The sequence below is a fragment of the Psittacula echo genome (assembly GCF_963264785.1).
Source record: "Psittacula echo genome assembly, chromosome: 3".
Lineage (NCBI taxonomy): Eukaryota > Metazoa > Chordata > Aves > Psittaciformes > Psittacidae > Psittacula > Psittacula echo.
Window position 1 is genome coordinate 7448027 of NC_137736.1, and position 142129 is coordinate 7590155.

General features: G+C 46.7%; 4 protein-coding genes across 12 annotated transcripts; 1 reads left to right on the plus strand and 3 right to left on the minus strand.

Moving 5' to 3' along the window:
- Positions 1 to 8223: 8223 nt before the first annotated feature.
- USF3 (upstream transcription factor family member 3) lies at positions 8224 to 32058 on the minus strand (the record flags this gene model as incomplete). 3 transcript variants are annotated; one of them, XM_080613885.1, is made up of 6 exons in its annotated part: positions 8224 to 15317; positions 16417 to 16513; positions 17134 to 17216; positions 18011 to 18039; positions 18634 to 18698; positions 31940 to 32058. In XM_080613885.1, the coding sequence occupies 5 exons, from the start codon at positions 18678 to 18680 to the stop codon at positions 8860 to 8862; spliced, it is 6714 nt and encodes a 2237-aa protein (XP_080470011.1). In that variant the 3' UTR covers positions 8224 to 8859. The 3 variants fall into 3 exon arrangements, with proteins under 3 accessions (XP_080470011.1, XP_080470010.1, XP_080470012.1); XM_080613884.1 differs by having other exon boundaries at positions 31986 to 32042; XM_080613886.1 differs by lacking the exon at positions 31940 to 32058 and adding an exon at positions 19557 to 19606.
- Positions 32059 to 37175: 5117 nt separating this feature from the next.
- NAA50 (N-alpha-acetyltransferase 50, NatE catalytic subunit) lies at positions 37176 to 55342 on the minus strand. 2 transcript variants are annotated; one of them, XM_080613250.1, is made up of 5 exons: positions 55191 to 55342; positions 41544 to 41677; positions 41006 to 41125; positions 39860 to 39926; positions 37176 to 37428 (listed from the first exon to the last, which is right to left on the minus strand). In XM_080613250.1, exons 1-5 carry the CDS (start codon positions 55196 to 55198, stop codon positions 37248 to 37250), a joined length of 510 nt encoding a protein of 169 aa, XP_080469376.1. In that variant the 5' UTR covers positions 55199 to 55342; the 3' UTR covers positions 37176 to 37247. The 2 variants fall into 2 exon arrangements, with proteins under 2 accessions (XP_080469376.1, XP_080469375.1); XM_080613249.1 differs by having other exon boundaries at positions 41544 to 41680.
- Positions 55343 to 55470: 128 nt separating this feature from the next.
- ATP6V1A (ATPase H+ transporting V1 subunit A) lies at positions 55471 to 86967 on the plus strand. 6 transcript variants are annotated; one of them, XM_080614320.1, is made up of 16 exons: positions 55504 to 55536; positions 65148 to 65264; positions 68647 to 68741; positions 70391 to 70519; positions 71996 to 72210; positions 72887 to 73024; positions 73546 to 73697; positions 74520 to 74682; positions 75824 to 75932; positions 76731 to 76853; positions 76942 to 77056; positions 78165 to 78228; positions 78975 to 79178; positions 81072 to 81166; positions 82303 to 82474; positions 84411 to 86967. In XM_080614320.1, exons 3-16 carry the CDS (start codon positions 68660 to 68662, stop codon positions 84501 to 84503), a joined length of 1854 nt encoding a protein of 617 aa, XP_080470446.1. In that variant the 5' UTR covers positions 55504 to 55536; positions 65148 to 65264; positions 68647 to 68659; the 3' UTR covers positions 84504 to 86967. The 6 variants fall into 6 exon arrangements, with proteins under 6 accessions (XP_080470445.1, XP_080470446.1, XP_080470448.1 ...); XM_080614319.1 differs by lacking the exon at positions 65148 to 65264 and having other exon boundaries at positions 55471 to 55536; XM_080614322.1 differs by lacking the exons at positions 55504 to 55536; positions 65148 to 65264; positions 68647 to 68741 and having other exon boundaries at positions 70451 to 71004.
- Positions 86968 to 87135: 168 nt separating this feature from the next.
- Positions 87136 to 90393, minus strand: DUSP12 (dual specificity phosphatase 12; the record flags this gene model as incomplete). Its single annotated transcript, XM_080614325.1, has 6 exons — positions 87136 to 87375; positions 87787 to 87973; positions 88670 to 88766; positions 89736 to 89854; positions 89940 to 90053; positions 90143 to 90393. The coding sequence occupies 6 exons, from the start codon at positions 90391 to 90393 to the stop codon at positions 87214 to 87216; spliced, it is 930 nt and encodes a 309-aa protein (XP_080470451.1). The 3' UTR covers positions 87136 to 87213.
- Positions 90394 to 142129: the final 51736 nt, after the last annotated feature.

The window sequence follows — 142129 nt, forward strand, 5'->3', positions numbered from 1 at the left end:
AGCGCAGTGCTGTGGTTGGGTCAAGGGATTTTGAGTGCTCCACAGCCATAAGATCAGTAGGCTCTGCTCTACCTGCCCCCCTGTCTCTTCTGTCTTCTGTGCAATTCTCTTTCCACAGCTCCGGAAGGTATCTCGCTCTCTCCCAGAGCTGTGCTGCCCTGGGTACGCAGGGGCGGTGGGTACCGCCATCACAGGCTCCCTGTTGCATCAGGAAATGGAGGTAAAGTTGTTGTTCTGCCAACTCGAGGGTGACAGAAAGAGCTTTTGTATAATAATAATAAAATAATAATAATAATACCTCCTCAAAGTTTAGAAAAGTGAATTATGGATTATGAGGATCACACAAACTGACACTGTTAACAGCTACCACCACCACCTCTGAGATGGCAGAAGAACAGCTGAGGCAGGGGCGGCACAATACAGTTTGAAATGTGAGGGCATGGTTTTAGGGGAGATGTTAAATACAGATTATCTATGCTTGTTAAACTGAGGGAAAAGGGTCTTGTGGTTAGCAGTGACGGCAACAGGAACAATTATGTTTAGCAGTGATGTTAACAGGATGTATTTGAGACTGAGGTGTGGGGCTGGGGCTATGTTCCACCTCCAGCTTAAGATGGGAGAAGAAACACTTAAAGCCTGTTTCACTTACGCTTCTGCATATGGGTTCCTTCATGTGCATGTGGCCACACCACACGTTTGTATGAGCCTCGAGGCCTGCCCCCAGCATCTTTCAGCCTGGACCTCACTGCCCTCAGATGCTGCTGGGGTCTCACAGAAACTGCACCAGCGGCCCTGTTCCATGTCCCACACGTCGCTGTACCTGTTGCAGTTAGCCAGAGGTGAGGTCATCAGCCCATCCTTGAAGTCATTTGGATGGCTCCTGTCCTCTTTCCCCTTCCTTCACTGTGACAGAGCAGGTTGCTACAGCAGAAATGCCACCAGGGTGCTGGCAGCACGCTGCCACTGCTCCTGGGCAGTGCTGGGTGCAGTTAGCCAGCCCCACCTGCCACTTCTTGGGTCAGAACTGCCCTCTCAAGGCTGGGCAAACAGGCTGGGAGTAGGTTACTGTGGCTGCTCAGAGACCACCCGTAGTCCTGCACACAGCTTCTTGATATTCTGAACCACAGTGAGCTCTGAACAACTCTTGTCATTAAACTGTAGCTACTGCCTGTCACTGAAGGAACAAAATAGAAGCTCATCTATCATAATACTAAGTTTTAATTAAAGAAAACATAATCTTTCGTAATGGCATCTTCTGCGTCCATGAGAATGTTACTTCATTATCAGTCTGTGCTTCTTTGGGATTACAGCCAAATAAGGTGGTGCATAACTCTGGTGTACACAGAGAACACAGAGCAGTGCAGAGCTATAACTATGTTCCCAGGCTCAAACCAAAGCTTTGATTTTTACCTATCTCGCAGCATGACGTGGCTTTCCCTGGGGAAAGGAGCTGCACCAACACGAACACAACTCCCAGGGTTTTCCTTTTTCTTTTTTAATAAAATACTATCATGTTCATATCTATACAAATAATTCTTACAGCTATTAAACAAAGTATTACATTTAACAATAGAAATCTCCGAACTCTGAACAAGATCATGGTTTGGGATATTTACACCTGAATGCAACACATTTGTAAAAAGCTGTCAAAATAAACAGAACAAGATCTTATTTACAATAGGAAGGTAATGTTCCTGTTCATTCATTATAGATTTCTACTGCAGAGTTCCTTTTTGCCATTACAAAATAGTAAGGACGAAAGTGCACACATGAGGCTGTGTGCAAGTACTTTACAGCTGTAGAAAACAGAAGCACAGCAGAAAACTCTGGGCTGAATATAAATAATTCATTGTGGAGGGCAACAGCATCTTTGATTAATCTCCTGTGGCAAAATCCATCTTTGCTTCCCTTCTCACAGCGAGCGGGCAGGAACAGGGGTACGACCCACTGCGAGCTTGGTTGTTTCATGGTGGTGATGGCCAAAACCAGCCGCACATATTGCAAACTTGGAAACCTGCTGGTAAAGATAGTTCTGCTGAGACATAAAGAAATGCCCTTTTTCTAATTTTATTTTACATTTCTCTCCTAAACACTGGTATCAGCAGATTAAAAAATGGCTTCTGTAGAGCTAAAACCAGGGTTTGTTCACAGAGAGAAGACAGTTTTGTATTGCCAGGACCAAAAACCTCTGCTAAATCTTTCTGTGGTTCACAGACTAACTTGTGCTTAGTGTGACCAGAGGGAAGAAAGTGTTGGTGCTCTGAGGTTTTCGATTTAACCTAATGATTGCAAAGGCAAACACCCTCACATGCAAACCTGTGTCTGCACTAGCCCTCCTGTCCTTGAGGCTGCTCCCTGTGCTTTATCAGTGGCAGCGGGAGAAGGGAACAGCAGTAGCAGATAACTTGGGTTACGTGACAATACAGAATGGAGATCCTTATGTCACTGTATCAGAAAACAACACAAATGTGACCAATTTGGTGTAAATAGAATCAATGCTTCTCTGCCTTTTCAGTCAAAGTGAGAACGTTATAAAGTGATGAGCATAGAACTTATCTGGGGACTAATGAAAGATCACGGCTCTCAGCAGAGCTGACTACACTCAAGTCATCCAGAAACAGCGGGAGTTTGGGGCCAAGTGCTGGAGCCAGGGCTGCACAAGTACCTCTGGATAAGGTGAAAAGACAACAGATCAGAGATAAGGAAACAGCCTCTTTCCTCCAGCAACGCCTCTGCAGTTGCCCTGCCACATGACTGATTTCCTGCAACAGCAGCAGTCACTAACCACAGCAGCAGTGCAGCTTTAAAGTGCAGTAGGAAATGTGTCCAGCATACATTCAGGAGGCTCTGCACTAGCATAGCATGAGTTTATTTATCAGAGGTGCTCTTCCACCTGGGCAGCAGTGTAGAGACTGGAGCTGGGAGCAGGAAACATTCCAGTCAGGCTCGGCCACTGGCTCAAATCAGTGTCCTTAGCTGTCCTTAACTAAGGTCCTTTCTCTCAATGCAAGAGTAGATAAATGTTAACACATTGCTTTTCTATTGCCTGCTTTCAGCTCAGTCTGACTCTGCTCTTACTCTCCCAGGCTACTAATGGGATTAATCAAGGGCTACACTGACGTACATGCAATCCAGTCCTATAACCTTTGCTATTGTCTGTTGAAGTCACTTAGGCCAAGGTACAAGCCACAGCTATGCCACAGTGGTGGCAGTCCCACTTTAGAGGTAACACTCTCCCTTCTGCTGCTGATTTTGCTTAATTAAGCAGTACTGAGTATTTTTATTTCTTCAAAATTAAACCAAACCCCCACTTAGTGTAACTAACCATCTAAAAGGTATCATGGAAGACAAAAGCCATTCCCAGGCTAACAAGTTGCAACTAACCCCACACGATCTTTTCCAAATATACCTTAAGAAACAAAGGGACTGTTAATTGCCAGGTTGGCATCATAGATGTTTGCTGAAGAAAACGCATTTGTTGGTCAAATTGTCACCATACAAACTTCACCCCTTCTCCTGGCACAGATGAAGGGCAGATGAACCTTCCTTAACATCATAACAACCCAATACCAAAACACAACAGCTCCCGGGGTAGAGGAAAGGAAAAAGGAAAGAAAAAAAAAGAAAGAAAAGGACAAAGAGTTTCCACTCAATGGTAAAGATGTTCCCATTGTTCTTCTTCCCGAGAGCAGAGACCAGAGCCCTGGGAAATGGCCAAGAGTTGGAAGCAGAAACATGGATGGACCTGTCAGTGGCACAAGCTGACCTACAAACTAAATGCAAGAGGCCTGGTCAGTGTGAAACAGGAGTGGTTAGGTTATGGTAAAGAGGAAAACCAAAACAATGTCATAATGAAAAACTAACCAGAATTACTTAACATCTAATTTTGTCTCTTTTGATGTGAAATACCCACTGTTCTTCCTAAAGGCATGTAAGCATATCAGCATGTGAGAAGCTGAAATCTGTGCCAAACCAATGAGTTGCTCAGGGGACCTGGCCAGATTAAGCATTCAAAGACCATCTTGGACAGTCAATTAGACCAAAAGCCTGCACAACAGAGCCTGTTTGTCTTTAATTAAATTGATCTAAGAGCCAGTCATCACTGTAAAGAACTGAGTTCAGACAAATTTGTTCATATGAGGCTCTCAAAGCCTACCTTTCTTCTCAAAGCAGTCTTCCTGACCCCACATCAACACCAGAGGATCATTCAGCATCAGTTATGGCACATAAAAAGACTCACACTGGTGTGTGGTTGAACTTCAACAGCAATTGAAGGAGGGTAAGAAAACGGTATTTCTCCATCCCAGCCTCAGCAGGTTTCAGAGGAAGCCCTGGGAAGAAGACAGAGCAGCACGGTGATGCCACGAGAATCACCATGCCCTGTCACAGCAATGTGAGGTCTAATCCTCTAGAGAAGACTGATGGGCATTACTTTAGAGCCACATAGCACAAAATGGTGCAGTTCCTGCCGAATCCTGATAGTCTCTGTATCACTGCAGTCCCTGAACTGTGACTACCTGCACTCCAGGCATCCTGAGAATAAGGGCACTCTTTTTTGGCTGTCTTTCTGAACAGAGAAGAGGCTCATGAAAGTGACTGACACAGCTGCTGCCTCTTCAGGAAATGATTACAACATTAACAGAAAACCAACCAAGCTAAACCCCAGCTGACCTATTGTATTGTGAACACTCAGGATCACATTAGACCTCTCTATAACACTGATGAAATGAATAGTGAAATCAATATGAAAGAATAAATATATAGCATAGACTAGATTATTTCAGTTGGAAGGGCCCTCCAATGATCACCTAGTCAAACTGCCTGGCCAGTTCAGGGCTGACCAAAACTTACAGCATGTTGTAAGGGCACTGTCCAAAAGCCTCTTGAACACTGACAGGCTTGGGACATTGACCACTGCTCTAGGAAGCCTGTTCCAGTGTCTGACCACCACAATGCAGTGAAGAAACGCTTCCTAATGTCCTTTCTAAACTTTCCCTAGTGCAGCTCTGAACCATTCCCACATATTCTATCACTGGACAACCAAGGGAAGAGCTCAGCACCTTCCAATCCACCTCCCCTCCTCAGGCAGCTGTAGAATGCTGAGGCTGCACCTCAACCTCCTTCTCGCCAAACCAGACAAGCCCAAAGCACTCAGCCCTCCTCACAGGCTTTGCCTTCCAGCCCTGTCACCAGCTTTGGTGCCCTCCTCTGCATCCATTCAAGGACCTGCACATCCTTCTTAAACGGTGGGGCCCAGAACCACACCCAGCACTCAAGGTGAGGCTGCACCAATACTGAAAACAGCAGGACAAGCACCCCTCTTGACCTGTGGCTGTGCTGTCTTTGATGCACCAGGATGGGGTTTCCCCTGTGGGCCACCTGGGCACCCTGCTGGCTCCTACTGAGCTGCTGCCAACCAGCACCCCCAGGCCCTTTCTACAGGGCTGCTTCCAGCCACCTTTCTCTCAGTTTGTACTTGTGCCCAGTGCTACTGTCCCAGCTGCAGCATCCAGCATTTCCACTTGTTAAACGGCATCCTGTTAATCACTCCCCAGTGCTCCAGCCTAGCTAGATCCCTCTGCAAGGCCTCCTGTCCCTCAAGAGAGTCAATAGGACCAGTTTGGTATCATCAGCAACCTTGCTTATGTTGCTTTCATCTCCTGCATCCAGATCACTGATAAATATATTGAACAGAACTGGCCGTAAGATTGAACCCCGAGGAACACCACTGGTGACCAGTCACCAGCTAGATACACCTCCATTCACTACAGCCCTTTGAGCTCTGTCCTTCATCCAGTTCTTCACCCAACACACCATGGACTAGCTCATCCCACAGCTGGGCAACTTGTGCAGAAGGATGCTGTGAGGGCCAGCATCAAAAGCCTTATTAAAGTCAGGAAAACTCCATTCACCACCTTCCCTTCACCTACTAGGTGGGTGACCTTATTGTACAAGGACACCCAATTAAACAGGACTCTTCCTTTGTGAACCCATGCTGACTGCCTTGGTGATTACATTGCTCTTTAAATGCCTTTCAATAGTACTCAGTATAGTCTTCTCCATGATTTTTCTATGAACTAAGGTTAGACTTACAGCACCGTAGTTCCCAGAGTTGTTCTTCTCTCACACCCTTTCCATAGATTGGAATAACACTGCCTAGCTCCCAGTCAGCAGGGACATAATCAAACTGCCAAGACCTTTGGCAGATGATTTAGAGGGGTCCTACAGTAACATCCACTATCTCCTTCCGTACTCTGGGGTGAACCCCATTGGGCCCTGTGGACACATGTCTGTGTATGCTCACTCGTTTTCAAAGACATCATGAAGCAGAGTAGTTTTCTCAGCACAGGAAACTAATGTGTGTCTAATGTGTAGGAAACTACATGAATGTCTGGAATGATGAGTAGGATTAACAACTTTATATATAGTCCTGGAAGCCACGGCTTTTTCACTACTTTGTCCTGAAAGCCAAATACATCAATGCACACACAATGCCATTTAAAGAGGGCAAGAATGGCTGTTTTGCTTCCCTCCTCAAGGTCCAGATGAGTATGTAATGCACAAGGTAGCTGCTGCTTCAATATCCCTGTCTTTATCATCCAGAACTCACGGAGCCACTGACTGTTACGGAACTCACTTCAAGGCAGCCCCTTTGGAATCTGCTGTGCTTGGGAAATTAATCTGATCAAGAGTCTTATCAGGTAAGACCCACGCCTGCAGTTCCCTTGGTTCAAAGTTGAGGGCTGAGCATCCTTCCTGACCCTCCTGCTCTGCACAGGCCAGTTCCTGCCATTCAGCCAGTAACCACACTTTGGTGGCCTGGCTTTCAGTTGAACTTAGGCAAGCTGCCTTGCTGTGAACTGAATTAGAGTCAATCTATTTAAGAAACACAGAGCACTGATGCATCGTTTACTTTTTAGTGTCCTAGGATAAACTTCATCTGAATTAAAAAGTGATTCCCAATTTGAATCAGAGCCATTAACTGCAGGGAAACATCAGATCGCAGGTTACAAGGGCAGAGACGTTGTCAGGATGAACTACAGACACAGTCCAATGAATTTTTATGCTGAAGCCTCTTTACTTCCATGGATCAGTATCAAAAGACTTAGCAAAAACAAGGCCTGGGCAGTCAAGCTATGGAAAAATGTTTATCAGGTCCCTTTTTGTGGGTCCTGTTCTTGGAAACAGAGTAGTAATTTCCTCTTTGCCTCTCAAAGAAAGAAGAAAATCCCCACAAAAATCCCTGCTCTCCACTAGGAGAGGCTTTGGGGAAGAACCTGTGACAGGTTCCAGGAGCAGCAAGACCATGCACTGGTGGGGCAACACAAGTGTTTCAAACTTACTGTGCCCAGAGAAGAGGGACCAGAGCAGATTTTGCCAGCCCGGGAGTACTGCATACAGGGAAACCTGAAGTGACCATGTTATTTGAAGAATCAAAGCCAGAGTGGTATTTCCAAGCACAAAAAGTAAGAGACAAATATTAATGCCTTGTTTGAAGGAAAAGCACACTGCAGAGCCATTAAATAAATAAAACTTACCTAGTTTTCCCTTCTCCTTTAGAAGAAACAGGACTGAAATCTGTCTCAGTCCTGGAGACTCAGCCAGCACCCACACATTCACTCCATCTCTCACACACATCCAAAGCATCCCCCTTCCTAGTAGTGCTCAAATCACATCTTCTTGGTGCGCAGCACTTCAGCCTTGACACGTTCATGCTCCTCACTGCCAGCCACAACCACACAGGTTTAGACTAAAGGTGCATTCCAGTGCAGAGTACTGATATTAACTTGGGCTCAATCCTGTCAGCAAGATCCTATCAGCAACATTATGTAAAAGCTGTGTCCCCAGGGATCCCTGCTCATTCTGCAGGATGCCACAGGCTCAGTCCTCCTCTCATGTGCTACCTGGTACAACAAAGGGCTCACAGTCACTCACAGGGACTGGAGAGCTGGTGTTTGAGCAGGGGCCAAAGAAAAGGAGATGGGGGGGTAAAAAGAAAAGACAGACATTAAGAAGGTGCTAAACAAGGGACAAACCCACGCTGAGGTAACTTGCAGCATATGAACACTGAAATGGCAACAAACACAACTGCTGTCTCTGCTGACTACACCAGGAGTTGTGAGCTACATTAAAACATTGACCACGTTCAGCAGTAACTGAAGCCGCTGTTAAAATGGATCCAAACAAAATTCTTTCTAGAAACAGAAAGACATGGGTTAAAGAAATCTGAATTTTTTAAACCCCTGTTTTGAATTGCTGACCATAGAAACACACAGGAATTTTTGCTAGGTGAGGTCAGCCTGAAGTCAAATGCATGTGACAAGCTTCAGGCAGCCAAAAGCTGCCCAACAAATGCTTTTACCTGTCAATGCTGGCTAACACAGCCGTGACTTGTGCTGAGGCTCCTGAAGATACTTTACAAAAGGGAAGAGAGAAACCCAAGCCACTTCCAAGTCTGTCTGTAGTTTCGGGTAAACACAACAGAAACAAAACCAAACCTGCAGCATATTTCCCGTCTCCCATACAGATGCTCTCACTCCATGTGTTACTGAGGGTGGCCCTTACCCTGGAACAACTGCACATCAAACTTGACTGTTGGAAAATCAACAACCAATATTTGCACAGCTCTCAATGTTGCATCCTTACTGTTTACAAGTAAGCATTGCTATAGGCACTGGTGCTTTAAAGTTAGTAAGGTGGATGGAAATACAGTGTGTATATAAATACGAAAAGTACCCATATACATACATTTAGGCAAATAAACAGTGATGCTATGAATGGTTTCTTCCAGGATGCCAGTAAGATCCACTTTCTTCTTAAATATATAAATGACGCATCAGACTAGGAGTCTATCGGTTCTCATACAGCCGAGCTGCAATCGTGACCTAGAATATGGCTTATATTGTGGGCAGGTCGGTTTGAGGACTGCTTGGAAGAATCCGAAGCAGATGTGTTTGCGATGGACAGCAAAGGAGACATTGCTGAACCATCGGGAGGAAGAGCTGTGGCTATTTCTGGAAACAGAGACGTCAAGTTAAAATTGGATAAGTGCGAGGTGTTGGTCATGTGCATCGGTGGCATATCTGGGAGCAAAGGAAAACTGGGCTGAGCAAAACCAACAGGCCTGGGAGGAGACAAAATGGATCCAAATCGGTTGTTTAAACTTCCACTACTCGGCTTCTCCGTGGTTGGGTTAGGAAACATTTGATTAGGAAAGTAAGGGATAGAAATGTCATTGGAAAGGGTAGGATGGGCAGGAGAGTAAGGTGGATAGAAGGATGGCAGAGTATTCTGAGGATCAACTGGGATGAGAGCCGGAGTTCGAGTGGCACTGGGCTGAGTGACTGGTGGGATGAAAGAAGCGTTGGCATTTATCGGTGGATTCATGCCGCCCTCCGGAATAAAAGGGAACCCAAAATTCTGAGAAAGAGCATGTTGGTCAGGGGCTGCATTGTCGTTAGACACTTGAGGGCCATCAGGCATGAATCGGACAATGCTGCCTCTTTTTTCTATGGCAGACTGCTGGCGCCCAAGGATCATACTGCTGCTGGTGGACAGGGGAAGGTGCGGAAGACTAGGGTCAAAGACATTCCCATGTCTTTGGTTTCCAGATCGATTCCTTTCGGGCTGACGTATCTTAGAGCCTCCGTTATCTTGCAGGGGATGCCTCGAGCGCTGAGTCACTGAAGAATTTGGCTGGCGAACAGAAGGTTGCCCTTGCTCGCTGTTCCCATGAGAAACTGCAGGGTGAGGGTGAGTTGGCCTCACAACTCCGTGCATGTTGCTAGAAACAGGCGTATTCATGTGGCTCTTAGTTCCATGACTGTCCGTCATCCTCATGGGATTGGACTTCTGCACAGAGATGTTTGGGCTTGTATTGCGACCCTGAATATCTCCTGAGGACGAGGAAGTTGAAAAAGGAATATTCAAAGAACTGTTCCTTGTGTTAATTGCACCAATGGACATGTCACAGCTCTCCCTGCTCTGACCATCACCATCTCTTCGGATGTGGACACTCTCTCGTGCCGGGGGACAGTTGTATTCAATTGTGGAGGAGGCACCACACTGCGTGTTCCTTTGATGTTCTGGGATCGATCTTTGGCTTCCACTAACTTGATCTCCAAGGTGAGGGGCAAGTAAACTCTGCATAAAGCTTTGGTGGCACGTGTTTTCATTTTCCCTTGATGGCAGGGTATTTCCTGTGGGAATACCCTGCACTGGCTGGTAGGGTAATCTCTTCTGCCTCTCTATGGACGGCCCAGTGTTTTGACTGATCCGAAATGCTTGTGATTGCATGCCCCTGAGGGATGACACAGAGTTACCAATTTCGCTGTTTCTCGAAGCCTGTACATCGAAGTTGCCCGTTGGTTGTTGGTTTGGTCCAGCTGGCTTAAACGTCTGACAATCAGAAAGCCGCTGCACATCTGAGCCAACTGTATGGCCAACAGGTAAGCGGCCCTGCATATTATGAATCAGCAATCCTTTATTCCTAGAAACATCAAGATAGCTCCTCATTTCAAGCTGGTCAGGAACCCGAGGGCCTTGGAGAGAGATTCCTATTCTCTGTTCTGAATTGGAGGGTGTCTTCCCAATGAGTGCCTCAGCAGAGTAGCTGGAAACTCTGTTTCTTTCCTGTCTGTGAGGGGTGCATGTCATATCTGATGGTCTGGTTACGATACTTGCCTGGGAGACCATTTGCTGCTCTAAGCCCCTTGAAGTCATCAGTCTTTGCATCTGACTGTGCCCTGACACGTGTTCAGAACTTGAACCTTGTTGCCTGCTGCTAACGTCCTGTTGCTGTTGATGCATAATATCCTGATTTATATGGCTCTGAGGGTGGTTATGGTGGTTCCTGCTTGTTGCAGGATTTTCACAGTTCTTTTCAGGCTGGGAAGCTCCAAAGTGCTGCTGCATCTGCTGCTGCATTTGCTGGTGGTGAGGATGAGGCTGACCACCTTTTTGCCGTGTCTGGTCACTTCCGTGATGTTTTTGCTGTAGAGAAAGCTGCGTGGCTTGTGTTCCCTGGATGAGATTTCGCTTCTTTTGCATCTGCACCTCCTGCTGCATTGTTCGCTGTTGGTGGACACCGTGGGGTTGAGAGTGGACTGAGTTTTCCCCGTGTGTAACATGGTGCTGCAGCTGATACAAGTGGTGCCTTTCCCTTAACTGACCAGCCTGCTGTTGCTTTAAGTATGGGTGATTACTGTGAAGGTGAGATATGCCTTGAGCAGGAACGTGTTGAATTGGCTGCAAGTGCTGCCCTGCCTGGCCTTGCTGCTCTGAAATTGATGGCTGAGAACTGCACTGAACTTCGGTTTGCCTCAGAGCTGCTGTTACGAAGTTGCTGTTGGGTGGGAATAACCTATTAAGGCCATCAGTATGCCCTTGATTGCTCACTGGTACCACTGAATTGGACGAATTAGGGGGAATCTGACTGACCAGCATCTGTGTTTGATCAGCAATACTCTCTGGTGTTCGGTTCATCAATGCCATCCCTTCAAGCCTTATGGGTGTTGTCTGGCACTGCTTTTGCCTCTTTGCTGTCGAAAGCAGAAGGTCATCTTGAACAGGCCGCTTGGCAGAGTCTTTGCGACCTTCATGATTTTGCTGCTTTAAGTGTGATTCCTGCAGCTGGGAAGCCTGCATGGTGCTTGCCCTAATAGCATTCAGTTGTTCCTGAGCATATTCATTCATCATAGCGGGTCCTGGAGACTGATTGACATATGTGCTAGATGGAAGGGAGAGGCTCACAGTTGAAGGGACTATTGCCGGCTCTGAAGACTGGGATAAACTTGAGCAACTCACAAGGGGATGGACAATGCGACTCTGGTGTATTAGATTATTCACACTTAAACTGGTTAGGCTTGGTGACTGGGAAGAGGAAATCTGCAGAGAAGTGTTTGATGTTTCCACACCTCCTACAGAGCAGCTTGGATTCTCAACCTGTCTATCGACATTTGTCTGGACTGTATCTTGAGCACTGAATTTGTTTGGTGCTGCTTCCAGTGGCCCAGCACTGTTTTCTTTCACTGGCTGAGGTTTAAAAGGCTGCTGTTCTCTCTCCAAAGGTGCAACCTCAGTTGACTTCGAGATGGCATCCCTCACGTTAACCTGTATTCCTCCGCCACCTTTCTCAAGGTTATCCTGGTCAAAAATAGCTCTTGCTGCAAGAGCTACAATGTCAGTCTGTTCTGAAAATGTGCAGCTATTACATGTACTGGTTGAGGTGCTGCTAGTGATGTCTTCTCTGGTGGTATCTGGCAACATAGATGCAACTGAGAAGCCTCGACTGCTGCCAGAGCTAGTTGACATCGGGGAGTCTGCCTGCCTGCTAGCGATAAGGGAAGCACTGACCACTTCCTGATCAGAAATGCAGGAGTGATGCTGGGAGAGAGCATCACCTTCTGTGTTCATTAGCAAGAGTTCCTGCTTGTCGGGCAAATCCACATTTGGTTCTGCTGATTTAGCGTTTTCCATGGGAAAATCAGAATGCTCCCCCTGAACAGCAAACGAAGAGGATTTTTCCACAGCTGTTCTTTCTTTCGTGAGATCAGACAGCATTTTGGTTAGACCCTGTCCTTCCAGCAAGTCTGCATCTTGCATCACTGCTGAGGAATCCTGCGCAACGCTGCAGGGCTCTGAAACCGTTCCTGCCTTGGAAGGATGACCTGCTGTGCTGCTCTGTGCTGCTGATGTCCCAGCAACCTGGGGTTGTGCTTCTGTAGGAGAGGATGTTAAGGTGCTGGGGGGGTCGCGGGGTTTGGAAGACTCTGATGAGGCAGAGTCAGTTGATGGATGGTTCGGAGATCCTTGGGCCTGCTGGTGTGGAGCATCTTTGGCAGCTGGTGGGACCAGCGGCAGCTGCTCTGACACCACGGACTCCAGCAGCGAGGAAGCAGGTGCCTCTGTGGAGCTCAGCTCAGGGGCAGGGCAGGTTTTCACTGCCTGCTCAGCGTGTGCAGTGTCTTTGGAAGGAGAGTCAGGAACACTGACACCACTCGATGCTGCCGTACCACTCGCCTGCGATGTTGTTAAAGCTTGTGCTGCTGCTGGAGCGGTTTCAAGCAGCCCCTCACCGTTTGAATGCTTTGCCACTGTTTCCACAGCAGTACAGTCCACCTTCCCTGCATCTCTGCAAGGAACTGCTGGGCAGGACACTTTAGTGATAACTGCTTGGTGTTTCTTCGTACTTGGCTTTTTGTTTGTCCTTTTGGACTTCGCATTGGCTGGCAAGCCAGCAGCCGCTTTTTTGGGGGAAGCATTTATTGAATTGGACGCAGTAGTTAATACCGAAACCTCTGCAGGTACTGAAGTTGCCACAGGAGCTGGCAATGACACACAGTTAACTGTGGCAATCTGGTTACTGACAGTTGTGGGATTGGGAGGATGGTTGAGAGACAAGTGTAAGCAGCTCTGTCCAGCCATTTGTGAGATGCTCTGATTGAGGTTAGCTAAAGCACCAAACGTGTTGAGGGCAACATTGGTATTTGGATCTTCGCTGGTGGTGGGTTGAATAATTTGCATAGGGGCTTGATTGGAAGCTCCAGATGAAGACATCACAGGCTGCAATGCAAAAAGCTGCCCGTTTAATGAGATAGTTTGAGGATGTTGTTGATTGGACATTGTAACTGAAAACGTTTGCGTAGAGCTAGAAGATGGCAAAGAAGATGGTCTTGGCAATATATGGACAAGGTGTTTCCCTCCGAAAGTCTGTGGAAGTGACACATTTTGGATGGAGCTGCTGGAGTTTGCAATTGCAGTTGGCCCATTCATGGGAACTCTCACAGAAGCAGAGGGCTGAGCGGAGAGGAGGGGAAGAGGATTCTGGTTAGCAGCTTGTATAATGACAATTTGCTGACTAACAGTTTGGCTGGGAACTTCTGCTCTCACAATCGGAGGGCACGGAGTGGGGTTTGGAGGCTGGAGAATGATGACATTCTGGTTAGCTGGTGCTCCTGTAACAGCTGCTGCAACTGGCTGAGCCATCTGAATCACCTGCATAGCTGAATTTAATGGAAGGAGATTTCCTGCAGCCTGAGTTTTAACCTGTGGCTGGCTGATTAATGGCTGCATAGGTAAGGGTGGGCACGAGGGCAAGGTAACTACAATCTGTTCAGCTGCCTGGCCATCTCCAGGCAGAGAAGTATTCAAACTGATACTTGCAGTCAAAGGCCTGCTGTGAGCAGAAGATACAGTACCAGCACCATTAACTGGCTCATTTAATACTGCAGTCATTATACCAGATGGTGTTTGGCTTAGTGGCTGAACAGTATTTCCTGCTAGCTGCAAAGTTGTCCATGTGGTCTGTGTGTTTCCAGCTGAAGGCATCCGTGTAAGGCTACTCATGTTTTTCAAGTCTGAAGTGCCAACACCTGAAGAGCCTGAAAAAGACCAGCAGTTCTCTAGGGAAATGGCAGGCAGAGTGCTTATTGCTGTTGCAGCCTTAACTCCTTCTGCTGCAGAAGTCACAGGCATCCCAGCACTACTTACTAAGTCTGTACTTTTGAGGACATTTACAGAGGAAGAACTATCTGCAGCAGACAGTCTCACAGATGGCACACCAGCTGTGTCCGTGGTTGAAATGACACAGCTTTCCTGAAGGTCACTCCTAGAATTCTGTGCATCTGAGCAAGCTGCATTCACTTGTTGAACTTTGGAGGCTTCTGTGGAGGCACTGGAAGGAAGGCTGATTCCCTGGAGGAGTGTTTTCTTAGTTGATTTAGTGCCCTCCTCATCATTTTTACTTTTGGGAAGGTTTTGATCATTCTGTAGTGCATTACTTGAAGAACACTGGAGCTCCTGTTCCGTTCCGGATTGAGATGCACTCTGCGAGCCAGTGGTAGCAGTGGTAAGCACGCCTCGCTCATTCTCTGCGGTGGAAAGCTCAAGAACATTCCCTGTTGGAGCTGTCTGAGCAGATGCCACTGGAGAAACTGCAGTTTGTGGCCATGGCTTGTTTTCTGTGGGGTAAATACCAGAAATCGTCACAGGAGTCACTAGGTTGCAAGTTCTCTGGACTGGCACAACATTGGCTGTTTGCTTTTGTAAATTATGACCAACATTAAATGTTATTCCCTGGACAGATGCTCCCTGGTTATTTCCATTGGGTTGACTCCCATTTGAATAGACAATGATGTTCTTTTGAACCTGATCGCTGGGAATAACAACTGAGACCTTGGCATTTTTGAGATTTCCTTTCCAGTGGATTGTAGGGTCATCATACAGGCAAATATCATTTGCTTTCAGTAGCTCGATGTATCTCCCGTTCTCCTTTTGCAGTTCATCCAGCTGTTTTCGGAGTTTTTTTATCTCTTCAGCTACAAAACAGTGAGAGCATTCCATTACATCAGCACCAGAGCAAATAAATACCGAGCACAGTAAATACTATGTAGTATTGAAATAAGTTGTTAATTATGTATGACCTCTTCAAATGGGTAACATAATAAAAATGAAGACTCTTATCCTGATAAGCCTCTCTACTTAAATGGGAAAGTGAATGAACTTCCTAGGCTATTCCATTGCCAACAGCAAGACGTGTCAAACTATTTAGTTATTAAAAACCATCAGGACAAACTCAGATGAAACTGAACACTCATTAAATTGTTTAATTACTGAAAGATGAGCACATTAATTTAACTTGTTCTCTTCCCTGCTCCTTTGCAAATACTAAAACTATTTGTATATAATTGATAATCTCGTGGTTTTGCAGGACAATTAAGTTTCATTACTTCTAAAAATGATAATCAACATTAAATACAAAGCACTTATGTACAGCCGCAAACTCCAGCAATGCACTTGCACCTAACTAGAAAAATCACCTAGGTTTTTCAAACCAAATTCCACCACCAAGATAAAAATAGACTATCAAGAACTCCATTCTATGGGTGGAAATAAAACTCACAAACTGCAAATGAGCCCTGAGATTATTTCTGTCATACCTCCGTCACTGTATTTTTATGCATTTGTTCAAGAAGGTTTGAGATGATGCATTTTTATCAAATAGGCTGTTATCATCTACAGCATTTAAAAAGAAAAAAATGGCTCTATGCATGACAAACTCCATTGTTTTGGTGGAAAAAATCTAACTAAAGTTTGTCAGAAATCATTCTGGTCACTACAGCAGACTAAATCAGGATGGAATCTACTAGATGATGTTGCACCACCTATAAGCTCTGTAATTACTTCACAACACAATTGCTCCATATTCTCTCAGCTATGTACAAGAACGCACACTTGGGCATTTTGCTGGCTTCTTGTTTCAGGATATTCTAAACGGCTGTGTTTTTCCTGTATGTGCACAATGTCTTGGAATTCCCGAGCATGTTGATCCAGGCTTTGTTGTTAGTCTGTACGAACAGACACGCACTAGAAGTGAGTGACAGAAATTCTAGAGCCTCCAGCAGCATCTGTACTTACCCTGTTCGTTGTTCCCTCCATTTAACAGAAGTTCATCATTCTGTCTTTTCATTTCTGTTATATACTTAAAGGCCTGATCCAGGATCATGTTCTTGCTCTTTGAAAGAAAACATGTAGATAAAATTAGGAGAAAGGTCTATAGTTGGTAGATCCACTGATGATACTGACCCCAATGCCATGAGCTTTTACAGAATAACATTTTCAGTGCTGGAGCTGACATTTTCCCATGCCCAAAGGTAGCTACTAAGGCTACAGAACTCAAACAGCGAGCATCATTTCTTGCTGTGCAGCCTGAAATATGTGTTCATAAACAAACATTTACATCATATGAAATTTCCAGGATACTGCTTTGGAAAGATTTTCTTAGGAAGAAACAAACAAGGAACAATTATCCAGGAACATGTATGCATAACTTTGAAAGTAATATACTGGAGAATATGGTAGAAGAAAATATGCCATAACCCCTTCACCATCTTCTCTTTATGAAACTATGCTTACTCTGCCTGCAAAACCGCTTGGTCACTTCTTAATTGCTAAAAGGAATTCTATCACAAATAATTCTTAAATACTAGCAACTAGTACGATTTTTGACCATATTAATTCACACAGTTTTGCCTTCACCCTAAGACAAAGAGCAAAGGAACTACACTTCCTTGCGTAAGGAAATGCACAAGCATTTTACAGGAAACTTGTACACACCCCTGAATGGACACTCACCTGCTTAAGTGCTGGAGAGCAGGGAATGAGTTCTCCGATTCTGTTTATCCCAGCATTAATCTTCTTCTTTCGATGTCTTTCGACTAAGCAAAAACAATACATGCTGTGTCATCTGCTTGGGCAAGTCACCACAACAGCAGCACAACTAGTACCAGTGTAAGGACTCATAAATACATTATTTTATGGTATACTGGAACCCTCAGTAACTAGAGAGAGCAAAAAAATTCCTCTAAAGTAAACCTCAGTTACTGAATGGAGAGCTGTAAACATAAGCAGCAATACCTTTAAAAGTGGGGACCCCTTTGTGGAAAGGAAGAGTTACTACATCTCAAAATTCAGGTTTTGATACTGCTTTTGAACTGAGTTTTATAGCACTCAGCCTGAGGGATGCAACTCCTACAACATACAGCCAGTATGTGTACAGAATTTCTGGAATGCCAACATCCAGGTGGGTGCCTCAGAGACAGGTTACAGGAATATTTCTAATACAGGGAACCCCTGAAGCTCTCAGGTCAGGTATCTGTCTCTGTTTTAAGAGAGACGGGCATTATTGTGTGAATGCTGTGCATTTATTTCCCTTTAGAATTAAATACAACTGAAATTATTTCATTCTTAGTTCACTAGCATTGGAAAGCCAGTGGGATGGTCCTGCTTTCACACTTGGGTGTGCTACTGCAAACTTGTACTATGGAAAACAGCAAACAACCAAGACGCCCTTCTACACAGATATGCAAGGACACAGAAAGGTGTTTGGAAGGGTGGGGTTTTAAATGAAGTAAACTCCTTCAGAGGAACCTTCTCCATGCAAGATCTGTTTTAGTAGTTCAAAGCATCAGTGCTTATTTCCAGAGCAAACAACAAAGCATAATGTTCGTACCTGCATTATGTGTTTCCCGGTTTTTCTTTCTGTGAAACACAAAGGGAAAGCAGTGATGTGAAACAGAAAGAGAAAATATCTGCATACAAACAAATATTTCCCTTATTATTTTCTTCACAGCTAAAACTACTAAATATTATATTCTGCTCTGTGAATAAGGATGTAGCAGAAGTCACACTCACAAGGACTGGTCTTAGACATTAGCGTTAAATAGTTTCTAATAATAATTCATGGAGAGACCCAGCTGCCCTTTGATTCTCACTACCAGTACAGAATACAAAAACCCCCACTATTTAGTGGGGTAAGAAAGAGTCCCAGAATCCATGAAGACTGAAAAAGAATCTGTAGGACAAATCAATGTTCTCTCCAAGCTTTTCCTATCATAAATCAGATCCTACACGGCCACCTAGCACAGGATGAATGCTCTGTTTAACCAGGGACTGAAGGATTCCCCTACCACTTAGGTATTAGCTCAATGTGCTACTACAAAAGAACAAAAACCTGGAAACGTTGTAATGACCCTGGTCAACCCTCAGAACTGCTTGTCAATACCCAGTTGCCAAACTTTTAGCTAGAAACTTCACACCTGTGACATGACCACAGAGTACAGAAGTACAACTCACCGATGTTGCTTCTTGGTAGGTGTCTCATTCTCTGTCATCTCTGGCATGGTTTCGGAGAAGAGAGCCTGAAGAAAATTGGGGAAGGAATTAACAACTGTACTCTTCCGAATTCTCAGCACATGGCATTTGTTACATCATTTTGCCTTTGACCACAAGGACCGGCCTATACTTTAGTGTACGCACAGGTCCATCACCTTGATGTAGAGCAGTTGTTCATGTGAGTATTAACTCACATGTGAGTACTCGTGAGTAGTTTTGTGAACCTGCCCTGCTGTCTATGATGAACTGGTTTTCATTTCCTCAATTACTTTAAATATCAAACCAATTATAGTGCAAACTACTTTAAGGAAGCAGGAAGGAAAATTAGAGTGTATGATTGGTTTTTGAATGGGAGGAAATACAGCTGAACTCTCTTCCATCAGCCTTTCTTAGTTGAATATGCATTCAATTCCCAGCTCTAAATAAAACACGAATGCTAAGCAAAATACAAGCTACAATGAGGATATTTTATTAAATACACATTTCGAGTGCTATTAAGGTAGCAAATTACAGAACCTACTTAACTATTGAATAATGTACAACTTAAAATGGCCAAAAATGACACCCTATGTTCTCAGGTATGTAAAATTCAGTTAAAAATAAAGTTATGAAATAAAGTTATACATAATAGCCTCAGCTTGAACGCATCAGGAGCCTGTACTTAAACAAACAAAAACATCATGAAAAAATAAACGAAAGATGAGATTAAGTCAATGACTGTTGAACACGTATCTACCAGAGGAATTCATTTCAGAGAGGAAGTAACATAAAGTATATCATAGATTACAACAGGAAAAAAAACCAAAATCTGCTTTTTGATAAGGCAGAGCTCTAATAACTAAGTATTCAGTTCCATGTTTCTGCTCATTCTCTCACCAACCAACCTGTTACTGTAACTCTTCCCATGGGCCCCCAGACTCCTCTTGGGTCCACCTCTCCCTGGTTCCTCCTAGAAAGCTCATTGGCTTCTTTTAACAGGCTTCTCATCTTTAAGGGGTTGGTTTGTACTGGAAGGAAGTGGGGGTGGGTTTTAATACAACTTTCAAACCCAAGCAGTTCTTAATGTAAAGCGAGCATTACTGACACCGACATTAAAAACACCCTCAAAACATCTTTATGAACCAGAAAGCCAGCCACCTGTAGAGAGAGCTCGCAAAGCACTGAAGCACACACTTTGGATGTATGCGTATGTAAAGTCAACAGAAATCATCTCTATTGTACCAGAGCAGAATTCGGGTGCTGTTCTCCAGTCTAAAATGTAGGGTGCTCTTGTTCAGTAAAGATTAACTAGAAACAAGGGTGCTCTTGTTCAATAAAGATTAACTGGGGAGAAACATCAGGGCTGATGCTGTTTACCACTCTATCCCTTCTTTAAATACTTCCACTATTCCTGTGAAGACAAGAATAGGGAAATGTTGGCAAACCTTGAAGTGAAGCAAACAGGCGATATCCTGTAAATAGATCCAGCTTGGGGAACTCAAAGTCCTGAAGTTTTCAGGAGCATAATTCAACTCTTCCACCTACACAACAGTGTTCACACCACCACAAAATTAGACACAATCCTCCCTGAGATGAGTTACTGCATTACACCACTCCTCTGGGTGTTACACACGACCAATCTGAAACAATCACCACAGACTTCCCCAGCCCATCAACGGGAGTGCATCATCTTCTATTTGTATTTCGCCACAGGTTTGCTTCCTCCATTCTCACTGACCATGCTCTTACAGAGTTAACACTCTTTTATTGTGAGAGAAAGTAGTGGTGTAACTTCAGTACTTTCATTCACTCTCTTTTAAATTACCTTGTGTTACTTTATCTTAAAACCAAGATTTCTTCTCCTTTAAATCCATTTAGCTTAATTCACTGGTTTATTTTTGTTTATACACCATAAGACTAGTCCACTTGGGACCTCAGGTCCTCCAACTTGGTGAAAATTCACAACTCTGAAAGCCAGGAAAGCCAGTTTCCTACCCAAGGCATCTGTAACTGATCCCTCCTGTGCATAACTGGTGATGGTCAGTAGTACTTACTTACTTATTCTAGCTGCATTCATTGTATCAGGTGATGATGGAGAGTTTAGCTGGTTTAGCAGGTGTGCAATTCTGATTACTTCAAAAGTAAATCTGGTTAAAGCCCAGCCATCTTTCACACTGTTGGCAATCAGAGATGTTCACACATACACTGTGAGACTGCGGTCAGCACACCTCATTTCAGTTGTGTCAAAGCAGCCCAGCACAATCTATATCCATTAAAGCTACCAGCAAAGACATAAGAAGCAGAGCAGCTACCCACTAATGCTATGCTCTTGTATATCCATCACTGAGACAATACCTTGTGTATCAGATAAAATAGCTATTCAAGGGGGCAAAAGGGGCCATTTAATTTAGCATACACAGCACTGTTTCTGTTTAGTGAGGTAAGGATGTGTGCACAGAGCATGTGGACATGGTTCTGGTACAACAAAGCTGACTAACATTACACTCAGAAAAAGAAACGTGCTGGATTGCATCATGTGGCAGTCATGTACCCTGTTTCTTGACTTGTTTGCACCATCTGTAAGGACAGAGTCGATGTATCTGTTACAGGCCATTACTAGACCATGCCAAGTATGCTGGAAATCAGAGCAAAGAGATGGAAGAGGTCTAAGTTTTGGTAAATTTAGCATTTTTTAAGGACTAATGTATTCATCAAGCAACCACGCTTTCATAACCTTGCAAATTTATTCAACTTCAGAACCAAAGGACCACTTCTATATTACATTGTATTTAATATAGAAAGCATTAACATGAATTTAGATGGCCAGCTACCATGCAAGTCTACAGAGAATGCAGAACTGTGTGAAGGTAAAGGGTGTAAAAAAGCACCCACCAAAAAATACCCTCCCCAGAACAGACACAGCTGTCCTGACTCCATCTGCTCTCCCAACACACAGTCCAGATCACATCCATAACCACATCCTCCTCGTGCCCCAAGTCAGAGCACCCATTTCTCCCTAACAACACAGTCTCCCCATACTCCAATATTCAAGCTTCTTCTGCTGAGTGTCCATATCCAATCAGCAAAATTCTTATTCCTAATAGGAGCATCTCTCTCTCTCAAAGTTATGATCTATGCAATTTTCCATTGCATTCCATTATTTCTTCCCCCCGAGCAGAACCCTGAAATGATTCAGTAAGACAATGTACATAGTATTTGGGAAGATCAGCAAGGCCTTAGTGGTAACTTGTGCTGAAATTTATTAACACAGCTTCCAACCATTTTTTGATCCTAGGAAATGGATCTTTATTACGGGTCAAAGAACCCTGATTTCTTTCTTCCTCCCTTGCCCTTCTTTCAAATTGTCAATGATCTGATTGTAAGTGATGCCATTCCCCGCACATCTTAAACTGGATGCCACCACATGCTGAGTGTGTAAGCCTCACAAACATAAACTGTAAATGTGTGTTTGATATGCTTCAGTTCCACTGGGATCTACAGCCCATTTCACATAGAAGACAGGGCATAGGAATGCAATGAATACTATTCTAACTTCACTTCAATGTGGAATTAATTTAAGCCAAATTTATCACAGTCTATCATTCAACCAATGTTTCCCCAAAAGTTTCAAAGCAGGTTTGCGTGACTGATAAGAAAAATCAAGGCTGTACACGTTATCGCATTAACCCAGTGTATTTCAAGTGCTGATTTTCTAACTGAAAAGAGGTGGTTAAGTTTGTTAAACAGCACTTGTATACAACTCTGAGGTTTCTACTGAGAGACTGTACCCTAAAAAACATGATGAACTGAAGGGTTTTTCCTATTCTTATTCTCTGACTGGGTGGAGACTTCTGTGGGCTCACAAATAATGTTTATACTGTCTCCATTTCTTCCTCTTCGCTGTTGTATCACTAGCGCACTGACAATGGGTTTATCTTTACTTCTTCATGCAGAGATTCCTTCACTGATTCTCTAAAGCAGAAGGTGTGTATTTGCTTTATAAACTCAAGGGCAAATGTATTTTAAGTTCACTCACATTAAATACTCTCACTTGACTCAGCTGAGTGTCTTTTGCAGACAGAATGTAGCAAATTCCAAATCCTTTAGCTAGATGAACCAGAAACAACACAACATTCATATATATTTAGTACCAAGGTTCCCTCAAGCTTTATATTGTCTGTAGCTCTTCCAGTGTCAACCTGAAATACCAGTTTATATGCAGTGTCATCCCCAGAAATGAAAACAGGTTTTGTGTTCTGGAGATTTAAGTTTAACATAATCTAATATCCTCTATAGTTCTGAAAAAGTAGGGTAGAAAACTCAAAACCAAACTGGTTTGAAGGGTCTTCTTGTCTACCACCCATCTTTGCAGGTATTACTCAGCAACTTAGTTTATGAAATCCTTTCTTCAAAACATAAACAACAAATAACAGATGGGAAAAAAAAAAATCACTGCTTTTACAATTTACTTCCTTTGTTTGCACGATCTAAACTCAAATACGTTGGTTTGGGTTTTCTTTTTTTCTTGCTCACTTAAAGCAATAAAGTTTCAGTAAGGCTACTGTATAAGAACATAGAACAGTTTGGTTTGGAAGGGACCTTAAAGCTTATCCAGTTCCAAACCCCTGCCATGGGCAGGGCCATGTTCCACTAGACCAGGTTGCTCCAAGCCCCATCCAACCTGGCCTTGAACACTGACAGGGATGGGGCAGCCACAGCTTCTCTGGGCACCCTGTGCCAGCGCCTCCGCACCCTCACAGGGAAGAGCTTGTTCCTTATGTCTAACCTGAACTTCCCCTAGTTCAGTTTGAACCCATCACCCCTTGTCCTGTCACTTCAGTCCCTGATGAAGAGTCCCTCTCTAGCACCCTTGTAGCCCCCTTCAGACACTGGAAGCTGCTCTGAGGTCTCCATGCAGCTGCTTTTCTCCAGGCTGAACAGCCTCAATTTTCTCAGCCTGCTGTGTAAGATCTTGAGGAGGTATCAAGTGATTCTCCAATAGCTACACTAGACACAGAGACACACACTAAACTGGCTTGCTGCTCTCTCCTGAGGACTCTTAACTAACAAGCAGCGCAAAACATCCTAGAACTGAAACGTGCAGGCCATCCAGCGAATTCATATGTCAGGGGGTTTAATTCATCTTTTAGTTATAAGTCGTTAAGTTACAAAGGACACAGTCAAGTTCCTGAATATCTTATAGGCTTGGGGTTTGAGAAATATGATACAAACTAAGAACTTGACACGGATTCATGATACAGAAAGCAATACTGTATGGGTCTTCACTACAAAGCTCATTTACAACATGCAGAAGAGATCCATCCTGAGATTTGGTTATAAACACAGGCCTTCCAGAGTAAATGATTTCCCTAGGAAGCTTTTTGGGGCTAAAGGCAAAATAAGCTGAGGTAGAATATGGTAGAAAGTACCATAAAAGAATATTTCAGTTTTAATGTATATGGTGATCAAACTTACCCCACAACCCCACTGTTCAGACACATAATTTCCAAGCACACTGACTTTACAAGAATTAGTGAAACTTCCCATCAGCTTCCAGAACTGTGGAAACTGGCAACTCTATGAAAACACTTCCAAAGCACTCGTTCAGACAGTGTATTGCCATATCCTTCAGAGAAGGCCAGCACATGATTCCAGCAGTGGTGCTTTCACTGTTACGAGCGGTAATGAAATTTAAGCACATGCTCTGCCCCCAAACTCAACAAAATCAAACAAACCCCCCCAGAAATCTGCAAGGTACATTTCATTCCAGGATCCTCTCCAAAGGTTTTAGAGGAAAGAAGGGGGCTCAATTCTCCTTCACAATCTTAATGCTATTTCACACTTTTGCACTTCAGGGTTTTTGCTCCATAAAGTGGGCCCGCTGGGCAATTGCTTCAGTTCCAGGAATAAAGGACTCGTGATCTGGATGTTTGACAGTTTGAGTAACACTGGCAGGGATAAAGCTGCAAACTATTTCAATTAGGTTTAACAGAGAGGTCCAAACTAAAGATATCTGAGCCCAGCTGGCCAGGGAAAGTGGGCACGCTTTCTTAACACTCCCAAAGAGGAAATTTAACAGCAAGATCAATGTATGTTAGACACCAGAAAATGGAACCATTAGGAACCATATCCATAGGAAACCTGGATTCATTAATTCCACCACTTTCAGAGCTACTTATTTAGCTTAGGAGAATTAATGTACATGAGCCATCCAGGAGTGAGTAAGTAGCTCTGAAAGCACCAGATAAGCAATAAGACTATTGGAGAAATTTAGCACTGACAATAGAGCAGAAACTAAAACCAGATTTCCAAGTTACTACTTTGCAGAGGTCTGAAAAGAACAAATAAAGGGAAGGGACAGACTGATACCATGATCCTGCAAGTTTTACTTCATCAGAAAATCATTCCATAACATTAAAATGCCTTTACCTCCATCTTCTTTTTTTTCTGTAACTGTCTGCAATCACCTCCTTATTGGCACCTGACACTGACTGTGCAAGAGTATCTTAAAGTGAATCTCGAAATGGGAGATCTCCATTGTGTTCCTTTGCAAGGGACAGCTTAAACAGTTAATTTTTCCAAGCTAAGAAACACAGGGTCTTCCCATCCCCACACAGAGTAAACCAGAAAAACCAGAGACAAAGTGAGTGAGATGAACTGGAAAGCCTCTTGAGACAATTAAAGGTGGGACTCTGTAGTTGCCAACCACAGCAAGTATAAAACATGACCTCGACAGATACCACTGCTTCACATAAAGGCAATAAGTAATACTCCAAATTATCAGCTGAGACTGAGCATCACAGACTTCAACAAAAACAAACCCAAGAAGCCCCCAAATTCCCCCCACTTTCATTTAAATGGACACAGGCAGCAGCTAAGTGCCTGACAGCTGTCTCCAACAGAAGCTTTGAACTTGAGCCATGGAGACCAAGAGAGAAGAATGGGTGTGCAGGTGTTCCGGGCACCATTGGTTAGAAGTTCAAAGACAGAGCCGCAGCCCGCAGTGAACATTGCAGAGCAAGGAAACCGCAACTCAGAAGTACAGAGCACACGCAAGCTGACTGAACACACTGTATTTACACTATATTGGGTAAGTACTATGCCAAATAGATATCACCCTTTTTTTTTTTTAGTTTGGATACATATGGTAACTGTTGCAGTTCCAACTAGAGACAGCGATAACAGACCAATGGGCATGTAGGCCAGATGTGACTATAGCACTATAAATACGGTCGGTTTTTAGTTTTATGCGCACTTCTGAGAGTTTCTTAGGTTCTGAAGTATGTTACGGTGTTACAGAATCACAGAACAGTTGAGGTTGGAAGGAGTCTCTGCAGGTTCTCCTTCCCCTGGCTCAAGCTGGGCCACCTACAGCCAGTTGCCCAAGACCACATCCAGACAGCATTTGAGTATCTCCAAAGATGGAGACTCCACAACCTCCCTGCACAATCTGCTCTAATGCTTGGCACCTTCACAGTAAGAAAGTGTTTACTGAAGATCAGATGGAGGCTCCTGCATTCCATTTTGTGCCTGTTGCTTCTGGTCCTGTCACTGAGCACCACTGAGCATCTCATCTCTCACACTGATAAGATTCCACCCTGAGCCTTCTCTTCTACAGGCTGAACAGTCCCAGCTCCCTCAGGCTCTCCTAGGGTGAGATAAGGTCTAGTATCTTAATTAGTCATCTTTATGGCTCTTCATTGGACTCTCTCCAGTACTCCCATGTCTCTCTCATACTGGAGAGCCCAGAACTGACTACAGGCCTCACCAGTGCTGAGGACAGTGGAAGAATCACCTCCTGGCAATACTTTGTCTTATTATTGCCAGCAATACCTGCTGGCAATACTTTGTCTAATTTGTTCCAAGACAGCATTCACCACCTCTGCCACAAGGGCACATTGTTGGTTCATGTTCAACTCGGTGTCCACCGGGACCCTTAGCTCCTTTTCTGCAAAGCTGCTTTTCAGCTGGGTCGCCCCCAGGATATATTGGTGCATTAAATTGTTCCTCCCCAGGCGGAGGACTTTACCCTTGCCCTTGTGGAACTTCATGAGGTTCCTGTCAGCCCATTTCTTCAGCTTGCTGAGGTCTCCCCTTGGGCAGCAGCACAATGCTCTGGCATAGGAGCCACTCCTCCAGGTTTGGTGTCATCAGCAAACATGCTGAGGGCATACTCTGCTCCATCATCCAGATCAGTAATGAAGACATTGAACAGGACCAGACCTAGTACTGACCCCTGTGGTACACCACTGGTTACTGGCCTCCCACTAGACTGTGCCAGTGATCACCACCCTCTGGGCCTGGCCATTCAACCTGTTCTCAGTCTAACTCTCCTTATGTTGGGAGGTAAGCTACAGGGTTCTGAAAGGCAATGAACAGTTGTGACCTGATGCACTGCAAAAATGATTTCTTTTTGCTTGTATTATTTTATCAAGACTCAATGCTAACAGAGTCGATGAGTTATACTGCAACATATGTGAACTTAGGTACCTAACTTTCTTCAGTTAACAAAATGGCTTTACAGCAGTAATAAGAAACTCAGTAAGATGGTTACTCTTCCCTACTGTCCTACCCACTCCAAAGTAATGCAAAATTAAGCTCTCCTCCACTTCACCAACACTTGCACAGGAAGCCAGATGAGAATATTATTTCAGCTTAAAGTTGACAGCAAAAGGATCACAAAGGATCCTCCACTGACAAACAAATACACTGAAGATGCTTATGTTGGTACAAGGTTGCTTCTTGCAATGGCAGCACTGGCTTAATGTCTGTGTAACTATGACCCAAGATGACGCTAAAACTAGATAAACTTCTTCAATAAATCTCAGAATTTACAAGCAAGAGACTTCCATAGAAGAATCAAGCACTTAAACTACAAATACATAACATTTAAACAGCATCTCTGAATATTATGGACAGCATAAACAGCAGTGAAAAATGAAATGGTGCTCCTTCTCTTGTTGCTGATTTGAAGTTGCTCAGTATTGGGCTAGCACCATTTTACTGCTGTGGTAAGTGGTAAGAAGAGCTGTAGTACGAAGCAGAAGGTGATTTCCAGCCCATCCAAGATTTATGTTCGATTTCTACCTAGCAACTTCACTGATGCATGAAGGCAGAGTCCAACTTCAAAGGTTGAAGGCTGGCATGAATTAAGTGTCCCTTAAGCCAACCAGTCAGTCCAGAGTGCAGATGCAGGCAGACACCCCAAAGGGATGTTCTTTTCACTTTAAACTTCAGTTACTCTCCTCTACCCATATACACTGCTTTTAACAGTGTCAGCAGCCTAAAGAGCAATGGTTTTTGGTAATCTTCTCACGACGCTGCCCACCACACCACCAACATTCAGATCACAAGACCTGTATTTAGGCCTAGAAGTTAATACATCCATACTCTGCTCATTCCAGCCTCTCTAGAGATGGACCACAAAGAACTCATTTTGCTATCAGAGTACCGGCATGACTGAGATGTGCTTTTAGAGGGCACTGATCTCATTTCATGTTCTCCCATTTTGGTCACTTAATCTGACAGAAGCTCAGGTAACTGGGTGAGAAAGGCACTTGTTAACAGCAAGCATGAAATGTTTTTAACAGGCTGCTACTTCCTTCTTACATGAATCACAATGGCACACAGCGTGGCTGATGTAAAAGACTGCTATCATATGTCATGGTTGCAAAAGTAACTCATTCCCCTTAAAAGACCAATGCCATAGCTTTTCATACAAGACACAAATGTAGTTTACACACAATTTGTCAATCCTCTGCACACAGCAGAATCACTCAGAGCATGACAATAGTGCTACACTTGTAAGGTCAAACCAAAGTACACTTTGAACACATCATGTGCACATAGGAAAGTTGGAATTGTATTTTAATCTGCATGTTAACCAGTAACCAGTTAGCATTATATAACCTGGACACTACACAACATCAAGGAGTTGCAACCTTTACGTGTTTTACTACAATCTGAAACAAAGAAAGCCCTACAGGTCAACCTTTCTATCTGAGATGTTGACACTTGATTTTCCAGAACACACACATACAACTCACATTATGATTGACACCCTTCAGAATAGTAAATGCATTCCTGAGGGACTTAACTTGAATAAAGGAGTCAAATATGTGACTGAGATGACAAATGCTAGCACAGGAACTAAGTTATAAGGTGACTGGCAATACTACGGGTGAGCAATCCATCAGGCCGGAGATAAGTATAACACTTCCTCAGAAGCCTGAGGATTATCCTTGGACCCATTACGAAATGGTTAGGAACATTAAAGCTGTCAGATGCTATGCACACATGTTTTACATATCCATTTTCATTTAATCTCCTGGTTTGTACACACAGCTAGGCACACATCTCCACTGGTGTTTTATAATCAGGGACAACATTCAGAACTGTTCTTTAACTGAAAACTGTCTCAGCTGAAACACTGCTGTGGTACTTACTCCCTACCCTTCAAAGTGACACAGACTTCACATACTTTTTCCAAGTTCTTCCAGTGCAAACAGCTATGGTTCGTTGAGAATCCCTTCATACCAAATGCTATGCTACTTATCCATCCCCCCAGGCACATGTCATTTACAAAGTTATTTTTAAGACGATTTGCATCTAAACACTTATTACAAAACCTCAAACAGTACTGTACAACAAGTAAACAACAAAATGGTTCTTGTCAAATCCAGCATGTCCCAGCCCTTGACTTCCTTATGTATTTCTTCCTTTCCTTCTTTCTTTCTTCCTTTCTTTCCTTCTTCCACCCTGTACAGTACTCAGCTCCAGCCCATACTCTGTATTAACTCACATCCAAGCTGGATGTGATTGGTTACAGTGTCACACACCTTATACCAACACACTGTGCAAATTCAAAAGCATGCTTAAATATTTGGAATTCACTACTCCAAATCTCTTTGTTGCCTAATTTGTTATACTTCAATATCTCAAAGCCAGAGGTGTTCTTATGATTTCAACATCCATGGGGGGAAAAACCCATCACCACCACCGCAACCACCCAGGGAGCTCTTTAATTCCTCCCTTTAAAAAAGTTGGAAGCTCCCAAGAAAAAACAAGGTGAGAAGCAGCTGGAGTAGCTCAGCCAGTGGTGTCAGCAGGACACGTTCACTGAACTTCTGCCTTCCTGTTCATAGGATGTCTTTGGGATTTCAGACTACAACTAAACTTCAGCTACAAACAATAGTGTGCAATGCATACAGCAGGTATGTGCCAGGCATGCAGCAAAGCACCACTTGAGTGGCAGTCACTTCAGCCTGTCCCCAGTCAGCTCCTGGGGACACTACTTGGGAAACCAAGAATCAAAGCAGCAAAGCCATCATCAAGCACTTACATCCTGATTATCTCTTTGCAGCCGTCAGACTCCTCCAGGATCCACCACCATTTTGCATCTACTCCATTACAATCCTCCCATGTATCCATAATCTAAGGAAATAAGTAAGTTTCTGAGGGAATAAGTATCCAAATCTTTCAAAGTTAGCAATGTTCTCCTACTGCTTCACATAACCAATACGTTATTATGAATACACGTATCTTCAAATCACACTCACAACATCAGCATCTTCTAAGCTTATTGCCCATTCAGTGACAAAAGTATTTTCAGTTGTCAAACCTATTTCACCCCAAAACGTTGGGGTGAAATTATTATGTTATTATGTTATTATTAGGTTATTATGGCACTAGTTGAGAGTCAAAACCAAAAATTCTAAATCCTTAATAACAACCATTTCCTCACGGGAAGTTTCTTCCTTCCTATTTGTCTAATTACTGCACACAATTCATGAGTGACAAACAACACTGCAGGCTGTAAAAGTGCTATGTAACATAATCATGTAAGGAGGACTGTCCCAATGCACTGTATATGAAAAAGCAAAGATAACATCACACTTCCAAACCAAGCTGTTAGATCACCGTGACTCCTGAATGCTCAACTGTGCAACCGTTATCTTTGCTACAAGGATTTAATAATCATATATCTGGGTGGAGGCTAATAGAAGGCCAAGCTATTATGTGAAAAGCAGAAATAAAGATGTGTGATTTGCTACATACTTATATCCAATGACTCAACACATCACTATCTTCTTCTTCTTCACCTTATTTTCACCTTTTCCCTACAAGCTTCCCTGGACAAAGGGCATAGTGACCGAGGGCTGTATTCAGCCATGTGTTTGCTGATGGACTCGGTTCACCTGTGCTGTCTGTCACAAGAAGCTGGATTCTAGGTGCTTTGCCCTTAGCGTGCACAAGAATTGGGATCTTCTGCATTTGATAGATTTTGATTTCCATAAAACCAAAGACTTCAATCTCTAATACCTCTGCTGCTAACAAATTTGACTGAAATAGGCCAGAGAGCTCAAATATGTAGGTGGAGAAGGAACAGACAGAGCTTATCCACAAGCCTTTTCCCTTAGGAGACCAAGCTGCAAACACACCCAACAGGAAAAGTTAGTTTGCAGGGACAGAGCTCTGCATAAAACCGCTGGACTTTCACCCTGCACTCAGAAGCTGACTAACCTCCAGACTGAGCTGTCACCCACCAACAGCACACAGAGGTGACGTGCAGCACGTTCTGTATCCTGGCCTACGCTGACAAGATGTTGCGGTCGGGAAGCAGCGCCCACGTTTTGCTGTCTCCGAAGTGAACTTTCTGAATGAACCGCGACTCCTGGTCACTTGTCTGTGATCATCAACATTTCAAACCCACAAGCACTCCGCTCTCCAAACTCTCCATCATTACTTTCCCTCATGACACACACCAGCACTTCCAGACCTTATTTCTCCACGCGGGGCCAACCCTCACGACACAAACAACAAAACTTCTCCGGAGCAAACCCCGGCCGTCACCGGCACCAGCACAGCGGTGCCGGCGGGCGCACCCGAAGGGCAGCCGCCTTCCCGCCGGGGGCTCCGCAGCCCCTACCAGGCCCCCGCGGGCAGGCTAGGCGCATCTAGGCACATCGGGCAGACAAAGGGACCACCGGGGCGGCCCGGGGCGACAAGGGCGGGGAGCGATCCCCGGCCCGACCGGCGGGCGAGGAGGCCCGAGGCGGCTCCCGGAGGGGTGCGTGAGGGCCCGCGGCCCTTGGTCGCCACGGCGACAGAGCCAAAACCCCGCGCGCGGTGGAGGCGCCCCTTTGCCAACCTCCTACTCACGGCAACCGGGGAGAGGAGGGGCGGGCGGCAGCCACCGGCAGCCCCGGCCCGCGCACCCTCAGCCCCGGCCCCGCTGCCGCGCCCGCTCCTCCTCCTCCCTCTCGTCCTCCTCCCCCGTCCCGCTCACCAGGCTCCGCTCCGAGCGCAGGCAGCGGGCGCACCCCAGCACTCACAGCGGGGCTGGGCGGGCTGGGCGGGCTGAGCAGCGGCGACCCCACCGCGGGGACCATCCTCCGGTCCTGCCGCTGCCTCCGCGCCAGTCCCCCTCCCGCGCAGCCCACCCTGCTGCTCGCACGCGCGGTACATAGCAGCCAATCCGAGCGCACGGGCTGAGCCCTAGAGGCCAATCAAAAAGGCCGAGACGAGGGAAGGCGTTGCTCGGCGCGGATGGGGCGGGGTTGAACCGGCACGGACAAATCACCACCAGAAACATTGACGGGGCGGCCCAATCAAAGGCCAGAGAGGTTGAGATTGGCGTGAGAACCGTCAACAAGTTAAGGTGGCCGAAACAGGAACTGCCGGAGACTGGCACCTCATCTGACCAATGGGGAGAGCGGGAAGGAGAGCACGCAGGGGTGATAGGCGGGCAGCGGTACTTAAACGGGCAGTGCCCGAGTTCTTTGCAATCACCGCCTCTGTAACAGAATCAGCTGTTCCAGTGCAAGCTTCCTGACACTGCTGAGGTTTTATTTAGTTCAGGGAATGAAACCCTTCATCCGCTTTTGAATTAAATCTGACAGGAAAAGCGTTGCTTTGTCCTCTAAATTAGAGACTCAATCATTAACAGCTCTGCACCTGCTCCTGCTAACCCCCAATTCAACTACTAGTCACAATAAGACTGAGCTTTTCACTTCCAGCCTCAGTTGTTTCCTTCCACAGCTGTTCTGGAACTCTTTTCCGATGAATTTTCCTATTCCTAATGAATGCAAGCAACTCCATCTAATGATCAAGGAGTTTCCAGTGGAATTAAGTAAATAAGTGGATAGAGTATTAAGGGTAACATTTCTTTTTTTTCCCCAGAAACTGTACCACAGTGCAACTTGATCAGTTTGTAAGTGGCATGTCAAAGCAGGAGAGGAACAGAAAGGAGCTACAGACAAACAATGGATTTAAGAGACTGGAATAGTTAAGAAGAGAGATGAGTTTTACTTCAATAACCTGAGAAAAATCAGTGTGGAAGAGTACTCGCTGCATCTTAAGAGCAGTTATTTTTACAGGTACAGACCATAGTTTATCAAAGATTGTTGTCGAGATTTGCAATAGCTAGCAATTAGTTTGAATGCTTTCAAATATATAACCTATACAGTCCCAAACCAGTTGCAGTGTTCTTCATGCCTGGACTGTTTGTTCCAAGACTGCTCACTGGTCAATGCAAAACTATTCCAGGAGAATTCCTCTTCCTCTCCTCCCCCTGATCTCACATGACAGAGAATTTCTGAGGAAAGACTCATAGCTTTAGGGAAACAATCAGACCTCAGGCTCCTCAGCTGTCAGACACCCATGGCATTCACCACAGCAGCCCAACTCACAGTACATGGTAGAAATCTTCCAAGTTACACAGCCCAGGAAACATCTGAGGAATATTCTGTATCTGATTTCAGAGGGAAACAGCTGGACTGCAAAGAAAGTGCACATGACAAATTGTAAATGACGTAACTCAAATAGTGCACGTTTATTCTGAACAGTATTTCTAAAGAGTTTGAGAAAAAACAAAAACATGCTCCTGATGTACAAGGGCAATGATACAGATTTAAAATGGACCACCTTCTTGTAAATAATTTGCTCCCCCTGCAACTTAACTTGTAACATTGAGAATGCATCTGTAAACTGCACATAGTATACCACCTTTGAGTGAATCTTAACCCAAGACACCAGCGGGGGTCTTAGCCAAATGAATCAGGAAGCAGTTGCAGATTCAAAAGAAACATCCAAGTCTGCAGACACTTTACAAAACACAGACTTTGTGCATAGCAGCTGACCTGGATTACAGCATGGGGGAGAAGAGAACAATTTGGGGGATCAGATTTTTATTAGACACAGGGCACCATCAAGATTTAACGAAATACAACGTAAGTTTATTTCAATGGTAACAGTATGTCATATTTAGCTGGCAGGTTTAACCATTAGCTGCATCATGTAAATTCAACCGGCTTCTGTATACACAAAATAAATTCTCTCCCTTCCCCTCCCAAAAATGAGGGATATTTCTCCTGGATGATTCTTTTTCCCCTGTACCATGGTTTCCTCTAATAGGAGTCTTTTTGTGGATATCATCTTCATCCTTCAACCGATGTATGACAAAACCAGTTGCAAAGATTCAGGAATAACTCGTATATACACAATTTACACTCTAAAGCTGTTAGTTACACACATTTTTCTTGCTCTATCTTCATCCAGAAGAGGAAGTGCTAATATCTTTTTTTCCTCCCAACTTTTACAAAATTCAGTTGTTCATAAGCTGTTATTTTCAAGCTCAAAGGAGGTCCTGCTGCAGCAATGACCAAACTAACTGGAGGTCTCTGCAGTAAGCAGAAAATTCACACAATTTCAGTACCTCTGGGTAACAGCACTAAGATAAAGCGTTCTCCTCCCACACTCAACATGGCTGATATACCAATAAAATACAACTGTTTGTCACCCAGAACTACTGACCTTCACCTGCCCTTATCCATGTACAGGGAACACAGCTTTCTATGAGATTCAGATTAAACCTTGTATTCAAGATTAAACTACTGTCTTCCAGAATTAACAGCCTGGGAAAAGGAGTCTTACATCTGTGGTCACTCTCTCTTCTACCTCCTACAAAATGTTTTAACAGGAGTTACAATGAGGCAGGTTTGCTGTAGAATAGGAGCTTTAAGAATTGTTTTCAGGGATACATTCATAGAATGATGGCAGCCCAAAGCAAAAGAGACAGAAACAAAGGTTAATCCAAGTAACTTCAGACATCAGACGCGTACTTTTAAACCTGAAGGAAAACTGTCTGTGAAACACACCGATTTGTGGAAGCCTACGACAACAGCAAATCCTAAGAGTTCATATCCCCACACCCATCTACCCAACCCAAACACTTAGTTCTATTAGAATGAAGAGCACTTTGCTTGGCACCAGAGGCAGCTATGGTCTGAGTTACAGCTGTGCTGCACAAACATCCTCAAATACAATACTATCCCTCTCCCTCCACATACTCCTCTTGGTTTGGTCTACAGATGGCCAGGGAAACTATGTTGGCATATGACAAGCTAATTGTGCTTCAATACACCCCCTTCTAGAAAGATGCTGGAACTGCCAACGTAACCAGTGCGAGCAGGTTCTAGCAGTACTAAAAATAAGCTTTTGTCAAAATTAGGCTGCCTCTGGCTGAGGAAACCATTTGCATCTTTCTAGCCAGAGTCTGCCACAGAGTGCTGCAAACACAGATGCTCAGGCCATGCAGAGGGGCTTTTGCTGTTATCCCCACGACCCAATTAGTGCAAACCCAGCAAATAGAGTATACACTTTCCAGCATAGGTCTGTCAAGATGCACTCCAACAAGGACTGCGCACCTCTGGGAAAGGAGCAGTAATTCTGGAGCAGCTATAGCCACCCCTCTGGATATCAAAGACCACAATGTGCAATGAGGGGTGCCATCCCTTGCCTCACCACAACTCCCTGTCTTGAAATCCTCAGTTCCTAAGTCACCCTCGAATGACTGGACAGCACCTACTAACCAGATGTATGCTGCAATGCACACTATAGAGGTTGGAGGCTTTCAAAGCAGATGCATTCAAGATGCAGTCTTAGACTTTAAAAAACAAACAGGAAAGGAATGCAGTTCAGTATCTACTTGGGGGATGGGGCAGGTTGGTGTTGTCTTAGCTCAGTGCACTTTCCCATGTGCTTGGAGAAGAGTCCAAGCTCAAGTTGGTATTTGTATTGGCATACATAGAATTGCTGGCAATAGTGCATAGAAAGGAGCACTGATATTCACGCAAACAAAGCATGGAAAGATGCAAAGCAGGCTTAGTAGAGTTTACTGTAGCTTTGAGGTTACAGTACTAGGAAGAAGCCAGTCAGCCTATTTTCCAAACCCACAAAATGCTCTAATATACGCTGCTTTCTCTGGTGCTCCATGAACACCCTCTCAGAGAGGAGAACTGCATTATTACCACTGAACAGGACAAGGGGAAAATCGTTCTCAGCGGGGCAAACTGCAGTTCCTCAGCACCTCCTCCCAAAGGAGCACATAAACACAGCAAGCCAAGCTAATCCTAACAAAATCCAGGAAACCCCTGCAAAGCTCTGTGATTAGGGCTGGATTTATGTTTGCCTTCTCAGCCTTGCTGCCTGGTCTTCTCAACCCTTGCCTCATCTCAGATGTGTCACCACATGCTTAGTACCTGTAAAAAAATGTGGTTTATGTTATCGAAGCTGGTAAGGTGGTCACAGTCACTTTTCCCATCCCCAAAACACCAATCAAACTAACCCTCAATGAGCTCTACAGCATTTCACCCATTTTAAAAGCAAGGGTCCTGCCTCAGGATGTATACTTTTACAAGGTTACTCTTGCCAACACCAGATCTAGCTCTTACTCTGGCAGAAGTCTGCTGGGAGTTGGGTAAATGAAAATGAAAACCAAAGACCACTTTAAATTCTCCTGTCGGTCAGTTAAGAAATGTAGCACCAGCTTGGGTGAGGAGTAGTTAAAAAAAAAAGCATTCAAAAAGGTCAGGCCAGGCAGAGTGAAAAGGTATGGTGAAGCAGCCCACCCTTCTCAGCAAAAGATGGAGGAAAAAGCCATACTCGAAAATATTGGTAAGAACTAAACATATTTTTGAGGTGGGAGGAATTAAGAGGAAGAGTGGGAAGTACTGAAGTAACATTCAAAGGTTGGAGGGGGGGAATAAAGTACCCTGTAAGGTTATAAAAAACACAATAATGTGGGAGTCAAAGGACAAGATATTGCTTTTCCTTTCCCCTCCCCCCCCACCACTGGATATACATTCTGCTTATTGAAAGAAATAATTGTGAAGGGAACTTGTCACCAGGATAACCTGCTCAAGCCCTCCACACCTCAAACTTAGATCTACACACCTTTTCCCACCCCAACAAAGAACAAAATACAATAAACAAGAACCCGAAACCACCCCCCCAAAAAAAAAAAAAAAAAAAAAGAAAAAAAAAAAGAAAGAAAAAAGAAAAAAACCCCAAACCCCAACAAAATCGACCTCTAATGTATCAGAAAGGAGAGCTCAAAAACCCATCCCAACCCCAAACATGATTGGACAATCCTTGGAAGAAGCATTACATTACATTTTGTTGGAGAGAGGTCAAGAAGAAAAAAAAAATTAAAGAGAATGAAGGGGTGGAGTTAAAACCAAAAATCAAACTCAAGAGGCCTCTCTTTCCTTATTTGGCGACAAGCAAGTGCAAGAAAGTGTTCATTGGGGGTTTGTTCAGTTGTCGGTCTTTTGCACATCTGCGTTCTGGCCAAGATAAGGGGCTTTGAGGTTTTTCTGCAGCACGTGGGCATCTGCAGGCTCTATCCTCTTGTAGTAGTTTTTCTTCGTCTCAATGATCTCAAAGCCAAACTTTCTGTAGAAGTCAATCGCAGACTCATTGCTGATCTGGACATGCCTGGGACAGAAAGGGAGAGAGAGAGAGATTGAGAGAGAGAGAGAGACAGGGATCAGAACTTTCTGTGGTTCAGTCTTCTGCCTGCACACTCAGAACAGTCAGAGACATGATAAGAAAAGGAGCTGCTTAGATAGAGACAGGAATGCTGGTGGAAAATCAGGATTGGAAATCTTTGTCTTCCCAAATCAATCCTGAGCTAACACACAGCTCCTAGACGGCCTGTAGTAATCTTTCTGAGAAGTGGCAAACATTTTCCCTCATTAAAGCTCTTTTAAGGAACACAAATAACAGACTCTGAAGCATTAATAGCTCAGTAATTTCAATTTTTCTTAATGTGGAAGTGACAGAGATTTTGTAGAAATATATAACAAAGTTTGACTACAGAGCCAATTTTAGCTTCCTGGAGTGACACTTCTTAGGCGACCAAAACAGTCGTCTGACTGCTGATCCCTACACGCTGCCACACAAAACTGGCAATGGTGTTTGATGCAGTTTTAACTCCTTGCTCACTCCCAAGTACCCTTCTCTCTTATGCTATGGAAGCATAAAAAAAAGCCCCATGGACTTACAAAGTCCTTTTCCTCTTTTACCTATCTCCCCCAGAGTTTTACAGATCTTGCTAGCGTATTTCAAGAGTTTCAAGGCCTCCAAAACAAACAGCCACCAGTTCTTCATCCTAAGCAACTAGGAGATTTATTTGCACAAGTTCTATTAAAATAAAAATAAGAGAAAAGGGATGCTTGCCTCAACAAAAGGCATTCATTAAACACTCCCAAAAGTCAGTGGACACTGCAGAAGCTCACGAATCACTTTGTCATGACAACATGCTGCTTAACCATAGAACCAAAGCAACTCTGGGAGCAACAGCAGATCAAAAGATCTTAGTGTTAAGCCAAATAAACACCAAATAGCTAAAAGGCAACATCATAATAATGACAAATTTACACACGGATAGCTAATTGGGTGCTAAGCTACACAGTATGTTCAGATAGAAGATGCACAAGAAACAGACACAGTAATAAAATCAATGGGCCCCTAAAAGAACTTTATAATGCCCAACTTTGGGAGCTATTTATCGTCACCCCAGAATTCTACTCTGGGAATCGGAAATGATTATGAAGGATCTGTTTTTTGCATTAAAACCAACAAACAGTTTCTTCACTAGGCACACAGGAACATGCAAAAGCAGAAATGAAAGCCTGTGCCAACTAGCAGGCATCTGAGAGGTTGTTACCACTCTTTCAGAGGCAGGAGAGCAGGAATACAAGCCAAAAGCAGCTGTACTCAGACTCCTCTTTAAGACACCTCTTACAGAGATGGCTCAAAGCTACAACAGTAGAGGACTTGGAAGACTGCATCTCCTTGGCAGAGGTGGGGTAAGCTTGAGGAGAAAGTCACTCCATTTATATTGATATTGGTGTACCAAGCACTTCTCACTAGCATCTTTAACAGTCCAGGCAAGTGTTCAAGGCGCAGTTCTGTGGCAGCGTAAGTCCATTCAAGTTGTACCTGCTGTGGATCTATCCCTAACAGTGCATGATGTTTGTACTGGTATAAACTGGCAGTGATGGACAAGAGAAGTGAGCACTTGGTAATCACACAGATACCAATGAGCTGGAAGAAGCAGAAGTGTGCAGCCAGCAGCAAAGGGGAAAACAAAGCTTTGGCATCTATCGATTTCAGGCTCTATTTCCATGGTGATCTCTTAGAACAGCAGTGCTCTTTTAAGTAGCTCTGTCCTCTACCCCAGTCCTTGCTCTCATGTCTGCATCACACCAAACGTTTATGCAGACTTGCAGGTGATTTAAAAAACAAAACAAAACAAAAAAATCCCAATCCCACCCAGAATCAAAATTGGAAACAGCTTCCCAAGATGGGTCAGGGCACTGACCTGCTCTACTGTGCTGCTGCACAAACAGCTGACCTGGCAGAGTGCAAGAATAGGAATAAGCATTTGGGCCTTGTCACTGACCATGAACCTAGACTGCTTGCAAGCACCTCTGATCTGGTGTTCTAACCCACACAGTACTGTCATAAAAGACAGACAGCAAATGCACCAAAACTGCATGCAAGACTTGCAGCATTTTCCATTCTGCAGTTGACACTGTATGGTAATAAAAGAACTAGAAGAATTCTTCCACATTTTTTTTGTCATACTCATTACTCTGCTACAGAAAGTCATTTGTAACTAAACTACAACCAAATTCAGCAAATTTGCAGAAGCCCTTCTAAAGCAAGCAAGGCTTAGTTTTCTCAGCATCACACAAGCCCAGCATGTGACCCCTCGCTTTCTTACTGGCACTTACAAGATGTCCCATGACCCCACTGTAACACAAAATACAAATGTTCTTGGATGTCCCTCCCTTTGCTCCCCCATATTTGCCTTTATTATGCCTCAAAAAAAACGCATGAGTAGAACTCATTTACTTACAGATAGATGTTGTCAAAAGTGCCATCTTTTTCACAGATGTTTAAGACATGATTCAACATTTTAGTTCCTGCCAAAAGGTAAAGAGATACTTAAGAAAATCAGAAGTGCATAATAAAGTTTATACTTAGCTAAGGGCTTTCTTGAGGAGAAGCAGGTCAACTGTAAATAGGTTAAAATGGCCAAGCTTGTGAGAACTAGGCAAGGCAAATAAAATATGGCTTATAAGTATTTCACTATCTTTCTGACTGCTCACAAAATTGTTTCTTTTTTTAAAATTAATTAATTAATTAAAAAATTGTTTCTTTGGAGAAAACAATTTTTATAATTATTATTAATAGTTTAATTAATAATTACTAATTTAATAATTTGGAGAAAACTAATGAATTGTTTCTTTGGAGAAAATAAAACCAAAACAAACAACCCAACAACAAAACACCATCCCAGGAGCACATGTATAAAGCAGCTTACTTAAACACTAGCTTCAAGGTCCTAAACTCACCTCAACTATGGGGTCAAAATAATGTATAAAGCAGTGAGAGCATTGGTAAGTTTTCTAATAAAGACCTAGTAAAATAATTTAAAATAAAGTCATTTTTCCATTCCAGCTTGTCAAAGCAAACAAGTTACTGTAAGGTCTTGATTAGTCTGGCCTACAAATCTGCAACACAGAGAAAAGAACTAAATGCAGTATAGACAGAAAGCAGGTATTACCCCTGAGCAGTGATAATCAGTATTGAAAAAGATACATAGAAACACCCCTTCCCTTTAGAAACCTAATGAAGGAATGTTGTGTTCTACTTATACATGACTTGCATACTGGCTGTGTACCTCTAACAAGTTATTTCATGTGCCTGTGCATCAATTTTCATATCTATAGAAGCAGAGTATTTACCTCACACTATGATAACATGATTAAGATTAAAATACTCTGAAATCCTGAATTAGAAAGTTCTACAAAAAGCCCATTTCTGAAAGGCAGGGAAAAGGAGCATATCATAAATCATACTCCTTCCCCAAAGTCTCTTCCAGAGAAATCAGTGGTCTAAAAGTGCATGACCTTGGTCAAAAATTTGAAAGAGCATTTAGTAGGCTGCACAGCAATCTGGTTTCTTTGAAGACTCAGACACAAAAGAAGATCCTCCTTACCTATTCCTAGCCTTCGGTAGGGTGCCAGGCATCCAAGCGTCATTATGTACAGTCTCTTCTGGTTCTGCGAGTGATCCACCCTACAGCACACTGCTCCCACTGCAATGTCATTGAAATAGGCTGCCAGGGAGGGAAACAAAATGTTATCAGTCACAAATTCAAACTATACATACAGCTCCTTCATTTACACCCTATTTCCTTTCTTCCCTCTTGCTAATTCTCCCATTCAAATGAAATACACTTTGTGGCTTAACACTAGGAGTGACATTACCAATGGTGCTCTGACAAACCAGCTGGCAGCACACATCACAAGTTTTCTGTCATAATAGAAAACCTGCCTATTCCCAGTAAAGCGGAATCTATTTAGAACACAAACCCTCTGATGTTCAGACTGGGGCTTTTTTGAGGTTCCCAAACAGTTCTTTCTCACTATGTAAAACAACAAAATAGAAGAATATGCTATTCAAAACCATTATGGATAGTGATGATGAGCATTTCTGTCACCATAGCCCACAATTACTGGCAAGAACATTTGTACCTAATTTGGCTAGTTCGCCAACTTCCAGTACATCCTTGTAGAACTTGTCATTGTAGCTGACAGGAAAAATGACCTGGTTTAGCCTCTTCAGCTGCTTAATGTTGTGTGGCGTCACATCTCCCAGCTCGATCCGGCTACTGGAACAAATCAAAACATGCTTAACATCTGATACATACCCAAACTTAATGATTTTATTTATGCTAGAGAACTGTCCCAGCTAAAATTCAGCTTGATACATATTTGAACTGCAACATTCAATCTGTACAATTAAGTCTTCTGTTGGTGGCTGATTTACTCCCAAACCCAATTTCAGTTTGTACTATACAGTCAGAAGTTTCTCAGGCCACACTTAATAATGATGTACCACAGTATATGTGTGGTTTTATTGAGTGGAAGACAGGAAGAGCACAAGTTTATGTAGGAGTGTTAGCTTTAACTTTATCCCATTCATTTCCTCATCAAGATTGGCAGAAGGGTGGGAATTGGGGGGAGGGGTGTAGGGGAGGAGAGAGAAAAGATGTCGGGGACAAGAGGCTAGAATTAGAGACCAAGAAAATGAAGTGCTTATCTGTGCTTCCAAGACAGCCTTAATTTTACCATTTATCAATATAAAGCTTATGCTTGGACAAAGACTAAGTGCAACTAGACATCTATCTGAAAAACAACAATACTGTGTGCAGCATACTCATAAGAAGCCTAATAATATGCAAGCGTGTCACTCTGGAGGTGATATCAGTATTCTTCCTGCTGACAGCAGAATCACAACCTTAAAATACCAGTACTGCACTGAATGACACTGAAAAGAAACAAACCAAACTCTTCTCCCTTTTCTAAGACTAACTTCCTGACAGAAACACTGCTTACATAGAAGAATATATATATATACACACTCACACATACACTAGTTGTTCATATTCCCAAGTCAGTTTCTTGGCTGCAGGTGGGCAGGTTTAATGAGGACTGCAAGAATGAAAAAAACCCAAACAAGAAGATAATAAAATTCTTTCCCCAGATGGTCACCAGAATAGATAGGAAGGGAAAAAGCCAATGCATGTCAAGTTAGAGATACACAACCCTAGGTTCAGCCCAGCCTTGTGCCTAGGACACAACAGCACAGATTAACTTAAATAATACAGTGAAACAAGGAAGCCATAACAGCCTACAACCTTCTTCAAGAACTGTACCAAGCAATGAGGTGTATAATCTGTCTCTGCTTTATTATCTGATCTTGATTATACATAAAAGCCCCTTAAACAGGTATCGTATCAGTTTTAGTTATTGCTACCAATTGTGGGTCATAAATACACAATGCTTTCTAGACATTGTATTGCAGCCTGCAAAACTACCAGAAAAAGCTACAGGAACGAAGCCTTTAACATTTACTTCAAGCAGTGTAACTTGCCGTCACATCCACTTTCTCCTTTTCTTTTACAGCAAAGGATACAGTCTTCAGATCTGCAAAGGTATCAAGGATGACCACTGCCCACTCTGGTATGACACAGATCAGACAATCTCCCCAGTGAGCCCTACAGAAGCTAAACAATTTCTTAGTAGCACCTTTTAGAGACCCATCTAGCCTTAACTAATGGACTATTGATGATTTTGCAATTCTCCATCAGATTATTATATTCCAGTTACTACTAAGAATTAATGGATGGTATTTACATATTGAACTTTGCTGACTCCAAAATCTAATCTTTTGTGCCAAAGAGATTAAAAAGCCCCCTGGTGTGAAGCACCTCATGCCAGTATTGCTTCCAAACTGTTCCAGGCAGCTCCTCATCTATCTCCCCCTATACCACACCGGACTTGTCAGTCTTGATTTCCTCCCACACTGCAAGGGCAATTGCAAAGCAACTAATCCTTGTAGTCTGCCCCCAAGCTCTGCCCAATTATTGTACAGCAGTCTTTTGAGAGACATCTCACTAGAGCTGGACAGTACAACAGTGATCTCAAGAATGACAGAAAAAGCAACAGCCTCCATATTCTTGCATCTCACCCATGCCAAGATACGCAGGCATACTACAAGCAACAGCAGTGGAATATATTTAAGTTTCTAGCTATAAACCACTGAATTATTGTGCTTGAAATACTCTGCAGTACCTCTTTTCCATGACTTCCACCATCAGCAGCCCTTTGTTTCACAGCCTTTTCCTTCTCCTAGATTATTTTTGTTCTCAAGATTCCTTTCTTCATGTATCACCACCTGTGCAAGTCCCTTTGATAATTATACTCCAACATGAAGTAAGTACTGTGCTAGTAAGGACCATCTCCTCACACTACAGAAGGACTCCCATTGTAAACAAGCATGTTATCAAAGTTATCAGATGCTGTGGTAACTTTAGTAGTTGTTTCATGCCCAGCTTTTCAGCCTAGCACAGCAGGGTTTCTTGCAAGCACACAGAAGGCAAGTTGTGCCCCTTTACCAATCTCAGCCAGCAGCGCTGCTATCTTTTCCTCACAAAGGGTAGGAATAAAACTGGCATGTGGATTTCCAGGTGTATTTGTGGCTGGGAGAGAGTTTTGCTAAGGTAGAGCACCCCAATAACCTCATGCTAGCAGCAAAGACCCAGCAGCCTCTTTGTTGCAGTCTGCATCAGAGTGGAAACCAAAGCAGGAGCAGGTCTCAGCTGCCCAGTTAGATCAGATGAGCTACAGAGTAGGAGGTCAGTAAGGGAAGAAAAAAATCCTCACATTCACACTCAGTCTCTTGAAAGCGTCGATCTCTTGTCTAAAAAGATTTAACAGTATATTAACCTCGGTGATACCTTTTTCTATCAGTAGATGCAAGCTTCAATAGATAGTAACACTAGCACGAACTTTTAGGATGAACTCACAGCAAAGCTGTTATAGAGTAAGTCTGACATAGACTATCATCAAGCAGCGTGTTCTCTAACATTATTTTAAAATTATTTAGTTACTAATGAAGTGAGAAATCAGGCATTCGAAGACAGTCACTACAGAATATTAATGATGACAGTGCAACAGAACAAAGACATATTGTCAGAGACACCCAGGAAAAGACGGATGAGAAAGGGACCACGGCCAGAAGATGGACCTTCACCAAGAAGGTTTCAGGCAGAGAATAAGTAAGTGCAGAAGCAGAGTCTAAGGCTGCTTGTAGCATCTGAGCCAAAACATCACCTCTGAGGCTGGCATCAGGCCAGAGAAACAAGTTCCAGTAGCAGGTGGCTAAAAGGTGCTGTTGACAGATTTCCTCAAGCCCTTGGGCTCCCCATCTCTATCTCTCACCACTTGCCACATTCATTGCTGCTTCCTGCCATCTCCTTCTGCCTGCCTCCTATGCTGTCACTAGCTGTTTCCTTATTGCTTGAAAGTTGCACCAGGGCCAGTAATTTATCCCGGAGGTTAACATGAAAAAAGGTGTGAGAACCACTGCAGGAAGCATTAATCAATATGCTAAATATGTCTGTTTAAATAGTATGTACTTAGACCACAAATTACTTTAATGTATAGCACTAGTTGATTAAATCAGCACCACATCTATTACACACAAAAACATGTAGTAAATAAACTAAATGAGGACATGGAAAGGAGAACCCAAATCATGAGAGCTCATCACTTTGCCCGAGGATACTGTGGCAAAAGTGCCACTAGAGCCTTAAGTATAAGCAAGGGAAAGCTTGCACTGCTGCCAAAAGCATCCATCTTGCTGTCTCATTTCCATTCTTCTGCTGGCACAAACGTGTGCAACAATGTGGTGAACCAACCCAATTAAAACTAACCTAGCCAAAAAAAGGAAAGTTTAGTTATAACCCACATCAGTCCCCTGACTGGGTTCACCACACAAGTCTTCTGCTAGCTTAAAGAAGAGAAAACAATTGCCAGAGGCAGAACCAGTCATTCTTGAGCAGGAGTGCAGCCTGCCCCAGTTTAAATTTGAAGTACTATGAAAGGGGAGCACAGGGATCGTTCAGCATCTAGGTGTGCTGGTAAATGAAGTTGCTAAGCCACTGTCCACCATAACTGAAAAATCATGGCAGTCAGGCAAAGTTCCCAACAACTGGAAAAAGGGAAAAATAACCCCCATTTTCAAGAAGTGGAAAATGGAAGACCCAGGAAACTACAGACCAGTCTCACTTCTCAAAAGGAGTGGGACCAGCAGGCTGAAGGAGGTGATCCTGCCCCTTCACTCTGCTCTCATGGACTTGGGGGTGTTGGTCGATGAGAAATGGAACATGAGCCAGCTTCGGTGTGCTGGGGTACATCAAAAGAAGTGCGAGCAGCAGGTCAAAGGAGGTGATCCTGCCCCTCTGCTCTTGTGAAACCTCACTTGCAGCACTGTGTGCAGTTCTGGTGTCCCCAACATAAGAAGGACATGGAGCTGTTGGAGCAAGTCTGAGGATGACCAGGGGTCTCAAGCACCTCCCATATGAAGACAGGCTGAGAAAGCTGGGGCTGTGCAGCCTGGAGAAGAGAAGCTGCACGGAGACCTCAGAGCAGCTTCCAGTATTTGAGGCATCCATACAAAGATGCTGGAGAGGAACTCTTCATTAGGGACTGTAGTGACAGGACAAGAGGTAAGGGGCTCCAACTAAAACAGGTGAAGTTCAGGTTAGATATAAGGAAGAAGTTCTTTACTGTGAGGGTGGTGAGGCCCTGGAACAGGTTGCCCGGAGAAGTGGTGAATGCTCCATCCCTCTGAAGTCACTTAAACATCACCCATTGCAAGACTTCTCCCAAGCTACCATTATCCTTGTAGATAGGCTTTCTTCTAATTTCCATCCTAAAGGTACTCAAAGTTTACCCATATGCTGTCTCTTGTTGCTCATTAACTTAAGAGGGTTGATGAACACCGATACAGCCTATTCCACGTGCCTTCCAGAGAGCTACCATGATCTCTTCATACTTTTCTTTTAACTAAAGCCAAGCTCCTGGCCTCCTCCTTTAGGACTGGCACTTAATTCTTACTGTTGTCATACTAGCTCTTCTTTCCATTCCTTCAGATTAAAGTTAATTTTCCTTAAACATGGCTAACCAAAACTGCCTACAGCACCCCAAATACTTACTATTGCCTGTACAATGGCAGTAAGTTTTCCCCATCTCTCCCAGAAGCATTTTCCTGACATATCCTAGGACTATATTTGCATTCTTATAACTGCGACATACTGTGACTCGGCTACCGGGGGAAAAAAATGTACTGAGACTTCACTAGCAAGGAGAACGGGTTTCTGGTGCATAAGGGTGATGTTCTTCAGAAGCACACAGCCAACACTGTCCAGTGATGTAAGGATGGAAGTGATCCACAAAATCCAAATGGAAGTGGAACTTTAGCGAAGTGACATGCAGCAGCTAATGAAGCTGGCTGCATGCCCAGAACATCAGCATTAACACTCCTGCTCTTGCATACCGGTGCCCTAAGATCCTTCAGGCACTTGCTAAAAAAATGCTCACGCTTTCTGTAGGACCAAATGCAATCCAGTTAGTCCTACTGCAGCTGCATTCCTCTATCTGCAGCCCACAACAGGGCTGAGATTTGAACAGCCTATTTTCCCTATACTGTCTTAAATTTATACTAGTGGAAGCAACACAGAATAAACGAGACACTAGTGTTTGCTTATGCTAAGGCTGCCTTTTTCCTCTTGATGTATAATGAAGGAGAGCTGCTACACAGAATGACAGCTCAAGAGGAAGCCGATTTCCAGAATTACAGTTCAAGAGGAAACACAAACTCAGTCCCAGGGAACAGCAAGTGTTGAACACCAGTTTAGAATCAACATCAGGGAGAAAAAGGGGGAATTTTGAGTTTCTTAATGCTGTAAGAATCTCATTGAACTTTAAATAGTGTAAGTCTCTCCCGAGAAGGATGTGCCTGACTGAAACAGATCTTGGTGTAACTGATAGCTGGGCTCAGGCTTATTGAATGCATTTGGCATGCTAAATTTAGCAGAGCTGTATCTGCAGCCTGTAAGACTTACTGAGGTATCATCAAACAGTCAGGAGAAGGAGTACAGAGGAGAAAAGGGCCCTAACAAATTAAAAGGACTTCAGAGAAGGTTTGTCACCCACTAAGCAGCCAGCTAGCTTTACTGCTTCTATTTTGGCTTCCAAGTCAAAGCAGGAGTCTAGACAGGATAATCCAATCATAAAATAAAACCAAACCAGAGCTATGAAAGCTATAGACCTGAAGGGTGTGGCTTTGCTTAGATTAAACTCCAAAGCCAAAAGAGCCTCTCTGGTGTTTTGGGTGGTTTGGTCTGGGTTTTTTTTGAAAGCAGATGAGCTGTCTTGCTAGGCACACAAGTTAGTCTAGTTCTTGTGGACAGACCGGTATGTTTCCAATTATCTAGAAGATCTGTGGGCTGTAAATCTACTTTGCTTCACTTGTCAGAAAACCAAAAGGATTAAGTACAAGCCTAACATGCGGAAAAGTCTTACCAATTTGCTTCTGAGCCCCTTCCCCCCCCATCCTCTTTAGCTCCACTTAACTTCTGAAAACCTCTCTTTGCATGATACCAGATACCCTGCTGGAAGTTACCCCCAGCTGTGTGCTGGGCTGTAGAAGGGCACAGTGATGGTCAGAAGAAAGCTAAGCAATTTTAGAATCAGAATTAGCAGAAGACTTGGGATTCAAATGCATCTCAGTGTGAACAGGTTTCACTGACATGCCTCCTCATTCCCCAAAACATACTCCAGATCCTCTTTGCGCCTCTCCTTTGTAAGGAAAAAAAAACCCCACCAAATCTACAGCACATTACATTCAAGGTTTCTTCATTATATTTAGATAATTCACCCTGCTTCAAGCCAGGAAACCTGACCATTGTACAGAAAACTGGACTGCAAGAAGCAAAGTTATGCTATAATAGCCTCACAGGCTTCCCAGCTCAAACCTGTTCCTTGAGAGCTGTACTAGACCTCAAATCTAAGCTCAAAACAATCTCAAAACCACACAATCCTAAAGTTGAAGTAGCAGTAAAGTTACGAAGATCAGGAAGCATCTCGGCTGTCTCATTATGCAAGTGCAAAGCAGGGGCAGTGAGGTAATTTCAACAAGTGTCAAAGAAAAATAACCTTTCCCAAGAAAATTAAAAGTTCTCTCCCTCTGCACCTGCATACAAACAGCAGAAATCACAATGCCTAGCTGACGGAATGGCTGAAGTCCCAATATATCAGAAATAAATGCAGTTGGTCTAGAACAGAGAAGCAGCCATATGTACATCAGTAGCCCATAACACTTTGCTGTTTCAGAGCACTTCATGAAGTAAAGGCTTAGATTTTATACCTGCCTATTCCAGGTGCATCAAAGTCAGGTGAAAGAGGAAACAACTTGCCTGTGATCATACAGTAGATAAAGACCTGCCTGGAAGCCTAATTCTCCATTTCTGGTCTAGCCACTTTTCCTTATTAGTCAGCTAAGCTCACAGGAACATTCAGATTTTGAACCGTGACTGCAAAGCAGAAGCACTTCACTAGTTTGAAACAACTTAGCTCAAAATTAGTGTTGTCTCTCCATTACCAATAGCCTGAGACATCTTATAAATTACTGCCCCTTTCCATACCCACAGTGCCCCTGGATGTAACAATTCTAACCCTTACTTGCCTCCTAGGAGAACATAAACCTTTGCTAACCAGTGTTCATGAAGAGCCTGATGATCCTCAGGTAAGCACAGAGACTTACCTTCAAATTCAAAATAGAAGTGATGCTGGGTTCAAAAAGTGCCTTATTTACATACAACTGTATATCTCCGGGGCACTTCTCATGCTTATGTTAGATTACAAACTATAGAACTGACATATCAGGAGAAAGGCATTTCGCTCCTTTGCACAAACTATTCCTGTGGGTCACTGAAACACCTCTGTTCACAAATGCCCATGTCCATCAGGTCAGTACAGAAAGAACAGCAGGTCATTCTAGGTCTCCTGACTGCCTTCAGATTTCACCCCCAGGGGTGGTGGGGGTTTTTTGAGGTGTTTAAATCATGCATTATATAAATAACATACCATGAAAAAATAACAGAAAGTGCTGTCAGTTTTATGAGCCTACCTTCAAGTATTTCTAAAGCAACAATCATGGCAAGCTATCAAGCACAACAACCTATTTCACCCTCCTCTCCTTCTCCCAAATTTCAATGACTTTTTTTCTCAAATGAAAGTTAAAAACCCAAACAAGTCTCTTATAATTGCAATTTTCAACCTAATTTGTGACCTTTACTGACAAGAAATTATAAATGCCATGTAGAAAAAACTTGCACAAGCCTTCAAGTGCTGCCCTGGGTCTCACCCATCTTCTCAAAAGAAGATTAATATAATGATCAGATGGTGAAAAAGGGATTTCTTTTCAGGGATCAAGATTCTAGTCTGCTACAGGCCAAAAAACACATGGAGCCTGGAAAAGAACAGAGAGAGGAAGGATGAAGGCCAAGAGAGCTCAGGAAGCACTTCATGCATCAAGATCTTAACATGCAGCATCTTATTTTCAATCCATTAAAAAAACCCAAATAAATTATTCTGCCCTCGGGAAAGTTCAAACACCTTAGCTCAGTCACCTAGTGACAGTGTTGTGTAAATGACTGTGGCTCTATGAAGGCCAATAAAGGCCTATAAAGCCTTGTTTTATTTCCTTCACATAATGAATTAATTCAATATGCTTTGAAACAAATACAGTTACCCCATTTCAATGCTGTGCTTCTCCACTCTCAGGTCCTCAAGTCCAAGAGTCTCCAAATAACCACCAATTCTTCTATGCACAGGCTGCTTCTCTCATCCCCTCTCCTCCCCCCCCCCAGACCTCTATCTTGACAAAGTTGCTGCTGTAGAACTCCCACAGTGGTCACTTCTTCCCTTCCCCTCTCTCAGCAGGGATCATAAAGTAATCCTGACATTGCCTCCTCACTTAGAGCAAATGGGATGCAAGGAGGTACTGCACTTCTCTCTTATCAATTCTCAAACAAATGAAAAGACACAACTTCTCCTGTCCTATCCTCCTCCTGCGGTTAAAAATATCTAGCACCTTCTCAGATTATTGGTCTGAACACTTGTAATGCTTGCCAAATGGGCAGGCTCTATGAGTTCTGAATCATTTCCACTGGGTAAAAGTATTTTTCTGGCTCAACCATTGCCCATTATTTCCCATTTTAGAAAAGATTTAATGTGGCAAAGGAGGATGCATCGTTTCTCTCATCCTCAGGAGATGGCAGCAGAGTATGTGGCATTTGTCATTAAGTACATTTTTCACAGAACCTAACAAGCCACTCATGTGAAATGAAGTGAATAGGCAAACACCACTCAAAAACTAAGACTAGGTTCTAAAGTACTTCAATAAAATGGCTACAATCCCTATGCTACCTTCCTATACTCCCAATCCTTCCTACTCTGTGGAATGTCTTAATCTGGTTATGGAATTAAAGTGGTAAGAGTTATAAATCAGGTTAAAGTACCTATAATAAACTGCACTGAGTCTTTATAGACTAATTTAGAAGCTATTAAGCCATTTGTAAGCATGCATATAGGCAAGGTCTAGATTTACCATCCATGAAATTCAATGTGGAAAGTATAGCTCACATTTGGACATTTCTAGGTTCAGAAAAATCCTAAAACCAAACAGTGATTTTCAAGCTCAATTACCTTTTTTGTCCCGCCAGCTGTGTATATGACAATTCAGCAGTTTTCTCCTAAACTTGGAACTTCCTCCTATATACATTAAGCTCAGCACTGTGCTTTGTGACTAGAAAAACATCAGCAGTTCTCTATGAACTCTGTAATACTAATTCAGGAGAGAAAAACATCTCCCTGTTCTCATGAGAAACATGCACAACTTCAGGACCTTGAAGGGTTTACTTTGTGAATCCCGGCCAAACAAACAGAGATATCAGAGCTGACCCATAGCAACTCACCCTACTTTCAAAACCACTATTGTTTTTCTGTTATCTTGGTATTCCCCAGCTGTGGTGTCTCTTCTACAAAGGCAGCTAGAACAGCACTAGTCTGCAGAGCCTCTGGGTTATCAAGTTCTCTGTGGCAGCAGCTACCTGTTGTGTAGCATCTAGTCTGAAGGGCTCTTTCCGCAGCAAGTCAGTACCCTTAGAAACTACAAAGTGTAAAATTTAACTGCAAACACATAAAAATTTAGAGGCAGTCTCCTAACAAATTCCTTACACAACAGTAGTGCTCTGTTACCTTCTAAGACAGTGGTGTAACACATAGCTCTCTGCTCCCTGGTTCAATCCATCTTTCATCTTTCAGCTCCATGCATGCTGCCACACGACATTCCCATCAAAACTGGAGAGAGGTTTGGTCAATGTGACAGAATAACACATATGTACAGGATCACAGGCACCAGGCCCTGCTTGTAATATGCACTACACGCTCTATATATGATACATGCTTTATGTATCTGATACTCCTGGTCACATAGCAGGTAGAAGCATGGGCACCCTGTATTATTCCCCTTGTGTAATGTGGTTTTAGGTAAGGGCAGCAAGGAAAGGCTGGATGACCTATTGTCAGAGGCTTCATCTGAACATTACTGAAATGGGTCAGTAAAGCACCCTTACTGTAAGACATCACAAGGCCACAGACAGTGATTAGCAAACACTCAAGAAACAATGCAAGATTTTCCACTGTCTTTTCTTAAAACCAGTGGCATAACAACTGTACTGAAAATATAAAACCACTGAGCAACAAGTGACTCAACACTGCAAAGGCATGAAGGTGTAGGGAGTATTATTTACATCTGCTCTACAAAACCAGAGAAACTACTACAGACAGTAGAAAACAAGTCCTTTCCATTGGAATTTTTCCTTGTGCAAATCCAATTCTAAAACAGATTTTCAAATTCCAGACCTAACAATAATAACATGTAGGAATACAATAAAAAGACAAATGAATCTCTAGAGAATCATGAAGTTCACTAACAGAGCAGTGTATTACCTCAGTTTTTTAACTCATCTCTAAACTATTAAAATCATTCAGAAGGTGAGGAACGAGTGAACATAAAGCCAAGTAACACGGAAGCAGTCACCAGTTCAGAAGCTGGTGTTTGATCTCATCAAACAAGAGAAAACCCACAAAATTTTAAAGCAGCTGAGAAAGCAAAAAACAAAATAATCTTTCACCCTCCCTGAAACCAGAGGTCCTCTGTAAAAGTCACCTAATCTCAAACACCCCCATGATAGAGGCTCTACAACCCTCTATGCACTATTACCATTGCTATGTGCTCTTTGGAATTCAGAGAGCTAAGGAGGGCTGCAAGCAAAACATGTTGACTACACAATCTCTTCCAGATCTGAAATTTCCAATTGTCAATGGACTTGTTAGCTTCTTTTGTCATTCTTTCTCTGCCAAAGTAGACTGTTCTTAATTACAGCTGATGTTACAGGTTTCAGTGCTCTCAAACTTCTCTCTGCACTTTGCAGTGTGGGTTACTATGCAACGCATACACTTCCAGAAAAAAACCTCAGATGGAGTCAGTCTGTTCAAAGGAGATTCAAAAAGGCTGGTCAGAACCCTTTAAACACCACATTAGCTTCTGTATGTTGGAAGTTGAAGCTTTAGATCTATTTTTGGACCTATCTTCTGACACTACTTGTTTTTTAGGGATCTTCTCCAGTCTTTGTAGCTTGACAAACAATTTGGTTTTGTTCCAAAGTATCCCTATGTAATTTAATATATTCCTTCTGAAAACTTCGCCCAGTCCTTTGATTCTCTCATTGTATTTAAATTGAGTTACTTTTCAGTTTCTATCATCCTATGTGCCTCAATCTGAATTTTTACAGAACAGCTGGATTCAATATGAAGATTTTATTCTTCACAAAAATTTGCTGTGTGGCACTAATGGAGTTTTGACAGAATATGCTGCTCTTAGAAGAGATGAAAGAGTACCAGAAAAGCAGAAATACACAACTATAGAACCCAAAGACATCAGTTCTGAAGTCAAATCAGAATTAAACCTACCCAAAGTGAAAGCAAAGTAACAGAAATAAAGGTTTTGGTGCTCTGGAAGCAGAAGAGGGGTACACGTACCTTGGGCAGTGCCACTGCATCGTGGACAGCCCTGGCTGTGACTTGCCAGGAGACCTCCACGGCTCCCACTTGACATGCCTGGGCCGGTTTCCACCTCACACCTCCATACCTCCCTAATCCCCTCAACTCAGGACAACGGAGGATAAAAGAAACCTGGTTTTGTCAGGAGCACTGCGGAACAGTGACCACATCACCTGCCACTTCATCTCAGCTGATGAGTGCTGTTGCTCTTCTCACAGTCATCCTCTTTATAAGGTGACTAAGAGGTGAAGTGCCCTATTTCACACAGGATGGGGCAGGCCAATAAAGGACTGACTGATATCCTAAACACACCTATGTCGTGTCAGCTGAGAGTCAGTTTATTTGCAAATCATTGCTGAACTTCTCTCTACAGATATCTGCCAACACCTTGCAATATCTGAAGCTGCTTACACACTGTAAGAAACAGCTGAGCATCTGTTATCAAGCAGTCTTGTTGTGTGACCTCACAATGACTGCTAATAAGCTAAACCCCTTATAATTTCTAAGTAAAAGCTTAAATGCTTCGGCTTCCATTCACCCTGCCTTAAGCTGCCAAACTGGAATAATAATACCCAGCATTGCGTAACACCAGTTTCAAGGGGACTGGTTTAATACTCCTTTGAGAAACAGCAGTGAAAAGCTTCCTTTGCAAACATGAAGAAACTAGGTATGGAGCAGAAAGTTCATGTTTGGCGGCACAGAGATGACTCTGACATTGATAAACATTAGGTGATTTAACCAACATTGAAAAACCTGTCCTAATGTGACCTGTGAAAGGTCAAGCAGGTCATCTGACACCTGAGCAGAACTGTGACTCTAAAGGCCTCCTGTCTCCTGTTCAATCACTGCTCCTCACTGCCTCCACTGAGCAGGAAACCAAGTGCTTCAGCCAGCCACGTCTGAAATCTATGGGTTTTCAAGTGCCACCGAGAAGTACAGCCAGGCCCAAAGAAGCACTGCTACAGAAATCAGACACAAAACACAGCTCGTTTTCACCCATCTGCGTTGTACAGCCTCCACGCAGACAAACACCTAAAGATCTAAACCAACAAAAGTACTAAGAGAGTGTTACAAACCACAGCGCTGCAAAACCACAAGTCCGAGGGTAGCAGCTTCATAGACCCAACAGCGCTTATTTGCTATGTCCAGACGAGTACGAACGACAAGTTAGGAACAGCTCCCGCGCCGACTGCTCCCCCCGTTAGTCCTGCCGATCGTTCGACCCGCAAGTCGAAATCACTCCGGAGCACGAAGAGCCGCTGCGTCCCACCGGCTCATCAGTTTTCCTTACGGCAGCAGAAGAGATTTCAGGGCGAGAGAACTCCTACTAAGAACACCTTTTGGGTGGGAAGGGCACCACAGGGCAGCCGAGCGATCGCCAGCTTCTCCCTCTCGAAGACACTTCCCTTGACACCAGCCCCGCGCGGTGCAGACCACGGCCGCTCTCCCGGAGGGCAGGAGACGGCAGCGACACCCCGTCCCATTCCCGAGGCACCAACGGCATTACTCAGCTCCTCCATCTCCACCTCCCGCCGCCCCCCTCATCCCGCCGCGCCTGAGCCCGCTCCGCTCGGCGGTCAGAGAGGCGGCGCGGCCGAGGCGGGCCGGGCCGATCCCCGTGGGGCGCGCCGGGCCCGCACTCACCCCTTCATGGTGCGACCACGGCCTGGCCGGCACCGACGTCCGCGCTGGCTGCGTGCAGGTCCTAACGGCGCAACTCCGGCCTCCTCCTCCTCGGCCCGGGCAGCGCGGGCGGCTCAGCCTCCTGCTCCCGCGCCCGCTCCACATGGGCCTCCGTCCGCCCGTCCGACCCGCCCCCGTGACCCCTCACCTCACGCCGCAACCCGCGCGAGCGGGGGGCGCCGGATCGCGCTGGGACGCTTCCGGTGCACGCAGCTGCGCATGCGCGCGGGGGCCGGCATCAGCTGATCCAGCACCGCCGCTGCCGGAGGAGGTAGTAGGGTTTCGGGTGTGCCGGCTCCGGCTTCAGGTGAGACGCTCCGGCTTTTTCTGCTCCTCTCTTTCCGTTCATCTCCTGTCCTGAGGCACGCCTGGAGGCTGCCATGCGCCCGGCGGGTCGCGGTGTGGAGGAGGGGGGATCGTCTCGCCCCTTCCTCCACCGCGGCCGTTACCTGCCCGGTGGTCTCCCTGTCGAGCCGCTCTCTGAGGGAGCGCGCGCGGCCTAAAGCTCCTGGCGGGGGAGGTTGTAGAGGAGGCGTCCGACCTTCAGGGCGCGGTGAGGGTGGAGGGCTGCGCTGCGTGCGGAGGCCGAGCCTGCCGCTTCCTCGGCTGCGACTGAAGCACCCAGCGCTGCGTGCGCTGCCCGTGCAGTGCCGTTCCTCAGTGGGAGAGCCCGCTGGCGGCGGCGGTGGCCTTCCTAGTCCCGTTTCTGCGGGAGAAAAGGCCTGAGAAAAGCAAAGCTGTTCCCTGCTGAATGCTCTCGAAGATGTTAAGAAGATATGTCTCATGGATGTATTAGAATCCATTATAAAGAGAAGTGGGCATAGTGGCTGGGCTTCTGTTCTGGGTCACCATTTTGGGTGGGTGGAACTGGATCGTAGAATGGTTTGGTTTGGAGAGGAGCTTAAACATCATGTAGTTTCAACCCCTGCCATGGGCAGGGACACCTTTCACTAGACCAGGTTCCAGACCAAGCCCTGTCCAACCTGGCCTTGAGCGCTGCCAAGGATGGGGCTGCCACAGCTTCTCTGGGCAACCTCTGCTGCTGCTTCACTACTCGCAATTGTTCTGTGCATTGACCATAGCCCTGCAGCTATGGTCAAGGCACAGTGAGTGAGCAGCAAAGTTATGTAACACAAATGTTGCTGTTGGCTTCAGACTGCAACCGTTCCTTAGTAAAAGAGTCCACCTGTTGTTTTGCAGTTGAAAATACTGATGGCAAATTAAATGTTTCCTACCTGTGTAAGTAGTAACAAAATCCTGATATAGATTAACCGTTCTAAATGTTACACTTAGAACTGACTTAGAGGCAAAAAGGAAGTTTTACATGATTGTGTTCCAGATGATACTGTACATATTGCAGATAGCTGTAACATCAGAGTATATGACGTGTGGAGATCTATCGGTTCAATGCAGTTGCCCATACTGATTTCTCCTGAAGATTTCACGAGCTCAACGCAGAGAATTCGCTCTCCAACTGGGAGTAAGAGCAATTTGGTGATAGTTTTACTCACTGTAATTCAATACTTGAGCAAATACCACTTGATGAAGTGGAGAAGGGGTGGAAAAGGAGAAAAACCTGCTGGCAGACTGTTGAAGGTGGTTTATTAGCCCACCCGCTCTTTTTGAGTGTAGGTTGACATTCACAAGTGGAAGTTTGAATAGCTGAGGCAGATCCTCAACATATTGTAAGTTGCTGTACTTGGGCTGACTTTAGCACTCTGCAGGTCTGCAGCAGCTGAATGTTTGCCTTCTCTATACAGTACTTTTAAAGGCCTTTTCAATGAGCAGCAAGCACAAATAATTGTATCTACATTTTATTATTTTCTGCTTAAGAATATGTGAAGTGAGATCAGTGTCTACTCTTGCCAAAAATATTGCAGATTACTTTTGCTGTGCCTGTCAGTTGATTAAGTCAAGTCTTCTTGAAATCACTTTTATTCTCTTATGTGGGGAAAAAACTAGTCTTGATTCTATCATCAAGGTACAAAGCATGGCATTCAGAAACGATAAACCACCATGAACATCAACTTGAGAGGATGGGGAAGGAGAAATTAAGACAGTGCTGGAAAATGACTGCTGGCATCAGCTGACTATTTAAATGGGGGTTGAAGTCTTGTGTTGCAATAGTAACACAAGATCTGTTTCCTTTAAATGTAGCCTTTCCATTTTCTAAATCAAGAACTATTTTCTACGGGTAGTGCTAATATTAGGGTTAAGCCATGAATGGTTACTACTACCTGCTTAATTTTTAGACAGCATTAGCTTAAATTTAACTCTTCTTTTGGTCTAAGTATATATGAACTGTTTTATACCTCATTCAACCTGACTTACAGAGCTTGCAGGCTTCAGTGTGCTGTTGTCTAAATTTTTCCTAGTATGACTTTGTGCAGTCATCTTCCAGACAAACATGGGTACTGGTACTGGCCGTTATCATCCAAAGCTATGATAGACCAGCAGGTAACTAGATGATTCCCCTGGAGATACATTTAGAGACACTGCACTTCGCCTCTTTTGTTTGATACTGTAACACTGTCCTTTGAGTTCCTGAGTCCTGAAAATTCCTACCGATGTTTTTCTCTCATGCTTTTATATTGCCTGTTTGTGAGCCAAGGACATGTTGCTAATTACACTTTTTAAAAGAGCAGAGTGATTACAGCATAACCTGTATAATGTCTTTGGTTACTTTGGTGTTGACCATAAGATGTTGCATGCTCTTGCTGGCCAAGTAATAGTCCCTCTTTTTCTTTCTCTTTCTCTTTTTTTTCCCTCTAAACCCTAACAAACTACACAACAACTCAATGCTACATTGCCTGGAGCTGAAATAGATTTTATTTCCTTCATACTTTTATCATTAGTTACAAAGAAATATGGGGGATTTTAGACTTGGAAATTTTGAGGTATTGTTGAACAATGGTATCCACATGATTTGCTTTTAGACTGGAAGTGTACCAAGGAAAAGACAATGTAGTCAACTGGAATATATCATGCTCATTCACTCTTACTCACCATCTTAAAACATGTGACTTCTTTAGCCTTCCAGCTGGACAGTGAGAAATAAGTGGGGACCTACTCCAGCAGAGGAAGTGGAATGAATCTGAACATTTCAACCTTTTCTTCCTGTACAGATTAAGCCAGTAATCACCTAAAGGCCTAACATGCAAAACTGGCTTAGCCTTGATCTTATGGTTGTCATTGTTGTACCTTCTTTTGTGTCCTCAAAATGTTTTTTTTTGTTCTTCATATTATGCCTTGTTTGAAACTGGAAGCTAAGGTTATACTAAATTCTTGGGTTTGGTGATACCTCATGCATATGTTCTACAATCTTACAAATATTTTTGTTCGGTTACTTTATTTCATCTGTGCATTTATTTCTCCTGTTTTTGTCAAATTCTCAAGTTAAATGCCTCCATTTCTCCAGGGATTGACTATTTGCCTCAAGATTTTTAGACTTCTATGTATTATATGGCTGCTATAACAAACTTTGCCTTACAAGGTCTGTCTTTACTGAAATTATTACCTTACTCTGTAAACCAGTAAGATGTGTATGGCTAAATCCTGCAAGTCATGGTCTAACAGACTTTACTATTACTTAACCAAATGGCAGATGAAAATTAGTTTTAGCTGCAAAGTTTATTTTCTTTGTTCATCAGCTCGATTACCCTGCTGAGCTTTTGTACCAGTAAATGTCAGTGTTACTGCTTGCTCTTTTCAGAAATGGTTTGTCTGGCAGTGATCTAATACATGCATGCTGCCTTCTGACAGGTCTTTCATTTTGCCAAAATTTTGGAGAGTCCATTGTGGGTGTCTTAAAATGTTCATATCTGAAGTAACTGGGAAAAACTAAAACTGGTATGGGCAAGTGCCATTGTGGCCATGTTTTTATAGTGCTGGGTGTTCTGCATTACCTACCTGACATCTGTTTAATCCTGAGAAGAATAATTTTGAAGACCATTGCTACCCCAGTCAAGTGAGACTCATCCTGCTGAACAGTTAAATGAACTACAAAGTCTGCTGAAAATAGACCCACTGCAGTTGTTTAAGAGAGAAGCGGTGTTCCTAAAGGGTACCTCTGTAATGTGAACGTCTTATCTTTGTCCTCAATCAGTTGAAGAGTGCTCATATTGTAAGGATTCTCATGGCCAAGCTGAAACGTTGATGTGTTCAGCTGACCAATCTGTATAACTTTTTGCCACATGGCATCCCAAGAAAAACACTGAAATCTGCACTGTGAAGATGGCATGTTCCCATGCGGTGTCCCATCTTAGGATGCTATAAGCTATGCTTGCTTACTGGAGTGAATTGTTGTTGTTCTAAGACTGTGCAAAAGATAGGAGGTGTCTGTGCTGCTGGTCTGCATTCTGTGCCCTAAGCATGAAGGCTAGTCCTGTCATGGTTGGTATGATCAGGTGTGATACAGGATTAGAAATGTTATGGGAGAAGGTGTTAACTTCGTAGCAACAAGACTGTGCACTTATTAGAATAATTTATTATAGCAGAACAGAAGCTTTCAGGTATGAGAGTTTCCTTTAACGGTCTGAAGAATGATTTGACTTTTTCTCCAATTTTTTTTTTTTCCTATTAGCAAAGAAACTACATCTTTCATGAAGTTCAGTTAGTGGGACAAACATTTGGTCCTTCTCGTTATTATACTGTATTACTCTTTTGTTTCTCACTATAATACCTTAAAAAGCAGCTCCTCAGGAAAAAACTCACAAAATGGTATTTCTGGCTAACTGGAGATAACGTTGGTAAGGCCTTCTAAAGGTGATTCTTTTATGTGAATTTCCTCTAGATCCTTGAAATCTTGGGTTGTTTTTTTTTATTGTGAGATGAATTTGCATCACCTGGTAGATATTCAGACAACCATCACAATATGTAGTTTAAACCATGTTAAAATGTAGTATGTTGGAGGGGCTCTGGTTATTCTAAAGAAGCTGTAAATACTTTGGGTAATTGAACATAAAATCTCCAAATGTGGCTTAACTTGCTTTAAAACATAAAGATGATGTTTTCCATTACAGGAAAAGTTGACCTCAATTTAATTTCCTTTTACTGGGATCCAATGCCAATGTGTGTGGTGATTCCAAGCAGGTGTTTCATTATACCAGTGTGCTGTAAAAGACTACTTCCAGCTGCTAGGGGTATTAGGTCTTTCTCAAAGACCTTCATGCCAACTTACTCCTGGTTCAGCTTTTAAAACCAGCTGTCAAATACCTCTGATAATAAACTGAAGATTCTATAATATCCCGACTTTAAAGACTGATCTGAAAACTAAGTGTAATGATAAAATGCTTATTCCGAACTTGTGCTCAGTATTTTAGCTATTATATTTACGAACAAGGAGTTACATGTTGAGGGTCTTATAGGAGCTGATGTGTTTTCATAAGCCCAAATGACTAATATGTTTCTGCATGTAAAACTGAGCTTGACTTACAAATCTAGTAATAGTTGTGTTAGGAAATTGTGCACCTTTTGTCTGGTAAGAATCTTTAGCTATTCAGAAATGACTACTAAACTGGAGTAAAGTTGCTGCTGTGATCACCTACAGCTTTGTGTTCATCTCATTTTGATGTCTGTCATCTTAAAGGTTAGAGCAGTGAGAAGTGTTTCAAGTAACAATACCAAATACACCTAAAAAGTAGAGTGACTTTCATTTAGTAAAAGCAAGGGCAGATCTTATCTTTGCAGTAATGTTAGTGAAGTTAATGAAAATGTTGCTTGTCCAGAGGAAGTGACTGAGCACTGCACTAAGCAGACGGCTGCAGGACTTTTCGGTCCTAACAGCTAGATCCAGGACCAAGGCAGCCACTGTGGGGCACAGAAATGAATATTGTGTTAGTATTCTGTGTTACGGCTTGGATCTCAGTAGCATTAGATCTTTTGTGTGAAAGTCTATCAAGCCAAACAAGGGCAGAATGTGTAGCAGGATGAAAGGAATAGCAATTTTTTTTGCCGTAGGAAACTTGTGAAGCAGTGTTGCAAGTAAGAAATAAGGGGTGGCTCATCTGTTTCCCCCTCTAGAGCTCCTCTGGAGAAGCCTTCTGGGCTGAGAGGAAAGAATTGATGTAGAAAACGGTATTATGGAAACTTTGTGGCATGCAACCAGTCAGCTGATGGTTTGGGGTTTTTTTTTCTTTTTCTTTTCCACATGAACAATGTGGGGTTTTTTTCTAATAACAGGAGTATTGTAATAGATAAAATTGGGATCTTTATCAGTTCTAGATACAGCATGAAGTAGCATTTGAAGCCAGAATGCTGGTTATCTGAGCTGATCAAATCTTCAGTGGTCAAAACAATTCTCAGTGAGGGTGACAGAACATTGGAACAGGCTGCCCAGGGAGGTTGTGGAGTCTCCTTCTCTGGAGACATTCAAAACCCGCCTGGACACATTCCTGTGTAACCTTATCTAGGTGTTCCTGCTCTGGCAGGGGGATTGGACTAGGTGATCTTTTGAGGTCCCTTCCAATCTCTAACATACTGTGATACTGTGAATTCTGCAATGAATGCCTTGCCTGCTTTTCTCCCTGGTTTTATTGCTGCTGCTAACTTCACAGTTATGTTTGAACACAACTTTTTCCTCTAGTCCTGCTCTGGGCTAACTGAATGAATCTCCTAAGCTTCTGAATAAAAGCTTGGGTGCTTGAATAACAATTGGTGGTGATGGAATTTGCACAAACAGCCTTCACTCCTTGTCTTCATGGGGGGAGAAAGTCTTTCATGCTGTATGTGTCTACTGCATATAAATACACTTTATATGTGTTTAGCTTGTGTGCTAGGCATGATGTTTGCTTGAAGTATTAGATTTGTATGTATTGGCATACCCACAGGTAAGTCTGCATCTGTTTTGAGGAAGAAGGCAGTTAAGATCTTGTGATGGGCTTTGTGAATTGCCAGGTTGCACAGTCTCACTTTGCAGCCATTGTCTGCTCTGCTGATAGTGGCAGCATAATTCTATTTCCTATCTTTTTTCTTGAGTGCATCTGGATTTCCTGTGCATGTACTGAGTAGCAAGCCTCATGTGAAAGGAAGGGGCTTTATAGTACCCAGGAAACAAGTGGTGTGAAAAATGAATTGCCTTGTATGGTTGCAGATGGATCCACAGTATGTAGCTGAGCATCACTTAAGCAGATTCCTGACCTATCAAGAGCAGAGGTGGCCTCAGAGTGCCCTGTGGCAACTGGAATTGTATGAATAATTAAATGAAAGGACGTCAGTATTGTTGAGTTTAAGAAACAATGATACTTCTATCTTGGAGTTTATTGCAAGAGGTTGGTACAGTTAGCTTCTTGATGCTTTTGTGAAGACTAAGCCATATCATTGTGTTGAGCTGGGGACTGACTAGCTGTGAAGTGGCTTTGCTGAAAAGGACCAGAGGTCCTGATGGCCACCAAGTTGAATGTGAGCTGGGAATGTGTCCTTGTGGCAAAGACAGCCAGACTATCCTGGCATTAGGAAGAACACTGCCAGCAGGTGCAGGGAGGTGTTTTTTCCACTCCGTTAAGCTCTGAGGAAACCACATCTGGTTCTGGGTTCTCCAGTAGAAGGAAATCATGGCTTAATGGAGTGCGTTCAGAAAAGGGCCACAAAGACTGTTAAGGTTTGAAGAGATGAGGGGAGGGTTGGAGAGCTGGGATTATGTAACCTCAGGAAGAGCAGGCTCCAAGAATCTTAATGTATATACATACCTAATGAGAGGGAGCAAAGAGGATAAGCCACCGCTCTTTTCAGTGCTATCTGCTGAAGTAACAAGAAGGAATGGGCACAAACCGAAATACAGGGAATTCCCTTTAAACATAAGAAAACACTTTTCTACTGTGCCTGAACAGTGGAACAGGTTGCCCAGAGAGTTGGAAAGTCTTCATCCTTGAAAGTAATCAACACCCAGCTGGATGTGGCCCTCAGCAGCCTGCTCTATCTTGCTCTGAGCAGGGCCTTGGAACTAGATGATCTCCAGAGATGCCTTCCAACCTTAGTGATTCTCAGTGATTCTGTTATTTGGTGGCTGAGAAATCTGGAACAATTTTCCCTGCTGTGTTATAGTAAAATTATAACTCTGCATAGTATGAAGGTGCAGATTTCCTATTTGGCTTCCCTTCCAGGTGACCTGTGTTAGAGTTCTGGGCATTCTGTTTCTTCTGGGACAATATCCCGCATTGCCTGCACTGGTGCAGAAATGCTGCCAAACTTCTGCATTTGACTAGGAACTTAGGCTCTATTTTTTTAACACTTCCTCTTAAAAATAGTCTGTTGGAGGGGGAAGTATAAACTGCCCAAGTTACAGGAAATCTATGACAGTGATTATCCTATTATTTATGAGGCCCTTGCAACACATCCTCGTATAGCCGGACACTGGGATTTATGCAGTGTACCAAAGTCTGCTCTGATGAACACAGTGCGTGTTGGCAGTCTTCATTTTAAAGCATGTCTTGAATGCAACACTAAGCTGACTGCTGTGTGGGTTCTGATCTTTACTATCCTGTAACATCTACATTTTTACTAAGAAGAAGAGGAGGGCTTTTCTTTGGAAAACTATTTGGCTACATTTTAATGTCTATGCCTATTAAGCTTCCCTGAATATTGAAAGTAAGGGCTTATGTTCTGACTCAATTTTTCTATCCTAGGAAGTCAAATCACATTAGTCTGTTTCAGATATATTAAATTCTATGATCTTAATTCAAAATTACTCCAGCAAAATGAATCCTAGCACTGGTGACTTAGTAATGTAGTACTGCAGCTTCTGAGTTGCTGGTCTTGTGCTGTTTACTACAATTTTAGTTAGTATATTTAAGTAATTTGATATGTTCCTAATGATAGAACTTGCAAAGATAGTCTTGGGAAGCTGTGAAAACTACAGGGAACTCTTCAACTTCCTGGGGGAGAGCCAGCATAACTGCTTGTCTTCTGTACCACATACAGGACAATTTGTCAGTGCCCATCAAGCTTTGACTGTCACTCAAGTTGACACATCGGTCTGCTTCATGATGGATGTTGTGCAACTTCACCAATGCTTTCACTAACTAGGGGAAGGGGCTCTTAGCAGAAGTAAGCCCCACAAGACTCAGTTTTGACAGTCAATACCTGTTCTACATACTAAAGCAATTAGGATTACAGTGTCTTCAGTGCCTCCTTGTGCAGTCTGTTATTAAGCAGTTCTGTTAAGCTCTTCCAGAACAGAGCATTCACTGCCATGGATATATTAGACTGGGGGCTGGGGGGTAAACAGATTTCAACAGAAAGCATCTCTCTGAAGGATTTTTATGTAGTAGTATGCACCATGTGATCAGGGGAATGGAGCACCTCTCGTATGAAGATAGGCTGAGAAAGTTGGGGCTGTTCAGCCTGGAGAAGAGAAGGCTGTGTGGAGACCTTATAGCAGCCTTCCAGTATCTGAAGGGGGCCTACAAGGATCCTGGGGATGGACTATTCATCAGGGACTGTAGTGACAGGACAAGGGGTAACGGGTTCAAACTTAAACAGGGGAAGTTTAGATTGGATATAAGGAAGAAATTCTTTACTGAGAGGGTGGTGAGGCACTGGAATGGGTTGCCCAGGGAGGTTGTGAATGCTCCATCCTTGGTGGTGTTCAAGGCCAGGTTGGATGAGGCCTTGGGTGGCATGGTTTAGTGTGAGATGTCCCTGCAAAAGACAGGGGGGTTGGAAGTAGATGATCTTAAGGTCCTTTCCAACCCTAACTATTCTATGATTCTATGTAGGGGGCCCTTAATGTGAACACTGAATTTCTTCTGCCGGGTCTTATGTAGTGAGGAGGGCACAGATGGGAGTTCAGCTGGGCTCTGGGAAGCTTGATTTGCTATTGCGGCATTCCTGAGTGCTGGTGGGAGAGAGAGAGACTGATGACTCACCAAGTCAGGTGGTTATGCCTCTGCTGTGTGTCAGAAATTGCTTTCCCCTCTGCAGCAGGCTTTCTCATCCCTCTGTCGGGGCACGAGAAGGACAATCATTTCCTAAGTGGTAGTGCTTAACTGCTGAATTCTGACTTTGCTGCACTGTTACTCCCTGTTTCTGCAGAATAAGGTAAGGATCTGTGTTTATATGATAAAATAGTGATGGATTTTTTTCCATGCTGTGAGAAGGCTCCTTGTAAAAATCTTCCTGGAGTCTTAATTTTGAAGAGATCTTTGTGGTAAGGCAGTTAATGGTATAAATTCTGGGTCTGATCAAATGTTTGAACCAAAACCAAGGAACTGTAACAGAAAACAGGTTTTTCCAGCATTGAGAGCTAGACAGTTAAATTTTTGGGGTTACTATGTAGCCAAATTGCTGTGCTGGGGTTGAAACCAAGATAGGGCCAACAACCCAACTATCCTTTCTTGTTTAATTATGACTAAATATTACTTTAATAAATCACCTTTCAGTCAGAGATGGTTCTTCAGCAAGTAATATGTTGATTTCTGGCACTGTTAGGCAGAATATGTCCATGATAGAGCTTAAGAACCTGTTTAAAATCAATTGGTGAACTGTTGAAAATGAGAGAGATTCATGTATGTAAGTTGTAAAGGATGCAAGATGCATCTTTACTCATAAGGGAATTAAAATTAAGCTAATATCCTGTGTAGGTGTGCTAGTGGACTTTTGTAGGAGTGGATTGTGTATAGTGCCTAATACCCTGTGTTGGTGATAGGCCTCTGAAAGGCTACAGGAGCTCAGTAGCTTTCCAAAATGGCTAACTACCATGGCTTCTAGGGTAAGTACATGCTGCCTGCACATCCATCATGTTGTGTTCAGCAAATCCTGATGTGCTTTGAGGAATTCCATTTTATCTGAGTAATAGCACTGAAAACATTTAACAGTGTAGGTAGGTAAGGCAACGTTTCTGCCCTCAAGGACTTTTCCATATAAAATTAAAATCTGTTAGTGCTAATACACTAGCACAAGAAAACTGTGCAGAGATAAATAACAGTATTTTGTTTTCTTAATTTGCATTCAATGTTAAATGATGTGTAGCCCATTAAAAATGAGGTCAGCTTGTCTGGGTGAGGACTGGCTTTTTAAACTCTGTATTTTGTTTGGAGGTATATAGGAGATGGAGCACACAAAGGTGAGGAAGAATTCACTGTACCTTTTACACTTGGAATAGTTAATAAATGTGTGTTTAAAAGCAGTTGGTGCAGGTGATAAAGATCAGGACAAAACCAGGGTTTGTTAGTGCATTGCTAGGTGGCCTAAGAGAGGAACCCTTTTACCTGCCTTTGCCAGTCTTTTGGGAAAGTGGCTGTAGGAAGACAGAGCAAGCAGAGCAGAGCAGCCACAGCAACAGGAGCTGAAGGTGCTGGGTGTCAGAATGTTGCAGTTTAACTGCAAAATGACTGTTCTGAGGTTCTTATTTGCCTCCCTGGAAGCTAAGCAGCTGCTTGCAGTGGTGGTTGGCTGAACTGGATAGAAGAAGAGTTAATGTAAATTGAAACTGGCCCGTGTTCTTCCTGCCTCTCCTTGCTTCATAAAACAACTCTTCTCTATGGGCCCCTGTACTGTCTCACTGACAAACAGTCTCGCTAATTCAGTTATGAGAATCTGATTTAGCTCTCTATTCACACAGAAGATTTTGGTGGTAGGACTTGAGAGTGTTCTGTGTGGTGTGTTGAAGTAAATGCTTTGGGTAGATTTATAAGGCAGGCTGCTTTTTCATATGACCAGTGATCGTGCTGCAGTTTTACAACGTTTTAATTGTTAAAAGCAAAAAAGCGGAGGTAGTTACGCTAGTCTGATCAGAAGCAGCTCTTACCAATTGCTCAGGAACTGCAGATTGCTTTGCAAGGGCCTCCCCTGTGCCATTTGTTAAGAGGATGCTTTTGAGAAATAAGCAGTGAAATTTAAATTGTCTTCTGGGCCTAGACAACAGGCAGCTTAAATGCTGAACTATCATTATGGAAAGGAAAGGGGTCTAACAGATACCTGACATGTGACTGTGCCTTTGAGCTTGAGAGCAGTTAGTTCCACTCCTTGGTGGTGGTGATCAACTGTTGGAGTAGCTGTTGTGAAACGTATCGGTGGGAGCCATGTTAAACACAATCCACTCTAACAAGATATGGAGCCTGGAAGAAGCTATTCCTTCAGGATAAATAGGAGTTTGGAATCATTTGATCTTTTTCTCACAGAGCACAGCCAAGGTTTTAAAAACATTTAGATTGAGGAAGAGGCTGAGGGGCAGAGGTCTTGTTAGTGTAGTATGAAAAAGCTGGCAAACAGTTATAAGATTTTAAGAATAGCAGATGTCTGTTACCTGCTGCTCCTGAAGAGCAGGCAGAAAAACATCCTTTAATGGTGGTGGATAGGGTGGCACTGTAGCTGTCTTTTTCCTCGTAGTAGATGGGTCAGGTTTTCAAGCCTGAGCATGTCACTGTATTTGCTGCCTTGCAGAAGATGCTGGGTTAGGTTAAGCTTGCAAAGACTGCGAGTGTCAACAGATGCTTCACCCGGTTCACGTCACCAAACCACAGCATCGTACGCTGGGGCTGCCATACTGCACCTTTCACCAGTGCTGGGTGGTAGACATGGTCAGAGAGTTGCCTCACAGTTCTCTAACGCTAATCAGTTTCCAAGGTAACACAAAGCAGGATAAGGGCTGACAAAGCAAAACCATTATTCTTATCTGCACCAGAAGCAGGCCAGCCCAACTGTCGATCACAGGACAAACATGGATGGAGGAGGTCTTCTAAAACAGCTTTTCCTGTTCCCTGAACAGTGACTGGCAAGAGATGGCAGTCAGGTTTTTAACTGTTGCAAGTTGGGGTTTTGGGCCATTATTCAGCACAATTTTCCTGTAATGCTCCACAGGTTTCACTGAGAGCAAGGATTGTGTAATACCTTGCTGTGAGGCATCTAGAGAGGGCTATAAGCACACGTGTTTGTGTGCTTGTGGAAATGTATGTTTCTTCTTCTGAGTGCCGTTGATTCTGCAGCTTAAGATAGCAAAAATAGAAATTTCACAATTAATGTTTGTAATATTGCTTTTAGAGACCCTGGCAGTAAAGCAGCACATTCTCATGATCAGAATCATAGAAACTCCATATTTTGAAGGAGAATAAATGAGATGTGGAAGACAGAAGAGATTCTCCATTGTTTAAATATCCTGTCACTGGGCTTGGAAATAGTCCAGCAATGTTAGGGCATTTTTGGAGTGTAACTGTTTCACTCAGCAGTGTTTTGTGGAGCATGTTATGGAGTGATGTTCCACTTCTGGTTTTCTGCAGTGGGGGATGTTAGTTCTTTTGTTTGCTTAAATAAGTTACCTTTTAACTTTTTATAGCTTTAAAATCAGTGTGGTTAAGGTGCTTGAGGTTGTATGAGTTTGGAATGCTTTCTCACTGGAAACAAGGATAGAACAGAGGGAGGTAGAGGAGGAACTTACAACGTGTGTATTCCTCAGGACTGACTCTTCTTTTTTCCTTCTCTACAGTTGAACAGGCAAAATGAACTTTTCCAAGTTACCCAAAATCCGTGATGAGGAAAGAGAGGCTTTTGTTGGTTATGTCCATGGAGTCTCAGGACCTGGTGGGTATTTCGTAGGTTCTGTTTAATCTAACGTTTTGTTAATCTTGTTCGCTTGGAAGTGAGCTTGGAAGTGGAAAAGTATAGTAGAGCTCTGGGTGGGGCTTTTTCTATTTCCTTTGAGGGGGAGCTTTTTAAGAAGGATCACTGATCGGTCTGATAAAATATTAAGAAATATACTAACAGGATATTATTGCTAATTCATCTTATTTAAAGATGTAATGAGCAGAATCAGGCTTAATAATAATAATAATGATAATAATACCAAAGGTAGTAAGCTTTCTGTATGAGAGAAAGCCAGTTGGTCAGAAATCTGCAGGCCCAGTGCTTCTCTAAAAGGGTGAGAGATGCATCGTCCAGTCTCACTGAAATGCAGTTTGACCCTGTGATCTCTGGAATACTCTGTCGCTTCCCAGTGTCAAGCTGTTCTGTGTTACTGCACCGCAGGCTGGAGGAGCTCAGCGAGGAGCTGTAAAGGTCAGGGAGCATGGCACAGTGTGGTGGTAGTAAGACTGGGAGAAGGAGGACTTCTCCTCCTCCTTTATCAGCTTAAATAGTTTCTTTACACTCTGATAGTAACAGCTTTTGAATACGTGCAGACTCTACCAGCTTTTCTGCTCCCTTCTACGTTCTCTTGAAGAGGTAAAGAAAGGGATGGGAAAGTGAGAACAGAAGAATATCATGTATTTTTGTTAATGCAGCTTATTTGATGAATAATAATCGTTGGCTCATGTCTACCTAGATAAATACCTGTTCTTTAACTGCCAACTCCTTAACTGCAGAAGTGCTACTTAAAACCAACAGCTTTATTTCCTAAAAAATGGAAATATATTTTTATGTAAATATGTGAACCCTGTGTGGGAGATTGAGATTACAATATAAAAGACATAATAAATTTTGTCCTAAAGCAGCTAGGCCTCATGTATGACCTGCCAAAATCTAACCCGAAACAGTTTTAAGGCCCAAAACATGCTGTAAAACAGTCTTCATCCATTGAAAGTTAAGTGCCCTCATATCACTTTTCTACAAAATAAAATAGCAAAAAGCCTTGTAGGCATATGCTACTCTAGATACAAGGGTATGTATTGCCTTTAGCAGGCACCTTGGCTTGATCTACACATGGAAATAGATTATGTGAGCACCCAAATGCTACCAAGGTAAACAGAAGTTTGAGTGGCTTGAAAATTATGGTCCCCAACCACAAGTTTATGAAACTATCAGGTATCAGGTGGGCTTTTTCCATTTTCCTGTATGTTTTAATTTGGTCAGATGGGAATGTGGCCTAGCTGAAAGGGAGAAGTGTCTATGTAACTTGTCTGTCAAAGGTCACTGCGTCTCTAAAACTCTAAACATTCACCATCTGTCAAGACAGATAAGAGATGATGGCATGAATTGTCTGTGACCTACTACATTCTGATAGTGTCCTCTTACTGAGCATAAAGGAACAGTATGAAAAGTATAAGGAAACTATTGTCTTTTAAACTAGAAATGTCAGGATTTGTGGCAGCCTACTTACCCCTTTTGTGAAATCAAGAATGCACTTCTGATTTGGTTGAATCCCAGACTTATGCTGTGCAGTTCTTACTAACTTTTGATGGGTAAATTTCCAGAGCTATAGGAAAAAGACTCACCTACATGCCTGTCTCTTCCAGTGGTCACAGCGTGCAACATGGCAGGCGCTGCTATGTATGAACTGGTACGAGTAGGCCACAGTGAACTTGTGGGAGAGATCATCCGACTGGAAGGTGATTTGGCAACTGTTCAGGTGTATGAAGAAACATGTATCCTTTCCACTAATCCCTCTGGGCCTGCCAGACTGCTCAGTCCAGAGCACTGGAGTGATGAGGGTGAAGAAGATGACCAAAACTGAGTGGGACCAGCACTGGGTACTTCCAGTGCCAGCAGGACATCTGTTCTGCAATTCTTGGTAAATGCTGATGGCTATGAGGTAAATCTTGTCTTGCCTGGCTGTGTGCTGAGGAGATTTCAAGTGGACATCAAATAATGTGTGCCTTAGAATTTAAGTTAATTTTAGTTTAAATACTAGAGCTCATTCTTAAGGAAGTTGTCTGACAAATGTCAATTATAAATGGCAAAACTATCAAGTAGTATTTGTTGCATTTATTTTGTTTGCTTTTGAAAACTATGCTTGTATAAGAGGGCAGGTTGCTGCCTTCTGGACAGAGTACTTTGCCAGACATAATAGGTTCCATTTTTTGCTTTTGCAGTGTGCTTACAGAATCTTGGTCCAGCTAGAGCACAGCATGTATCCTAAAATCTAGTTAACATAAAATATATTTGCTATTACACATACATGAGAGAATGTCAGAAATGAAGTCATAAAACTTGAAGCCAGACCTTTTTTTTCCTTGCATTCTTTTCAACTTAAGAGTTGGCTCTATCTGTAGATGCTAGGAGTAAAACCTGTGTTGGTACCCAAAGTTTTGTTCTGAGGAGCTGGATGGTAAACTGGTGACTAGCTCCTCTCTGTACCTAATGATTTATCATTTTAGATGGCATCACCACTGTAATACCTAGTAACCTTCCAATAGTACATGGAGCAAGTTTGAATATAGTTTACTCTTAAGTTCCTCATGAGAGGAGTCTGCCATAGGGCTCTCTGAAGTCAGCTTGCATTTAATCTCCTCAGTCTTGCATAGCGTTTTGGAGGTCTCTTTTGTACTCTAGCAGGGCCTTTGCCAGGCTGCTGGCCCTCTGCACAAGAGTCCATTGTGCATCTTTGAAGTTAGATAGTGCATAAACTGGACAACTTAATAATGGAAAGGAAGGAAATAATGCTGGTCTTGGACAAACTCCCTTTAAAATTAGACTGCTGTCGAAAAGGCTGTGGAAGGCTCAAGGTCAAAACATTTGTGCTCTCTAACAAACTAAAATCTATATATTTCATAACATTGTCTGACTTTAACAATCAAACCTGTTTTCTAGGTTTGAAGGTGTAAGAAATGCTTGATGTTTTGTCATCATGATGCCTGGCATTCCAGTAAACTCATCCAAACAGTTGACTTGAACTAACAATCATGAAGCAGAGTATTTACCCCTAGAATGAGCAGCTTTGTTGCTTTGGCAATTTCAGCTTGAGTTGAGTATAAAGCGTACATGCTTCCCAAATGATGATGGTTAATATAATAATAAAAATATTACCTTAAAGTCAGAAAGGAGGTTCTAGATGATGAAGTTGTGAACGTGGTACTTTCTTCCCCTTGCTTTGGATGAACTTTTCCTCAGCAAATCTTTAGCTGGTGTCTCTGTAGGAGATCCTGTACTCCGTACTGGCAAACCTCTGTCAGTGGAACTAGGGCCTGGCATCATGGGAGCTATTTTTGATGGTATCCAGAGGCCTCTCTCAGACATCAGCACTCTGACCAAAAGTATCTATATCCCTAGAGGTGTCAACGTGTCAGCTTTGAGCAGAGATATCAAATGGGAATTCACACCTTCAAAGAATCTGCGGGTAGGTTCTCACAAGCCTTTCCCCCTTGCTCCTCTACCCCCAGAGGTTAAGGCTGGAGCAGAGTGCCAGGGCTGGGACTGCTGGGAGCTATGGTTGATGCAGTTTGTGTTGGGAGGTGGTAGTGATGTATGAGCCTGGATGGGGACCACCAAAACTTAACTCTGTGTGACTTACAGTGTGTTGCTGCTGCATCTGAGAAACTTGTAAAGTTTAGTATATTTGCAAAACTGTAAAGAAGCTCATGGAATTGCACTAAGCAAAAAGAATGACGGTGGAACACATTTTGCAAATGAAGGTAGCCTTAGATCTGGAAAATATCATGGCTTTAGCCCTTGGTGGCGTCTTTTCTTCCAAGCCTGCAGGTTAGAATATGCTATTCTTTCTCTACTTAACACATTAGGCTGAGAGGTGTATAAGAAACAAGGAAGATTCCTTGCATCAGTCAGTAATTGCTACTGTCTGAGCCTTGAAAGGCACCTCAACCCAGATAGTGTTGCTAGCAATGTGCTGTTAGCGTAATGATGTATGCAAATGGGCTACTGTGCTCTAACAATGCATTTACAAAGGGAGTAATCACAGTGCTAGACTTAATAGCTATAGTTACTTTATTAAGGTTAAGGTTCTTTTTTAAAGCTGGAGTTCTTGCTTATGACTAATATACCTGTTCTGATTCCAGGTTGGCAGCCATATCACTGGTGGAGATATTTATGGTATTGTGAATGAAAACTCCCTTATCAAGCACAAAATCATGCTGCCCCCACGGAACAGGGGTACAGTTACATACATTGCTCCGCCAGGAAACTATGACACTTTAGTAAGTCTGCCAAACAGCAGTTGCTGATATATTCCATGTCTCTCTCATAGGGTTGATGTATTCTTTCTGTTCTGTGTGATGACAACTAAAAAGTGTTTCATGCAACAAAGTGTCTGAGTTAATGCTCACCTCTGCTGACCTGCCTGCAGGGATTTCATGAATATCTTATGCAATTATATTCTGTGTATGGCTTCCCAATGGCACTTGAGTATGCCACGTTTGCTGACCTCTGGGGATCTGCACTATCTCATGAATATATAAAATTCAGTTGCTCTTCAGAAGCATGTTTTTAGGTGACGCTTTGCCTTGCACGTCTTTTTCCCTCAATAGCGTTGTAAATATGATATGGGAAAGAGCTATCATCCTCTTTCCACCTCAAGAAGGGATGATAGCATGTTGAAGTTCTGAGAAGTTGGTGATGGCGTCAAAGACCTAGCTGTGCACAGTAGTTGAGACAAGAATTTTTATGCTGGTCCAGTGCAGCCGTTTGCTTACTTCAAATGTCTGGTGCTGTCTGTTAGGATGTCGTCTTAGAGCTGGAGTTTGAAGGTGTGAAGGAGAAGTTCACTATGGTCCAGGTCTGGCCTGTACGTCAAGTCCGTCCTGTTACTGAGAAGTTACCAGCCAATCATCCTTTATTAACTGGCCAGCGGGTCCTGGATGCCCTCTTCCCGTAAGTACTACTTCTTTTCTAGTATGTAAGAAATCTATTTTTTGGAGGGAATCAGAGGAAAGAGGCCTTAATTTTTTTTTATGGGCAAACAGACCCCAAGCTTTCACTGTGTGTTCACAGCATAATCTTAAAAAAGTATTTAGCTGAATTCATTGTATTTCTGTATTTGACAAGAGATCCTACTAGTGAAAAAAGGAGGATAAGTTTAACAAGATAGTTCTAGTACATTAATCTAGAAAAGAATGGACAAGCATAAACTTAACATAATTGTGCCAAGCCTACAGAAAGGCTAGAACTTTTGAGCTTGATACCTCCACTGGAGCACATCAGTAGGATTGCTTTCCATGGTCTTGAGGATGCACAGTTCCCAATGATTATGGGGTCACTACGTACAGAAACTGTTGCATGTAGCTGTAGCACAAAATGCTTATTTAAGCAGCTACCTTCTGAGACACTGAATTCAGTAATTTTGGTCCTAAAATATTGTGCTGCTTATTCCTACAGCTAAGTACAGTTGTTCCTTTCTTAGCATTTGCATTCTGTCAGTGCTTCAAGCTGTGAAAACTGCTATGTTTCAATCCTGAAGGTCTAGCTGTTTTACCAGCATAACTCATGTACTTCAAGAGCAGTAGAAGAAAAGGATAGTTTATAACCTCAGTCTTTTGATTTAGTGAAATACCTCTGTGTTTCTAACCCAGCACACTGAATGTGGCTCCTGTTGTTCTGCTTTCAATTAGGGAGTTTATTGGAAAACCTGTTTTAAGATAGGAGAGAGCTGATTTTTTTGTTTCTTGCAAATCGGAGTCCTTTTTCTTTACTCAGGTGTGTACAAGGGGGTACAACAGCGATTCCAGGAGCATTTGGTTGTGGGAAGACTGTGATCTCTCAGTCTCTCTCAAAATACTCCAACAGTGATGTCATCATTTATGTAGGCTGTGGAGAACGAGGAAATGAAATGTCTGAAGTACTGAGAGATTTCCCTGAGGTTAGTATGGAGAATTCATGGAGACTAAACTTGCTACTGTACTGGTATTGTAACTGAATAACATACTATATTGGCAGAGTGACTCAAAACGACCTTCTTGCCTCCTTGCTGTAAGTTCTGGCTGTAGTAGCAGAAATTCCTTTTGGCTCATTCAGGAATTATTTCAGTGGCCCCCTAGTACAAATCTGGACTAGCTTTGGGGTGTACCTTTTAACTTGTTTTAAAATAAAGCCAAAACAGACACAGTTACAAGCACCGTATCTTTCACTGGCAACATCTCTAACTTAACCATGCATAGCAAATGCAGCACCTGCGTTTACAGGGTGCAGGGTGGTGATACAGTAACCGGCTAATAGTGTGACATGTGAGGCTTTGGAATGCCTGCTTAAGGAAGTAGAAAATGCCTGGTTAAAACGAACAAAAATAAAGCAGTGGGTTTACTAATCCTTTTACCTGTTGTTATATGTTAGTGAATTAGTTGTGGCATGTTCTTCTCTAAAATATGGGATAGAAGCCAGATAGTCTGAACTGTTAGGGAAACTTCACTGTCAGAAATAAGGGGTAACAGGCTTGGATGTGTTGGTTAGTTACAAGATGGGAAAGTCAAGATGAGGTGGCCATGAAAAAAGATAAATGCCAGTGTATTCGTAAGTGGAATTCTATACAAATGTCAGGATATGCATTCTGTTCAGATGTTTATAAGGTTTCAGTGGGCTTATATATGTAGTTGTTGTCAAAGACAAACTTGGATCATTTTAGATGAGTGAAAAAAAGCTCTCTGATTCCTAATGGTCTTAAGATACAAGTGAAGGATACAACTTTTTTGGCTCGTCCAGCCTAGTAAGCTGAGAGAGGATAATATACTTCCTGATGCAGTGGATTTGTCATTACTCATTTAAATGGGATCAATAGAGATTTGCCAGTTGCAGAAGATGAGGCAGTGCATTAAAGAGTTAAGCTGTGTGCAGTCTGGGAGGCAAACCAGCATAGTATTCTCTAGTCTCTGCTCTTGGCAGAGTAGCTGTGAGGAGAGGATCCTGATTTAAAGAGAGTAATACTGTAAAAACCAGGCACCCCACAAAACAACAACAAACACTTTGCTACTGTTACCTCTTTTTTTTTTTCTTTTCTTGCCTTTTAGCTAACAATGGAAGTTGATGGCAAAGTAGAAAGCATCATGAAGAGAACAGCTCTGGTAGCAAATACCTCCAACATGCCTGTGGCTGCCAGAGAAGCCTCTATCTATACTGGTAAGATTTACAAGAGGCTGGAAAAAGCTGTGTGTATAGAGCAAGCCATCATGCTGGAGCGTTTCCAGTTCCTGAAATGGTCAGCACTGAGAAGCTTGCTTAGTTTCAGAAGTCAACCCTTTTGGACCTTGCCTGCATGAAGTCCTAGGATCTTAATTGAATTTGGTATATACTTACGATTTCTGAATATTGAGTAGATTTTGCTTATAAGGTGAATGCACTGCACAAGCTCTCATGTAGGTTTGTCTCCATGTTTTAATTATGTCAGCTTTTGTTTATGACTAGTGTTTTTTTGACAAATACAGCCACTTACTGGGCAGGATTAGGAGTCTCTGAGTTGGCAGGTTAGTTTGCTTTCCTTTGCAGCCTCTCATAGTGCTTTTTTAAGTTCTTTGTTATGAAAACTTGTCAGATCATTAAGATAAAACATGACCTTTTCTCACTGTTGCATTCTGGTAGCTTGAAAGGGAAGAAGACATTTTACAATAAGAAGAGGCTTTGTTCGTGGTTTCAGGGACGCAAGGAGTAACATCAGTGACATTGCCATGTTGCTTCAAAGAGATACATGGGAATGTAAGATGAGCCAGAGTGGTTCAAAAGAGAAAATGGGAAGAGTGAGAAGAAATAAAAACCAGCAAGGACATGATCTAGTGGGAAGAAAGAATTCATTTCCAGTGTGTGTTTCCATCTAGATGTGAACTTGGGTATAATTTGGCTTATTTGCATCTTGGTGACAACATGAAAGCGTATAATTCCTTCCGGAACGTTATGCTGAGCACGCCGTTGTCTTTGTTCTAGGAATCACCCTGTCTGAGTATTTCCGGGACATGGGCTACCATGTCAGTATGATGGCAGACTCCACTTCCCGATGGGCTGAGGCTCTCCGAGAGATCTCCGGGCGACTGGCTGAAATGCCAGCTGGTGAGTAGTCTTTTCTCAGTCTAGTCTTGTAAAAGCATCCTTTAAACTCTGAGCCTTTGACTCCATTTCTGCATGTTGCTGTTTGCAGACAGTGGTTATCCAGCCTACCTCGGTGCTCGTCTAGCCTCTTTCTATGAGCGAGCTGGCAGAGTGAAGTGTCTGGGGAATCCTGAAAGAGAAGGCAGCGTCAGCATTGTTGGAGCGTGAGTGTTGCATCGCTTTGCTTTGTGTTGGGTGCAGCTCTTCTTCTGTGGTTTTGTATCTAAAAGTACCTGTTTTTCAGACAAAAAAAGTCTTATTGCTCTGTGCAGCTGCAGCACTAAAAATACATGGTTGAGTAAGTAGATATTTAGTCTCTGTTCACCCAGAGCTGCTGCTAAATGATGTGTGGGGGCAGAAAGGATGAATGTGGACAGGTAGTTCTGTGAGGTGCAGACTTGCATTCACTTGCAGCAATTGGAGCAAATGGCTCAGGGAAGAATGTCATTAGAGCTGTCACTGAAAAGTATGTCAAACCATGCTCACAGCAGGAAAAAAGGGGCAACTGGAGCAGCAGTGTGTGCGTCTGGGTGCATGATGAGTCGTGATTCTCTTGCTTAAATAGAGTAGAATTACATGGAGCAGCACATCTTAAGGTGCCGTGGGCGTGTGGTCTGCAGACATTGTTATAGGTGACATTGATTTGTATATCATACTGTGGGCAAGTGAACTTCCCACATGTTTTGAGGAGATGCTTCAGCATCTGTAAGAACACCTGGAGTCCATTTTTTGCTCTGCTTAGTTCTGCTGCCTACAGCATCCATACACAAATGAATTGTGCTTTTGAGCCAGATGTTAAGTATTTTCTCTCTGGTGAGGCGTATATTAAGGTGTCAGGCCCAAATGAAATTTAAGTAGTTATTGTATAGGTGAATATCTCAAATAATTTCAAATTGGGATATAGTTTTCTGTAGCATAATCATTACACTGTGTTTCACAGTGTTCTATCAGCACACTTGCTGAATCTGTTCCGATGGGGGTTGGTTAGATAATCCAAGCTGTAGTAACTTCCTGGAGCTAAAGCGACTGAAATCATACCTTGATACTGTCAGCCAGTCACTGATACAACTGTATTTCCTGGTGTATTTGATACAACACCTGTGTGGGTATGCATCAAACACTTTCTGCAGTGGAAGCTTGTGATCTGTTACTTGAAATCACGTTGGCTTTTGTGTTTTCTGTGATAACTGAGCTGTGCAGCCTCATGTTCAGTACTTCAGTTTAAACTGTGAAAGCAACTCTGATGATTCTTCCTTATCTCTTTCTGCTCAGTGTGTCTCCCCCAGGTGGTGACTTCTCTGATCCTGTCACATCTGCTACACTGGGCATTGTTCAGGTATGTCCCACAATGTTTCAGCTCTTCCATCCACTTCGTTGATCCCAAAATGATCGTGCTTCAGTGCATTTGTGCCAATGGCAGGAGTGTGAAAGCTTTGATTTGATACAGGCAGCTTTGTTAGGGTGCTTTGCAAAATGTTCTAACAGTGTAAAAGGTGACTTTACGAGATGGTCTCTGAACTGATGTGTTTGAAATCCCTTTGGAAGAGGAAGTGAAGATAGCAATTCCTTCCAATGCTGACTGCTCAAGAATATCTATGCTTCCTGATTGCTGCCCACTGAGCTGCACTTCAAATGTGGCTGCTCTTGGCTGAGATGGAAAGTGAATCACTCCTAATAGGTGCATTGAAACCACAAAAAAGTCCTCAGAGCAGATGACTGGGAGATTAATGTCTTTCAACTGCAGCCCTGCTTAAGGAAAAGGAGTTACATCTTATAGGTCCCCACTTAATTAGGCTCCAGTATTGACATTGTAGTGGCTGACTTCCTCCTCCTTAAGAGAAGTCTTAAGCTGAGTAAGTCTGAACTCAGTTCAGAAGGTACATCCTTTTTTGAGAAGTGTGTTCAAAAGTCACTGCTATAGGTAATATAAGGAAGGCTTTCTTTTTCTCTCTGAAGCTCTCATTTGTGATAGCCTTTGCCATATTGCTTTTGCTCAAACTTGCTTTCTGTACATATTGCCTTCAATTATTTTTGGTTCATATTTTATTTGGAACACTGGTTGATCTTTCTGGCTTTTGCCAGGTTTTCTGGGGCCTGGATAAGAAGTTGGCACAACGCAAGCACTTCCCCTCTGTCAACTGGCTGATCAGTTACAGCAAATACACGCGTGCCCTGGATGAGTACTATGACAAGCATTTTACAGAGTTTGTCCCTCTCAGGACAAAAGCCAAAGAGATCCTACAGGAGGAAGAGGATCTTGCAGAGATTGTGCAGCTTGTGGGGAAGGTGAGTAACCAGCTCTGAGGAAGTGTGGTGTCAATGAGCCGTCCTTCATTTCCTTACCACTAGTGCAGGCTTTAGATCGTGTCTTAGACCAGACTTGATGGTTACTGCATTGTGCAAAAAAGGCAAATGGCCACTGGGAGATGTCAGACTTTCCTGCCTCTAACCGTGCTTTATTCCAACTTTCTTCTTTTATGACTTCTAACAACAAAAGACTTTTTTGGATGAACCTTGGCTTGATGCTACTTTTCTCATGTAAATTAGTTTGCAGAGCATCTAATGCTGGAGTTAAGAAGCTTCTTCCTTTAATGCTCTTGTTCTGCTGAAACGCCCTTTGCTGTAACTTACAGTAGTAAGTAATTTTTGCAAGAGAAATGATGCAAACTGATCTTTACTGTTGAAGTCATCTGAAGGGTTACAGCTTATTAGAATCCATGTTGCCAGCTGCAGAACAGAGATGTTGGCATTTACAAGCTGACCTGTAAGAAACAGAAGCAATGCCTGCTTTTTCCAAGACCTGATGATTCCCTAGTTTCTCTGGAAACCTGTGATACAGGACATATGGCTCCACTTTACTGGCATTCTTTAATTTCCTTCATTCGCTTCACTGTTCTGGAGAGAAAGCTGAACTTGGACAGGAATATTTCCCTTGAGAACCCTCAAAAAATGGACCTAGTGGAAACTCTTGTGTTTCAGCTTAGCACTATAAACACAATTACTGACAGGTGCCCAATACATACTTAACAGTAACTTAATCCCATGAGGTTTGGGTGAACTGTGCTGATTTACAGGCTCGTAGTACTGTGTGGGATTTTGTATTAACTATAGTTATTTGGTGGGAGTTTTCTCCTGGTGCTTTCTCTATTCACTGATGATCCAGCTCAACCAAGATGAGGCCTTCACTACCTCTTGCCTAGCAGAGCTCTCTAGATGTGTCTTTGAAGGAAAGGAATGTGATCTTGGAGTCTTCTGTACTTTTCTATTTACAAAACTATGATCTAAAAGATTAGTTTACAGAGCAGGGTAGAATCAGTTCCGTGGTGGGGAAGGGATATTGATAAGCCAGTGCTTGCGACAAGGCACTATTCCCATGATAGAAGTACTGGAACTGGTGATCTTGATCTCAAAGATGGTACCTTTAACAGTTGAAGCCTGTGCTTGGCCAAAAAGTGCAACAAACCTTTAGAAAGGCGAAATTGTGGAGAAACAATCAGATACTTTTTTTTGTTATTAGCACTGATTTCTGTTAGCCTTTGTGTGAAAGAAGGTCCAAACTTCCTGTGCAGAAAGCAAGCCTGGGGTACTTGAAACTCAGTTTGCCCCTTTAGCAAAAGGACAGTGAAGGCAGAGGAGTGACCTGTGGACCTGGAGCAGTGTGCACCAGGGTTGTGGCTGTCCCATGGAGCATGACAGGCATTATCATCAACTCCTTTGCTTTTCTTGAATGCCAGACAGGGAAAGCCCATTGGTGGCTGTGGAGGCTAGCATCAAATCCTTAAGATTACTTAGTGAGATCTAGTTTTTCTTCCATGGACATAAGGATTCAGGGAGGTAAAAATGAATTGATTTATATAGGAAGGTGATGTTTCAACATACCTTGTAGCAAAGCCATGCGTGTTTTCTGTCTTGTGGCTTTCCCATTATATTAAAGGAAACTTCCTTTCCATTGTTTATCATCAAATAGACTTAGTGACTGTTTGGCCCATCTTAATTTGGCAATCAATGAAATTGGCTGGACTAGAGCAGGGAGTGAGAAATACCGCAAAGATAAAATTCTGCTGAAAGCTTAAGAGAGTGGGAAGAAAACAGGTACTGAAAGATACCAGTTCTTGGCCAGGACATACCATGTCCTTATGGAATGGAGTTCTAAACTAACAGTGTGCCTTATTCTTCTAGGCTTCCTTGGCAGAAACAGATAAAATTACTTTGGAGGTTGCCAAGCTGATAAAAGATGACTTCTTGCAACAGAATGGTTATACACCTTATGACAGGTGAGATCTGACTGGCTGCTCTGCTCTCTTAAGCCTGTGTAGTCTGCATATAGACAGCTATTGTAGTTGGAAATTGCACTCAGCATGCAAATGGAAAAGCCTGCTTAGGTAGGCCACTGAACAGCGTATTCACTTTGTCTTACCCAAGGCATGCAGACCCTTTCCAAATGCAGTCACACCCTTTGAGTTTCTCAGGCCCTCATCTGTCATTCAGTTAACCAATAGCATGTCCTCCTTATGAGGAGAGGAGCACTTTATTTTCAGAGACAACATCCAAAGTCTTCCTGGTTATTCTGGCCATAAATGGGGGATTGCAAGAATCTGCTTTCAGTTACTGTTGCATAATTCCTGAGTAAATTAGATGCATAGAAAAAAAAATACTGGATCTTTTCCCTAGTGTGATATTTATCCCTGTCTGCTTTGCTGCTTTCTATGCTATCTTTGTGTTTTTAAGAGCCTGACAAACGGGCCTTTTGTGCTTCATCTCACTCCCCTGCTCAGGTAGATCAGGTCTTCAGTACTTCATCACTAAAAATGTAGATGTCCATCATTCTGTAGCAGTGCTGGCCTTTGATTAGGTTCCTAGGGCAAGCATGCTTGTATGTGACAGGGAAGCACAGAAGTAGCATGATGCAGGGTATGAGGCACCTTCCATGGCAGTCATCCACCCATTAAAAATTGAGCTTTTTGTGTGTGGAGTGTTCTTGTCATAGAAACACTCCTTCTCCTGTGAGCAAAGAAACTTCAGAGCTGTCAGGTCATTCCAGGCTGCTTGGAGGAAGCCTGCTCCCATGATGGACAAAACAGGAAGGAGGAATTCTGTTGGCTGCTCTGGTGTTTTCCCTTTCTTGTTAGCACTGGCACAGATTGAAAAGTGAGGCTTTCTACAGCCATGGTTCCTGTTCTCTCCTGTTTTGCCCAGTGTTTGGGTGCTACTTCAGAAACCTCCCTCCAATATGATTGTCTTAGCCTATGATCTGCTTGTTTAAAAATGTGTCTTTTGGCAGTGTGTATTCAAAATGCCTGGAGTAATGCAGGCTAGTGCCCCTTCTGTCAGGTGAGAACTCAGAGTTGTGAAGGCAGGAGCCCTGTTAACTGTGATAAGATGCCTGATCAATCCTTTCCTGTCCTGTCAGGTTCTGCCCTTTCTACAAAACAGTGGGAATGCTTTCCAATATGATTGCATTCTATGACATGGCACGCCGTGCTGTAGAAACCACAGCCCAGAGTGACAATAAAATCACGTGGTCCATCATCCGAGAGAACATGAGCGAGATCCTCTACAGACTTACCTCCATGAAGTTCAAGGTATGTTTGGAAGGAACTGGGTTGTGCTCCTTTTTGTGAGCTTCCAGTGCCTCTGGAAGGCAAAGGTGGTCATCAGTTGCCTTAGATAAAGGTCTATGAACAGACACTTTCTGAATGCACTTAAGAACTGGTTTTAGTTTGTGAGCATAGGAATGGTCAGTACGGAAACCAGGCAGGTGATGCACGCTGCATAGCCTCAGCACTCCCATCTTGGAGAGTCTCCTCTATGTTACATGTGTCATGGTACTAGTACAAGCACCTTTCCTGTTTATTTGGGGGATTTGTGATAAACTTTTATGTAAAAAATCATAATATGTTCTAAGGAGAATTAGCAGATAAAAGCAGCCTCAAGTTTAAATCCAGGAATGTGGTAAAAAGTGAATGATAGAAATGTTGATGGCTTACTCTTAAATGGAAGTTAAGGAAAGAAATGCTAGTCTCCTGCAGTAATACATGATGTGTGCTGTGTTTGGCTTCAGGACTTAAGGTGGGTAACTAGGAGGAGGGGAAGGGAGAAGTAATTTCAGTGTGAGCTGAAGGGAAAACAAGTGCCTTGGAGCACCTGCTCTGGGTAACTTCAGAAGCCCATCTCCCTAGGGTATGGCTTTCCTAAAACTCATGCAGAGTATGTTGGTGTAGCAGGCCCTGGTAGGACAGTAACCTGTGATGCTGACTAAAGATGCTAAGAAACTGATGTTGAAGTAGCTAAGAAATAATCTCTGTGAAGAATAATGCTTACTCTGCTATAACTCTTATAAGCCATCACTGCAAATCTTTCAAGAACAAGGATCATAGGATAAAATTATGTTAAATTTAAGTGTTCTGGTGTGCCAATGGGTTCTGTTCCTGGAGGTTTTTTATTGCTTTGGCTTGTTTCTGCAGTAAGCAGATCCCTGGTATATATTCTCAGAGCATTAAGAACATAACAAGATGCACGTATGGACATGAGTTTCTTTGAGTGCTGGTTGTATAGAGACAGGGGAAGTAACAGCTTTTTACAAACCATGGCCAGAAGACATCTGGCATACGGCAGAATGGTGGACTGAAAAAGAGAAGCCAGGAGGAGAATACATGTTAGAGGAGCTGGCCCTCTAATACAGGAGTAGTTATGAAAGGAAAATTACATCCCTGGGTAACAGGCTAAAAGGCATGAGAATTTAAATGCCCTGCATCCTGCAGTCTGTGTGCTTTGGAGAGACAATGGAGGAGGATTGCATCCACGCATGTAAGTCCTCTGTGTTTCCCAAGAGCTGCACTGGCCCAGAGAAATGTAGTGCTGAGAGAGGAATGGTGAAGATACTGAGCAGGTTTCAGAGCCTGGCAGTTACTGCTTCTCCCAGGAAGGCCTTGCAGCCTCAGAGCAAAGCCGATTGTTACGTTTTTTGCCTTTGTCTTTCATGAAGAGTGTTCTGAGAAAATGAAGTGGTGCAAAGAGAGGTTCGAGCTTCTGATTGCACAATAAGATTTTAATTGGAACCAAGTGATCTCCGAGTGATGGCATCCCCTCTTGCACTTACACGGGATGCACCCCAGAAAGTACAGCAGAGCATTTCTGAATCACAGTGAGCCTTCCTCCACTTGGTTTGGGGATAGGAGTTCGTACTAACCACTGCAGCTCTTGAATCACGCAGCATTAACCAAGACCCTCTGTATTACTGAATCCTCTTCAAATCAGCTGCTTTCCAATAAAGTAACCATTGCTCATGAAAGAAAGTCTCTGTCCAGTATCCATCCTGCCTGCTCCCTGAATGTGGCAAGAGGATGAGATTTGAACCTTGTGGCTGTCAGTGAGACAGACAGGAGCTATCATGCTTGCTCTGCAGTTGGCAAGGGTTAATCCCAAGGGCAAGAAATGACAGCACTGGCAAAGCAGGGTTGTCTGAAGTACCCAAGGCTTTTCCTCATCGAGCTGTTTACTTGCTGTGTTATCTTTCAGGACCCTGTCAAAGATGGTGAAACAAAAATCAAGGCAGACTATGCTCAGCTGTTTGAGGATATGCAGAATGCGTTTCGCAGTCTGGAAGACTAGACTTGACCTCTGTGACCACTCCAGTTTGTCCTCTCAATTCCTCATCTCAGCTCCTCTGCTTCCCTACCTTACAAGAATGATGCAACAGTACTTGAGTTGATAAATAGACCTATGTTTTCCCTGTTCATACTCAGAGAGTGTCCTTACAAAACATTCCTCCTAATTCGTGTTTGGCATTGCTTTGTGTGTCTGAAATGGTGAGTGTTGTGTGAATGGGCCTGGCTGAGTGAAGAAATGCTGTTGTACACTTCTAGAGTGGGAAGAATTTCACTTTGCCTCTCCCAGCTCTCTTGGTAACTGTTCTTTCACCTTGGGATGTATCCAGCTGAGCTGTACTGGCAGAGGAGGTGTACATCTTAATGCAGTCACGCGGTACGTTCTGAGCTGGCAGGGGTAAGGGCATTTACATCTGGCGCTTTGCTAAGTGACTATCATGACATAGAACTCCCTGTTCTCAAAGAGGTTTTGACCATGTTCTGCTGATACATTGATACAACCAGAAATTCTTCACTACTCTGTCCCTTCTGCAGCCCTCAGCCAAGTCAGTTGGTGTTTAAACATGTAGTTCTAGATCTCTCCAAGAAGGGACTGACTAGAAGATGAGCACATACAAGTGACCAGTGTACTTCCGTACCCTGGAGAGATAGAGTTTTATCTTCCTACTTAATACAGATAGGACTGCTGGGCTCTGCATCAGCTAAAATCAAAGCCATAGGTGCTCAGCTTCCAACAGAATTTGACCTTCTTGCCTCCCACTCACCCCCTAAGATTTCATGACACTCAGCTGCTTTAGTTAGAGAAGCTTGTGACTGCTGCCATGTGCTGCAGGATGTAGATGGTAAGTTTGGAGATGCCATGCATGTGGACCAGGAAGGCAGTCCTTCCTCAGTGGTGCTCTGCCTCCCAGTGCAATGCCCAGGTCGTGCTAAGGAAGGGGAAGCATGTGCCCAGCCTTCCTCCTCCACCTGTGCTCACGTGGCCGGTTTGGCGGTAGCACAGAAGGTCCCTGGTTCTCATGTAAGAGGAATGTGTGATGCTAAACTGGGGGCGGGGGATGAATAGGGGGAAGGCTGGAAAGTACAAAATGTAGTTGCTCCTGCCATGTTGATGGCAATGTAAGAGAAACCAGTGACTTTGGCCTTGTGCTCTGGAAGCAGTCTTGTCAAGCAGCTGAAACCACTGCTTCTTGGGCTTGCTGACTGGCAAACTAGTAAGAGGTCGGGAATGAACATAGGGCAGCCTTTCTGTCACACTCCAGGAGCCCACTGCTGTGGAGAAAGACAGAAATGCCTGCATCCTCTCCAGTCTCTGCCTCGCTTGTGTCAGGTGGCATCCAGTGCTGCTTGCCTGCACCCAGCTGGCTTCCACCTGATGTTTTTTATTGCTTTGTTATGTCATCAAACAGTACCCAGAGTTGGTGACACCATGGTGGTGGCATGGCTGTGCGAGCATGAATTCTGCGCTGAGGTATTGCTGCCAGCTCTGAACAGTAGTGATGCAAAAGGATCTTGCACTATGGACCAAATGCTGCCACTTGCATTACAGTATCAACTTGCTGTTTGTTAGGGTAGAGCCAGGCTGAAAGTTAAAGGGATTAACTACTTCTGGTCCTCCCAAAAGCAAGTACTCCTCCAGCCGATATCCTGGTAGCGAATGGTTAAGTTTACAGCTCACTGAACTTCTGGTGTATGCTGCTTATTTTACCAATGAGCACGTGTGAATGAGTAGTCACTGTCCAAGCCCTTGCTGGATTCCTCATCGTTTGTACCCTTCACCACTGTACTATGTAGCATTTCATGCTAGAAACCAGATGTTCTTATCTCTTTAAATAGAGGATGTTAAAAACTTTACAGAAGATGTCTATGATAATGCAGTTCTAATATTTATTGTGCTGTACCTGGCCCTGAAGTGTGACCAGTTCAAACAGTTTCATATATATTTTTGTCTTTTTTGGTTTGTGTCTGTTTTCAGTGTTGAGATTCTGATGTTCACTGTGTTCTGCAGGTCCTCCTTCCACAGCTGTGGGAGGAACTAAAAGATGGGCAGAACCCCACCACCTACTTTATCTTGTATATTTCATAATGTATGTTGCAGGAAATTGTAAAAAAAAAAAAAAAAAAAGTATGTTGAAGTCAATGAAAATAAAATTGATTTAAAGTAGGTTTTATCTGTCCTCTTTTATTACATCAAACCAACCCTGTGCCCCTGTGGTATACACAGCATGCTATCAGGACAGCTCACAGGTTGCTTAAAACCTTACTACTTCATTTTAGGAATTGCTTTAAATCAGTCTGGCAGAGCCTTAAAGTATTTCTCTGCTCTGGAATATACCTCCTGAAATCTCTACATATGAACAGTGGACAAAGTGATTGGAACCTCTGGATGGGAAGATCACTGTGGCATTGCTGGCCAAAGCCCAGAAGTTAGCATTCTTTTTCAATAAGGCATTGAAACCACCTGTAAATAGCAGCACATAAAACAACGTACTGAGGCATTGTTGTACCTATTTTGACCAGTGTGTAACACCTCTTTGATGGAAATGTTTTGCTATTTTTATATACATATTAGAGATACAGCAAGCTTGAACAGAGCAGGTATGCAAGTAATCCCATGGCCTCACAAAGGGGTGGAGGGCACAAGCTCGGCCCTGGCAGATGCAGCCTGGCAGTTCCCTGTGGATGGTACAAAGTCCATTGACAGAAGGGGCAGTTCAGGTTTTGGCAGTGTGGAAGTTCCCAACCGGCAGCGTCCTCACTTCATCCACGCGACTTTTGTGGATCTGGAAGGCGGGTGTCACCCAGCGGCCACAGGAACACTGCTCACCCTGCCAGCTGAAGGAGCCCAGCTTTGACGTGCATTTGGGACACAGCAGCTGCAAGAAAAAAGCATGACCCAGTCTAAGGCACGTGCAGATGGAGAGCTACTTCAGTGTACTTCTATGGCACATTCATTGTGACCACCTCTGCAGAGCCAGGTCCTTCCCTTTAACACTTCAGAAAAAGTAAATGGACTGAAAAACTGACAAAAAAGCTAACCTGGCATGGCTGTTTAGCCCTAGGATATAGCAGGCAGCTGTGCTGGCAGAAGGGAGGGTATATGTAAGAATCTATTCACAAACTGGAAAATTCATGCCAGAAAGGCTGGTAGACCTCGGTCCTGGTGTGGGGGCTTCTGCATCAGGGAGCAGGAAACATCAGTTTGGAAACATCAGGGAGCAGAAACAGAACAGTTTGTTCTGCCTCTTAGAGTAAAATCCAAGACTAAAGCACATGCTGCCCATCACCTGTCCTTCCATTACTCCGAGCAATGCTGGCTCCATCCACTGCACAGGCTCGGTGAAGTAAGAGGTACACTTCTCACGGCTGTCACCACAAAGCTGAGCAGAGTCCGTTATCCTCTTGTGGGCAAAGGCTGTCGGGCCGCTTCCTTCTGTGTGGGACAGGATGCTGGAACTACGGAACAGAGCACGCCTGCACACCATGACACAGAGGGGAAAAAGAAGTGAAGTAATCGGGTTTTTACTGGGGAAACTACAGACAACAGGAAATAGGGACGTGGACCTCCTGACAGTAAATAAACAGGATTGCAAACCCTAAGGTTTGGGGTTGGTTTTGTCTAGTCTAGAAGGCACTGATTTCTTTCTTTACGTATCTAGTGATTTGTGTAGTTTTGGGCTCTGCCCCGCTTGTTGTATGCTATTATCTAGACCTGTTTTCAAACAATTCCTGCCTACAAAACCTTTGTGCTCATATATTTGAAGAAACCTACACCTAGGAAATAGCAGGATTGCTCAGTTTCACTTAAAGCAAGCCATGAAAGGTAGTTAAAATGCAGTAAACCTACAAATTTACCAGAAGTTTCTTCTAGAGAAACTGACTGTCAAAAACAAACTAGAAGTTATGGTCTCAGAGCAAGCTGCTCAGAGCCAAGTGGGATTATGCTGGTCCATAGGAGGCAGCAGATCAGACTGCACAAGTGCCACACAACCCCAAGGAACAAGAAATTCTATTTCATAAGATTTGTCTGATTTTGGGGGCACACATGGCACAGAACCTTGGGCAAGAGCTCATCCCTGTCCTGTCAATGACAATGATTTACACAGACTATTTTTCTCTTGAGTCCATTACAAAATTACATCTTATGGAGAAATAGAGAAAATTCAGTACCTGCATTTCCTGCACCTGTAGAGAACCTCTGTGTTTGGAGTCTGACATATACTGGTTGGATCAACAGCAAAGACCTCTTGGGGCAAGTCTTGAAGTTCTGCAGAGGTGTCAGTACCAAGCTGTGAATCAGCCGGATGCAGCTGTGCTGCATGTGGGACAGGACAGCACTGCACCTCTGCCCCAGCACGCACAACTCACCTTCATCAGATCCATTTGTCCACACACCAACTCCATTAGATAAGGTGAAAATGAAGGAGCCTCACCTCATCACACCTAAGACTGGGATTCACTTAATACAAGGAACCAAGATCTAGACTTCAGCCTTAACAAGGGTGAAATAGTTGCATTTTCCTTTATGTTCTTACTTAAACATGAAATAAAGGCAGAGAAGGAGTTAGAACAGTTCTGCCAACCTTTCAGGGCACACAAGTCAGCTTATGAACAGGGACTGCTAAGCAGAATGACATATAAGGGGAGACAGCACTGTCATGCTGAACACACAACACTTGGATCCTGCAAAAAAGCTATGCATTATGATTGTATTGTAAGATTACACATCTGCACACATTTCTACTGCAGTCACCCTTGGCAAATCAAACTGTAAAAGTTTACTTCATATCTTGATTTTTGAGCTCTGTCTCACTTCTGCATTTGCCAATTTTGTTATTGTTGTTCACTTCTTTTTAGAGGATGTTCACTTTGCTCAGCCAGGTACATAAAAATCAGGAAACAAACTGACCTTTACCATTTCTGCATTTTGCTAAGGAGAGCAGTTCCTTACGGACCTCATTTCTCAGGCATCTCCCAGAGACACATTTTTTCCCCACTGATGAGCTGGAATTCTTTAGGGCCAGTACAACGTCACTGTTTGCCTAGCCAACCCAATTGCTTTGTGCGCAATACTCCAAGTCAACCACCTCTGACACGGCCTTCTGTGTTCCCTTTAGGATGGACTTGGTCCCAGAGGGACCAACCTCCCTGGGACACTGCCCGACGCCTGTCTCCACGCACCCGCCAGAGCCCAAGGCCGATGCCCGCCGAGGCGCACCTCGACCCCGCCACTCACCGGGATACCTCTCCGTGAGCATCTGCAGCCGGTACCGCTTGTACAGGGCGCTGCTGCTGTCCACGGCGCAGCCCATGGCCTCGTAGAGCTTCAGCTGCGCCTGGAAACCCGGGTTCATCCTGCGGCGGGGCGAGAGGAGAGCGGGCTGAGGGGACAACGGGCGGGCGGGGAGCGGCGAGGGGCGAACGGGGACAAGAGACCCACTCGGCGTCGGGTTTGGCGGCCCTGACGGCGGCGTAGGCCTCTTCCCAGCCGAGTCGCTGTGTCTTCATGAGGTAGGCGGTCACCACGGCCACGCTGCGGCTCACCCCGGCGTGGCTGCAAGGACGGGACAGGACAGGCTAGGCTGTGAGGAGCGCCGCACGGGGGGCGGGAAGCGACCGGTCCTCAGCCGCCTCGGCGCTCACCAGCGGACGAGGGCAGCGCCGCCGCCCGCCCTTGCGGCGCCGATGAAGGCGGCGCAGTCATCCAGGCGGCTCAGCAGGTCGGCGTAGGGCTCGTCCAGCGCCCGTACGTGCATGGCTCGCACCCCCGGCACGGCCGGCGGCTCCTCCGCGTCCACCGTCAGCACCGCCACCACCCCCACCGCCGCCAATGCCTCCGGGGACGAGCACGCCTCCGCGCCGCCCACGTAGAGCCCCGGCAACACCGGCACCATCCCGCCGGCCGAGCACGCCATGGCGCCAGGCCTGGTGCGAAGGGGAAGGGCGGCGCGCATGGCAGCTGCCGAGGGCCCTGTGGCGGGGCCCGCGTTGCCGGCAGGGGGCAGCCGGGAGCCGCTGGTGGCGGTGTTGGGGGTTATCACCCGTGCACCGCCCCTCCAGGGATGGGCCCGAGGAACCATCAGTGGGAGCCGTGCCTGCACAGGTGAAAGGCAGGTGGGAGCCACGGAGGGCACCGCTTTAGTTATCCCTCAGCGGTATTTATGTAACGTCCATAAGAACCCTCACACATCTGCGGGTACCGGTGGAGCTTTCTCCTGCTGGTGTCCATAGGTGTGTGTCTTCACCTCATCCTTTTTAAAACTAAAGGGTTTCCTGCCTCCCTGTCCTGTCTCCTTACACATGCTCACAAAACAAATACCATTAAAGAATGAGAACCCATTTGCAGCACTGTGTGCAATTCTGGTGTCCTCAACATAAGGAGGACATGGAGCTGTTGGAGCAAGTCCAGAGGAGGCCATGACAATGATCAGAGGCTGGAGCACCTCTTTTATGAAGATAGGCTGAGAAAGCTGGGACTGTTCAGCTCGGAGAAGAGAAGGCTGCGTGCAGACCTCAGAGCAGCTTCCAGTATCTGAAGGGGGCCTACAAGGATGCTGCAGAGGGACTCTTCATCAGGGACTGTAGTGATAGAACAAGGGGTGATGGGTTCAAACTGAAATAGGGGAAGTTCAGGTTAGGTATAAGGAAGAAGTTCTTCCCTGTGAGGGTGCTGAGGTGCTGGCACAGGGTGCCCAGAGAAGCTGTGGCTGCCCCATCCCTGTCAGTGTTCAAGGCCAGGTTGGACAGAGCCTTGGGTGACAGGGTCTAGGGTGACATATCCCTGCCCATGGCAAGGGGGTTGGAACTGGATGATCTTAAAGTCCTTTCTAGCCCAAATCATTCTGTGATTATATGAAAGCAGAAAGGAGAAGAGAGGAGAGGGAAAGGGAAGGGAAGAGAGGGAAGGAGAGAAGAGGAGAGGAAAAGGGGGAAAGACTCCTTTCTAGAGTCCAAAGCCTGTTTTATAGTGTCCAAAGCCTCCTTTCATATCCTCCTTTTGACTATCCAAAGTCTTAGGTTTTGCTTCATAAGCCTGATTTTTGGCTTCAAAGCCTCATTTGCGGGGTCCGAAGGCTCAGGTTCAGTTTACAAAGCCTCCTTTTCAGATTCCAGGATTTCATTTTTTAGGATCCAGCCAGGCATCTTCTGGATCCAAGCAGGATCTTGAGTGTCCAAACCCTCATTGGAGGGTCCAAACCACTCTTGTAGGGCTCAAAGCCCCAGTTTATGTCCCAAAGCCTCAGTTTTAGGGTCCAAAGCTCTGATTCTACTGTTGAAAGACTCCTTTTGGGCTCCAAACCCTCGTGTTAGGGTACAAACTGTCCTGGTTTCAGCTGGGATAGAATTCTCTTCCTAGTAGCTGGTACAGTCTGAACCTGACTCCCTTTAGATCACCACAAAGAACCAACTTTGATACCACCAGCCAAGTGCAGTGGTGGTGGAATCTGGAACTGAACTCAGTATGCAACAATCCCACAGCACATACCATCCATCCCTCCTGCCCACAGAGACTGCTGTGACACAGAGAGCCCTGACTTGTGGACCAAATGAACTCAACCAGCTTCCATGGGGATGCTCCATAGACTAAGGGAATGCTACCTCTGTGTGTGTGTGTAAGTATATGTATATCTCTATCAAAGTGTGAAGTGTGAAACCTGGCATGACATGAAAGGGGTGGATACTGTCCTGGTTTTCGCTGGGATAGAATTCTCTTCCCTGTAGCTGGTGCAGTGCTGTGTTCTAGCTTTATTCTGGGAATAACACTGATAACACACTGATGTTTTAGCTGTCGCTCAGTAGCACTTACCCTGCTCAAGGCCTTTTCAGTCTCTCATGCTCTGTCAGTGAGGAGGGGCACAAGAAGCCGGGAGGAAGCAGAGACGGGACACCTGACCCAAACTAGCCAAAGCGAGGAGTTACCCAGAAGGCCCAGATTGCTGCTCGGGTCAGACTGGGTATCAGCCAGTGGGTGCTGAGCAATTGTATTGTGCATTACTGCTAGTTAGTGGTTTTTTTTCCCCTGCCTAGTCTTATGCTCTGTCCCCTTTAAACCACGACAGTTCTACAGCTTGCTCCAGCTTATCTTGTTGCTCCAGGTTTGTTTTTTAACTTCATGATTTTGTTCTTGGCTGGCCCTGGAGCTATTGGGTCCGGTCACAGGACCGAGTGTTGAGCTGGCGGGATTTGTGTTAATAGTGCACAGTGTAGGGAACGCAGGAATCTTGTTTAGACTGAAATAAGATGAAGCACTTGATGTGATGGAGCCATCACTTTATTGCGGGATTGCGGGATGAAGGATGCTGCGAGCGTGTGGGTGTGGGGAGCACAGCGCGGCTGCTGCGGGGCTCAGCGGTTGGTCTCCAGCGAGATTGACTCTGCCGGTCCCCCAAAGGACGTCGAGCCGCGTTACCCAGGACCAGCCCCCGAGGGCAGCACGGGGAAGGCTTGATCGAGCCCTCCGCTGGGGGGGGGGGGGGGGGGGAGGAAGGGGACACGACACAGCGGTTTGCCCGCGATGAAAAACGGCGGCGCGGGACGAGCGGAAGGGACGGGGTCCCAGGAGGCCGAGCACCGCCGGGAAGCGGCGAGGCCGCAGAGAAAAGGGATCAAGGGAGGAACAGGCTCCCCGCGGAGAGCTCGGACGGGGAGCGCTGCTGTTCGCCCGCGGGGATGCTGCTCCCGGGCGGGGACCGCACAAGCCCGCTCTTGGGGCTGCGTAGGACCCGCTTCGCCGTTCCACGGGCTCCCCCGGCAGCTCTGTCCGGTGGCAGCGGGCGCCCGGGGAGCGCGGGGGCACAGCCGTTGACAGCTGGGCCGCGGCCGGCGGCAGCAGCAACAGGCGCGGTGGCGGAGGCATCTCTCGGCGGCCCAAAGTCCTCCCTCCGCCGCTCCCCCCGCCGCTCCCCGCGATACTGCCCGCTGCCTCACCCCAGCACCCGGGGCCTCCTCCCGGCCGCCCCGCGGGGCGCTCCGCGCCGCTCCGCTCTCCCGCTACTGGCTGTGGTGGCGGTGGGCGAGCAGCCGCAGCTGGGTCTGGCGAGGCAGTGCCGCCCCCTGTCGCTCCCCGGCCATTCCCGCGACCTCCGAGCTCCCGGTGCGCCTGCGGAGGTACCGGTACCGGCATCGGGAGAGCGGTCGGGCAAGGTGCCCGTGGTGCTGCTGTGGTGGGCTGAGCCGTTGGCCCATCTGCGCTGCGGGACCGGCGGGGAGCGGCACGCCGCTGAGCCGCGGCCGGGTAAAGGCGGTAACGACCCGGCTCCGCTCGGCCCGGAGGGGCCCGTGGGGGCTGACGGGGGCTCCGCGCGCAGCGGCCGCGGCCGCGTGTGGCGCACAGGGCAGGAGGAGGAGCCCCTGCAGCGGCTTTACCGCGTGGGACCGCTGCTGGGGAGCGGCGGCTTCGGGTTCGCGTATTCAGGGGTCCGCTTGTTTGACAGCGCCCCGGTAAGTGGCGGGGAGGCTGCGGGTCGGGGGCAGCTCAGCCCAGCGCTGCCCTTGGCTTGCAGGTGGCGATCAAACGCGTGGCTCGGGAGCGCATCTCCTCGTGGAGCGAGCGAGAGAGTGTGGGGGCCACCGGGACAGCGCGGGGCAGGGCGGGCGGGGGTGAGTCGGTGGGGCCGGAGGGGGGGAAACCGGGACAGCGCTAGGGGAGCGGGAGTGGAGTCACCGGCAGACGCGGAGCATCCCGGGCCGGGGGTGCCCGGTACAGGCGGGGCCGGAAGGGGGCACCGGCGCATTCCCAAAACGAGTCTGGGATTCCATGATTACCTGGTCTGAGAATCTCGGTCACTCTCCACTTCTCGTAGGTGGATGTGACGCCCTGTTCCATTGCCCAGGTTGAGCTGTGACCCCTTGCATGCTCTACCTCCGGACGACAGGCACTGAGGAAGAGCAGCCCGCGAGGGACCTCCCTGAGCCGGCTGGGCAGAGGCTGCTTGCCCCGTGGTGACTCCCGAGGCACCCCTGGGTGCCCAGTGGCCATGGCACGATGCTACTGCCATCACAAAGCCGTGGCAGTCGCTGTGGAGATGCCCATTGTGAACAGGGGCCCCCACAGTGACCGTGGGGTATTTAAGGAGAGAGAGCCGTGGAGTAACCAGTGCAGAGGAGATATCTCCCTCACGAGGTTGCATCTCCCCTGGCTGCCCTGCGGATCAAGGTACATGTAGTGTTCAAGGTGCCTTAAGTTTCTAGGATACCTTAAAACTTCATCTGCATACTGACTCTCTGGTTAGTGGTCTCTGGTGTACAGGAGCATAGCCTGCAGTGTATGAACATCCAGATCTTGCTCCCACAGCCGAATAGACTGCCACATTGGTGGCACCGTACTGGAGCTCACCCTGTGTGATGCCAAGCACCAGCTTTCTATGAAGGCACCTTAGGCTTAGCATCAGGTCTGGACATTTGCAATTGGTTTGTGGGTCACTCAAGAGTGCTGTCCAGTGAGGCTTTACACAGGTGGAGTTTTAGGTGGGTAATTAAGTGAGGATATCCATATTGGTGGCACTATCCTGAAGACACCATGTGTAGGACATGCCCAGCTCCTGGTTTCTGTCCTAAGATGTTAGGCTTAGGAGCAGGGTCTGGACATCCACGCTTAGGGAGCTGGTGTCTCAGTCACCTAAGGATGCTGTCCAGTCAGGCTTTACACAGATGGAGTTTTAGGTGGGGAAGGATATTCATATTGGTGGCACTGTTCCAGAGAGCACCTTGTGTAGGGCATGCCCAGCTATTTCTTTTTATCCTAGCACATTAAGTTTAGGGTCAGGGTCTGGATATTTGCATTTAGGGACCTGGTTTATGGGGCACCTGAAAGCACTGCCTTGCAAGGTCATACAAAATGGAGGTTTATGTGGCAAAGCAAGGGTGGATTGCCATGTCGGTGCCACTTTTGCAGAGTGCGCCATGTGTAGGTGATGCCCAGCACCAGCTTTCTGTCCTGGCACCTTAGGCCAGGATCTGGATCAGGATCTGCATGTTTGCACTCTGAGAGCTGGTCTGTGAGTCAGCAGAGAGTGCTGTCCAGTGAGGCTTTACACAGATGGAGTTTTCAGTGGGTAAGTAAATGAGGATATCCATGTTGGTGGCAATATTCTGGAGGGCACCCTGTGAGGAAAAATTCCCTTTTTTTTTTTTTTTTTTTTGTTGTAAGACATTAGGTTTAGGTACATGGTTTAGGTACATTAGGTTTAGGTTTATCCATGTTGGTGGCAGTATTTTGGAGGGCACCATGTGCTGGATATGTCCAGCTCATGGCTTTCTTCCTAACACATTAGGCTTAGGAGTAGGGTCCGGACATTGGCACTTAGGGAGCTGGTGTCTCGGTAACTGGAGAGTAGTGTCTAGTGAGGATTTACACAGATGGAGTTTTAGGTGGGTAAGTGAGTCAGGATGTCCATATTGGTGGCACTATTCCGGAGGGCACCATGTGTATGACATGCCCAGCTCATGGTTTCTGTCCTAAGACATCAGGCTTAGCATCAGCGTCTGGATATTCGCACTTATGGAGCTGGTTTGTGGATCAGCAGAGTGCTGTCCAGTGAGGCTTCACCCAGACGGAGGTTTTGATTTACTGAGGTGAGCAGCTCCAGAGAGGATGCTTCAGTGCCGGAACCTCGAGTCCTCGTCAGGCCTTTCCCAGGAGCCGGCAGCGCGGCTGAAGGTGAGCAGGGACTCACAGGGGGCGGAGCCAGGAGGGACGGCACCGCCCTGAGTGAGTAAAACCGGGACCGTAGTGAACAGGGCGGGCAGTCACGGTGTGGGGCTGCAGTTGGCGCCAGCAGCACCAGCAGGATGGTGAACGCTTGCCTCGGGGCCGGGGCCGGGGCCAGGGCCGGGGCGAGGCCGAGGCCGAGGCCGAGGCCGAGGCTTGGTCTAGGAGCTCTGCTCTGCTCTGGGGCGGTGGCAGCGTTGGCACCACGCAGAACCGATGAGAGGGGAGGCTACAACGCAGAGCTGGGAGCGTAGAAAGTGCCTCCATGGGTCTGTTGAGGCCAGGGTGCACAACGGTCAGGGCTGCACTCGGTCCACCCTCGTGGAGGTCCTCCTGCAGCAGGGGTTGAGCTGCCGGACACTGTCAATAGGCTGAAAGATGTCAGGGAAGCTGAGAGGAAGCAGCACTGCTTGCTCCAGGCCCAAACTGTGCAGGGGCCTCAACCATCCGCCACAGCGCATACAGGAAAGGAGGGCATTAACCCAGGAAGCTGGGAACTAGTAACAAAAAAAACCAAAACAAAACAAAAAAAGGAGGAAGAGGACAATTAACAGTATCACGGTATGACAGTATGCTAGAGATTGGAAGGGACCTCAAAAGATCATCTAGTCCAATCCCCCTGCCGGAGCAGGAACACCTGCCTGTGTCCAGGCGGGTTTTGAATGTCTCCAGAGGAGACTCCACAACCCCCCTTGGGCAGCCTGTTCCAGTGTTCCGTCACCCTCACTGAGAAGAAGTTTCTTCTCAAGTTTAAGTGGAACCTCTTGTGTTCCAGTTTGTACCCATTACCCCTTGTCCTATCAGTAAGGGGCTTCCTCCTCCTAAATCTGACATCCCCACCCAGAACCGCTTAGCAGTTCTGCAGGGTGCAAAATGCACACCATACCAAATGAACAACTGACTGATGCACCAATAAAGAAGATCACTACTGGTGCCTCCAGGAGAAAGATTGGGTCACAGTAGTAGGTGGCTCAACGTTGAAAGGCACAGAGGCACCCGTCTGTCATGCTGATCCAGTCTCAGGGGAGGTGTGTTGGCTACCAGGGGCTTGGATCAGGGATATTGCAGAGAGGCTGCCTGGTCTAGGAAGTCCCACATGTGGTCCATGTGGGTGCTAGCAATATACAGACAGCTGTAGCCTGGAGAACATTAAGAAGAACTACAGAGCCCTGGAAGAGGTGTTCAGGGGCTCAGGTTTTTTCATCGATCCTCCAGGTCAAACAGGAGGACCTTAAAAAGACTAGGCGGATTTGCCAGGTTAATAAATGGTTCTAACATACAGTGGTGCCATAGTCAGGGGTTTGAGTATTTAGAACATAGGACTCAATTTGGGATGGCAGGTCTACTGAGGGCTGGTGGAGCTGGTCTGACAAAGAAAGGGAAGAGTTGCTTTGGTAGGAGAATTGCCTGTCTGGTCAAAAACGCTTTAAACTAGTTGTGTTTGGGGAAGGGAGCATCGATAAATCCCAACACTCCCAGTCAGTTGCCAACATCTGTAATAAATGCCTGGAGCAATGCAGAGATATTTCAGCTGTTCCAGCCAATGAACTGGCTTCATTTGGAGCTCGGCTCAGATGGCTCTATGCAAACGCCCGTAGTATGGAGAACAAACGAGGAACTAGAGATGTGTGCACGTCTACAGGGATATGGTATCACTGGCATCACAGAAACATGGTGGGATGGCTTCTATGACTGGAGTGTTGGAATTGAAGGTTACAGGCTTGATGACTCTGTGGATGAAGTGTTCTACAGACAGGAGCAGCCTCATGCTCACAGGCCCTTGTCCTCATGGGGGACTTCAACCACCCTGATATCTGTTGAAGGGATGGTACAGCCTGGCACAAGCAATCCAGGAGGTTCCTCGATTGTGTGGAAGACAACTTCCTTCTGCAAGTAATAGAAGAGCCGACAAGGAGAGGTGCCATACTTGACCTTGTGCTCACCAACAGGGAGGGGCTGGTTGGAAATGTGACGCTCCAGAGCAGCCTTGGCTGTACTGATCATGAGATGGTCAAGCTTGAGATCCTGAGGGCAGTGAGATGGGCATGCAGCAAGCTCACTACCCTGGAGTTCAAGAGAGCAGACTTTGGCCTCCTCAGGAACCTGCTTGGTAAGGTTCCATGGGATATAGCCCTAGAGGTCAGGGGCCCAAGACTGCTGGTTGGTATCAAGGATCACTTGCTACAAGCTCAGGAGTGTTGCATCCCGACTAGAAGGAAATGGGGCAGGAGGGCCAGCAGGCCTCCATGGATGGATAAGGAGCTGCTGAAGAAAGAGGGAAAAAAGAAACTTATAAAAGGTGGAAGCGAGGACGGGTGGCCTAGGGAGAATACAGGGATGTTGTCTGGGAAGCTAGGGACCAGGTAAGGAAAGCTATGGCCCAGTTAGAATGAAATCTGGCAAGGAATGTCAAAGGTAACAGGAAGGGCTTCTATAGGTATGTAGCAAACGAAAGACAGACTAGGGACAACGTGAGCCCTCTCCAGAAGCTATCAGGAGAACTGGCTACCCTGGATTTGGAGAAGGCTGAGGTTCTTAATGACTTTTTGGCCTCAGTCCTCACTGGCAAATGCTCTGACCATGACTCCCAAGTCTTGGAAGGCTGATGCAGGGACTGTGGGAATGAAGACCTTAGGCCTACTATAGGAGAGGATCAGGTTCAAGATCATCTTAAGAACCTGAACGTGCACAAGTCCATGGTACCTGATGAAATCCATCCGTGGGTCCTGAAGAAGCTGGTGGATGAAGGTGCTAAGCCACTATCCATCATATTTGAAAAGTCATGACAGTGAAGTTCCCGATGACTGGAAAAATAACACAGAAGAAGACCCAGGGAACTACAGACTAATCAGTCTCACCTCTGTGCCTGGCAAAATCTTGGAGCAGATTCTCCTGGAAGGCATGCTAAGGCACATGAAAAACAAGGAGGTGGTTGGTGACAGCCAGCATGGCTTCAATAAGGGGAAATCCTGCCTGACCAATTTGGTGGCCTTCTATGATGGGGCTACAGAACTGATGGATCGGGGCAAGGCAGTTGACGTCATCTACCTGGACTTGTGCAAAGTGTTTGACACTGCAAAAGAATGAGGTCTGTTTCTCACTTCACAAATGGTGTCACCCTATTTCTAGGTTTCTTGTCTCTCACCCTTCAGGCAAGACCCAGGTTTGCATAATTTACACATTTTCACAACTCAGAAACTTTCTGGATGATACTCCATCATGATGCTGGGTTCTTTTGTTGTACAAACAGCTTGTTACTCCTTGACACAAATATCAACAAGATCCCACCTTGGTGAACAATCACTCACTTTCGAAGATGCGTTCTATAAAGAAAAAGTAATCACTGTAAAGAAAAAGTAATTTCTATGGTCATTAAGAGTGAGAATACAGGCAGGGCAAGGATGAATTAGAGGAATAAAATTTCCACTGTGTCCTATTTATTATTAGAAATATTTCATTAAAGGACTCCAAGCTCAAACAGAGAAAAATATAAAGCTAACATTAGCTATAAAGCTAATATAGCCAAATGTGTTGATTTAAAGAATAGCTGACGATATAGCCTCTGATTTTCCTTTTTCATATCTTCATGAGTGTCCTGGGTTCAGCAGTAGAAGTCTTTTTTCTCTTTCTTAGTAGCTGGTGCAGGGCTGTGTTTTTGACTTTCAGCCTGGGAACAGCACTGATAACACCAATGGTTTTAGTTACTGCTCAGTAATGTTTACTCTGACCAAGGACTTTCTGAGTCTCATGCTTTCCCAGGGAGGAGGGGAAGCCAGGAGGAAGCAGAGACAGGACACCTGACCCAAACTAACCAAAGAGGTATTCCATACCACAGCACGTCATGCCCACTATATAAACTGGGGGCAGTTACCCAGAAGGGTGAGATCACTGCTCGGGTCAGGCTGGATATCGGTCAGTGGGTGGTGAGCGCTTGTATTCTCTTCCCTTGTTATTTCCCTTATCATTATTATTATGGGCAGTAGCAGTAGTGATTTGTGTTATACCTTAGTTACTGGACTGCTCTTATCTCAACCCATGGGAGTTACATTCTTTCGATTCTCCTCCCCATCCCTCCGGGAGCGGGGAGGAGGAAAGGGAGTGGGGAGTGAGCAAAAGGCTGTGTGGCTGAGTTGCCAACTGGGCTTAAACCATGACAATGTGATATCACTTTACCTGATTTTAAATGTAATGCTTATTAACAATGCAAGATATGTCATATATGAAACATATGTGTATAACCATGTTCTCTGTGAAAATTTTAACTTTGCTTTGTGGTCATATATAATACAGCAATATGTATATTGTTCCTGTCCTCCCATTAGATGGATTTGTTCTGGTTTTTTCTCCCATATGAATTCACATCAGCCATGGTGGGAGGAAACTGGTTTAGAAAGGGAGAAAACAATCTTGGACTAAATTCTGATCTTATTTATGTCACTCTGTAACACAGTTGCCAGCTGAAAAATCCATTATAATTGCTGTTTCGACACACCCTCCCATAAGAATTTCTTTTATTTGGATAATTCACATTCTAATATACATATATATACACAGAGACACAGGCCAAATCTCCTTATGAGATGCATAAAGATATTTGATGTATTTTTAATTTTTAAATATTGCCTAGTGTCTCCTGTTGAAAGTAAACAACCCAATCTTTTAAATTTCTTTTCAAATCATAGTCTTTTCTGCCTTGTAGAATCATAGAATGGTTTAGGCTGGAAAGGACCTTAAGGTCATCCAGTTCCAACCCCCTGCCACGGGCAGGGACACCTTCCACTGGAGCAGGTTGCTCCAAGCCCCATCCAACCTAGCCTTGAACACTGCCAAGGATGGGGCAGCCGCAGCTTCTCGAGGCACCCTGTGCCAGGGCCTCAGCACCCTCACAGGGAAGAGCTTCTGCCCAATATCTACCCTGAGCTTTCTCTGTTTCAGTTTGAACCCATCACCCCTTGTCCTATCACTACAGTCCCTAATGAAGAGTCCCTCTTCAGCATCCTTGTAGGCCCCTTCAGACACTGAAAGCTGCTCTAAGGTCTCCCTGAAGCCTTCTCTTCTCCAAGCTGAACAGCTCCAACTTTCTCAGCCTATCTTCATATGGGAGGTGCTCCAGTCCCCTGATCAGCCTCATGGCACACATTGTGACATTCATGGTACTCTCAGGAAATATACTGTTATTTATGAAGGACAAGAAAGGCACATGGGAAGGCACACAGAAAGAGAAGACATTCCCTCACATCCCCTCCTCAATCCAGAGCAACTTGTGAAGCCCTGACATGCTTTGCAAAGTTGCTGGGCCATTAGGTGAGCCCCAATTACACAGCTGACTCCTTGGGAACCCCCAAACTCCATGCTGAACTCTCCCAAGTCCTTCTACCACTTCCAGCAAGTCCTACCTAGTCCTACCTAAGTCCTCCCTACCATGCTCCACAGACCCCAGTGCGCGCGGTGCCCGCTGGAGGCTGTGGCGCGCTCCGCAGTTTCTCGCGCTTCGGGACACGTCCCCTGAGGGACTGTGCCGCGCGCGGCCATTGGCTGCCGGTTCCCGCCGCCTTGCCGAGGGAAGCCTGCCATTGGCCGGGGCGGGGCCCAGTTGCTGGGCAGATGGGGGTTGCCAGGCGGGCGGGGACTGGCTCCTGCGCGCGCAGCGGGGCAGGCGGAGCCGTGCCGGCATTGTGCAGCGAGCGAAGGGTGCGGGGTGTGGAGGCACGCGGCTGCGGTGAAGCGAGTTTAAAAGCAGCCCGAACAAAGCGCCTGGCGCAAGCCCGCGCTTGTGTGCGCCGCAAAGGGTCGATGAGGCGCGGCGCAGGGGCTTGGAAGCGTTTGCCTCGCCCTGAGGGACGCTGCTCGGTGTGCACAGCTGCCGGCGGCGTACTTGCTTCAGTTACACTGCTTACCTAGGGCGAAGCTGAGCTGACGCTTTCCTTCTGCCTCTGTGGGACTTCAACAAAATGACACAACTGCTACAAGGTGGTTGTGTGTCCCAGAGGACAGCAAGCAGTTGTAGCCAGGTGTGGAGTAGCTGTGGTGGTGTGAGTCTCACGCACAAACCCACCTCCTGTGCTGTGGCTGTCTGGGGGCTGTGTCAGGTGGTGGTTTCCCTGTGGCAGTTGCTGTTAGCAAACTGGGAGCTATTTCTGCAAGGGAGGTTTGGAATAAAGAAGCTTGTTCCTTGCTCAGGAGGATGGGTTAGACTGGGAGAAGCTTGCGGGTCTGGAGCTCAAAGCAGGAGTAGCTTCAGAGTTGGAGCATGCAGCCCAGGTGGTGTGACTTGGCCTGGGTGGGCAGTGAAGCACCACACAGCTGCTCCCTCCATTCCACTCTACTCCTGCTGCCGTAGGGGATGGAGGAGCAGAAGCAAGAAAATGTGGAGGTGTGTGTTAAGAAGTGGAAGAATTGAGTAACACAGATGGGGCAGAGGCAAGCCCTCTCCACCTCCTGTGGGTAGTCTGATGCCAGTTTCTGAGCAGAAGGTGGCTAATCCTCCTAAAGCCCTTTCTGTCCTCATTGCTGAGCATGATCCCTGTTCAGTTTGGGTCACCTGCCTGGTGGTGCCCCCTCCCAGCCTGCTGTAACACCCCCCAGCATTCACTGGTGAGGCAGTGACAGGCAGGAGGTCTCATGGCTGTGCAGGGGCTGTTCAGCAAAAGCTGCATGACTCTGTTGAACTGTTGTGGTGAAAAATCTGAACCAGAGCACCCTGTGAGCTGCTGTGAAGAAAAGTGATTCTCTCCTGGCCAGGTCGAGTGCATTTGAGTGGAGAAGAATGTCCAGAGGTGGTGGTTCCCCTGTGGGCAGGTGGTGCCAAGGTCTGGATGCTCACACTGCTGAGTGTGTGTGTGTGGGGGATGATGAAGGGAAAAATGGGGAAGGGAAGAAAGTGGAATAAAAAGTGGGGGGGATATGGGGGGGAAAGAATCCGGGGAAAAAAAAGAAAAGAAAAACGGAAAAAAAAAACCCCAATAAAAACAAAACAGAAAAAAGGAAAAAAAAAACAAAACAACCACAAAACCAAAACCCAGCGAAAAAGAAAAGGGGCAGGGGGCAAGCCCACACCTAGAAGAAATCAAACACCTCTTCCTTCCCTCGCAAAATCTGAAAACCAAAACTGAATACCCCGGGGGTGGGGGGCAAAAAATCACCAGCTCCATGGCATAGAAATCAAGCAACTTGTTGGGTTAAAGAAAACTGGGGGGGGGGAAGAGAAAAATGGGGGAGCGGGGGGGATGAAGAAACGCCAACCAGAAGGGGAAAAAAGGGTAGGGGAAGGAAGTGGGAGGGTGAGTGTGTGTGTGTGGGAACCTTGGAACAAAATCCATGGATAAAATCCAGCAAGAGAAATTAGTAAAAAAAAAAAAAAAACCCCACAAAATCGAACCCCCCCCCAAAAAAGTCTTTTTGGGGAAAAATCTCTAAAAAGAACCCAAAGGAAACAAAAATACCCACAACCCACCAATCCCAAAAGCACTCCTCCCCTTCCCGAAAAAAACCCATCAAAACCCACCACAATTTGGGGGAAACACAGAAAAAACCCCAAAAGAACTCAACAAAACCCCAACCAAAGAAAAAATTTAAGAATAAAATAAAATCCAAAACACTAAAAAACCATCCCACCCCAGTTGGAGCTCATCCAGTTCCCACCCTGTGCCACAGGCAGGGACACCTTCCACTGGACCAGGTTGCTCCAAGCCCTACCTAACTGGCCTTGAGCACTGCCAGGGATAGAGCGTTCAGAGTTTCCCTGGGCAGCCTGTGCCAGTGCTTCACCACCCTCCTAGTGAGGAATTTCTTCCTAAAAGCTCATCTAAATCTGCCCTCTTTCAACTTAAAACCGTTCCCCCTTGTCCTGCAGTTCCAGCCCCTCCCCAGGCATTGTCTCTCCTGGCAGGGTTCATGGCTACTCTCAGGCTTGTGTTGCCCGTTGAGTGGGATGAGGCCGGTGCCTGCCCTGCCAGCGTGGAACGTGCAGCAGCGGCTCAATGTAAACACCCCACTCCTTCCATGCTCCACAGACCCCAGTGCGCGCGGTGCCCGCTGGAGGCTGTGGCGCGCTCCGCAGTTTCTCACGCTTCGGGACACGTCCCCTGAGGGACTGTGCCGCGCGCGGCCATTGGCTGCCGGTTCCCGCCGCCTTGCCGAGGGAAGCCTGCCATTGGCCGGGGCGGGGCCCAGTTGCTGGGCAGATGGGGGTTGCCAGGCGGGCGGGGACTGGCTCCTGCGCGCGCAGCGGGGCAGGCGGAGCCGTGCCGGCATTGTGCAGCGAGCGAAGGGTGCGGGGTGTGGAGGCACGCGGCTGCGGTGAAGCGAGTTTAAAAGCAGCCCGAACAAAGCGCCTGGCGCAAGCCCGCGCTTGTGTGCGCCGCAAAGGGTCGATGAGGCGCGGCGCAGGGGCTTGGAAGCGTTTGCCTCGCCCTGAGGGACGCTGCTCGGTGTGCACAGCTGCCGGCGGCGTACTTGCTTCAGTTACACTGCTTACCTAGGGCGAAGCTGAGCTGACGCTTTCCTTCTGCCTCTGTGGGACTTCAACAAAATGACACAACTGCTACAAGGTGGTTGTGTGTCCCAGAGGACAGCAAGCAGTTGTAGCCAGGTGTGGAGTAGCTGTGGTGGTGTGAGTCTCACGCACAAACCCACCTCCTGTGCTGTGGCTGTCTGGGGGCTGTGTCAGGTGGTGGTTTCCCTGTGGCAGTTGCTGTTAGCAAACTGGGAGCTATTTCTGCAAGGGAGGTTTGGAATAAAGAAGCTTGTTCCTTGCTCAGGAGGATGGGTTAGACTGGGAGAAGCTTGCGGGTCTGGAGCTCAAAGCAGGAGTAGCTTCAGAGTTGGAGCATGCAGCCCAGGTGGTGTGACTTGGCCTGGGTGGGCAGTGAAGCACCACACAGCTGCTCCCTCCATTCCACTCTACTCCTGCTGCCGTAGGGGATGGAGGAGCAGAAGCAAGAAAATGTGGAGGTGTGTGTTAAGAAGTGGAAGAATTGAGTAACACAGATGGGGCAGAGGCAAGCCCTCTCCACCTCCTGTGGGTAGTCTGATGCCAGTTTCTGAGCAGAAGGTGGCTAATCCTCCTAAAGCCCTTTCTGTCCTCATTGCTGAGCATGATCCCTGTTCAGTTTGGGTCACCTGCCTGGTGGTGCCCCCTCCCAGCCTGCTGTAACACCCCCCAGCATTCACTGGTGAGGCAGTGACAGGCAGGAGGTCTCATGGCTGTGCAGGGGCTGTTCAGCAAAAGCTGCATGACTCTGTTGAACTGTTGTGGTGAAAAATCTGAACCAGAGCACCCTGTGAGCTGCTGTGAAGAAAAGTGATTCTCTCCTGGCCAGGTCGAGTGCATTTGAGTGGAGAAGAATGTCCAGAGGTGGTGGTTCCCCTGTGGGCAGGTGGTGCCAAGGTCTGGATGCTCACACTGCTGAGTGTGTGTGTGTGGGGGATGATGAAGGGAAAAATGGGGAAGGGAAGAAAGTGGAATAAAAAGTGGGGGGGATATGGGGGGGAAAGAATCCGGGGAAAAAAAAAAAAAAAAAAGAAAAACGGAAAAAAAAAACCCCAATAAAAACAAAACAGAAAAAAGGAAAAAAAAAAAAAAACAACCACAAAACCAAAACCCAGCGAAAAAGAAAAGGGGCAGGGGGCAAGCCCACACCTAGAAGAAATCAAACACCTCTTCCTTCCCTCGCAAAATCTGAAAACCAAAACTGAATACCCCGGGGGTGGGGGGCAAAAAATCACCAGCTCCATGGCATAGAAATCAAGCAACTTGTTGGGTTAAAGAAAACTGGGGGGGGGAAGAGAAAAATGGGGGAGCGGGGGGGATGAAGAAACGCCAACCAGAAGGGGAAAAAAGGGTAGGGGAAGGAAGTGGGAGGGTGAGTGTGTGTGTGTGGGAACCTTGGAACAAAATCCATGGATAAAATCCAGCAAGAGAAATTAGTAAAAAAAAAAAAAAACCCCACAAAATCGAACCCCCCCCAAAAAAAGTCTTTTTGGGGAAAAATCTCTAAAAAGAACCCAAAGGAAACAAAAATACCCACAACCCACCAATCCCAAAAGCACTCCTCCCCTTCCCGAAAAAAACCCATCAAAACCCACCACAATTAGGGGGAAACACAGAAAAAACCCCAAAAGAACTCAACAAAACCCCAACCAAAGAAAAAATTTAAGAATAAAATAAAATCCAAAACACTAAAAAACCATCCCACCCCAGTTGGAGCTCATCCAGTTCCCACCCTGTGCCACAGGCAGGGACACCTTCCACTGGACCAGGTTGCTCCAAGCCCTACCTAACTGGCCTTGAGCACTGCCAGGGATAGAGCGTTCAGAGTTTCCCTGGGCAGCCTGTGCCAGTGCTTCACCACCCTCCTAGTGAGGAATTTCTTCCTAAAAGCTCATCTAAATCTGCCCTCTTTCAACTTAAAACCGTTCCCCCTTGTCCTGCAGTTCCAGCCCCTCCCCAGGCATTGTCTCTCCTGGCAGGGTTCATGGCTACTCTCAGGCTTGTGTTGCCCGTTGAGTGGGATGAGGCCGGTGCCTGCCCTGCCAGCGTGGAACGTGCAGCAGCGGCTCAATGTAAACACCCCACTCCTTCCATGCTCCACAGACCCCAGTGCGCGCGGTGCCCGCTGGAGGCTGTGGCGCGCTCCGCAGTTTCTCACGCTTCGGGACACGTCCCCTGAGGGACTGTGCCGCGCGCGGCCATTGGCTGCCGGTTCCCGCCGCCTTGCCGAGGGAAGCCTGCCATTGGCCGGGGCGGGGCCCAGTTGCTGGGCAGATGGGGGTTGCCAGGCGGGCGGGGACTGGCTCCTGCGCGCGCAGCGGGGCAGGCGGAGCCGTGCCGGCATTGTGCAGCGAGCGAAGGGTGCGGGGTGTGGAGGCACGCGGCTGCGGTGAAGCGAGTTTAAAAGCAGCCCGAACAAAGCGCCTGGCGCAAGCCCGCGCTTGTGTGCGCCGCAAAGGGTCGATGAGGCGCGGCGCAGGGGCTTGGAAGCGTTTGCCTCGCCCTGAGGGACGCTGCTCGGTGTGCACAGCTGCCGGCGGCGTACTTGCTTCAGTTACACTGCTTACCTAGGGCGAAGCTGAGCTGACGCTTTCCTTCTGCCTCTGTGGGACTTCAACAAAATGACACAACTGCTACAAGGTGGTTGTGTGTCCCAGAGGACAGCAAGCAGTTGTAGCCAGGTGTGGAGTAGCTGTGGTGGTGTGAGTCTCACGCACAAACCCACCTCCTGTGCTGTGGCTGTCTGGGGGCTGTGTCAGGTGGTGGTTTCCCTGTGGCAGTTGCTGTTAGCAAACTGGGAGCTATTTCTGCAAGGGAGGTTTGGAATAAAGAAGCTTGTTCCTTGCTCAGGAGGATGGGTTAGACTGGGAGAAGCTTGCGGGTCTGGAGCTCAAAGCAGGAGTAGCTTCAGAGTTGGAGCATGCAGCCCAGGTGGTGTGACTTGGCCTGGGTGGGCAGTGAAGCACCACACAGCTGCTCCCTCCATTCCACTCTACTCCTGCTGCCGTAGGGGATGGAGGAGCAGAAGCAAGAAAATGTGGAGGTGTGTGTTAAGAAGTGGAAGAATTGAGTAACACAGATGGGGCAGAGGCAAGCCCTCTCCACCTCCTGTGGGTAGTCTGATGCCAGTTTCTGAGCAGAAGGTGGCTAATCCTCCTAAAGCCCTTTCTGTCCTCATTGCTGAGCATGATCCCTGTTCAGTTTGGGTCACCTGCCTGGTGGTGCCCCCTCCCAGCCTGCTGTAACACCCCCCAGCATTCACTGGTGAGGCAGTGACAGGCAGGAGGTCTCATGGCTGTGCAGGGGCTGTTCAGCAAAAGCTGCATGACTCTGTTGAACTGTTGTGGTGAAAAATCTGAACCAGAGCACCCTGTGAGCTGCTGTGAAGAAAAGTGATTCTCTCCTGGCCAGGTCGAGTGCATTTGAGTGGAGAAGAATGTCCAGAGGTGGTGGTTCCCCTGTGGGCAGGTGGTGCCAAGGTCTGGATGCTCACACTGCTGAGTGTGTGTGTGTGGGGGATGATGAAGGGAAAAATGGGGAAGGGAAGAAAGTGGAATAAAAAGTGGGGGGGATATGGGGGGGAAAGAATCCGGGGAAAAAAAAGAAAAGAAAAACGGAAAAAAAAAACCCCAATAAAAACAAAACAGAAAAAAGGAAAAAAAAAACAAAACAACCACAAAACCAAAACCCAGCGAAAAAGAAAAGGGGCAGGGGGCAAGCCCACACCTAGAAGAAATCAAACACCTCTTCCTTCCCTCGCAAAATCTGAAAACCAAAACTGAATACCCCGGGGGTGGGGGGCAAAAAATCACCAGCTCCATGGCATAGAAATCAAGCAACTTGTTGGGTTAAAGAAAACTGGGGGGGGGGAAGAGAAAAATGGGGGAGCGGGGGGGATGAAGAAACGCCAACCAGAAGGGGAAAAAAGGGTAGGGGAAGGAAGTGGGAGGGTGAGTGTGTGTGTGTGGGAACCTTGGAACAAAATCCATGGATAAAATCCAGCAAGAGAAATTAGTAAAAAAAAAAAAAAAACCCCACAAAATCGAACCCCCCCCCAAAAAAGTCTTTTTGGGGAAAAATCTCTAAAAAGAACCCAAAGGAAACAAAAATACCCACAACCCACCAATCCCAAAAGCACTCCTCCCCTTCCCGAAAAAAACCCATCAAAACCCACCACAATTTGGGGGAAACACAGAAAAAACCCCAAAAGAACTCAACAAAACCCCAACCAAAGAAAAAATTTAAGAATAAAATAAAATCCAAAACACTAAAAAACCATCCCACCCCAGTTGGAGCTCATCCAGTTCCCACCCTGTGCCACAGGCAGGGACACCTTCCACTGGACCAGGTTGCTCCAAGCCCTACCTAACTGGCCTTGAGCACTGCCAGGGATAGAGCGTTCAGAGTTTCCCTGGGCAGCCTGTGCCAGTGCTTCACCACCCTCCTAGTGAGGAATTTCTTCCTAAAAGCTCATCTAAATCTGCCCTCTTTCAACTTAAAACCGTTCCCCCTTGTCCTGCAGTTCCAGCCCCTCCCCAGGCATTGTCTCTCCTGGCAGGGTTCATGGCTACTCTCAGGCTTGTGTTGCCCGTTGAGTGGGATGAGGCCGGTGCCTGCCCTGCCAGCGTGGAACGTGCAGCAGCGGCTCAATGTAAACACCCCACTCCTTCCATGCTCCACAGACCCCAGTGCGCGCGGTGCCCGCTGGAGGCTGTGGCGCGCTCCGCAGTTTCTCACGCTTCGGGACACGTCCCCTGAGGGACTGTGCCGCGCGCGGCCATTGGCTGCCGGTTCCCGCCGCCTTGCCGAGGGAAGCCTGCCATTGGCCGGGGCGGGGCCCAGTTGCTGGGCAGATGGGGGTTGCCAGGCGGGCGGGGACTGGCTCCTGCGCGCGCAGCGGGGCAGGCGGAGCCGTGCCGGCATTGTGCAGCGAGCGAAGGGTGCGGGGTGTGGAGGCACGCGGCTGCGGTGAAGCGAGTTTAAAAGCAGCCCGAACAAAGCGCCTGGCGCAAGCCCGCGCTTGTGTGCGCCGCAAAGGGTCGATGAGGCGCGGCGCAGGGGCTTGGAAGCGTTTGCCTCGCCCTGAGGGACGCTGCTCGGTGTGCACAGCTGCCGGCGGCGTACTTGCTTCAGTTACACTGCTTACCTAGGGCGAAGCTGAGCTGACGCTTTCCTTCTGCCTCTGTGGGACTTCAACAAAATGACACAACTGCTACAAGGTGGTTGTGTGTCCCAGAGGACAGCAAGCAGTTGTAGCCAGGTGTGGAGTAGCTGTGGTGGTGTGAGTCTCACGCACAAACCCACCTCCTGTGCTGTGGCTGTCTGGGGGCTGTGTCAGGTGGTGGTTTCCCTGTGGCAGTTGCTGTTAGCAAACTGGGAGCTATTTCTGCAAGGGAGGTTTGGAATAAAGAAGCTTGTTCCTTGCTCAGGAGGATGGGTTAGACTGGGAGAAGCTTGCGGGTCTGGAGCTCAAAGCAGGAGTAGCTTCAGAGTTGGAGCATGCAGCCCAGGTGGTGTGACTTGGCCTGGGTGGGCAGTGAAGCACCACACAGCTGCTCCCTCCATTCCACTCTACTCCTGCTGCCGTAGGGGATGGAGGAGCAGAAGCAAGAAAATGTGGAGGTGTGTGTTAAGAAGTGGAAGAATTGAGTAACACAGATGGGGCAGAGGCAAGCCCTCTCCACCTCCTGTGGGTAGTCTGATGCCAGTTTCTGAGCAGAAGGTGGCTAATCCTCCTAAAGCCCTTTCTGTCCTCATTGCTGAGCATGATCCCTGTTCAGTTTGGGTCACCTGCCTGGTGGTGCCCCCTCCCAGCCTGCTGTAACACCCCCCAGCATTCACTGGTGAGGCAGTGACAGGCAGGAGGTCTCATGGCTGTGCAGGGGCTGTTCAGCAAAAGCTGCATGACTCTGTTGAACTGTTGTGGTGAAAAATCTGAACCAGAGCACCCTGTGAGCTGCTGTGAAGAAAAGTGATTCTCTCCTGGCCAGGTCGAGTGCATTTGAGTGGAGAAGAATGTCCAGAGGTGGTGGTTCCCCTGTGGGCAGGTGGTGCCAAGGTCTGGATGCTCACACTGCTGAGTGTGTGTGTGTGGGGGATGATGAAGGGAAAAATGGGGAAGGGAAGAAAGTGGAATAAAAAGTGGGGGGGATATGGGGGGGAAAGAATCCGGGGAAAAAAAAAAAAAAAAAAGAAAAACGGAAAAAAAAAACCCCAATAAAAACAAAACAGAAAAAAGGAAAAAAAAAAAAAAACAACCACAAAACCAAAACCCAGCGAAAAAGAAAAGGGGCAGGGGGCAAGCCCACACCTAGAAGAAATCAAACACCTCTTCCTTCCCTCGCAAAATCTGAAAACCAAAACTGAATACCCCGGGGGTGGGGGGCAAAAAATCACCAGCTCCATGGCATAGAAATCAAGCAACTTGTTGGGTTAAAGAAAACTGGGGGGGGGAAGAGAAAAATGGGGGAGCGGGGGGGATGAAGAAACGCCAACCAGAAGGGGAAAAAAGGGTAGGGGAAGGAAGTGGGAGGGTGAGTGTGTGTGTGTGGGAACCTTGGAACAAAATCCATGGATAAAATCCAGCAAGAGAAATTAGTAAAAAAAAAAAAAACCCCACAAAATCGAACCCCCCCCAAAAAAAGTCTTTTTGGGGAAAAATCTCTAAAAAGAACCCAAAGGAAACAAAAATACCCACAACCCACCAATCCCAAAAGCACTCCTCCCCTTCCCGAAAAAAACCCATCAAAACCCACCACAATTAGGGGGAAACACAGAAAAAACCCCAAAAGAACTCAACAAAACCCCAACCAAAGAAAAAATTTAAGAATAAAATAAAATCCAAAACACTAAAAAACCATCCCACCCCAGTTGGAGCTCATCCAGTTCCCACCCTGTGCCACAGGCAGGGACACCTTCCACTGGACCAGGTTGCTCCAAGCCCTACCTAACTGGCCTTGAGCACTGCCAGGGATAGAGCGTTCAGAGTTTCCCTGGGCAGCCTGTGCCAGTGCTTCACCACCCTCCTAGTGAGGAATTTCTTCCTAAAAGCTCATCTAAATCTGCCCTCTTTCAACTTAAAACCGTTCCCCCTTGTCCTGCAGTTCCAGCCCCTCCCCAGGCATTGTCTCTCCTGGCAGGGTTCATGGCTACTCTCAGGCTTGTGTTGCCCGTTGAGTGGGATGAGGCCGGTGCCTGCCCTGCCAGCGTGGAACGTGCAGCAGCGGCTCAATGTAAACACCCCACTCCTTCCATGCTCCACAGACCCCAGTGCGCGCGGTGCCCGCTGGAGGCTGTGGCGCGCTCCGCAGTTTCTCGCGCTTCGGGACACGTCCCCTGAGGGACTGTGCCGCGCGCGGCCATTGGCTGCCGGTTCCCGCCGCCTTGCCGAGGGAAGCCTGCCATTGGCCGGGGCGGGGCCCAGTTGCTGGGCAGATGGGGGTTGCCAGGCGGGCGGGGACTGGCTCCTGCGCGCGCAGCGGGGCAGGCGGAGCCGTGCCGGCATTGTGCAGCGAGCGAAGGGTGCGGGGTGTGGAGGCACGCGGCTGCGGTGAAGCGAGTTTAAAAGCAGCCCGAACAAAGCGCCTGGCGCAAGCCCGCGCTTGTGTGCGCCGCAAAGGGTCGATGAGGCGCGGCGCAGGGGCTTGGAAGCGTTTGCCTCGCCCTGAGGGACGCTGCTCGGTGTGCACAGCTGCCGGCGGCGTACTTGCTTCAGTTACACTGCTTACCTAGGGCGAAGCTGAGCTGACGCTTTCCTTCTGCCTCTGTGGGACTTCAACAAAATGACACAACTGCTACAAGGTGGTTGTGTGTCCCAGAGGACAGCAAGCAGTTGTAGCCAGGTGTGGAGTAGCTGTGGTGGTGTGAGTCTCACGCACAAACCCACCTCCTGTGCTGTGGCTGTCTGGGGGCTGTGTCAGGTGGTGGTTTCCCTGTGGCAGTTGCTGTTAGCAAACTGGGAGCTATTTCTGCAAGGGAGGTTTGGAATAAAGAAGCTTGTTCCTTGCTCAGGAGGATGGGTTAGACTGGGAGAAGCTTGCGGGTCTGGAGCTCAAAGCAGGAGTAGCTTCAGAGTTGGAGCATGCAGCCCAGGTGGTGTGACTTGGCCTGGGTGGGCAGTGAAGCACCACACAGCTGCTCCCTCCATTCCACTCTACTCCTGCTGCCGTAGGGGATGGAGGAGCAGAAGCAAGAAAATGTGGAGGTGTGTGTTAAGAAGTGGAAGAATTGAGTAACACAGATGGGGCAGAGGCAAGCCCTCTCCACCTCCTGTGGGTAGTCTGATGCCAGTTTCTGAGCAGAAGGTGGCTAATCCTCCTAAAGCCCTTTCTGTCCTCATTGCTGAGCATGATCCCTGTTCAGTTTGGGTCACCTGCCTGGTGGTGCCCCCTCCCAGCCTGCTGTAACACCCCCCAGCATTCACTGGTGAGGCAGTGACAGGCAGGAGGTCTCATGGCTGTGCAGGGGCTGTTCAGCAAAAGCTGCATGACTCTGTTGAACTGTTGTGGTGAAAAATCTGAACCAGAGCACCCTGTGAGCTGCTGTGAAGAAAAGTGATTCTCTCCTGGCCAGGTCGAGTGCATTTGAGTGGAGAAGAATGTCCAGAGGTGGTGGTTCCCCTGTGGGCAGGTGGTGCCAAGGTCTGGATGCTCACACTGCTGAGTGTGTGTGTGTGGGGGATGATGAAGGGAAAAATGGGGAAGGGAAGAAAGTGGAATAAAAAGTGGGGGGGATATGGGGGGGAAAGAATCCGGGGGAAAAAAAAAAAAAAAGAAAAGAAAAACGGAAAAAAAAAACCCCAATAAAAACAAAACAGAAAAAAGGAAAAAAAAAAAAAAACAACCACAAAACCAAAACCCAGCGAAAAAGAAAAGGGGCAGGGGGCAAGCCCACACCTAGAAGAAATCAAACACCTCTTCCTTCCCTCGCAAAATCTGAAAACCAAAACTGAATACCCCGGGGGTGGGGGGCAAAAAATCACCAGCTCCATGGCATAGAAATCAAGCAACTTGTTGGGTTAAAGAAAACTGGGGGGGGGAAGAGAAAAATGGGGGGGCGGGGGGGATGAAGAAACGCCAACCAGAAGGGGAAAAAAGGGTAGGGGAAGGAAGTGGGAGGGTGAGTGTGTGTGTGTGGGAACCTTGGAACAAAATCCATGGATAAAATCCAGCAAGAGAAATTAGTAAAAAAAAAAAAAAAACCCCACAAAATCGAACCCCCCCCAAAAAAAGTCTTTTTGGGGAAAAATCTCTAAAAAGAACCCAAAGGAAACAAAAATACCCACAACCCACCAATCCCAAAAGCACTCCTCCCCTTCCCGAAAAAAACCCATCAAAACCCACCACAATTAGGGGGAAACACAGAAAAAACCCCAAAAGAACTCAACAAAACCCCAACCAAAGAAAAAATTTAAGAATAAAATAAAATCCAAAACACTAAAAAACCATCCCACCCCAGTTGGAGCTCATCCAGTTCCCACCCTGTGCCACAGGCAGGGACACCTTCCACTGGACCAGGTTGCTCCAAGCCCTACCTAACTGGCCTTGAGCACTGCCAGGGATAGAGCGTTCAGAGTTTCCCTGGGCAGCCTGTGCCAGTGCTTCACCACCCTCCTAGTGAGGAATTTCTTCCTAAAAGCTCATCTAAATCTGCCCTCTTTCAACTTAAAACCGTTCCCCCTTGTCCTGCAGTTCCAGCCCCTCCCCAGGCATTGTCTCTCCTGGCAGGGTTCATGGCTACTCTCAGGCTTGTGTTGCCCGTTGAGTGGGATGAGGCCGGTGCCTGCCCTGCCAGCGTGGAACGTGCAGCAGCGGCTCAATGTAAACACCCCACTCCTTCCATGCTCCACAGACCCCAGTGCGCGCGGTGCCCGCTGGAGGCTGTGGCGCGCTCCGCAGTTTCTCGCGCTTCGGGACACGTCCCCTGAGGGACTGTGCCGCGCGCGGCCATTGGCTGCCGGTTCCCGCCGCCTTGCCGAGGGAAGCCTGCCATTGGCCGGGGCGGGGCCCAGTTGCTGGGCAGATGGGGGTTGCCAGGCGGGCGGGGACTGGCTCCTGCGCGCGCAGCGGGGCAGGCGGAGCCGTGCCGGCATTGTGCAGCGAGCGAAGGGTGCGGGGTGTGGAGGCACGCGGCTGCGGTGAAGCGAGTTTAAAAGCAGCCCGAACAAAGCGCCTGGCGCAAGCCCGCGCTTGTGTGCGCCGCAAAGGGTCGATGAGGCGCGGCGCAGGGGCTTGGAAGCGTTTGCCTCGCCCTGAGGGACGCTGCTCGGTGTGCACAGCTGCCGGCGGCGTACTTGCTTCAGTTACACTGCTTACCTAGGGCGAAGCTGAGCTGACGCTTTCCTTCTGCCTCTGTGGGACTTCAACAAAATGACACAACTGCTACAAGGTGGTTGTGTGTCCCAGAGGACAGCAAGCAGTTGTAGCCAGGTGTGGAGTAGCTGTGGTGGTGTGAGTCTCACGCACAAACCCACCTCCTGTGCTGTGGCTGTCTGGGGGCTGTGTCAGGTGGTGGTTTCCCTGTGGCAGTTGCTGTTAGCAAACTGGGAGCTATTTCTGCAAGGGAGGTTTGGAATAAAGAAGCTTGTTCCTTGCTCAGGAGGATGGGTTAGACTGGGAGAAGCTTGCGGGTCTGGAGCTCAAAGCAGGAGTAGCTTCAGAGTTGGAGCATGCAGCCCAGGTGGTGTGACTTGGCCTGGGTGGGCAGTGAAGCACCACACAGCTGCTCCCTCCATTCCACTCTACTCCTGCTGCCGTAGGGGATGGAGGAGCAGAAGCAAGAAAATGTGGAGGTGTGTGTTAAGAAGTGGAAGAATTGAGTAACACAGATGGGGCAGAGGCAAGCCCTCTCCACCTCCTGTGGGTAGTCTGATGCCAGTTTCTGAGCAGAAGGTGGCTAATCCTCCTAAAGCCCTTTCTGTCCTCATTGCTGAGCATGATCCCTGTTCAGTTTGGGTCACCTGCCTGGTGGTGCCCCCTCCCAGCCTGCTGTAACACCCCCCAGCATTCACTGGTGAGGCAGTGACAGGCAGGAGGTCTCATGGCTGTGCAGGGGCTGTTCAGCAAAAGCTGCATGACTCTGTTGAACTGTTGTGGTGAAAAATCTGAACCAGAGCACCCTGTGAGCTGCTGTGAAGAAAAGTGATTCTCTCCTGGCCAGGTCGAGTGCATTTGAGTGGAGAAGAATGTCCAGAGGTGGTGGTTCCCCTGTGGGCAGGTGGTGCCAAGGTCTGGATGCTCACACTGCTGAGTGTGTGTGTGTGGGGGATGATGAAGGGAAAAATGGGGAAGGGAAGAAAGTGGAATAAAAAGTGGGGGGGATATGGGGGGGAAAGAATCCGGGGAAAAAAAAAAAAAAAAAAGAAAAACGGAAAAAAAAAACCCCAATAAAAACAAAACAGAAAAAAGGAAAAAAAAAAAAAAACAACCACAAAACCAAAACCCAGCGAAAAAGAAAAGGGGCAGGGGGCAAGCCCACACCTAGAAGAAATCAAACACCTCTTCCTTCCCTCGCAAAATCTGAAAACCAAAACTGAATACCCCGGGGGTGGGGGGCAAAAAATCACCAGCTCCATGGCATAGAAATCAAGCAACTTGTTGGGTTAAAGAAAACTGGGGGGGGGAAGAGAAAAATGGGGGAGCGGGGGGGATGAAGAAACGCCAACCAGAAGGGGAAAAAAGGGTAGGGGAAGGAAGTGGGAGGGTGAGTGTGTGTGTGTGGGAACCTTGGAACAAAATCCATGGATAAAATCCAGCAAGAGAAATTAGTAAAAAAAAAAAAAAACCCCACAAAATCGAACCCCCCCCAAAAAAAGTCTTTTTGGGGAAAAATCTCTAAAAAGAACCCAAAGGAAACAAAAATACCCACAACCCACCAATCCCAAAAGCACTCCTCCCCTTCCCGAAAAAAACCCATCAAAACCCACCACAATTAGGGGGAAACACAGAAAAAACCCCAAAAGAACTCAACAAAACCCCAACCAAAGAAAAAATTTAAGAATAAAATAAAATCCAAAACACTAAAAAACCATCCCACCCCAGTTGGAGCTCATCCAGTTCCCACCCTGTGCCACAGGCAGGGACACCTTCCACTGGACCAGGTTGCTCCAAGCCCTACCTAACTGGCCTTGAGCACTGCCAGGGATAGAGCGTTCAGAGTTTCCCTGGGCAGCCTGTGCCAGTGCTTCACCACCCTCCTAGTGAGGAATTTCTTCCTAAAAGCTCATCTAAATCTGCCCTCTTTCAACTTAAAACCGTTCCCCCTTGTCCTGCAGTTCCAGCCCCTCCCCAGGCATTGTCTCTCCTGGCAGGGTTCATGGCTACTCTCAGGCTTGTGTTGCCCGTTGAGTGGGATGAGGCCGGTGCCTGCCCTGCCAGCGTGGAACGTGCAGCAGCGGCTCAATGTAAACACCCCACTCCTTCCATGCTCCACAGACCCCAGTGCGCGCGGTGCCCGCTGGAGGCTGTGGCGCGCTCCGCAGTTTCTCGCGCTTCGGGACACGTCCCCTGAGGGACTGTGCCGCGCGCGGCCATTGGCTGCCGGTTCCCGCCGCCTTGCCGAGGGAAGCCTGCCATTGGCCGGGGCGGGGCCCAGTTGCTGGGCAGATGGGGGTTGCCAGGCGGGCGGGGACTGGCTCCTGCGCGCGCAGCGGGGCAGGCGGAGCCGTGCCGGCATTGTGCAGCGAGCGAAGGGTGCGGGGTGTGGAGGCACGCGGCTGCGGTGAAGCGAGTTTAAAAGCAGCCCGAACAAAGCGCCTGGCGCAAGCCCGCGCTTGTGTGCGCCGCAAAGGGTCGATGAGGCGCGGCGCAGGGGCTTGGAAGCGTTTGCCTCGCCCTGAGGGACGCTGCTCGGTGTGCACAGCTGCCGGCGGCGTACTTGCTTCAGTTACACTGCTTACCTAGGGCGAAGCTGAGCTGACGCTTTCCTTCTGCCTCTGTGGGACTTCAACAAAATGACACAACTGCTACAAGGTGGTTGTGTGTCCCAGAGGACAGCAAGCAGTTGTAGCCAGGTGTGGAGTAGCTGTGGTGGTGTGAGTCTCACGCACAAACCCACCTCCTGTGCTGTGGCTGTCTGGGGGCTGTGTCAGGTGGTGGTTTCCCTGTGGCAGTTGCTGTTAGCAAACTGGGAGCTATTTCTGCAAGGGAGGTTTGGAATAAAGAAGCTTGTTCCTTGCTCAGGAGGATGGGTTAGACTGGGAGAAGCTTGCGGGTCTGGAGCTCAAAGCAGGAGTAGCTTCAGAGTTGGAGCATGCAGCCCAGGTGGTGTGACTTGGCCTGGGTGGGCAGTGAAGCACCACACAGCTGCTCCCTCCATTCCACTCTACTCCTGCTGCCGTAGGGGATGGAGGAGCAGAAGCAAGAAAATGTGGAGGTGTGTGTTAAGAAGTGGAAGAATTGAGTAACACAGATGGGGCAGAGGCAAGCCCTCTCCACCTCCTGTGGGTAGTCTGATGCCAGTTTCTGAGCAGAAGGTGGCTAATCCTCCTAAAGCCCTTTCTGTCCTCATTGCTGAGCATGATCCCTGTTCAGTTTGGGTCACCTGCCTGGTGGTGCCCCCTCCCAGCCTGCTGTAACACCCCCCAGCATTCACTGGTGAGGCAGTGACAGGCAGGAGGTCTCATGGCTGTGCAGGGGCTGTTCAGCAAAAGCTGCATGACTCTGTTGAACTGTTGTGGTGAAAAATCTGAACCAGAGCACCCTGTGAGCTGCTGTGAAGAAAAGTGATTCTCTCCTGGCCAGGTCGAGTGCATTTGAGTGGAGAAGAATGTCCAGAGGTGGTGGTTCCCCTGTGGGCAGGTGGTGCCAAGGTCTGGATGCTCACACTGCTGAGTGTGTGTGTGTGGGGGATGATGAAGGGAAAAATGGGGAAGGGAAGAAAGTGGAATAAAAAGTGGGGGGGATATGGGGGGGAAAGAATCCGGGGGAAAAAAAAAAAAAAAGAAAAGAAAAACGGAAAAAAAAAACCCCAATAAAAACAAAACAGAAAAAAGGAAAAAAAAAAAAAAACAACCACAAAACCAAAACCCAGCGAAAAAGAAAAGGGGCAGGGGGCAAGCCCACACCTAGAAGAAATCAAACACCTCTTCCTTCCCTCGCAAAATCTGAAAACCAAAACTGAATACCCCGGGGGTGGGGGGCAAAAAATCACCAGCTCCATGGCATAGAAATCAAGCAACTTGTTGGGTTAAAGAAAACTGGGGGGGGGAAGAGAAAAATGGGGGGGCGGGGGGGATGAAGAAACGCCAACCAGAAGGGGAAAAAAGGGTAGGGGAAGGAAGTGGGAGGGTGAGTGTGTGTGTGTGGGAACCTTGGAACAAAATCCATGGATAAAATCCAGCAAGAGAAATTAGTAAAAAAAAAAAAAAAACCCCACAAAATCGAACCCCCCCCAAAAAAAGTCTTTTTGGGGAAAAATCTCTAAAAAGAACCCAAAGGAAACAAAAATACCCACAACCCACCAATCCCAAAAGCACTCCTCCCCTTCCCGAAAAAAACCCATCAAAACCCACCACAATTAGGGGGAAACACAGAAAAAACCCCAAAAGAACTCAACAAAACCCCAACCAAAGAAAAAATTTAAGAATAAAATAAAATCCAAAACACTAAAAAACCATCCCACCCCAGTTGGAGCTCATCCAGTTCCCACCCTGTGCCACAGGCAGGGACACCTTCCACTGGACCAGGTTGCTCCAAGCCCTACCTAACTGGCCTTGAGCACTGCCAGGGATAGAGCGTTCAGAGTTTCCCTGGGCAGCCTGTGCCAGTGCTTCACCACCCTCCTAGTGAGGAATTTCTTCCTAAAAGCTCATCTAAATCTGCCCTCTTTCAACTTAAAACCGTTCCCCCTTGTCCTGCAGTTCCAGCCCCTCCCCAGGCATTGTCTCTCCTGGCAGGGTTCATGGCTACTCTCAGGCTTGTGTTGCCCGTTGAGTGGGATGAGGCCGGTGCCTGCCCTGCCAGCGTGGAACGTGCAGCAGCGGCTCAATGTAAACACCCCACTCCTTCCATGCTCCACAGACCCCAGTGCGCGCGGTGCCCGCTGGAGGCTGTGGCGCGCTCCGCAGTTTCTCGCGCTTCGGGACACGTCCCCTGAGGGACTGTGCCGCGCGCGGCCATTGGCTGCCGGTTCCCACCGCCTTGCCGAGGGAAGCCTGCCATTGGCCGGGGCGGGGCCCAGTTGCTGGGCAGATGGGGGTTGCCAGGCGGGCGGGGACTGGCTCCTGCGCGCGCAGCGGGGCAGGCGGAGCCGTGCCGGCATTGTGCAGCGAGCGAAGGGTGCGGGGTGTGGAGGCACGCGGCTGCGGTGAAGCGAGTTTAAAAGCAGCCCGAACAAAGCGCCTGGCGCAAGCCCGCGCTTGTGTGCGCCGCAAAGGGTCGATGAGGCGCGGCGCAGGGGCTTGGAAGCGTTTGCCTCGCCCTGAGGGACGCTGCTCGGTGTGCACAGCTGCCGGCGGCGTACTTGCTTCAGTTACACTGCTTACCTAGGGCGAAGCTGAGCTGACGCTTTCCTTCTGCCTCTGTGGGACTTCAACAAAATGACACAACTGCTACAAGGTGGTTGTGTGTCCCAGAGGACAGCAAGCAGTTGTAGCCAGGTGTGGAGTAGCTGTGGTGGTGTGAGTCTCACGCACAAACCCACCTCCTGTGCTGTGGCTGTCTGGGGGCTGTGTCAGGTGGTGGTTTCCCTGTGGCAGTTGCTGTTAACAAACTGGGAGCTATTTCTGCAAGGGAGGTTTGGAATAAAGAAGCTTGTTCCTTGCTCAGGAGGATGGGTTAGACTGGGAGAAGCTTGCGGGTCTGGAGCTCAAAGCAGGAGTAGCTTCAGAGTTGGAGCATGCAGCCCAGGTGGTGTGACTTGGCCTGGGTGGGCAGTGAAGCACCACACAGCTGCTCCCTCCATTCCACTCTACTCCTGCTGCCGTAGGGGATGGAGGAGCAGAAGCAAGAAAATGTGGAGGTGTGTGTTAAGAAGTGGAAGAATTGAGTAACACAGATGGGGCAGAGGCAAGCCCTCTCCACCTCCTGTGGGTAGTCTGATGCCAGTTTCTGAGCAGAAGGTGGCTAATCCTCCTAAAGCCCTTTCTGTCCTCATTGCTGAGCATGATCCCTGTTCAGTTTGGGTCACCTGCCTGGTGGTGCCCCCTCCCAGCCTGCTGTAACACCCCCCAGCATTCACTGGTGAGGCAGTGACAGGCAGGAGGTCTCATGGCTGTGCAGGGGCTGTTCAGCAAAAGCTGCATGACTCTGTTGAACTGTTGTGGTGAAAAATCTGAACCAGAGCACCCTGTGAGCTGCTGTGAAGAAAAGTGATTCTCTCCTGGCCAGGTCGAGTGCATTTGAGTGGAGAAGAATGTCCAGAGGTGGTGGTTCCCCTGTGGGCAGGTGGTGCCAAGGTCTGGATGCTCACACTGCTGAGTGTGTGTGTGTGGGGGATGATGAAGGGAAAAATGGGGAAGGGAAGAAAGTGGAATAAAAAGTGGGGGGGATATGGGGGGGAAAGAATCCGGGGAAAAAAAAAAAAAGAAAAACGGAAAAAAAAAACCCCAATAAAAACAAAACAGAAAAAAGGAAAAAAAAAAAAAAACAACCACAAAACCAAAACCCAGCGAAAAAGAAAAGGGGCAGGGGGCAAGCCCACACCTAGAAGAAATCAAACACCTCTTCCTTCCCTCGCAAAATCTGAAAACCAAAACTGAATACCCCGGGGGTGGGGGGCAAAAAATCACCAGCTCCATGGCATAGAAATCAAGCAACTTGTTGGGTTAAAGAAAACTGGGGGGGGGAAGAGAAAAATGGGGGAGCGGGGGGGATGAAGAAACGCCAACCAGAAGGGGAAAAAAGGGTAGGGGAAGGAAGTGGGAGGGTGAGTGTGTGTGTGTGGGAACCTTGGAACAAAATCCATGGATAAAATCCAGCAAGAGAAATTAGTAAAAAAAAAAAAAAAACCCCACAAAATCGAACCCCCCCCCAAAAAAGTCTTTTTGGGGAAAAATCTCTAAAAAGAACCCAAAGGAAACAAAAATACCCACAACCCACCAATCCCAAAAGCACTCCTCCCCTTCCCGAAAAAAACCCATCAAAACCCACCACAATTTGGGGGAAACACAGAAAAAACCCCAAAAGAACTCAACAAAACCCCAACCAAAGAAAAAATTTAAGAATAAAATAAAATCCAAAACACTAAAAAACCATCCCACCCCAGTTGGAGCTCATCCAGTTCCCACCCTGTGCCACAGGCAGGGACACCTTCCACTGGACCAGGTTGCTCCAAGCCCTACCTAACTGGCCTTGAGCACTGCCAGGGATAGAGCGTTCAGAGTTTCCCTGGGCAGCCTGTGCCAGTGCTTCACCACCCTCCTAGTGAGGAATTTCTTCCTAAAAGCTCATCTAAATCTGCCCTCTTTCAACTTAAAACCGTTCCCCCTTGTCCTGCAGTTCCAGCCCCTCCCCAGGCATTGTCTCTCCTGGCAGGGTTCATGGCTACTCTCAGGCTTGTGTTGCCCGTTGAGTGGGATGAGGCCGGTGCCTGCCCTGCCAGCGTGGAACGTGCAGCAGCGGCTCAATGTAAACACCCCACTCCTTCCATGCTCCACAGACCCCAGTGCGCGCGGTGCCCGCTGGAGGCTGTGGCGCGCTCCGCAGTTTCTCGCGCTTCGGGACACGTCCCCTGAGGGACTGTGCCGCGCGCGGCCATTGGCTGCCGGTTCCCGCCGCCTTGCCGAGGGAAGCCTGCCATTGGCCGGGGCGGGGCCCAGTTGCTGGGCAGATGGGGGTTGCCAGGCGGGCGGGGACTGGTTCCTGCGCGCGCAGCGGGGCAGGCGGAGCCGTGCCGGCATTGTGCAGCGAGCGAAGGGTGCGGGGTGTGGAGGCACGCGGTTGCGGTGAAGCGAGTTTAAAAGCAGCCCGAACAAAGCGCCTGGCGCAAGCCCGCGCTTGTGTGCGCCGCAAAGGGTCGATGAGGCGCGGCGCAGGGGCTTGGAAGCGTTTGCCTCGCCCTGAGGGACGCTGCTCGGTGTGCACAGCTGCCGGCGGCGTACTTGCTTCAGTTACACTGCTTACCTAGGGCGAAGCTGAGCTGACGCTTTCCTTCTGCCTCTGTGGGACTTCAACAAAATGACACAACTGCTACAAGGTGGTTGTGTGTCCCAGAGGACAGCAAGCAGTTGTAGCCAGGTGTGGAGTAGCTGTGGTGGTGTGAGTCTCACGCACAAACCCACCTCCTGTGCTGTGGCTGTCTGGGGGCTGTGTCAGGTGGTGGTTTCCCTGTGGCAGTTGCTGTTAGCAAACTGGGAGCTATTTCTGCAAGGGAGGTTTGGAATAAAGAAGCTTGTTCCTTGCTCAGGAGGATGGGTTAGACTGGGAGAAGCTTGCGGGTCTGGAGCTCAAAGCAGGAGTAGCTTCAGAGTTGGAGCATGCAGCCCAGGTGGTGTGACTTGGCCTGGGTGGGCAGTGAAGCACCACACAGCTGCTCCCTCCATTCCACTCTACTCCTGCTGCCGTAGGGGATGGAGGAGCAGAAGCAAGAAAATGTGGAGGTGTGTGTTAAGAAGTGGAAGAATTGAGTAACACAGATGGGGCAGAGGCAAGCCCTCTCCACCTCCTGTGGGTAGTCTGATGCCAGTTTCTGAGCAGAAGGTGGCTAATCCTCCTAAAGCCCTTTCTGTCCTCATTGCTGAGCATGATCCCTGTTCAGTTTGGGTCACCTGCCTGGTGGTGCCCCCTCCCAGCCTGCTGTAACACCCCCCAGCATTCACTGGTGAGGCAGTGACAGGCAGGAGGTCTCATGGCTGTGCAGGGGCTGTTCAGCAAAAGCTGCATGACTCTGTTGAACTGTTGTGGTGAAAAATCTGAACCAGAGCACCCTGTGAGCTGCTGTGAAGAAAAGTGATTCTCTCCTGGCCAGGTCGAGTGCATTTGAGTGGAGAAGAATGTCCAGAGGTGGTGGTTCCCCTGTGGGCAGGTGGTGCCAAGGTCTGGATGCTCACACTGCTGAGTGTGTGTGTGTGGGGGATGATGAAGGGAAAAATGGGGAAGGGAAGAAAGTGGAATAAAAAGTGGGGGGGATATGGGGGGGAAAGAATCCGGGGGAAAAAAAAAAAAAAAGAAAAGAAAAACGGAAAAAAAAAACCCCAATAAAAACAAAACAGAAAAAAGGAAAAAAAAAAAAAAACAACCACAAAACCAAAACCCAGCGAAAAAGAAAAGGGGCAGGGGGCAAGCCCACACCTAGAAGAAATCAAACACCTCTTCCTTCCCTCGCAAAATCTGAAAACCAAAACTGAATACCCCGGGGGTGGGGGGCAAAAAATCACCAGCTCCATGGCATAGAAATCAAGCAACTTGTTGGGTTAAAGAAAACTGGGGGGGGGAAGAGAAAAATGGGGGGGCGGGGGGGATGAAGAAACGCCAACCAGAAGGGGAAAAAAGGGTAGGGGAAGGAAGTGGGAGGGTGAGTGTGTGTGTGTGGGAACCTTGGAACAAAATCCATGGATAAAATCCAGCAAGAGAAATTAGTAAAAAAAAAAAAAAAACCCCACAAAATCGAACCCCCCCCCAAAAAAGTCTTTTTGGGGAAAAATCTCTAAAAAGAACCCAAAGGAAACAAAAATACCCACAACCCACCAATCCCAAAAGCACTCCTCCCCTTCCCGAAAAAAACCCATCAAAACCCACCACAATTAGGGGGAAACACAGAAAAAACCCCAAAAGAACTCAACAAAACCCCAACCAAAGAAAAAATTTAAGAATAAAATAAAATCCAAAACACTAAAAAACCATCCCACCCCAGTTGGAGCTCATCCAGTTCCCACCCTGTGCCACAGGCAGGGACACCTTCCACTGGACCAGGTTGCTCCAAGCCCTACCTAACTGGCCTTGAGCACTGCCAGGGATAGAGCGTTCAGAGTTTCCCTGGGCAGCCTGTGCCAGTGCTTCACCACCCTCCTAGTGAGGAATTTCTTCCTAAAAGCTCATCTAAATCTGCCCTCTTTCAACTTAAAACCGTTCCCCCTTGTCCTGCAGTTCCAGCCCCTCCCCAGGCATTGTCTCTCCTGGCAGGGTTCATGGCTACTCTCAGGCTTGTGTTGCCCGTTGAGTGGGATGAGGCCGGTGCCTGCCCTGCCAGCGTGGAACGTGCAGCAGCGGCTCAATGTAAACACCCCACTCCTTCCATGCTCCACAGACCCCAGTGCGCGCGGTGCCCGCTGGAGGCTGTGGCGCGCTCCGCAGTTTCTCGCGCTTCGGGACACGTCCCCTGAGGGACTGTGCCGCGCGCGGCCATTGGCTGCCGGTTCCCACCGCCTTGCCGAGGGAAGCCTGCCATTGGCCGGGGCGGGGCCCAGTTGCTGGGCAGATGGGGGTTGCCAGGCGGGCGGGGACTGGCTCCTGCGCGCGCAGCGGGGCAGGCGGAGCCGTGCCGGCATTGTGCAGCGAGCGAAGGGTGCGGGGTGTGGAGGCACGCGGCTGCGGTGAAGCGAGTTTAAAAGCAGCCCGAACAAAGCGCCTGGCGCAAGCCCGCGCTTGTGTGCGCCGCAAAGGGTCGATGAGGCGCGGCGCAGGGGCTTGGAAGCGTTTGCCTCGCCCTGAGGGACGCTGCTCGGTGTGCACAGCTGCCGGCGGCGTACTTGCTTCAGTTACACTGCTTACCTAGGGCGAAGCTGAGCTGACGCTTTCCTTCTGCCTCTGTGGGACTTCAACAAAATGACACAACTGCTACAAGGTGGTTGTGTGTCCCAGAGGACAGCAAGCAGTTGTAGCCAGGTGTGGAGTAGCTGTGGTGGTGTGAGTCTCACGCACAAACCCACCTCCTGTGCTGTGGCTGTCTGGGGGCTGTGTCAGGTGGTGGTTTCCCTGTGGCAGTTGCTGTTAGCAAACTGGGAGCTATTTCTGCAAGGGAGGTTTGGAATAAAGAAGCTTGTTCCTTGCTCAGGAGGATGGGTTAGACTGGGAGAAGCTTGCGGGTCTGGAGCTCAAAGCAGGAGTAGCTTCAGAGTTGGAGCATGCAGCCCAGGTGGTGTGACTTGGCCTGGGTGGGCAGTGAAGCACCACACAGCTGCTCCCTCCATTCCACTCTACTCCTGCTGCCGTAGGGGATGGAGGAGCAGAAGCAAGAAAATGTGGAGGTGTGTGTTAAGAAGTGGAAGAATTGAGTAACACAGATGGGGCAGAGGCAAGCCCTCTCCACCTCCTGTGGGTAGTCTGATGCCAGTTTCTGAGCAGAAGGTGGCTAATCCTCCTAAAGCCCTTTCTGTCCTCATTGCTGAGCATGATCCCTGTTCAGTTTGGGTCACCTGCCTGGTGGTGCCCCCTCCCAGCCTGCTGTAACACCCCCCAGCATTCACTGGTGAGGCAGTGACAGGCAGGAGGTCTCATGGCTGTGCAGGGGCTGTTCAGCAAAAGCTGCATGACTCTGTTGAACTGTTGTGGTGAAAAATCTGAACCAGAGCACCCTGTGAGCTGCTGTGAAGAAAAGTGATTCTCTCCTGGCCAGGTCGAGTGCATTTGAGTGGAGAAGAATGTCCAGAGGTGGTGGTTCCCCTGTGGGCAGGTGGTGCCAAGGTCTGGATGCTCACACTGCTGAGTGTGTGTGTAGGGGGGAAAAAGCATGTGTGGGGGTGGGGATGGTGAAGGGAAAAATGGTTCAGGGGAAAGAAGTGGAAGAAAAAGTGGAGGAAAATATGGGGGGGAAGGAAAATAACGACAAAACCCCAACTAACCACTAAAACGAAAAAGGAAAAAGCAACCCAAAAACCCAGCAAAGAAAGGGGGTAGGGCAAGCCCACCCTTTGAGAAAACAAACACCCCTTCTTCCCTCCCAAAACCTGAAAACCAAAGCCCAAAGAAAATGGGGGGGGGGGGGGGGGCGGGAGAGGGGTAAAATCCCACCATACCCGTGGGGAAGAAATCAAACAACCTGTTGGGAAAAGGGGGAGGAGAAGGGAGGGGCAGAGAAATGGTGGTTGGGGAACTGGGAGCAGAAAGGACACCAACCAGAAGGGGAAAAAAAGGGTAGGGGAAAAAGTGGGAGTGTGTGTGGGGGGAAAGCGTTTATAAAATCCAGCAAAAGATAAAAAAAAGAAAAAAACCGAGAAAGGGTTTTTTTAAAAAAAAAATCCTAAAAAGAACAGAAAACAAAAAAAAAAAAAAAGAAAAACCACAAAACACCCCCCCCCAAAGAAAACAAAAAACCCTACAAAACAAGCCAAAAAAACCAAACTAATTTGTGGGAGACCCAGGAAAAAAACAAGAAACCCCCAGAAAACCCAACCAAACAGAAAAACCCACCTAGGAATCTATCTCACCCTATAGGGGAGAAAAATGAGGGGAGGAGAAAAAGGCGAGGGGGTGTAAACTGTGGGAGGAAAGAAACCCCCTGCCCCCCCAGCCGTCGGAGAAAAAAAATATGTGGGGTGGAAAAGCTTGGAGGTGTAGGAAGTGGAGGGGTGAAAAATTCTGTGGAGTAAAAAAATGTTGAAGAAAAGACATGGTGGAAAAAAAATTAGGAAAAAAGAAACAACCCAGGAAAAATTTAAAACCCAAAAACCAGACATATTCCCCCCCCCCCCCCAAAAAAAAAACCCTACAACAAAAAAGCCAACAACAAAAAACCTAAAAAATCCCAACCCCACCAGAAAACCCAAAAAGACCCCAAAACTACAGCAACTTGGGGGGAAAAATCCAGCAAAAAAAGGGGGGGGGCAAAAAACCCCCATCCAAAAACACCACCAAAACCAATCTCCACCAAAGAAAAAATAAAACTGGGGGGGTGGGAAGGGGAGATAAAAAAAGGGATGGGGGGCAAAAAAAACCAACCCTGTGGCCAAAATAAAGGGCGGGGTGGGGAAAGTTTGGAGGGGGGAGAAGGGGAGGAGGAGAAAAGTGGTTGTGGGGGAACTGGGGGGAAAAACCCCACCAACCAGAAGGGGGGAAAAAAGGTTGGGGAAGAAGTGTGAGGGGGAAACAGGGATGTGGGGGAGAAAGCGGGGGGGAAACAGGGATGGGGGGGGAGAAAGTGTTGGGAGGGAAGTGTGGGGGGATAGGTGGAACATAAAACATGGATAAAATCCAGCAAAATAAAAACAAAATTCATAATAAAACCCCGAAAAAAACTCGCAAACAGGAATAAGGAAAACCAACCACAACAAAAATCATACCCCAGAAATTCATGAAGAAAAAACCCAGTAAAAGCCTTTCAAAACCAGACATTAAAACCCGAAAATGGCACCCATATCCCCCCCCCCCATCAAACAAAAAGCCCCAATAACGTGGGGGAAACCCAGCAAAAAAAAAAAAGGAGTGAAAAAACCCTGAAGAACAATTAAAAAAAAAGGCAACAAAACGCACCCTGTGGGGGATCAAAGGCGGGGGGGAAAGGAAAGTGCGGAAAATAGAAAACCATCACCAACTGCTGGAGAAAAAAAGGGAGGGGGAGAAAGCTTGGGGGTGGGGGAAGTGGAGGGGGAAAATCTTCGTGGGGTTAAAAAATGTGGAACAAAAACCATGGTGGAAGAAAAAATCTAGGAGAAAAAGGAACCGAGAAAAAAGGAAAAAAGGAAAAAAAACCCCAAACAAATGCAACAACAACAACAAAAAAATCCAAAACTACCCCAAAATCCCAACAACTTACAGGAGAAAACTGCAGCAAAAAGAAAAAAAAGGGGGCAAATAAACCTCACCCAAAACACCAACAAAACCAATTTCCCCTTCCCCAAAAAAACCAAGTAAAACCCCGGGGGGGTTGAGGGGGGGAACAGGTGGGGGGGAAAAAGTGGGGGGGTGGGGAGAAGAGATGGGGGAGAAGAGTCGGGGGGGGGGGATGGATGACTGTGGGGAAAACCCCCACCAACCGGAAGGAAAAACACCAACAAGAACATCCTTGCCCCAAAAACCAACCAACCAAAACCCAAATAAAACCTGGGGGGGAAGGCAAACCCACCCCAACTCGGTGGGGAAAAAAGCAACCAACCAGTGCAGGAAAAAAAAGTACGGGTGGATTGCCATGTTGGTTGAGGAGGTAACCATGTGCAGGTGATGTTCAGCACCAGTTTTCTGTCCTTGCATCTTAGGCTTAGCATCAGCTTCTGGACGTTCACACTTTTGGGAGCTGGTTTGTGGGTCAGCAGGGAGTGCATTACACAGATGGAGTTTTAGGTGGGTGAGGATATCCATGTTGGTGGCACTCTTGGAGAGTGCACCATGTGTAGGTGATGCCCAGCACCAGCTTTCTGTCCTGGCATCTTAGGCGTAGCATCAGGGTCTGGATGTTCACACACAGGGTGCTCGTTTCTGGAGCGCCCAAGAGTACATTCTATGTAGGCAGTAGGCAGATGGACTTTTATGTCTGTAAGCAAGGATGGATTGCTATGTTGGTGTGAGAGAAACATTGTTTTCGCACATTGGAAATGGGGCTTTGCAATATTGAGACTGAAATTTTGGGGCTGAGGCTAAGTTACTAAGGGAACGAAACAAAGGGTTTGAAATACTATGACTTAAACAGACACACTCTGTAGTTCAAGACAATGTCATCTTCAGGCGACAGACACACTGTGGTTCAAAAGAATGCTCTCTTTGTATAACCTGTGAAGCTACACTGGTGAAGGCTGGTTCTGTAGTTAAACAGTAAGTTGGGGTACCACATCTGCCAGAAACTTAAGAAATCAAGCCATAAAAGGAGATAAAATTAAGAGGAAGGGGCCTATGAAATCAAATAAGGGGAGATGTAAGCAGAGGCGGAACATGTAGATTTATATGTGTTGGACAGGCTGTAAACCTTGGAGTACCCAACCAATGGGGAAGCAAGGGAGGGAACCTGCTGGCACGATAGGAAACATAAATGCAAGTTTTGCTTTTGCTGTGTGTGCCTACTTGCCAGGACACCTGTTTTTGCATACATGTTAAATAGCTGCATCGCTGTTGTGTCTTGACCGAGGCCTGCCTGAATCTAGAGACCAGTTTCTGACAAATCTGCAAGAAATTGTTTTTTCTAACAGCAATGGGCATTGTGTTTCTGTGTTCTCTGTGGTTTAATTACAAATGATGGAGTGTCCCACTTGAAAGAAAGGCTTCATGTTTCAGTCATTGTTACTGACATTTTTAGCAGCAAATAGATCTACACAAATGTGGATTGAGATGAGATCTCAGGAAGTTCTTCCTTGTGAGAGTTCTGAGGCGCTGGCACAAGTTGTCCAGAGAACCTGTGGCTGCCCCATCCCTGGCAGTGTTCAAGGCCAGGTTGGACAGGGCACTGGAGCAAACTGGTCTAGTGGAAAGTGTCCCTGCTTGTGACAGGGGGTTGGAACTGGATGAGCTTTAAGGTCCCTTCCAACCCAAACGAGTCTGGGAGTCTGTGATTACCTGAGAATCTTGGTCACTCTCCACTTCTCGTAGGTGGATGTGACGCTCTGTTCCATTGAGCTGTGACTCCTGGTATGCTCCACCTCCAGATGAAAGGCGCTGAGGATAGAGCAGCCCGTAAGGGCCATCCCCAAGCCAGCTGGGCAGAGGCTGGTCCCCCAGCAGGGACTCGTGGAGCACTCCTGGTGCCCAGGGGCCACGGGCATGATGCTGCCGCCATCACAAAGCTGTGGCAGTCTCTGTAGAGATGCCTATTGTGACGGGGGCTTCCACAGTGATGGTGAGGTATTTAAGGAGCGAGAGCTATGGAGTAACCAGTGCAGAGGAGACATCTCCCTCGCGAGGCTGCATCTCCCCTTGGTGTCCTGCAGATCAAGGTACGTGTTAGACTGAGAAGGGACAAGAACAACTCGTCTGTTTCATTCAGCCATACAGAGATGTCTGCTGTTCCTAGTAGTCATTTGACCTTTCAATTACATTTTAATGTTCTCTTTAAACATGTTGTGGGTTCAGGTGGCTAAGCAAGGGTGGATTGCCATGATGGTGGCACTGTTGCGGAGGGCAGTATGTGCAGGTGATGCCCAGCACCAGCTTTCTGTCCTAGCACCTTAGGCTTAGCATCAGGATCTGCATGTTTGCACTTTAGGAGCTGGTTTGTGGGTTAGCGAGAGTGGTGTTCAGTAAGGCTTTACACAGATGGGGTTTCAGGTGTATAAGTATGTGAGGATACTCATGTTGTTTGCATCCTTCCAGAGGGCACCCTGTGTAGAATGTGCCCAGCTATTTGGTTTTATCCTATTACATTAGGCTTAGGAGCAGGGTCTGGACATTCACACTTAGGGGTCTGGTTTATGGAGCATCTTCATTGCGCTGCCATGTGTGGTTGTATACAGATGGACTTTTAGGTGGGAAAGGAAGTGAGGATATCCATGTTGGTGGCACTGTATGTGGATGATGCCCAGCACCAGCTTTCCATCCTGGTGCCTTAAACAGGTGTCTGGACCTTTGCACTTTGGGGAGGTGGTTTGTGGGTCAGTGGAGAGTGCTGTCCAGTGAGGCTTTACACAGATGGACTTTTAGGTGAGTAAGTAAGTGAGAATATCCGTGTTGGTGTCACTGTTCTGTAGAGAACCATACATAGCACATGCTCAGTTATTTGGTTTTGTCCCAGCTCGTTACTCTAAGGAGCAGGGTCTGGACATTCGCACTTACAGAGCTGGTTTGTGGGTCAGCAGACAGTGCTGTCTAGTGAGGTTTTACACAGGTGGAGTTTTAGATGTGTAAGTAAGTGAGGATGTCCATGTTAGTGGCAGTATTTTCGAGGGCACCATGCATTGGATATGCCCAGTTCCTGGTTTCTTTCTTAACACATTAGGTTTAGGAGGAGTATCTGGACATTGGTACTTAGGGAGCTGGTGTCTTGGTCACCAGAGACTGGTGTCCAGTGAGGCTTTACACAGATGGAGTTTCAGGTGGGTAAGTAAATGAGGATATCCATGTTGGTGGCACTGTTGCAGAGGGCACCACATCTAGGTGATGCCCGGCATCCAGTTTCTGTCCTGGTGCCTTAAACTTAGCATCATGGTCTGGACCTCTGCACTCTGGGAGATGGTTTTTTGGGTCAGCGGAGAGTGCTGTCCAGAGAGGCTTTAGAGAAATGTAGTTTTAGGTGGGTAAGTAAGTGAGGATGCCCATATTGGTGGCACTGTTCCAAAGGGCAACTTGGCAATCCACACTCCCTTTGTCACTTAAATTCCATCTGCATATTGCCTGTCTGGTTAATGTTGTACCCTCAGCACGGCTTGCTGTGTGTTAACATCCAGGCCCTGCTCCCACAGCCAAGCAGACTGTCATGTCAGTGACACTGTTTTGGAGCTCACCATGTGTAGATGATGCCCAGCACCAGCTTTCTGTCCTGGCTCTTTAGCTGTGGGAGCAGGGGCCAGATACTTGCTCTGTGAGCCATGCTCCAGGACACCTGAGAGTGGGCACCAGAGAGGCAGCATGCAGATGGAGTTTTAGGTGGCAAAGCAAGGATGGATTGCCATGTTGTTGGTCAGAAGAGATGCTCCTTGTCAGTGCCCTGCTGGTGGGTAGGTTCTACAGGGCAGAGCTGAGCAAACAGCCCATGGAATGCTATTGCAGTTGCACCTATGAGCCCTTGCCCAATTTATCCCTGGGGCTGTCCTCAGATACACTAAGACTTCCTCTGAAGATTGCAGGCTGCCTCCCTTCTTCAGCTTTGGCAGTTCTTCCTTTCAAAAGCTACACCAAGACAGATTAAATCACCTTCCTACAGTCACATCAAGATGAAGGAAACAGAAGCAATAGAAAATAGGTACTCCAATTAGAGAGAGAGGACTCCATCCTCTTAGCAGGCAAACAGAACACTATATGTCATTCAGCTTGGAATACTTTAGGGAAGTGATGTGCAAATTTCTTCCCTGCACCCCTGATCACCACAAATTCTCCCTAACCCTGCAATTAAGTAATGGAATACAAGTCCAAGCTCATAACAAACAAGGCCCTAATATGTATGGGGACACGCACTCCAATCGTTGGTTGGAACTGAATGAGCTTTAAGGTCCCCTCCAACCCCAACTATTCTATGATTCCGCAAAGCTGCCCAATTAACCTTCCCGCAGCAGTCAACAACAACATGGGGCACTACCACAACTTAATAACCACAGCAAGGACCATACCTTTCTCTAGGCTGAGCTGCTGTTTCTACTTCTGAAAGGAAAAGTATACTTCTGCTCTCTCCATACCTACTCCTATAAAAGCTGATCCTGGCTGAGAAAAAGGGGTTTTCCCCACCTCAGGTTTTATAGGGTGGAGCCTGCCCTGATTTAAACAGCATCACCTGGACACTGCATTGGGACCAGTGGGTGGATGGGTGGATTGGATGGAGCTGGCTCTCAGAGGTGCTGGTGGGAGCACAGCCAGCTTCAGGTGCAAGTGACTGAGGGGATGTAGGAGAACCTTGCTGGAAAGGGTAGGAGGACTTGGGAGAGTTCAGCATCAAGTTCAAGTTTTGGGGTTTCCAAGGAGTCAGCTGTGTAATTGGGTCTCACCTAATGGCCCAGCAGCCTTGCAAAGCGTGTCACGGCTTCACAAGTTGTTCTGGGTTGGGGAAGGGATGTGAAGGAAAGTCACCCCTTCCCGTGTGCATTTCTTGACCTTCACATTAACAGTATATTTCCTGAGTGTACCAGGAATCTCGCAAAGCCTCTGGGATTCCCCACAGACCCCAGGTCTTCCCTGGTTCATTATATGAGATGTGGAAAACACTTCACTCCTCTGCAATTTGTGTTACTAATGTCTGCCTAAAGATACAGCCACTGCAAGGGCAGAATGGTCAACAAAAAGATGTCCATCAGTACTCAGTTGTGACTGATGGCAGGAACTTAAAAATGGACTTCAATATTTACATACTAGTATTTACATACTAGGTCTGCCAATGTTGGTGTCACTGCAAATGCAGGGAAAAGTCAACTTGAAATTGGGCATGTAAAAGTACTGCATTTGTAATGCTTTACTACCTTATGAAAGGCATCTAATTTGGACACAGAACATTGTTGCAATGAGTAAGCATTTCTGTGGATTTCAATACACATAGTTTCCCACAGATTTAAATTTTTATGGAAAGTTGCACATTTCTGATCGGCAAATACTGTGTGCTTAGTTAACAGCTTTATAAGCAGCCAAGTTGTGGTTGCTATCAGGTATCATTTCCTGCTGCATGCTCTTTAACTTCACAGCAAGTGTAAAAGTTGTTCTTAGGAGAAAATCACCTTTCCACTGAGAATTACTCTTTTTTGATAAGCTCTCTATTATTGGCGTTCACCGCTCTGCTGCTGCACTGTTCAGGTTCTGTGCAAGGTGACTGACACATTAAGGGCCCCTTCCTTCTCTCAGGTTTAGTAATAAAAGGTCTGCAGACATAATGATTTGTTTGTGCTTTTGTGCATTTTCTGAAGTAATTTTTCCTTTTATATGACTGCCCTTCTCCAATTGTGCTTTCTTTTTTTCAACTATTCTGGTTACAGTTAAGGCTGAAGTAAGGAGCCACGCTGTTAAAACTATCCAGTGGTTACCAAAGAAACTGATACTTCTGACCAGCCTGTCCAGTCCATACAGTCTATTCCTACAATTTTCAGGGTCCTTAAGATTTAAAAGGATTCTCAGTTAAGTGCAGCAACTCTGAAATGGAACAAAATTGTTATGGATGGTCCAGTGAGGTCTGTGTTCAATGGAAGCAAAAAGGGGAACAAGGTACTAAGTTACAGAAGGAATGAGACTAACATTGATAGTATTTATAATGCACTTAGGTACAGCAATAATACTGTTCTCAAAAAATTATGCAATAAAAAGTGGTTAAGTCCAGATCTGGTGTCACCAACATAAGAGGGACATGGAACTGTTGTAGCAAGTCCAGAGGAGGCCATGAGGATGATCAGGGGCTGGAGCACCTCCTGTATGAAGACAGGCTGAGAAAGTTGGGGCTGTTCAGCCTGGAGAAGCTGTATGGAAACCTCATAGCAGCTTCCAGTATCTGACAGGGGCCTACAAGGATGCTGGAGAGGGACTCTTGATCAGGGACTGTAGCAATAGGACAAGGGGTGATGGGTTCAAACTTAAACAGGGGAAGTCCAGGTTAGACATAAGGAAGAAGTTCTTTACTGTGAGGGTGCTGAGGCACTGGCATGGGTTGTCCAGAGAAGTGTTAAATTCTCCATCCCTGTCAGTGTTCAAGGCCAGGCTGGACATAGTCTTGGGTGACATGGCTAAGCATGTTCCTGAAGAGGCCACAGACTGCTCTCTTGAACTCCAGGGCAGTGAGCTTGCTGCATGCCCATCTCACTGCCCTCAGGATCTCAAACTCGATCATCTCATGATCAGTACAGCCAAGGCTGCCCTGGAGCATCACATTTCCAACCAGCCCCTTCCTGTTGGTGAGCACAAGGTCAAGCATGGCACCTCTCCTTGTTGGCTCCTCTGTTACTTGCAAGAGGAAGTTGTCTTCCACACAATCAAGGAACCTCCTGGATTGCTTGTGCTGGGCCGTACTGCCCCTTCAACAGATATCAGGGTGGTTGAAGTCTCCCATGAGGACAAGGGCCTGCAAGCATGAGGCTGCTCCTGTCTGTCTATAGAATGCTTCATCCACAGAGTACTCGAGCCCATAACCTTCCATTCCGACACTCCAGTCATAGGAGCCATCCCACCATGTTTCTGTGATGCCAGTGATACCATAACCCCGTAGATGTGCACACATCTCTAGTTCCTCTTATGCTTATTCTCCATACTACAGGCGTTTGTATAGAGCCATCTGAGCTGAGCTCCAAATGAAGCCAGTTCATTGGCTGGAACAGCTGAAATATCTCTGCATCGCTCCAAGGATTTATTACAGGTGTTGTCAACTGACTGGGAGCATTGGGATGTATCCCCAAACACACCTAGTTTAGAGCTTTCTTGACCAGCCTGGCAAGCTTCCTGGCAGCTCTTCCCCTTCTTTGTCAGACCACCTTTACCAGCCTCCAGTAGACCTGCCCTTGCAAATTGAGTCCCATGTTACAAATACCCAAACCCCTGACTATGGCACCACTGTTCTAACCATTTACTAACCTGCCAAATCCACCTGGCCTTTTTAAGGTCCTCCTGTTTGACCTGGAGGATCGATGAAAAAAACAGCCCCAGAGCCCCTGAACACCTCTCCCAGGGCTCTGTAGTTGCTCTTAATGATTCCCAGTCTACTGCTGTCAATATCACTAGCACCCACAGGGACCACTAGAAGTGGGTGACAGTCGGCAGTACTTACAAGACCAGGCAGCCTCTCGCAACATCCCTGATCCAGGCCCCTGGTAGGCAACACACCTTGCCTGAGAGTGGGTTAGGGTGACAGATAGGTGCCTCTGCGCCTTTCAGCATTGAGTCACCTACTACTATGACCCGCTGCTTTTTGCTGGAGGCACTAGTACTAATCCTGTTTACTAGTGCATTATAGGTTTGTTCATTTGGTGTGGTGTGCATGTCCTCGTTAGCCCCTGCAGACCTGCGAAGCAGTTGTGGGTGGAGATGTCATTTTGGAGGAAGCCCCTTACTGTTAATTGTCCTCTTCCTCCTTTCTTTCTTTCTTTGTTGTTTTTTTTTTTTTCTTTCTTTTTTTTTTTACTAGTTCCCAGCTTCCTGGATTACTGCCCTCCTTTCCTGTATGTGCTATCGTGGACGCTTGAGGCCTCTGCACAGTTTGGGCCAAGGGCAAGCATTCCAGCTGCCTCTCAGCTTCCTTCACATCTTTCAGCCTATTGACGGTGTCCCGCAGCTCAGCCCCTGCTGCAGGAGGACCTCCACCAGGGCGCGCAGTGCAGCCCTGCCCATTGGGCACCGTTCACTCACGAGACCAATGCAGGTACTCTCTACACTCCGAGCTCTGCACTGCAGCCTCCCCTCATCTGCTCTGTCTGGTGCAGAAGCTGCCACCACCAGGGCAGCCAGAGCAGAGCTCCCAGATCGGACGCTGGCACTGCCGGCGCCAGCTGTAGCGCCAGGGTCCTGTTCGCCGCTCCCTGGGCCATGTTTTACCCACTCAGGGCGGTGCTGTCCCTCCTGGCACCGCCCCTGCGAATCCCTGCTCGCGTCAACGGAACTGCCCCTCTTCAGGCTCCCTCGGTGGCTCTCGCCACTCAGAATTGAGGCTCCTGGACGCTGAGCTTCTCCTGTGTTGAAGCATCCTCTCTGGAGCTGCTCACCTCAGCAAAATCGGCGCACGGTACCCTCCGCAAGAGTGGCACCAACATGGCAATTCACCTTCGCTTAGCCATGTAAAACTCCCTGTGTGTATGATCTCGGAGGGCAGCGCTCTCAGACACCTCAGCATCCAGCTTCCTAGTTGCAAACGTCCAGTCCGCCGGGTCTACCCATTCTCCTGGCCGCTGCGTCTCCTCAGCTCCGTAGCACGCAGCCACCATCTCTGTACCCGGCAGCGCGTCTCTCCTTTCTTTTCCTTCCCATGCAGAACACGCGGAGCTGGGGCGAAAGGTCCAGCCAAAGCCCCGGCAACTCCAGTTCCAAACCGGTTTCCACCAGGATCGTTCCTCTATTCCCCTTTAACCCCGGCTGTGGCTCTTGGCAGCGGCTTCTCCCCGTGCCGTGCAGCAACGGGACCTTCCACCGGGACCCATCAGTATCCTTCGCATCAGCCGGACCCCCACGGGGCCGCTTTGGCCTATGATCCCTGTACGGAGCGCGCTGAGCAGCAAAGCCGGGGGCAGCCCCAGCCCCGGAACCGACGGATGCTCTCAGCAGGGCTTTGCGTGGCCGGTGCTGGTGCCGCTGCAGAACGGACCTGGCTGTGCGTGGACAGCATGGAAATGCGTTCCCTGCTCCCAGGAAGGACCGCGCCGGGTACCATCCCCTGGGGAGGGCTCAGCGCACTCCCGCCTCGCTCCCCCATCACATCACCCGCATCTCCCCAGGTCACAGAAACACCAGTGAACCTCAGGAACCGCTCTGCAGCACCAGGTCCGCGGCCCCGCGTGTCCCGAGTCTCACAGCCCCTCGGAGCGGTCCCCGTGGTCCCGCAGCATGGTCCTGGAGCGACGTGTGACGAAACGGCCACTCGGGGCCGGGGCATAGCCCATGACGGCTCCTTGGGGATGGCACAGGAAGACGTTTCCCATGGCCAAACACAGCAGCGAGGAGCCGGCTCGATCCAGGATGCCCCCGTAGTCCTGCCATCAGTCCCGGCACCAGCCCAGCGCCGGGGGGCTCATCCGGACCGCGTCAAACCCCAGCAGATCCACGGCACAGGGCAGCGCTCTCAGGCGGTCAACAAATCACCCCGCTAAAGTGCAAACATCCAGCCCCTGCTCCTAAGCCTGAGACGCCAGGACAGAAAGCTGGTGCTGGGCATCACCTATGCATGGTCACCCCCAGAACGGTGCCACCAACATGGATATCAAGCCACATAAAACTCCATCTGCATGCTGCCCATCTGTTGGGCACTCTCAGGCATCCCAGAAACCAGCTCCCAAAGTGCAAACCTCCAGCCCCTGCTCCTAAGCCTAAGGTGCCAGGACATAAAGATTTTGCTGGGCATCACCTACACAAGGTGCCCTCCGGAACACTGCCACCAACATGGCAATCCACCCTTGCCTAGCCACATAAAACCCCATCTGTGTACTGCAATTAGGGACAGTGCTCTCAGGTGCTCCAGAAATGAGCTCCTTAAGAGCAAATGTCCAAATGCTGCTCCTAAGCCTAATGTGTTAGGACAGAAACCAGGAGTTGGGAATGTCTTACACATGGTGGCCTCTGGAACAGTGCCACCAAGATGGCAGTCCACCTTTGCATTGCCACCATCTGGATACTGTCAGAGCTAATGAATGGAGATGTCTTAAAAAAGATATTCCTGAGCTCTGGGTTTGTGTTTCCTCCTCACATCTAAATGCAGCAGGAGCTTGGAGCTCCAATGCACGGGTCTTGCAGGTGAAGGGGCCTGGTGGCGTTTCTTGCCTCTTGGAGGAGTGTCTCTTTGCAGTTGCTGGGCTCAGAGCTTGCTGGGAGATGGGAAGATACTGCACCTTAGCATCTCATCCCTTGGAGCAGGGACTTCCTGGTTGACCCTCTGCTTCTAGTGGCAAATTTAACCTTAGATTTTTGGAACACTGCTCTTCCCTGCACTAGTACACTCTGTGTGTCTGTACCAGACTTCATGTGTCTACTTTGATCCATGTATCAGGAGGAAGGGTTGCTGCATCTCCCCACAGGAATCTTCAAAGGCTTAAAAAGGCAGCTAGCAACAGAGAAAGGGGCTCCTCACTGCTGATACTGTGCAGGAGGATTTCACCACAGCCCAGCATGAATGGAATGTTGCTACCTGTTTCCACACTCTCAGCATCTGCAGACATGCAGTTACATCACACATCAGACAAAGAAGAAGAGTTTCCCAACTGCAGATTTGATACTCAGTTACAGAATGGAGCATGACAGCTTCCACACTTTATGGGTTTAACAGCTGTAGCAACCAAGATTTATAATGACACGTTCAGCAATGCATCACGTAAGGAAACTAATCTGACAGTGCCAGGTCACTGAGCCAACTTACAAGTTTTTAAGTGTGTTTATTCTGCCAAATTTGCTGCCCTATTTACTGGACTAAAGTGAACAAGTTGCACTGTGTTCATAAAACTCTGTAATCGCCTCTGTTTTGGCAGCTCGCAGACTCTTTTTCCCTGTTATGCTGCTATTCTGGGAACCATTTGATTCTTCTTTCCCTGTCCTCTCTCTGAAAACCCTTTGAAGCGTTTCCCACAGCATGCATCCCAAAAGAGGGTACACCATAGGAGAGGGGAGAGGAGGGACTGTAGCTGGGAGGAGGCGCTGTGGACACAGGCAGAGATGAGGGATGGAGGGGCTGTGGGAGAAGGGCCCACAGCCTACTGGAAGATGCTGGTTGCCCAAGGCCAGAGGGAGACTGGCTGTTGCTGCTCACTGCCTCTAGGCAGGAATTTGTATTCCAGTCACTTGCAAAGATTGGGATCATCTGTTACTTCTCCGTAGACTCGGAGTTACAGCTGACAGCAGGAAAGTCAGTCCTAAAAAGCGTGAAACATTAAGACTGTAACCTGGGGCTGGATCTGGGCCCGGATCTGGGCCCACTTCAGAGCCACCCGAGCAGTAACCCGTTGTTTCTAATCATCTTGCCAGTGGGCTGTGTGCTTCCACGTTTTCCATCCTCACAGCACAGTCATCCACTGCCCAGATACAGGTGGATGGATAGCAAAGGATGGCTCTCATCAGGGATAAATGGGCTAGTTCTCCTAGAGGTTCATTACTCAGAGATGCATTCTCATTATCCCTGCAACTCATCCAGGAGTCCAGTCCAGCAAGCTTTAAATCTCATTCCACAAACCCTTTCTGTGGGAACAATGAAGAACGATTAAGAACAAGTGTTTTGCCAGGTCTAAATTCAGCACTTCCTAAATGCAATACTTCCACTGATAAATACTCAAGGTCTGCAAATCAGAGGAGGCAGAGAATGCCCCAGGTATCCTTTCAAGACAGGGTAGAGATACCTCTTTGTTTTTACAAACATTGATACGAAACAAGGTCTTGTAAACAAATAATGTAATGTGTGACCCTTTTATTAATGCTTTAACATCTGTAATACAGCAGCATGTGCTGCAGTTTATTTTTACCTTTATTGGTATCTAACAAACATTGCAAATATATTTATCAATATGTAATTTAATTGCTCTTTGCCAGAAAATGCACTGCCCAAAATAATCAGTTATTGTCATAAGATAGTAATAATTGCTGAAAAGAATATTCTTAAGAGGCAAGACTATTCACTGTTTTAACCTCCAAGTGAGACACTTCCTAACTGGTGTTAGGAAGAAATAACTGTCATTTCTGCTCCTACTTCTTTTTGAGTTCCCTATTTCTCTTTCTTGTTCTAGAAACACAAGAAGAAAATGTCAAGAGAGATCTGGAGCCTCATGTCTGACTCCACACCACCACAGACAATCACATCACATATTTTCTAGTTCCATCTTGAAATGAGTTAGTTTTATTCCCCCCTCCCCCCTTCCTGCAATGCTCTGAATTCATAATTATCTCATGGGACAAAAAGATGGTCCCATGAGCTTGCCTTGAACCCTATTCTTGTGTCAATGTTATCCTTTAATTTTAAATAGCTCTTTTTGTTTCCTGTTATTTATCCCAGTGGTGCACTATTAGAGAAAAATAAATAAACAGGCAAACTAACCCACCCATATTCCTGTTCAGCTTTAGCTTTGTTGGTGAAACAAGGCAAGTCTGTTTGTGTTTGCTTGGCAAAGAGGAGCTTTTCAGTTTCCTCTTACGAGGTCAGCTCTTCCCTGTGTGTGTGCAGGTTTTCATTCATTTTTTTTTGACTGTGCATGACCAAACAGTGTAGCAGATGCATTGGGATTTTTTTCCTTCAGTGCTTTGTAATGCCCTTTCCTCTCAATGCTTTGTAAATACTTTTTCAGCAATACTAGAACTACATCAACTGTCCTGTCCTAGGATAAGTTTTGCCTTTCTAACGTTTTACCCTCTTATACTGAGTCCCAATTATCCTACAAAAAACAAATGCCCCAGGTCATTTCTCTCCTCTTTTGCTGAAACACTGGAGGGTTTATAGAAGAAATTGTAGCTTTTTATTAAACTGATCTTTATTATTTGGTATCTCCAAGTTATCCGTTGCTTCCCATCTTAACAGTTCCATCCTCCTCCATGTCCCCAGTGCCTCCCACAGCCCATCACCTGTGGTGTTCAGCAGCATGTTGTGTTTCAACGCTATTGCTGCATCCTTGTAATCACATCCTTGTACTTTCTGTATGAACTCCTGCTCTGGCTTGTTTCTGATGGAGCACCGTGGCCAAACCTTTCAGCAGAGCCTGGAAATTTTGGGTCTATGCTGACAGTTGTTCTGCACAAGTCAGGGTACCTTTGGGGAAACCTGTTGTTATTTCAGCCTGCTTTTCATTGTAGTCCACTTCCCTGTCTTACAAAGTCACAGGATGGTTGGGGTTTGAAGGGACCTCTGGAGATCACCAAGTCCAACCTCCTGTCAAGGCAGGGCCACCTATAGCAGGTTGCACAGGAACATGCCCATGGTGGGGTTTGAATGTCTCTAGAGAGGGAGACTCCACACCCCCCTGGGCAGCCCGTGCCAGGGCTCTGCCACCCTCAATGGAAGTTCCTCCTCATGTTGAGGTGATACTTCTTGTGTTCTAGTTTATGGCCGTTGCTCCTCATCCTGTTCCTGGCACCATCCTCGTGGCACCCACCTCTGAGATACTGATCTGTATTGATGAGATCCCCTCTCAGTTTGCTCTTTGACTACCAAGACCCAGCTCCCACAGTTTCTCCTCACAGGAGAAATGCTCCAGACCCCTCATCATCCCTGTGGCTCTCCACTGGACCCCCTGCAGTAGCTCCTTGTCTTTCTTGTCCTGAGGAGCCCAGCACTGGGCACAGGACTCGAGATGTGGCCTCCTCAGCACCAAGTAAAGGGGGAGCATCACCTCCCTCGACCTGCTGCCGCC

Bases quoted from the DNA above. Each gene is read 5' to 3' on its own strand.
- NAA50 (XM_080613249.1), bottom strand. The intron at 41,126-41,543 runs GTACAAATGTTC...CCTCCCTGGCAG, and splicing joins TGGCGAACTAGCCAAATTAG to CCTATTTCAATGACATTGCA. The intron at 37,429-39,859 runs GTAAGTAAATGA...TTTCTGTCCCAG, and splicing joins ACTTTTGACAACATCTATCT to GCATGTCCAGATCAGCAATG.
- ATP6V1A (XM_080614319.1), top strand. From the start codon at position 68,660: ATGAACTTTTCCAAGTTACCCAAAATCCGTGATGAGGAAAGAGAGGCT. The intron at 76,854-76,941 runs GTGAGTAGTCTT...TGCTGTTTGCAG, and splicing joins ACTGGCTGAAATGCCAGCTG to ACAGTGGTTATCCAGCCTAC. The intron at 82,475-84,410 runs GTATGTTTGGAA...GTTATCTTTCAG, and splicing joins TTACCTCCATGAAGTTCAAG to GACCCTGTCAAAGATGGTGA.